A 140,806-nucleotide genomic window follows, 5' to 3' on the forward strand; every position below is an offset into this window, starting at 1 on the left:
AACCTGGCCAGTGACAGAGCGCGTCTGTGCTGTGAGGATTATGTGGCAGGCATGTGGCCCACTGCCAGGCCCACGGGGAGTTCTGGACAAGTGACAGGGGAACACCCACTTAGGAGGGGGACCTTTCCCTCCCTCAAGGTCCTGGGCCCAGGTCCTCAGCCTCAGCTCTGCTCCAGCCTGCCCCATCCCTGTGCCCTCGATCCCTGGCTGCCTGCCCTCCTGTGGCCCAGGTAAGCCAGCTGCACCTGCTCCCTCCTAATCAAGACGCCAGGCCCCCACCACGGCCTCCTGCAGCGCCCACAGGCTCCTCGCTAATTCCTCTTCCTCAATCAGTGCTCTTGTGGCCTCTCAGCTGATTGCCCCTTTGTTCCCTGCCAGGCTGCCGCCTCTGGAAGATGCCCAGCCTCACCCACCTCCAGGGCGCAGCGCGACCCAGGCGGCCCCGGGTGCAGGCAGCCTGCCCACCGGCTCCGAAGGTGGGCGTGCCGGGCCTGCAGGTTTGGGGGTTGGCGGGAGGCGACCCGAAGGTGCACAAACAAAACCATCAGGAGCGTGTGGGTGGGCACCTACATGCACACATGCTTGTTTCCAGAAACACGTGCGCACCCAGAGCACGCTCTCAAGAAATCAACACACGTGACCAGGAAACAAAGCCAACGCTCACGCTTCTTGGAAAAGACAGCCACGCTCCGAGCCCCGCACCTCCAGCGGGTGCCCTGCCCCGCCAGCCTGGGCTTCAGCATTCCCCACCACCCCCCAAGTCCTCGCGCGTCTCCTGCCCAAGGCCAGCCGGAGCGGGCACAGGGAACGGGCAAACCTCACTTCCAGAGCGGCCACCCACCGACTGAGCCCGGGGTGCACTCAGACGCCCACCCGCAGCACCAATCGGTGCTCATGGGGGGGGTTCGTCCGCCCTGGTCCACCCCCAAAGTCACATGTCCCTTCCTGGGAAGGTGAAGGTCCTGGGCCAGGGTGGGCCGGGGAAGGCCAGTGCTGCCCAGTGGCTCCAGCAGAGCCCTGGATGCTCAGGGGACCTCACGGCCGTGGTTAAGGGCTGGCCTCACTCAGGAGGCCGATGATCACATCCCCGCCAGCTGGCTGCGTCCACTTCCAGCTCAGTGCCCAGGGCGAGGGGTCTCCCGGGAGCACTGATGGCGCAGCAGGCTCTGCGCTCTGGGCTTAGGGGTGCGCTGTGGGCCCATCCTCTGATTCTGCCTAAAGCCAGCCATCCGCGGGGGCCCAGGGGAGGAGAGGGGACCAGGGCCGTGGGGAGCACTGGCACACGGATGCCCCCAGCCTCAGCACAGATCCTCCTCCTCCCCAGGTCCTCTCCTCCTTCCCACTGGGCACAGCAGGGGCCTCCAGGGACCCTGCCTCTCTGCAGCCTTTTGACTGGTGCTGGCCATGATGAGGACGTGAGGCGGGACTCTGACCCTGTCCCCTCCTCCCCTGCCCTGGTCCCGGCAGCCGGCCAGCTCTCTGGCCCTGGGAGTCTGGAGCCTAGGAAACTCGGACCCGTCACAAGAGTCCTGTTGGGTAGGGGCTCCAAGGAGGGTCAGGGCACAGACCCCGCACTGACCCGCACCCACCCGAGACCTCAGGGTGGAAAGGCAGCAGCAGAGTCCCCTCTCTGGATCTCAGCCGAGGGCTGTGGCCGTGATCCCCACACACGTCTGCACCCCCTTCCTCACAGCCCACACCCGTGGCCCCCAAGTCCCTCCATCATCTCTACAGATTTATTTCACCGTAATTTCATTTCATCCCGGCTCCAAAAAGATGGATCGGCTGGCGAGGTGATTGGGGAATCAGTGCTGGGCTCATAAATTTGCTGCCCCTCCATGAAGCTCCCACGAAGTCCCCTGCACTGGAGGGCCGGGGGAGGAGGGGCGGTGAGGGTGACAGGGCGACCGTCCATCTCTTCCTGCCACCTTCACTGGGGGGCAGCTTGGAAAGCCTGGGAAAGGGGGGCTTCTCTCTCCTGCTCTTCTCCACCTTTGTTACTAACAAGGCTATTTGTCACTTGGCTGCCAGGGCGACCCGCCTTCCCCCGCCCCTCGTCAGCCCCAGCAGGAGGCTAGACAGTCACCAGCTGAGTGGGCACTGGAGCTGGCTGGGCAGCCAGGGAGCAGCAAGCAGAAGCAGGCCCCATTTCCCTCCTCTGGCTGGTCAGCAGGGGGCGCTGTGCTGGGCGGGTCTGGGAGACATGCAGGCAGCTGGCTCCTTTCAGGAGAGAAAACCTACCAACATGCACATCTAACAAGCACACACACAGAGAAAGAGAGAATAGTAGCACGCCCACTTTAACACCTGCAAGAGAAGAGATCCCAAACAGCTAGGAGACAGGAGCATGGAATCTGGAATAGAGGAAAGCCAAAAATAGGATGCTACCTCTGCTGTGTGGTCTTGGATCACTTACTCAACCTCCCTGAGCTACCTTGCTCAGCTGTAAGGGACCTCATGGTCTCCCTTTGTGGAAACCTCAAAGGATTTTGTTGGGTTCAAATGAGATAATGTGGGAGAAGTTCCTGACACAAAAATGGCATCTAGAATTGTGATCACCATGCCCAGCCCCACCTCCCACCCCTCCCCCTCACACAATCTACTGTCTGCGTCTCTCTGCAGCCCGATCCCCCACCTTCCGGATCTGAATGACCCCTAACTGAGCTCTCATAACCTCCAGGAGACGCTCAGAATCGGGCAGCCCAGAGCTGCCTGGACCCTACTCCAGGTCTTCTCCCTTGCTGTGCCCCATATCCCTGGACACCTGCGCGCCCCACCGGTCACCTCCCTAAGGCTCTCCCCACAGTCCCAGGTGAGGCTGGAGCTTGGAGGTCCTTTGGGATGGTTGGGAGAGGAGGAGAAAGGATGCCACAGACCACACCGATGGAAGCCGAGCGGGACTCTCGAAGGGCAGGGAGATTTTATTTCATCCTCCAAAGGGAGGCCTGCGTAACTCCAGGGGCCAGGAACTCTGAGCTTTGCATGGGGACCCAACTGAGCCCCAGCCGTGTCCCCTCCCTACATCCAGATCTTGGATAAACTGAGGCCGTCCCCTCCACGCCTGTTTCCCTTGCCTGACGTAACAGGCCTGGAGAGGAGCTGGGCATCCAGCCCTCAGCACAGGCCTGGCCCAGGCACGGCTTGGGACTAGAGGGTTTCCTCCTGGGAGCAGCTGGGTCCCTGGCTCAGGTGGGACCGTGGTGGCTTGCCACCCCACCCTCAGCCCGGGCTCATTCCCTCCCACTCCCTGGGCCCTCCCGTCTCTGTCCATATTAAACCCCAGCCCTCTGCCTGGTGATTTCCCTCCGTCCCCCGCCCATGTGGACCCTTCCCTGGGGTCCTCCAATTAGACTCACAGGAGGGTCCGTTTCCCCTCCAGAGCCGACTTCCTGGGGGAGGAGGGAGGAGAGGCTCGGCCGTCTGTCTCCTCACTCCTGCCCTAATCAGCATTCCGGGGAGAGCCGGCTCTGCAGGCCCGGGATTGGTTTGCCAGCCGGCCAGTTCCCTGTCTCCCCAGTTCAGAGTGAGTGATTCTGTCCCTCCCAGGCCCATTTAAGGGAGTGAATAATTAGTTACATTCAATTACGCCTCTCGCTGCTCCAGTGGCTCCTGCCTGCCTCACTTGGGGGGACAGGCTGGCTAATGAGACGGCACACTTCCGACAGAGGGGGGTGGGGGCGAGCCGCCACCAACCAACCACCCCTCCGCAGGGTGCAGGGAGCTTGGAGGGAACAGGGAGGGCCAGAGATGTCCTTCATCTGGGACAGACACAGATGCTGGATGCTGGCAAGGGAGGCAGGAGACAGGAGGGCGAAAGAGAAGGAGAGAGAGCGAGCGGAGAAGGCCCGGGAGGGAGGAGAGGGGCCTCCTGGACGTCCTGCAGCACCGGACTCCTGCGACACCATGGAATCTGTGCAGTGATTAAAAAACATGTTGTCAATCTATATTTATGGGCACAGAGAGATGTCCGCTCCACTGCTAAGCAAAGAAGGCTGCTTACCAAACAGTGCCTATGATAATATCCCAAGTTAAAAAAACATTTTTGGCATGGAACGCAAGTCTGGAGGGACCATGCCCTGTGGTCGGCCGGGGCGGTGGGAGGCTTCCAGGTGGTCGTATTTGCAGTCCGTCTGTTGCATGGACGGGGTGTCGGTGCACGGCGTGACGTTTATAATCAGCCATAACAATAGCACTTGTTGGAAAGAGAGCAGGGATGAGGTGGAAGAGCTGGGGATGGGAAAGGAGGTGGTAGGAGAAGGGGCCAGGAGGGGAGCCCAGGGCCAGGCAGATGCTGCCCGGGAGAGAGGGAGTCCTGGGAGACGAGGAGACAGGAACTAGGTGGGGGCCAAGGCCGGCGTGATTGCCAGCCAGCAAGCTGAGGCGGAGAGCCCCAGGGACAGAGAAGGAAGGTTCAGAACAGGGATGTCCCCTGTAACTGGCCCACTGGGCCGAAGCTTGCTGCACCCCACCCCATCAGCACTGCGGCTTGTGCCAGGGGAGTCCCCGTCATGAGCTCCTCCCATCATCCAGAGCCACAGCATGGGAGGCTTTCTCTCTTGCTTTGGTACAAATTAAAACTGCATCTCTCCACCCCCACAGGCTGGTTGATGATTTTCTAACTAGAGTCGCTCTGGGGAGAGAAATCCTAGCGGGCAGAGTCCTTAATACCTTCTGCCACCCAAGGATGGGCTGCAGGGTCTGAAGGCTCCGAGATGGGAGCTGGAGCTTCAGGGACTGGTCATGGCCTTGGCATCCCGCGGGCCCTCTCAAGCAAGGCCCTCCACCTGCGCTTCAATGCCCCAGACCCTGCCCCCTGCAGAGGATGCAGCCTAAACCCGCAGGGACTCTCCCCTCTCCAGCTGGGAACAGCCTGCCGGGGGGTGTCCTGCCTGACCTGGCTCTGGACCCTCTAGGGCCTCAGTTCCCCAAATGTAAAACAAAAGAGTGAGACAATGAAACTCCCAGTCTTTCAACCAACCCTTTGTCACCTGTTTCTTGGGTGTTCACTGAGTCTGTTTCTGTAAATTGTGGAATTGGTGACATTTAACTGTTGGGAGATTTCACCTAAACATCTGGATTCGCAGCAAGGTACAGACTCATTCCTTCGGGTAACGACTGGAAAGAGCGGACAGACGCTTCCCCAAGGACAGCCCTAGTCTCTGCCACACCAGTCCTGGCCCTGCCAGCCTCCCTCCCTCCGGATCCTGGGCAAGTGCCCTCTGGCTCTGGAGATAGCTGCGCTGCTGTGTTTCTTCATGGACCGGGACAGTCACACTGTCTGAATGACCTGTTGGCACCTGTTTCCTCACTCACAGAGGGGCAAAAATCGCGGGCTTTCAAGTGCACCTGGTTAGGTCCAAATCTCAGCCTGAGGTCATCTGTAAAATGGGTATGGTAGGAGGCCACGCCTCCCCGGGCGGTGCTGTCCACTAGGGCAACTCCGGAGAGGGCCCGAGGTGCTCACGCAGCATGCTCTCTGCAGGAGCTCAGTCCTGTCGCAGTGCGGGGGTCCTGACCTAGGAGGAGGAACACACTAGGGGACCTCATCGATGTCTGTAAAAGAAAGGAGTTCACAGACAGGATGAGCCCTGGGGGATGGACGGAGGAGCGGCTCCGCCAACGGAGGCAGGACCCCAGCCCCCCGGGCGCGGAGGCAGGACCCCAGCCCCAGCACCGGGGCGTGGGCGGAGCCTGCGTCAGCGCAGCCACCTGCGCTCCGGCCGCCAGCGACGCCAGGCCTTCGGACGTTACCTTGGCGCCACCTGCCGGCTGATGCGTGCCTCACAGCCCTCCCCGCATCTGCGGCCAGGACCGACCCTGCTCCCTGGGGGGTTGGTCCTGTCCACAGTTCAGAACTGGCAGGACCCGTAGGGAACCAACCAGCCCTTCATGACACATCTGGGGGAAATGTCCAGAACAGAGAGTCACTTTCCAGAGGCTACACAGAAAACTCCTGACCAAGTTCCATTAGAATTAGAACCAGAATTTGCAAGAGCTGCCAAGAGTAACTTCTTCCCTTGCTCGAGACACCAAGACACACCAACTTCCCCCACACAAGACGAGGGACGGGGACAGGCGGTGTGCTGGGAAATTGAACCCAGGAAGCGGTGGTGGAGTGGGGAAGGGACACCAGGAAGGGACCAGCAGAGCACCTACTATGGGTACCTGCAACTCCATCCCCCTAGAGAGCCCCGGAAGCTGTGCAGGACACACCTCAGGTTTGTCCCTTCTGAGGGAAGGAATGTGGGTGTTTATACCCTTCACCTCTGAACCCTGAGTGTGTCCCCCAGGTCATTAACTCTCCCAGCTACAGCCTGCCTGGCCTATGTCACACCAAGCACGTCTTCAAGACCAGGGGTCCCAGGTGCCGGCAATAGGAACGTGGCTACGTATACAGCATTGTGAAGGCCCAGGGCGGTGGCTCTCAAAGTGTGAGCCTGGACCAACGGCAGCACTAACCCCTGGGAAACTGTCAGAAACGCAATTCCTCATCACCGTCCCTACTGAGAAGCACTGGAGGTGCCACGGGTATCCCTGGCTTCCCAAGCTTACAGGTGCTTCTGGTACTGTAGAGAACCTCTGGCCTAGGAGAGGACGTAAGAGGCCCCAACAGCTACAAGTGTCACCACCAGTTCCCAGACAAGGAATCCAGAAAGTGAAGGGGACTCACCCAAGATCTCATGCAAATAGGTGGCAGGCAGGAGTCTGTTTCTGTCAGCCACACCACCACACAGAAGTGAGACCACTAGCATCTGGGCCCTGGGCGGGGGATGAAGATCAGGACTCAAGCCCCCCTGCGCCCACTCTGCCACTGAGCTCTGCTTTCCAAACCAAGACTCTCCCTCCACCTGGTGCCTCCAAATGGCTCTTGAGGCTCTTCTAGGAAGACTGCCAAGCCAGGTGCCCCTCTCCTGGCTCCCAGCTGCCATCAGAGCCTCCACGGGGACAAGCCCTCTCCATCCCAACCCTCATCAGAACATGTGAGCCAACAGGACACATGGGAGCAATCCAAAGCCGTTTCTTACTGGGGAAGGAAGAGGGGCCCGGGTTCACCCCCACTGGGAGTCCGCCAGGCTCTGCCCAGCCCTCTGCTCTATGCTCCGCTCTTCTTGTCCCCAGCCGTCCCCCCTCCCCTCTGCTCCCATTCCATCTGCTGCTCCTCCTGGCTAGGCTCCCCCTCAGTTGGCACAGCAGGAAAAGAGAACAGGAAGGCTTATTTTTATCCTGAGATACTGCTGGGGAGGAAGGGCACCATCTGACCTAGAGACAGCAGCTCCTGTGATGGGAGACCCAGGACCTCCCTGGAAGGGGCTACAGAGGTAGTTGCAGAGAGCAGGCAGAGCTGGGGGAAGCTCTGGACCAACGGGGGGGGGGGGGGGTGTCTGAGCTCCCTGTGTGTCCACAGGTAAATGACTGCACCTCTCTGGGCCTCTGTTTCCATCTCTGAAAGAGGAGGGAGGCAGACCCTCCTGGCCTCCAAAGGCTTTTGTTTTGTTGTTTTGTTTGGGACCATGAATCAATGGGAAGAACATCTTGCAAACTTGGATGCCAAATGCAAGCACACTCAGAACCTACCCTGGAGGGGCAGCGCCCTGGGGACATTCTTACTTATCCTCTGAAAATGCCCTCATTCTGTGAGCCAGGCAGCAAATTAAACAGCTCCTGTCACCCAGCATGTCCACCCCCGTTTTTCTTTTTACATGTTTGATGGGTTTTTTAATTACATAAGCATTATGTGAATTCATTCTCCTTTTGGGAAAAAAAAAAAAAATGAAGCATCAGGGGAGAGCCAAACCTTCCCCAGAGCAAACATGACCAGGTCTGTGAGTTTGGGTTTCTGGGTTTCCTTCCAGAACCCTTGTTCTACCTACAGATATGATGCATACTGTGTCTATGCAGAGACTCCCAATATCCTCCTGGATCTTGATGCTGTCTGTTGCACACACAGTAGGTGAGTGTCTGCATGACTGTACTCTGTTGCACGTATCCTGTTGTTACAGGTGTGTCCACTGAAAAGGTCTTTGTGTCTATCCTCCCACAACCTCTTTTGTCTTTTCATTGGACCATGTCTTGGAGACCCTGTTGTATAAATACAGTACCATTTTATTTACCAGTCCCTGCTGATGGACAGGGAAGTGGTCTCCAGTCATTCACAACCACGTACAAAAAAAAAAAAGCTGCAACGGACACACGTGTATAAGCCTCCTGGGCGCGTGGAAGCCACACGACACGTCTCTGGGTGCCAGGCTGCTCAGCTGGGCTGGAGGCTTGGTGGGTGTCACCGTCTCCCCCTGGGCCCCCAGAGTTTTCCCTCCATCTCCAAAAGCAAAGCAAGTTGTGCAACTGGAGGAGCCCAGGTGTGCGGCGGGAGTCCCTGAGGGCGCTGTGGGCTCCTCTGAGTGCAGAGGTGGAGGCCGAGGGGGCTGTGCCTGGTCGGCGTCATCCCCTTGGCCGCACGCTGTCACCACTGCAGCAGCTCCCGGCTCTCAGCCAGGTGTCCTGGACCCGTGCAGCCGTGTCCCAAGCAGGCGCAGCCTCACTGCCTCTCCTGCACGGCCACGCGGCTCTCCTTGCCGTCCTCCTGGGTGACCGGCTGGCAGCCATGTAAGGTCTCCTGCACTGGAGCCGCAGGAGATGGAGCAACATCATCCAGAAAAATAATCTCCACAGGATCTTGCCCCTGAGCCTTAGGAAAATGGACGGCCTGGGAAGGAAGGTGTGAGGTCACCCCGCAGCCTGTCCCCGGGAAGCAGAGGCCCTCCCCAAGCCCCTTCCCCTTTCCCAGGGGTCAGGGCTGATTCCTTGGGTGTCTCCTGCCCCCTGGTGGCCACACTGAGGGTACCAAGAGGCTTCCAGAGCAAGAGCCAGTGGATTCAAGGAGCTGCCACACTGGGCCCAGCTCCAAGACCCCAAGGCGCGTTCCCCTGGGGTGAGCGCCCGGCAAGGGGTGCAGGACTTGGCCAGTGGTGCCAGGCTCCATGAGGAGGTCAGCTCTGGAGGTGATAGGCTGGGACTGAGTAAGTGGACAGAGGAAGCAAGGCTGGAAGGTGGCAGGGGTCGGGGAGTCTGTTCTGCCCCCCACTGACTGCAGTGACAGACCCCGAGTCGGTTTTCCTGCCCCACAGGCAACAAAATCTTTCTTGCCAAAATTCTGTCCCGGGGTGACCTACCTTGTCCTTCGGCTTCTTGAGCACCTTCCCTAGAGGAGAGAGAGAAGGGTGTGAGCCGGAAGGCCAGAACAAGCCACCAGGGACGCGACACCTCCTCCTCCCTCGGCCCCTCCACCCACCTGGGGACTCACGGATGTAGAGCGACACCAGGAAGATGGCCAGCAGGAGGACCCCTACGATGGGGATCACCACCAGGGCTCTCGTCCGACTCTGGAAACCTAGAGCAACCAGACTTCAGCAGGCTCCCCGCACAGCTCCCCCGCCCCCAGGCCCGGGGCTGCACCCAAACCCTCCACTGTCTGAGCTCTGTGACATCACAGGTCTCAAACATGGGTCCCTTGAGGAAACATGGCTGGCAGGTGTCTTTAGGGTGAGGAGCACATTGTTTTCATCTCATCACCCTAAATATGCTTTGAGATATTGGCCAACATTCTTTACTGAGGACATTGCATATTAAAAGCCTGGATATCTGGCCTCCTACAAAATGGGGAGATCAGGGCCCCGTGAGCCAGTGTCCCCATCTGACAGCATCAGCTGGAACCGAATAGCGGCGGGCTCTCCAGCTTCCTGTCACCCTACCCCCTGCCCAACGCCGAGATCCAGCGTCATTCATGTCTAGACCGTTGTTCTTCTTATAGAAAAGGCAAGAGGGAAGTCAAGTGTTTCTTGTTCCTCAGCCTCTATTTTAAGTGGGCAAATGAAAGACCAAGAGGCAGGAGCTCTGACACAGAGAAGGAATCAGACACTTCAGACAAAATTTACAGGTACCCCGGACGACTCGGGGATCAAGATAAGTTCTGGTTTGATGCCTCAATTTTCAAGTCGGTGGACACCAAGAGAGCAAACAACGGCCGACGGTTCAGCCATCTGTTTTTTAAATAAAGTTTTATTGGAACCAGGGCCAAGCTTAGGGTAATGTGAGGAAGGCAGGGTCTTGCAAATGCAGGATCAGATCCTGCCTTTATTTAAAATTTTGCTATTTTTGTTTATCACAAATTTTTTTGCATTCATTTTGATTTTTATAATATTGTGTCAAGGAGTTGGAGCTATATATAGCTCAGCAGTAGAGCACTTGCCTCACACATTAAGGCCCTGGGTTCGATTCTCAGCACCACATATAAATAAAAAAAATTAAATAAAGGTCCATCAACAACTAAAAAAACTAATAAAAAAATTATTGCATCAAAACGCTTTATCTTGGTTACGGCATTGATGGCACTCTCTTGAACACTTGGCTCAGGCCAAGTGCTGTATCACCTCATTTTACTCCCAGCCCTGCCAAGAGGAAGTCGAGTTCAAGAAAAAGCAAAGACGGTGTGCTTTTCTCACCCCTGACCTCCGTCCCTCACTAACATGACCTGCCCAGTCCCTGTAGTTATCTGAATTGGTGATCTGTGCTGTAAGCCAACCTTCTCGTTCTAAAATCAAAACTGAGGCCAACAGGGGAAAATGTCACTGTGTGCTAGGACCTGAAGTAAGGGGTGGCAGAATCGCATTCGTGGAGCACCTCCATAGTGCAAGAACCCAGGCCAGGTCCCTGCACCGGCCTACTAAGAGAGGTGCACTTGTCGTCCTGTTTTACAGATGAAGAAACGGAGGCTCAGAGAGGGGAAGCAGCTTGCCCAGGCTCCCACAATAAAGGGCAGAGCTGGGATACCACACCCCCAAACTGCCTCCTCCTCTCCCTTTGTCCCCCCCTTCCTCCCCACTGGTGTCTCGGGCCTCAGCCGCCCCTCCAGTCCCCACAGCTGCCAGGGCCTACTCCAGGACTCACCACAGATAGCATCAGTCACGTTGGTCCCTGGCTGGTGCTCCACCAGGTCTTTGGTCTCACAGCTGTGCACACACATGTGCACACACATGTGGGCACGCAGACGCACAGAGAGAGAGAGAGAGAGAAATGATAAGTCTCCCAGCCATCAGTATCCAACCCCAGCAGAGTGCAGTCAAGTTGAGGCTCACAGAGCTCACACTCCCCACAACAGCCCGTCCGGCTTATCCTGGGAAGGACGCAGACTGTTCTTATGCACCTCACAGGGGCAAAGGAAAGATGCCCGCATGTCTTGAAGGAGCGATGGACAGTGGAGTCAATAATGAGCGCCAGCCCTGGAATGCTGATAAAGTGGGCACCCAGAGGCGGCATCCACAATGGCTGCAGGGGAGAGATGCTGAGCTGAGTTTAAGGAAGGGTTTCTCAGCCTTGGCACCAGTGACCTCCTGGCTGGATAATCCCGTGTCGGGGTGGGAGGGGCGGTCCTGAGCATGGTAAGACGTTTAGCAGCATCCTTGGGCTCTACCCACTGGATACGAGTAGCTCCCCCTCCCCAGTGGTGACAGAAAGGTGTCCAGACACGGCCCAGGTCCCACAGGGAGCAAATCTGCGCCTGGCTGAGACGCTGTGGGTTCAGAAAGGTTTGCAGAAAGCCTTCCCTGTAGGAGGAGATCTGAGAGGGCCTGAGGATGGGAAGTCTGGAGCCGCCGTGCATTCCAGCCAAGCGGACAGGGCCGAGGGGGGAGACCAGGCAGCTGGCACGTGGGTGGTGCTGGGGAGCCACAGGAAGACAGAGCTGACAGCCAGGCATGAGGGTCTGACTGGATGCAGCATCCAACCACATAACCTACTGAGTAGGAAGCAGCTGACCAGCATCTCGGAAGAGGGATGGCAGAAGAGTGGCCAGCCGGGAGGCATGGTGAGAGCCTCGATATGAGATGAGACCTGGTCCCAGGAAGTCCCAGCAGGAGAAGGGACGACGGATGGACAGGAAAGGACATTGCAAAGGAAAACCCGCTGAAGGCAGGAGAGAGAGAGCAGCTCAGGACAGAGTGCGTCCTCTGGTCGTGTGGGAGAAGTGCTGCAGCGTCTACACACACTCCTGAATGTCTTCCTCTCGGGCTTTGTCAGAGGAAGGTCATTCCATTTCTCAGGGGAGGACAAGGCTCGGAGGGGTGAGCTGCAGGTGGACTGGAGCCCGTGCGTCACTCGACCTGCGCAGGAGCTCCAGGACAGCAGCAGGACTTACCAGGAAAGTCCACGGGAGCACCTGCCCCAGAGCAGCACAGGCCAGGCACAGGGGCTGGGGGCTGGGGCTGGGAAAGGCCCCGTCTCTCCATTTAAGGAGTTGCAGTCCACAGGAAGGGCAGGCAGGAAGCAGAGCGTACGTGGTGGGCCACAGAAAATAACAGAGGGGCTGGGGTGTGGCTCAGCGGTAGGGCACCTGCCTAGTGTGTGCGAGGCCCTGGGTTCCATCCCCAGCCCCACAAACAAAAATAAAGAAAAGGAGAGAGAGTGAGTGTGTGCTTATTTATTTGTTCATGCACAGGATCTCTGGAAGGACCCTCAAGAAACAGAGGCTGCCTCCAGGGAGAACTGGGAGGCTGGGAGGAGGATTATCACCGTGGGCCCCTTGGTCCTTTCTGTCCCATGAGCCCATGTTACCCGTTTTTTAAAATTAGATGTAAAAAATTAATGGTGTGTGTGTTTAAGTGTATTCCAGGCAGAAGAGTCTGAGCCAATAGAATAAATCGTGTCCTCGGGGGGACTGTGGACGGCACGATGCAGCCTGGCGGGGACAGGAGTTCAGGAAAGGCCACGTAAATGTGGTGAGGAAGAGTCTGCATTTCCTGTCGGAGGCAGGAGAGCCACCAAGAACCCTGAAGTGGGGAACAGCATGACCCAGAGGAACTGGGAGCCCACTTTAGCAAGAGGTGGGGGAATGAGGTGGGGACAGGGCTCAGTGGTGGAGCACTGCCCAGCATGTGAGGCCAAGTTCAGTCCCCAGCCCTGAAAAATAAGTAAATAAATCAAAAAAGAATAAAAGAGAGAGAGAAGCAGGGGAAGAGGAGACACGAGTGGGGGGACCGGTGGACGCAAAGGTATCAGCAGATGACAGTGACGAGGCCCAAACTAAAGTGATGGCTCAGGAGAGAGCAGGGAGACCCGGGCCAGAGGGACAGGACCTGGGGGCCAAATTTGGAGCTGGAGGTAAGGAGGGAGTCGCTGGGGGCGACTATCCAGAGCCACACGCAGCGGGCCCTTTCCCCCAGGGGAGGGGAGCGGGCGGCGGGGCCATCTGGACAGAGTTGGAGAAGCCGGTGAGTCACTGCCGAGAAGCGAACACCCAGCCGTTGGACAGGACGGTCTGGGACCCAGGGGATAGATCCAAACAGGGGACGTGGCTTGGCGACCATCCGAGGGAGATGGGAGTTGAGGATCCCAAGAGATGGCCCAGGAAAGGGTGGCCGAGTGGTCAGAGAGCCCAGAACACGGCAGGGAGAGCACTGAAGGAGCAGGAAAAGGAGGGGGCAGAAGGGGGCACCGAAGGAGGTGTCCCCACTCCCCAAGAAGGGCGCTTCAAGGAGATGAAGAGGCCAAGAGTGTCTGTCACTCGAAGAGAGCAGACGAGAAAACCCTGGAAGCCCCCCGGGCTGGAGGTGGGGAGCCGGGACAGAAGGACGGCGGCTGGAGAGACGGAGGCAGGGCCTGGGCTCCCCTGGGGGTGAGTCCTTAATACCTTGTCCAGGGGTGACACTTTTCAAAAGCAGATGACACATTGGAGAAGAAGCCGACTGGGCAGGGTTCACAGATGGTATCAGAAGTCCCTGTACCTGAGAGCGGGTGGGGAGGGGACATGAAACATCACCGCGGACTACCTGTCTGGCTCTCCGGGGAGCCAGCAGAGAGCTGCCCCGACAGTGCAGCCCAGGAGGCCCTGCTGCCTCCCCGGCACATACCCACGGCAGGAGGCAGGAGGCGGGAGGCCCTGCTCACTCCAGCGGAAACCCACCTAGTTGAAGTCTCCCTTCCCTCTGCCTCTGGAGCTGGGTGCACTGCCCACCTCCTGCGATCTGGCCCCCCGCCCTCTCCCCACCTCCAGAGCCGTCCCTCACAGACCACGTACCAAGCTGCTTGACCCCAAGCCCAGGGCCACATGAGGTGTGTAGGGCACAGCTCTCGCAGGTGCCACTGGTGCAGTGCCGGCCTTGCTTGCAGGCGCAGAGGGTGTCTGTTTCTGTGCTGCCCTCTCTCTCGACCCGGAGCCCGAGATCTGAGCACAGTGGGCAGGGAGGTGGGAACCTGCCGCGCCAAGGTGGGAGTCCCACTCCTCACGCTGCCGGCTCAGTGTTCTTAGACCCTCTTCCCAGCGCAGCCAGCAATGACCACCCAGGACCACCGGGACCACCCCGACTCCAACCAATCAGAACAGGCCCTGGCTACTAGAACCAAAGTGGCTGCCTTGTCAGAAACACCCGCTGGGTCCCACGTGTCCCCTCCCCCGAGCCCACGCACTGGGGTCGCAGTATCTGTGCTCATGACAGCGTCTGTCTCTGTTCCAGGTGTCCGAGAACTCGCCCTTACTGCAAGGCAGGCACTGGGTTTCGGTGAGCTGGGCGCAGTCGTTCACCAGCTTCTCTCCTGGAAGACAGCGGGCAATGGGGCAGCGCTGGCCCACGGGGCCCGGATCTCAACAGGATCGGGCCGGGCGTGCAGGTGGGGGCTTAAAGGTGACCCTTCTGGTGGGAGAGATGGAAGAGAGAGGACCCCAGGTTGGAGTCGGCCGAGGTTTACCAGGCAGAGAGGCAACCAGGACATTCCGACGGCAGGGCCGGGAGGGCAACGGTTGCTTCAGAGGCCAGTTTAGCGTTAGTACATGGGCTCTGCATCTGCCACGAAACCAAGAGGCATCCCACAGTGGGACTGAGGGTGGCGTCTCACCTGGTGGGCACTTATTACAGCACTGATTGTTTAGGAGGTACTGGTTTTCTCTGCATTCAGTGGGTGGCTCTGGGTAGACCTAAAAACAAAATCATCTTCAAGTTTCTGCTGTCACCTCCTTGGCAGGAGGATTGAAAATCAGCCCAGACAGAGGCTAATCCTGATATGGAAATCCAACAGAAAAGGAAGCCTGCATAGTACCGGGTGTTTGTCTTTAACTAACCGGTCAACTGATCTGAGTTTCAAAGTACCCAAAGAATCATTCTGGCCTTTTACAAAGCAATAGCTCTGGAAACTCAGTATTCTCTGAACTGAACAGACCTGCTTGACTCCTGAGTCTTTCCTCCTCCCAGACTCAACAGGTGGGAGGACTCCCATACCTCCCGGGGAGTCCTGAGGTTGGCTGGCTTCAGAGGACCCCAGTCCTGGGTGGGCTACAGAGCCTCCTCGCATTCTTCCCACCTCCAAGACCCGCAGGGTTTCTCCCCCAACTCTGCATTTTGCTCACCTCACCCCTCCCTCACAAGACGCTAGGATTGCGAAGCTGGAAGGATAGAATCCGATTCTTTCATTTTACAGATGGCGAAGTGGATCACCAGAGAGACTGGGTCACTTGCGCCCAGGGTCCCACAGGGGCAGAACCCACAGGTTGCAATATACCTTCTCTCCACCGGCTGTGTTTTACCTGCACCGTTTCTACTATGCACCACCCATGATACTCATTGCTTCTTACTAATTTAAATACAGCTCTTTTGAATGCAAACCTCATGTCATTGCCGTCATTGAACCAGTATCACTTCTCATAAATAAAAGGAAACCCTAAAAATAAATTTGACAGAAATAAAACAATGCTATTAAACCCCAGGTGGTTGCTTTACTAGCTAAAGGCCCTCTGCCCTAGGATTGCTCTTGGTTTTAGTTAAGAAGGAGGATTAGCAAGCCTCTGAGAGGCATTACTATATTTTAGCTTCAGAGACTTCTTCCTTGGGGGAAAAAAAAAGAATGATTTTTAAAAGAACTATAAAGAGCCTATATTTAGTTCTATATCCATGTGCTCCCTAAAACCATCCCACACTTTGGGAACAGCCAGGGAAAAGAGGATAGGTTTGAGAATCAGACAGCTTTAGGCTGTGGATTTTATAATACATACTAGTTATTTTGGTTCTCTTAGCCTCCCTTTCCTGGCTTTCAAAATGGGAGTAATGACACCTGCTATGCAGGTTGGGCTGAGAAGATGAGAAAGAACACGTGTACAGAGCGTTGTGCCTAGCCCATAGCAGGTGCTCATTAAACGGCACTTTTACTCACCATATATAGATGAGTATCTGCTTGGATGCCCAGTACCCTGGCTAACTGTCTGCCCAGGACCCATTTGATCAGCAGCTGTCACTCAACCTGGGTTGCTGAGAAAACTACTTACAAAAATATGTGTCTTATCCAAAATTGGGAAGGAAATGGGAAAGGCTACCACTCCCAACCAGAAGCCCCCACCAGTGAACACGGACCTTCCTACCACGCTCCCTGAACAATGAAATTCCTTGATGCCATCTTCAAACAAAAATTCATATGCAGGTTCTACCAGTATGTACCTATGAGACTTTTGGCAAGACAATTCCCTTTCAGAACTTCAGTTTGCATGATTTGTATAATGGGGAGTTGAGAAAAGTCAGGTGGAGAATACACTTAGCATCTTCCTCGGAGCTCCATACACAGGAAGACCTTGATGAATAGCCCCTGCTATTGTCCAGCCCCTACCTGGAGGCCAAATGAAGGGTCAGGGAGCCTACTGCTCTTGAGAAGCCTCGACCACCCCTGCTCTTCCTCCCCACTGTCCACCCTCTCCAGTTCCACCCTCCTGACCTCCCTGCTCCCTAAGAGCCATTGTTTAGATTGAAAATGAAACCTTGGGACCAAAGCAGCTTCCCCCTCACAACGTCTTCCCCTGCTGCTGGGTCATTCCTGTCCAGCCTCACGGCAGAATCTAAGAGTCCCTGAAAGTAGGGGGCGGCCAGAGGGGCTGGGATGAGAGGGCCAGGTACTCGGGGAATTCCCAGGCTCCGGAATGAGGAACTACAAAAATACATTTAAACCAAAAGTGAATCAAGTGTGAGCTTCTGAAAATCCCGGAGATATGCTTGGTTGGGTCGAGCCCTTCTGGTGCCTGGAGAATCCCCTGCTGGCCCTCTAACCCTTTCTTGGGTCCCACGAACTGTTTATCTCCCCCAGGAGTCCCCCAGGTCATCTCAGATTCAAGAGGTAGAGGCATACATAGATCCTTCTAGGTTGTCTCTCCAGGATAAGGGGGCGGCGTAAAAACACCTTGCCTCCTGCAAAGGTACCTGGTCCTCTGCACCAACCCTTGTTTCCGCCAGATGCCCTGGAAGAAAGCAGCCCCAACTGGTAAGGAAGTGATAACCACTAGGGCTGGCCTCTGTCCACGGTGGGAAAAGGCAGGGAAGGGACAGGAAACCCGCCCCTTCCCTTGGCCGGCCTCCTCTCCCGTCCTCTGGATCCCCTCCAGTTCGCGCGGCCGGCCTCGGAGGCAAGCCGGACCCAGCCCTTGGATCGGATGGAAGCCGGGGCTCCCTACGCCCCAACCCTTCCACGCAGTCTAGGCGCATTTGTGAGGGCAGTGCCCCCCTCGGCGCCTTCGGCGGGCCACCCCGGAGCCCCACCCCGCTAGGCGAGGGGCAGCCCACCTCACCTTCAGCCCCGATCGGGGTACCTGGCCCGCTCCCCCACTCCCTCCTGCTCCCCCACTCCCTCCTGCTCCCCCACTCCCTCCGGTCCGCACTCCCCGCCCCTAGGTCAGCTCGGGGGGCCTCTTCCCCGAGGTCTTGCTTCTCCTTCCCTCCCATTCCGCACCCTAAAATCTGAAGCCCGTCGGGTGGGGCGCGGACTACTCACGGAGGTCCAGATGCAGCCCCAGAGCACGCACTGCAGAGGCAGCCGGACCATGGCGAGGCCGGACGCCGACCGCGGGCACCGGTCCTGGTGCGCCGCGTCCAGTAACTCCCCGGCCCAGCCTGTGGCCCCGCCCAGGAAAGGGGCGGGATCTTCGAGGACCAATCGCGGCCAGCCGGGGACGGTGCCCCTGGCTACTTACCCTTCAGGGTTTCCCCCAGGACATTCCCAGGAGTCTAATTCCCTCCGGGAGTTTAGGGGCGCTCCTCCCCCCCCACCCCCCGGTAGAGGAGGTGTCCCCAAGGAGAGCCCTTCCTCTCGTCCCCAGGACCCCAAAAGCCACGGAGAGGCGGGCTAGGAGCCAGCTGCGTCCAAGGGAAGAAGGGAGAGGAGGGATCCCAGTGGGTGCTGGGGTCGCCACCAAGACCTCCCCGGTTCTCCCCCGCGCTACCTGTGGGAATCCCGGCAGAACCGAAAGCATCCCCCCCCCCCAGGGATAGAGTGACTTGCGGAAGTTCCCCCACCATCATCACCCCAGAAAACGGGAAGGCCACAGCTGGAGGACGGGAAACAGTTTCAAGGAAACGGGTTTCCCAATCCAGTTTCTCTCTCTTTCAAAGGAAATCCCCTTGCGTGGGCGCAGGCCCCAGCGTCCCCATCCACCCATCCATGCACCTCTGCCTCCAGCTCCTGGAGACAGGCACTTGTGAAACGTGGATCAGCCTTGAAAATGGTAAAAGACCCGAGGCCTCCCTGCGCCTTCACTTCCCGAGTCCCCGTCCCCTTTCCCCAAGCCATTCTGGAACCTATGGCACCAAGGATCACCGGGGTTCTAGTCCAGGGAGTGTCACCAAGGATCACGGGGTTCTGGTCCAGGGAGCGTCCCGGACGCGCTGAGTTCCGGGAGCCTCTGTTTTCTCCCCAGGAAACCTGAGTAGCTTGAACCCGGAATGACGCCCTCTAAACTCTGAGGTTCTTGGCCAGGCTACACAGATTGGGAGACCGGGAGCGAGGGAGCCACTGTCTCCACTCCCCTGGCTTTTGCTGTGAAGGGCACCTTTGCAGCCCTGTGAAACCTCTGTGTCTATCACCTCCGCTACTGTCCTAATTCAGAAGCTCGTCACCTTTCATCTGGACTGTGCTAACAATCTCACTCTTTTGGGGACTACTTGTTGAGCACCTGCGACATCCCAGGAGATAATTCCCCCTTTCCTTCGCCACCCCACCCCGCCCCCACACTGTGGCAAAACCCTTGGTAAACTCCACATCTGATCGGATGGGGCCCTTTCCTGTTTAAGTACCTCTTTGGGTTCCCCTGTTCCTTTCGGGGTGATCCGAATTCCTTAGCCTGTTGGATCAAACCCTTCCCTGCTCAGTCCCAACCTCCCCAACCATGATCAATTTCTGCTCTGTCCTTCCCGGAACACTGGCTTCAAGCCATGTTCCTCCTGTCCCCAGTTCCCAAATACACAATTACTTTTCCTTACCGTTTTTCTCACCGTCTTGCACCTTCCTTCTGTCCCTTCTCCTTTGTGAAACCCATTTAATGTGGTCTCCTCTTAGGCCTTCCCCCAAGTTCCTGAAACAGAGGTGGTACTCCACCCCATCCTGCCTGCCCACATCCCACAGCAGTTAGTGTGCCAAGTCATGGTCCCTCTGCCTGGTCCCACTTAGTTGTGAACTTCCAAGGGTGGGGCCAGATCTATCCCAGTCCTGGGCACCAAATAGGACTCCAATTTTTCCAATGAATAAAGAAATGAGTGAGCAGGTTCAGAACTTCTGGTCCTCCACAAAAAGGTGCCAAGGGGGGGGGGGGGGACACAAAGCTACTAACACGGATCTCAAGCTTCAGTGGCCCCTGGAGAGAAAGGGTGAAAACCAGACAGGAAAAGGCCAGCAACATAGTCAGGACCCTCAGGTCTTCATTAAAGTCACCAAACATGCCCAGGATAATCAGAAGATTGAAATATCATTTCCTTTTTGACCCCCTTGGAATAAAAAACACAGTTTTAATTCCTTTGGGGGGGGGCATTACTATAATAACTTCAGCCATTACTTATTCCTTATTTGCTTGATTCTGAAATTGGGCCCTTCAGGAAACTGCCTGGGGAAGCAAGTATACAGAATTAAAACATTAATTATATTATATAAAACATATCATAGCAGCAATTAAAACAGCTTAAATTAATGTGTGAAAGAATAAATAGTAGCCTTCGGGTTGCCCCATGGGGCGCAGGCCAGACAAGATAAAGGAAGATATTTCGGTACATGCGCATCCCCAGGAGACTGCAGGCAGAGAGGCCCAGAGGAGTCTTGCTGGGCTGAGCCTGTGGACTGGAAGTCAGCAAGGAGATGATTAAGGGAAGTGGCGATAGTCAGTGTCCCATCAAAGAGGGAAATGGTGAAGGATTCATCAAGAGTAGTAGGGCGAAGGACATTCAAGAGCAGAGAGCCAGGATTTTGGACTCACAGGGGAAACGGCCTTTGTAGGGTGCCCAGGGTGAAGGAGTGAGGGGCAGGCCCGGGGTCATCCTCACGCTGCCAGAGTCTGGAGACCAGGGTGTCTTACCTAATAGGCAAATCCAACTGTTCCTGCTGAGTTTGAAAGAACTTCCCACTTCCTATACTCTCAGGATTGCAAGGCCTCCCCCTGCCTTCCAGCCTCCCACCTGATGCTCCAGCCTTGCTCCCCAACTGTACCGCATGGTCATTCCTGCCTGGAACGTCCTTCCACTCTCCTTCCAGAGCTGGGCTCCAGTGCCCCTCCCTTCAGAAGTCCCCCTCGTCAGCCAACCCAGGATGTGAACCCCAGCTCCCCAGGCTCTCTGGGAACCCTGTGGCTGCTTACCTGGGTGAGCCGCCAGCTGCTCCGCCACACTGTACTTCAATTATTCTGTTTATTTGTGGAAGCAGTGTATTGAACCGACTCAGCTCCGTGGGGCCTAATAATGAAGCCTTCCCCCTAATCTCTGCCTTCAGCCATGCTGCGTTGAATTTCCCTTTCCCATCCCTTAATGACATTTTGGGCAGATGGCATTACTTTTGGATCACTTTCTGTTGTTAAACCTCCATCCTTTGAAGCTTTATTCTCAAACTCAATTTAAATCTCATTTTATCTCTTCTTCTGGCATCCAGGGACTGACCTGAGCCAGGACCCTATCTTCTGGAAGTAAAAAGCAGGGGAAGGGGGAGGCCTGTTGGGAGATGCACCCCAGCGTCCTCCCCTTGTTGAGTGGGGAGGGCAGGAGGAAAGGGAATCACCTAGGCCCGTGTCCAGCCCCTGCAAGAACCTTCTCTGTTGGCTGAAACTCGAGTTTCCATGTGTGGCTTCTCAGGGGGCTACCCCGCTGCATAGTTCTCTGGCCGCCCTAACACCTGAGTCCTGCCACTGCTGGGACCCTCTCGCCCAGCAGTCAGCTGGCGTGGGTGAGCCATCAGAAGGTGCTCCAGCCTGCCCATCACTACAGTGTCCACCTGACCCACAGGAACACAGGCGTCCTGGCCGCTGCTTTGCAATGCCCCCTCTTTCTACTTTTCTTCCCCCCTGCTAAGGTAGGCACAGCCCGCTGCCAAGTAGACTCCCATCAGGGAGCAGCATCCCACCGTACCCTTCTGCGGTCACTCTGAATCTCCAGGAGAGACCTCCTTCCGGCCTCCTTACACACACCCCTTTAGTTGGGAGGGAAAGGAATTGACCCCCGTTTTCATTCTGTACTCCTCACTAAATCCATAAAATCCTCTCTAGGATTATTATATGAGCAAGGAAGAGAAAATTGTGTTGCTGACTAGTGGATGTGGAGCCAGTTCTGTCTCTTTTAGTAAACGCTGGAGGGAAAGTATCTATCTAGGATCCAGGGCACCTAGGGACTGTTGGCTTTGAACATGGACCATATTGCCAGTTCCTAAATGACAGGGAACTCTCTCCCTTGATAACTGTGGACTGGGCCATTCCTCACATCTCCCTTGATTCCTGGAGATGAGGAACAGTGTCACGGTCATCTTCCTGATCTGATGCCCACCAGAGTCTAGGCACATGCCAGATGCTGGTCAAGTATTTTTTTTTTTTAAGTTAGATTTCTTTTTTTGGATGGACACAATACCTTTAATTATTTATCTTTATGTGGTGCTGAGAATCGAACCCAGGGCCTCACACATGCTAGGCGAGTGCTCTACCACTGAGCCCTAGCCCAGCCCCCTGGTCAAGTACTTACTGAGCTAAGAAAGGACTGCAAAGTAGTAAGACTGGAGCGATGGGTCCATCAGAACCCCCCTGATCCGCCCCACCAAGGTCCTGGGCAGCTGTCTGTCTCCACCAGATGACCAAATGCCCCAGCTGGGATTCCCAGGCCTAACTATAGACAAAAATCTTTCCCTTTAGCTCAGCAGAGTTGAGTTGGAATTTATCAAAAGGAACTAAGAAACATAGGAAAGAACCCAACCAAAACTTTGGAAAACCCAAACACCTGCAAAATAGATGAGTGTGTTGGACAAAGTATAGCCTTTCTTTGTCATGTCTGGCTAAAGCTGCTTACCGATGGGCTGATTCTGATTCCCAGACAAGGTCTGGTCCTCAGCCTTCTCAGGTGTCTGGCTCTGGTTGAAGGGGAAGGGATCTCAACTCCTCACCACAGCCTCAAGATCCCGAGTGACCAGTTTCTGCTGACCTCTCTGTCCACTGCCCACTTGCTGCTATCTCCAACCATCCAGCGATCTGGGCTCCCGCCTCTGAGCTCTGTGCTCATCCTCCCACTCTTCATCTACTGGTCCTTCGTCCCCACTCAGGTCTGGGCACATGGCATCTCCTCAAGGAGGTCCCATCTGACCACTCATCTAGAGAGAGTTCCCTCCCTTCCCAGCCCACGTCCCCACCGCTGCCCTCTCAGGTGAAAGCAGAGGAGAACACATTGGAAGGGTGTCCGGCAGATCATGGGGTTGACGGAAAGACTGGGAGCCAGATTCAGGCCAGGACAGCAGGAGGCAGGGCACAGAGAAGACTCGGCTGCCAGGGAAATGTTCTGACAACCCTCTCGGTCTGGCCAGCCCCTGAGATAGCCGCCAAAGACCCCTGACTCCAGGTATTCACACCTTTGCCTGGTCCTCTCTCTCTCCTTATGTCAGGGTTGGCCTGTGTCACCCAATGAACCAGCAGGAGTAGCGGTAGGTCACGTCCTGCATTCAGGTTATAAAAACCCTGAGACTTCCATCTTATGTTCCTTTCTTACACACACACACACACACACACACACATACACATACACACTCACACTCACACTTTCCCTCATCAGGCCCTCTGGGGAAGTCGATTGCCTGCCGTGTCCCTCAAGCAGCCTACGCAGAAACCTGTGTGACAGGAACTGAAGTTTCTGGCCATCAGCCACAGAGGAGACCTTGGAAGTGGACCCTCCAACCCCAGCCAAGTCCCAGATGACTTCAGCCCCAGCCGGTGCCTGGCTTATAGCCTGTGTGAGACCCTGGCCAGAGTCAACCAACTAAGCTGCTTCTGGAATTCCTGACCCCGGAAACTGTGAGCTAATGGAGGTCTGTTTTCTCAGGCCATTGAATTCGGCTAATTTTTTATACAGTGATAGATAACTAATAAAATCTCCAGCTGATCTTGAACTTGAACATCAGTCTTTCAAGCCTCAAAGTCTTGGGGTGCATCTCTTGGCTTGCATCCTACCCTCTGGCGGTCGGAAGGTGGGAAGAACAGTATGTGACTTCCTGGCTTCCTTGGTGGGTCCTCTGACCTTTCCCCTCAAATAAGGACAAACAGACGCTGAACATCCCACGGAGCCCCTTTGGCCGCAGACTTCTTCAGACTCTCTCCACTGCTTGTGCTTCTCTCTGCAGAATGACATTCTTTTCCCCCTTCCTTCTTTACGCCTGGGTGAACCAGGTCCCAAAACTAAAGGGGGAAGCTACTCTTTGGCCTCATAATGTAGGGAAAATATCCTCACAAGTCAAAAGTCTGGTTACCTTAAAAATAGAAAGACCCATGAGAAGGCAGTTCTTTCAGTGAATTAATGGCAGAAAAACTTGGGGAATTGGGATCAAATGACATGACTCTGCGTCTTTTCACGCAGTCATAGCCCAGTGAAAAATCAAGGCCTCCCCACTCGAGATAGATGATAGATGATAGATAATAGATGATAGATAGATAGATAGATAGATATCAAACAGACACTTCATTACAAGCCAAAAGATAGTCCACAGTTGTGTCTTGAAATGAAATCAATATTTTCATTTGTACAAGGACCTTTCAGTCCTTACCCATTTGTACCTTTAGATTTTTCTTTCCTAGGGAAAGAGAATCCATCATAGATAGATTTCCTGTTTTATATTTTTCTGTAACATTCTGCTGCATGTATTATTTCTGCTTTTGTAAACAGCTCTTTTTTTCTTTACCCGTTTTTACACTCCACTCTTCTTAATGCCCTTATAGGTATCCTTCTACATATTTAAGAAGTATTGGTTAATTTCATAAGAAGAGGAATTTTTATCATTTTTTTATGAAACCAGTTTTCTCATTTAAAAATAAATTGTGGACATAATTTCAAGTCAGCAGACACAGATCTCACACATTCTTTTTTAAATAACTGTGTGGTATTCCCTGGTGTGGCTTGTCACAGTGGATTCTACTGTCCTATTTTGTTCACTTAGGTGACATCTGGGATTTCACAGCTGCAAGGCATGTCACAACAACATAGACCCTACACGTGTGCGGGCACTTGTGCTTCCATGTCCATAGGATAGAGTTCTCGAAGAAATGTGTGGATTGTGCATAGTGTGAATGCTAAGGGATACTTTCAAATTAAAAAAGAAAAAAACAACTCCCTTGGGAAGTTCACATTTGGGGGTCCTCTACTTTGCATCCATTGCTAAATACTATCATTCATTTTAATATTTGAGACTTTGGGTATTATCTTTGGGTGAAAGATACCTCGTTGCTTCTTTAATTTCCATTTTCCCAGTTACCAGGGAAGTTGAGCATCTTACCAAGTGTTTGTCAACCATTTGGACCTCCTGTTCTGTGAATTAATCATATGCATCCCTAGCCCAATTTTCTATAAAACTGTCCTTTTTTTCATTATCAGCTTCATTCAATCGTGTATTCGTTCAGCTAATTTTCACTGAGCACTTACTATGTGTCACATGTTAGGGTGATAGTATTGAACTAGAAAATGCCACAACCCTAAAGAGCTCTTTTTTTTTTTTTTGGTACTGGGAGGATTGAACTCAGGGGCACTCAACCACTGGGCCACATCCCTAGCTCTTTTGTATTTTATTTAGGGACAGCTGCTTAGAGCCTTTGCTGTTGCTGAGGCTGGCTTTGAACTCGCGATCCTCCTGTCTCAGCCTCCCCAGCCACGGGGACTATAGATGTGTGCCACCAGGCCTGGCTGAAGAGCTCTTTTTATAATATTAACTGTTCTGTCTGTCATCCATGTTGAAAAATCAGATTTTTAACTGTACCACAGACACACTCTGGCAGACTGTAATCACTTTGGTTTCAGGTTTTACGATATGAAAATCCTGAGTACTAGGCACCGTTAGCCGTTAAGGCAGAAACTAAGCACACAGTATACTCCCTTGTGCAGTCCCTGTTGGTCCCCCCCCCCCACACACCAGGTCCTGAATGTGCTCTGTTTATTCCCTACTTGAACCATTTGTGACCTTCTGCCCTACGACCTTTCATGGCTACAAGACTGGGTTTAGCTTTTGATAGAGGCCTGTGTTCAGGCCCCTGGGAGCAGGCTTCTAGCAACAACAGCGGAGGAGCCGGTGGATAAAGGCCCACTCCCACCCGGTAGGTGGGGTGGCTAGGATTCTCGGTTCTGCACTGATTGCCCAGGGTGTAACCTGCTCGCTCGCCCACCTTGGAAGAACTTTCTTCCTCTTTCTCTCACTTCTTCGTGCTATCTTTAGCACCTGTGGGGGGTCACCTCCCAAAATTACTTGCACTCAAATTCTTGTCTCAGTTTCTGTTTCTGAGAGAATCTAACTGAGACGCTTGGTTTACGAATAAGGAAGTGGCAGCAGAAGGCAGCATAGTTTTGTGGGTAGAGTGTGACCTCTGATGTCAGGGACCTGGGTCCAAAACCTGGCTGCGCTACTAACTGTGGCCTTGGGCATGTTCTTAACCTCTGCTTTGTAATAGTGGTCCCTTCACCTTCTGAATATAGCCCTCATTGCTCTAAGGTCGTTTGTTTGTTTGTTTTGGTACCAGGGATTGAACTCAGAGGCACTCGACCACTGACCACATCCCCAGCCCCATTTTGTATTTTATTTAGAGACAGAGTCTCACTGAGTTGCTCAGTGCCTCGCCATTGCTGAGGCTGGCTTTGAACTCGTGATCCTCCTGCCTCAGCCTCCCGAGCTGCTGGGATGACAGGAGTGCAGCGCTGCTGGGTAGCCCCTCTAAGGTTCTTTTTAAATTTTTTTTTCTCTCTTCTCCCCTCTCCCCTTCCCTAACAAGATTAAGAAAGCAGTGTTATCTTTTCTTCCCCTAGTTAATTGCTCTTAAACACACCCACTACATGAAGGAGATGCCTGCTGATGATCAGGAAAAGAATATTTCCTAAATTAACGAGTGAATCCTAACAAGCCATCAGGGTGCCCCGGGACCCCCGTACCAGAGCACACCTGGAATGTGACCCTTGAAGTTCCTCTAGAACCCCCCTGACCCTCTTGATCAAGAGAGTCACAGCCTTTGGGACAGAAGTCTCCTGTGTCTCTCCTTTATTAACAAAGCAATAAACCTTCTTTTTCCTTTTCTCAAAACTGTGTCCTCATTATTAAATTGGAATTGATTGGCATTGAGGACAGGAACTGAGCTTTTGGTTACAGTTCTCCTCTGTGAAATAGGCATAAGAGCTCACATATGGTAATTAGAAAGACTAAACTAACAGTTATGTGCTTTTCTCACCATAATAGCCAGTAAAATTAAATCAATCATTATTATTAGAAAACTGAGTTCTAGAGAGTACAAGCAGCTCACCTAGGTCACATGGGCACCTGGGACTCCTATGTCCCATTTCAGAAAACTCTACTTCTCTGCCTCCCTGTGGCCAGAGATATTACAGTCATAGGGTTCCCCTTGCCCTGGACTTTGAATACTTGTGGTGTATTGGTGGATTGGGCTGCTTATCAGTGCTGTTCAGCAGAACTTTCTGCAATGATGGAAACATTCCATCCAACATGGTAGCCACTGGCTACATGGGCCTTGTGAACACTTGGACTGTGGCCAGTACAACCAGGAAGCAGATTCATTATCGTATTTACTTTTAACAAGTGCAAATAGCCGAGCAAGGTGGCACAGCCTGTGATCCCAGTGGCTTGGGAGGCTGAGACAGGAGGATCGGGAGTTCAAAGCCAGCCTCAGCAAAAGCGAGGTGCTAAACAGCTCAGTGAGACCCTGTCAGTAAGTAAAATACTAAATAGGGCTGGGGTGTGGCTCAGTGGTCAGTGCCCCCTGAATTCAATCCCGGGGGGTGGGTGTTGGGGACACAAATGTAAATAGCACCTATAGCTAGTTACTGCCACATGAGACAGCTCGGGTCAAAGGACAGGCTGCAGGGCAGTGGGGGGAAGAATCTCGGTTCTCTCCTTTCCCCTCTTCTCTCTTGTCTCCTCTGTCAGCTGAGCTGTTGGTCCCCTGTCACAGCTCTCTCCTCTTCCTCCTTTGCATGTGCTGAGTTCTATGGAAGGAAAGAGCAGGGAGTGTGACAGCGTGGTATTTTCACACACAGCAAGGTGAAACAAGCTCTTTGTGGTTCCTGAGCTGAAAGACAGCGGAATACCTGCTATAAATACAGCTGAATAGAGCTCTCTGCAGATGGCTTCCATTGTTCCCTCTTTCACGCGGAGATAATCCCCAGCTTCTCCGAGCTTCCTTAGTTATAAAACATACCATTACCTCATTTTCATTTCCTTAGATTTACAGGTCACAAGACTACTTTGATCCTTACCAAGTTCATCGTGAATGGTTTCAAAATAATGGTTCTTTCTGTTTCCGCAGGAGCCCGACGCAGAACTTCCTACCTGTGAATTCTTTTATCTCCTGCTTCCTACTTTTGACGCTCTAGTCTAGACATGGGGGCTAATGGAGCTTCCCAAATGCGGGTGTGCATTTCACCTTCATGAGGATGCTCCCCACACAGCTCTGCAACTCCACGGCAAAAGCACCAAAAGTAGTGATTTCTTTCCAAATCATCTAATCCTGATGGACAGCTGGACAGGTTTGCCTGAGTCACCTATAGGATCAACCTCCAGCTCCCCCAGGCACTTTTAATCAACTCTGCCAGTAACAGAACATGTGGGCTTTGCAGTCTCCTAGACATGAGTTTGAATCCTGACTGTGTCACTTTGAAAGGGGTTTAAAAAAAAGTTGAGTCTCGGTTTCCTCATTTGTAAAATGGAAATAAGAGGTACTTGCCTTGCAGAGTCCTGGCAAGGGCTCAGAGGATTTATATGAGGCAGGCACTGTTCTAAGTGTTTGCTAAACATGTGATAGAGTGCTGTATGTGCTTCCTTATTAAGTTGGACTCAGTGGGGCACAGGGGCACACATCTGTAGTCCCAGTGACTTGGGAGACTGAGGCAGGAGGATAGCAGTTCAAGGCCAGCCTCAGCAACTTAGCAAGGCTCTAAGCAGCTTAGTGAGACCCTGGCTCAAAAAAGGGGTGGGGGGTTAAGGATGTAGCTCAGTGGTAAAGTACTGGGTTCAACTCTCAGTTCCAAAAACAAAACAAAACAAAAACCAAGTACTTTGCCACTAGTAAACTGCTTTGTGACCTCAGGTAATTTACCTACTCCTCTGAACTTCAGTTTTATCATCTGTAGAATGGGGTAATACCTACTTCTTAGGTCATTGGGAGAATCTAATAAAGGGATATACAGATACGTAGTGTTAGATGTAGGGACATCCTCAGCACAGTGTCTGACTCAAAGGAAGTTCTCATTGTTTCATACCCTCTGAGGAGAGCTTCTCACTCCAGCCATCGACTACTTTCTTTAGATCAGAATTCTTAAGTGTTTGGTGTGTTGTGGACTCCTGTGACCATCTAGAGAATATTTTTTTTTCCCTTGAATCCCAGGGCACTCTACCACCTAGTTATGTCCCCACTCCTTTTTATTTTGAGACAGGGTCTCCCTAAGTGGCTTATTCTGGTCTCTAACTTGTGATCCTCCTGCCTCAGCCTCCCAAGTAGCTGGAATTACAGGTGTGCAACACTACATTTGGCCTGTCTAGAGGTTTCTGTGGACACTTATCAGAAAAATATTTGTCATATCATAAAATATTACAAAGAAAACCAACTATATTGAAATGCATTCATCAAACAATTAAGAAAATATGTAATGTAGCACTGTATGTGCTTCTTTATTAATGAAATAAATAATAGAATCTAGTGGTAAGTCTAAAGTTCCCCTATTGTCAAAGTAATGACGAATACAAATGGAAATTTGAGATACCTGCAGCAACTGTAATGTGATATGAAACAGAAACATCTGTGATTTCTTTTGGGGGCAAGGCAGCAGGCCCTGCTAATCTTGCTGTAGTTTGTTACCTACATTTATAATAGAAATGCTTAACCTCAATTAGTAAAAATAAGGACACAGGTTTTCCATCCAAGTTCATGAACCCCAGGTTATAGGCTTCTGCTTTATTTTAGCACCCCTCTATCCTCAGTGGTGTCCAAAGTCGCAGATTACCAGGTAATGCGCGGAAAAATACCTCGTGTACGATTACATGGCCTCTGGTTGGACAAGAGTCCAATTAAAGAGTACAAGAGGTTGACAAAATACTGCTGCTAGCCTTCTTAAGCACTCTGTGGCAGACACGGTTCTACTGTTTACTACCTTAACTCATCAACATTCAGCACAATCCTTTGAGGTGGGTACTACTACCATCCCTGTTTTACAAAGGAGGAAACCCAGACACAGAGAGGTTAGGCAACATGCCCAAGGTCACACAGTTAGTAAATGGAGCCGGATAACTTGGATCCACAGCTGGTCTCCTAGCTGCCATGCCTCCTGCCTCACTTCAGGAAGTGGGATCTGAACTAGTTTTCAGGATGAACAGAACTTAAAGAGTTGAAAGAAAAGGGAGGATAGAGGAAGGAGTGGGGGAAAGAAGCTGGAAGATATTTTCAGCAGAGGGAATGAGGGTACGAAGGCTTTGTGGTGGGAAAACCAGGTGAGCTGAGCGTGGGGCCTGAGAGAATCCAGGGGCTCCAGCCTGGAAAGGAGGGGAACAGTGGACTTCCGGGGTGCAGGGCATCACCTGTGATCCCACAACTCAGCGCGGAGGCAGGAGGATTGCAAGTTCCAGGCCAGCCTGGGCAACTTAGGGAGACCCTGAGTCAAAATTTAAAAAAAAAAGTGGGGGTGGGGGTGGCTGGGGATGGGGCCCAGTGGTAGGGTGTTCCTGGGCTCAGCCCCCAGCACCCCTGCCCCCCCAAAACAAACAAGTGGAAGAGGCAGTAGCTACTCTAAGCTGGAAGGCAGACAGGACACAGTGGGAGGGACGTCAGATTTGTTTTACAAAGACAGCCCGGAGCCTAGGAGAGAGGTAGTAGAGAGGAAAGAAAAAGTAGGAAGAGGGAGCCCAGCTGAGGGGCAGTCCAGGTGCTCCGAGCTGGAGGTGACAATGGCTCAGGCGGTCGACTGGGAGGAGGGATGTGGGGCACTGAAGGTGGGGGTGAGGGGTGACCCCACTGTGGAGAAAGTGTCTCACGACAGCCACAACTATACCGCTGTCCCAGGTGCCCTTAGAGCAGGACCTCACAGACAGAGGGTCCCTGTCCTTTTCCCTTGAATCTGGCCGGGCTTGTGTGACCCCCGAGGCTCTGTCACAAGGCACTGCAGCTCCTGCCTGGTTCTTGCAGCCACTCTCAGAACCCTGAGTTCCACGTAGGCAGCATGGCCGACCGCACTGAGGCCACCGTGAAGCCCCAATGGCCTTTGCAGAAAGACCACGTGGAGACACGGGAAGAGACGTCCAGCCAGCCTCCCGTGGCTGCAGCCCCTTGCTGTCTCATAAGCCAGTCTGACTCCGAGTGACAACTGCCCAGACAAGCCCTTCCCAAAATATCGCCGATTCCCAGATACTGTTCCCCAAAACGGCTGCTTTCCACCATTCAGTTTTTAATAGGGAACACCCAGCCTTGGGATTCAGCCTCCACCGTAACCTTCACAGGGGAGATTTCACATCCTTAGTTTGCCTTATTTGTAAGGAACCCTGAAAGTTGGTGACTCATGACAAATGGCTTACCGTTATCTCTGCAAATTTAATTACTCAGCCCAGTGGTTTGCAAACCTGGGAGACTTTTTTTTTTTTAATATAGATTCTCAAGTTCTACTCTGGACTCACCAAATCAGAATCTCCTGGAAATGGTGAGCCAGTGGCCAGCTAACTTGTTTTACTTTCTGTATGATTATTATACTTATATTCTATTTATGAACCCATGACATAGAGACAACTTAGGAGACGGATCTTTGGAGAATTTCCAATGCAGGTGAGCACTAGGCAGATGGACCGGTTCATCTGAGTAGTGAGTGCTTATTAAGGATAACACACTTGAGATGTCCTCACAAGCATATTCCACATGGCTCTGGAAACAGAATGACTGAATCTGTAACAATAAGTGAAACAGTGTTTATTGCCTCAAAAGAGACAGATAAGTTATGGCAACAGTGGGTAGCCCTGAATTTGATCCTCCTATAGAAAATAATGTTATATGACAAAGAAGAGATGTAAAAATGATTTGGGAGTGTTATTTAGAGCTGAGATCACGTAGGGAGAAAAGGAATCTAATTACACCTACTTGTGATGTTATATATTAACATAAATTTAAATATTCATTAAAAGGGGAAAAGTAATCCATGTTAAAACTAGAAAAGGGAAAAATATATCAAGTTTTCTGCAGAGAAGAAAGTTAAAAGTCAAAATTGGGTCTTCTGGGGGTGGGGGGTTAGGGAGAATCTGTTTTTTGCTTTTCCCAGCTTCTAGAGAATTCCTTGGCTCGTGGCCCGTCTCCATGTTGAAAGCTACGCAGCACTGTGCAGCCTCCCGCTCCTCCTTTCTGCCCCTCCCTCCCTCCCCACTCCTTTCTCGCTCTCCTCCCTCTCTTCCTCCCTCTCTTCCTTCCTTCCCTGCTCTGCTTCTGTATCACCTCATTCCCTGTCTCTGAGCCCTTACCTCCCTTTTACAAGGACCCTTGCAACACATTGGGTCCACCTGGATAATGTAGGGACATCTCCCCTTGAGAAGATCAAGGATCATATGCAAAGTTCTTGCTATCATTCAAGGTGACATATTTACAAGTATCAAAGGTTAGGACATGGACATTTGGGGGAGACCATCATTCTGACTACCAAACTCTGTACCATAGTTGTACAGAGCTATCCTGACATGGGTGGTCGTGACCAAAAGCATTGCTCCTAACCAGGTGACCCTGCCCAAGGGGGCTATCTAACGGTGGCCATTCTACTGTTCCTTGAGCCACCCTTTACAATGTGCAGCAGAGCTTGCCAAGTGGGAATATTCCCATCTGGATCCACTTTGTTTATAGAATCTTGCTTCACAGAGCCATGAGCTCTGTTGGGGCTCACCATCACAGAGTCCCCTCTACCTTTATGCCAGTATGCCAGGGGACCAGGACCAAATGATTAGCTTCCAGCGGCACTTATTCCACCTATGACAGTGCAGACTATGAAAACTAAGGGCCTTTGCTTTCTGGGAATGGTCTATAAGAACAGTCCAAGCAAATCTACAGAAAGTCACAAACCATGATCTCATAAAATCAACCCAGAGAGGATGAAAACTGTGAGCTGAGGCGTCCACATCACAAACCAGGCATGATTCTAAGCTATTCCCCGGATGAAAAATGCTACTTCATGCTGACCTAATGAGGTATATCTTATTTTTAGCCTCCACTTTACCTGGGAAGAAAGTGAGGTGCCAGGGGTTAAAGAACGACCCCAAGTTTGCCCAGCAGGAAGTGGTGGACAGAGGAACAAACCCAGACGACCCTGATTTCCAGCCTATGTTCTGCTCCACTGAGATTTCAGAAACAGTAAGTTCTCCTAAGAGACTTGATCCAGGAAATTTGGAGCAATGGAGATGTGTTTGCACGACTTGCTAGGGAAGGCCCCCAGGAAGCCCAGGCAAGTGCTGGGGGACTGTGCAGCTGTACAGCTACGCTGCAGCCCTTCCCCAGCTCTCCACGCCTCTCCTCACCTCTCAGACAGCAAGAAGGAATGGAATGTCATGTGAGCCCTTTGAAAATAGGATATAAGAGATGTAAATCCCTTTACCTAGAAATTTTTTAATTGATTTTATTTTTTTTAAATACACAACAGCGGAATGCATTACAATTCTTATTACACATATATACCACAATTTTTCATATCTGTTTGTATATATAGTATGTTGACACCCAATTCGTGTCTTCATACGTGTATTTTGGATAATGATGTCCATCACATTCCACCATCCTTGCTAATCCCCTGCCCCCTCCTTTTCCCTTCCACCCCAAAATGTATTTATACACATAATGTTGTAGAGGGTCCCAGTCAAAAAAGTTTTTAGAAAAAATACTGGCCAAAAATCAAAACCACAACAAGATATCATTTCACCTTAGATGACTGATCGATCCTCTATCACAAAAAACTCATCATACATTAGGTTGTTATGGTTTGTTTAACACTTGTATTCCCTAAAGGGTTGTGAGCTCCCGAAGGACAAGAACATCATCATCTTATTCTCCGTTCTCCAAAAAACCAAGCACCTTGTAAACACTCCTTCAGTGCTTGCTAAATTATCAGTGAGTATATACTTTGGCTTAAGTCCACACCCAACAAGTGCAGGATTTTAAAAATGCCATATAACCCCCCAAACTCACAACATGCTCCCTTAACTTAATAATCTAATTAGCATTATCCTTTTTAAATTCTTCATATTTTAAAACCTACATTATATAGAATTAAGTATGAAAATTTGGAGGGTATCTATTATTTGACATACTTTGTGTCTTTATCCCTAAAATCACAGAAAAAGGGGAACCCTCATACACCGTTGGTAGGAATACAACTTAGCACAACTATTATGGGAAACAGTGTAGCTATTCCTAAAGAAGCTAATAGAAATGCCATATGATTCAGCAATCCCACTATTGGATATTTATCTTACAAATCAGGAATTTAATAATTACTTTGCTTGGAGTTCACTGTGGTTCCAGTTATACCCTCTGAGAAGCCCCATTTCTTTCCATCATAGTGAAAAACCAGCCTCTGTCTCAGAGCAAAGCCTGTCCAAGGAAGGGACATGGCCTTCGTCCTTGGAAAAACCCACAGAGCATCCCTAGGCACAGTCCCACCCTGCCACACCAATTAGCATGAGACAGGGAAATACCTGGGATGCCAGATGACCCTCCTAGTAGTTTATGGTGGTTGATAACAAGTTGGGAAACCATGTAGTTCAGCACGTTCACCCCTCTTGGCTCAAACCAATCAGTTCAAACGAATACCCCTTTTGTACTGACCAATCACCCCTACCCAACTTGTTCCCGCCAGTGAATGTGCTAATCATGTTTTAGAGTTGTTATTTGATTTTCCCGTGGTGTGTGATGATTTGCTAAAAGAGGCTATGATGTATGTGGGGGTCCCTGCCCTCTCCAAAGAATGTATAAAAATGCTGCAAACCCTGGGTTCGGGGCCTCTCAGCGTCACCAGTTGCTGTGTCTGTGCGCGGAGGACCGAGCTACCTCGCAATAAACACCTCTTTGCTGCTTACATCAATCTTGGGTCTCTGGTGGTCTTTGGGGGTCCCGAATTCGAGCATAACAATAGCACATATCTCAGTTTGTTATTACACACTCGTGATTTTTTTCCCCTAAATCCTACCTTTCCACTAGACTGTATTCTCTAAAAGGGCAGAAATGCACCTGCATTTGCTTAGGACAGAGCCTAGCAAGTAGGTATACAACAGGTCTCAGGGCCACATATGCGCACACATTCAAGAGTGGGTGAATGTAGGAACAGGTGTCAAAGAAACTGGCTTCTCATAGTGTTTAAAATTCCACCCCACCATTTTTACTAAGATCAAGGAAGACTAGACACTATAGGGTCTTTCTGATTCGTAATACATGGCTGTGATTAATAGAGTGCGTTTAAAATTGTGTGAGCAAATTCCATTCCCTGTGACAAATACACTCCATACAATAAATGAAAAAATGCAACATTTTACATGCTTCACGGTCGACTGTTGATTTGTTTTTGACATTGAATGAATATTCCAGGAAGAAATAAATAACTCAAGAAGAACCTGTGACTATATCTCCGGAAGCCTTTTGCCTCCTGTCAGTGAAACTAATAGTGCACACAACCTATTTACATGTAAACTTAAATAAAACATTTCCCGCCTCCCTGCTCCTTTGTTCCTTGCCCTCGGGAGGGTGCAGGACTAACCGTCTATAGTTACTGGGGGGAGGGGGCTGGTTTTTGTTTTTAGCTTTACGCAAAACTAAACCAAAGTATTTGGGGATTTTAATGTTCCATTTCTACAGTAAAGGAGGAAGGTGAGCACTCTGGAGACAGACAAAAAGGCTTGACTCAAGTCCTTGAAGGGATGAGCAGGGATGAGCAGGCCTGGGGCCCACCCTCAACCTGGGACGCCGTTGCTAGGCAACCCCTCAGTCCTCAACCGCCGCCCCGGAGCCCCTTCCTCGCCTTCGTTGCCACGGAGATCGACGCTCCAACTCAGCCCTGCCGTAAACCCGCGCGCTCTTGCGACACCGCCGCACCCGCCGCTGCGTGCGCGCCCTCTGCCCCCATCTCCACTCTCCGCCCCGGCCGCCATTGCCTCGTGCCCGCGCCGGTCGGTTGGTGGCGCCTTTGTCCTACGGCGGGCAGGTGGGCTGAGGCGGAGGGGGCAGCGGCGGGCCTGAGGCGAAGGAACGGCCGGGAGCCCACCGCGCTGGTAGCGGTGAGTGCCGGGAAGCGGTAGCCATCCGCCTAGGCTTAGGGCTGAGGGGCAGGCGGCTGAGGGGAGGCTGAGGCGGGAGGGCCCGCTCGACGCGCGGCCGCGGCCTCTCCTCTTCGGGAGCGCGCGGGGCTGCGCATGCCCGGTGTGGGGCGCGGCCGCCTCAGGCTCCCGTCAGGCCCAGGCCGGGCGGGCTGGCCGGCGGTGGGCTGTGGTCGGCGGCTAGGCGCCGCAGCCCCCTGTGTGTCGCGAACCGTCGCTTAGCGCCCCGGCTTCTCTCGGGGTGGGGCCGCATGCCCCGCGCCCCCTTGTCGAATCGGCGAAGGCGCGTGCTCGCCTGCGGGCCCTCCGCGGTCGGCGGCGCAGCCGGGCTTCGAACCCGGGCCGAGGCGGCGCGGCCCGGCGGGCGTTCTCCCGGGCGTGCGGCGCTCACGGCGTTCGGAGCGCTGTCCCGCGTCGCCGCTGCCGGGCGGCCCCTGGCTGCATCCTCCAGGCGTCTCCGTGTCGTGTGACAATCTGCCCCTTGGGTCGCCCTGGACCTGGGCCCAGAGTCCCGGAGAAGAGCGACCGCGGCTGCTGGCTTTCCAGGGTCCTGACGCGGGCGCCTCCCGCTCCCCAGGGCGGCAGGGGCCCCTCGTGGCGCGGAGCCCCCAGCTGGAGTCCGCCCTGCCCCTTTATGTCCATGTGTGCCATCCGTACCGTGTACCGAATGTTATTTTTTTTCCTTTAAACTGACCCCCCCCAACCTTGAGTATATTTTGTTTAAGGCAGAAATTTCAATCCCAAACCGTATAATGGACAGCCAGTTATTTTCCTAATGCTCATAAAAAATAAATACCTGTCTATTAAAATAAACAGTGCGTCCTTGTTCCTCCGAAGTTATTCTGCGTTCCACGCTTTGGGAAACGCTGCCCTAGGAGCACCGGGTTCATTGTCGTCCTTCGGGCTTTCATTCTGTGCACGTGACAGGTCCCATGAAATCCCTGGGACCTCTTGGTGTCAACTGTTCTCTGTTCTTACAAGGAACTGCAAGAACTGTCTGCTCGAATGCATTCGATGTGCCTCCTCGGTTTTCTTACAACATTGTGATGTGGTAGTCACCTGACAATTCATAAAAAGATGTGTCTGCAAACGCTGATGGAGCTTTCTTGGGTTTTGACAACTCTGGATTTAATGTTTTCTATATGAGTCAGAGTGTGAAAACTAACTTTATGTCAACTTTTTGGAATCAGTAAAATGCAAGCTTTACCCTGTGGAGATTGGAGATCAGTTGGCTATTATTTGTTAATCTCAGTTTCTTCCTTCATTCAGGTTTTTGTTTGTTTGCCTTTCCTTTTGTTCATCTGTCACCCTCCAGATATTTCTTAAAATATTTCTGGCGTATTCTCTTAATCGAAAACAAACACTGATTTTTCCTTGTAAAATGTGCTAGAGGAACCATATTGCCAAGGCACAGTGGAAGGAATTTTTCTGGTTGCAGACTGCTCAGTGTTGCATGCCTGTGAACAACACGTATTTAAAAGAGGCATTGACAGATATTATAAGTTAATAGTCTGTTCCTAAGCTCTGTATTTTTAAGTGAGAGCACATCTACTTAATTCATTCAAAGGAAAAGAAAAGTCAGCTTGGGCCATTCAAGTCCCCCCACCCACTCGTCTGTTTAAAAAAAAAAAAAATCCATATTCTTTAGGAATTTCCTTGGTATGATCACAATATAGAGTTGACATAAGGGCTGATCATCTTCAAATTTCTAGGCATCAGTTCTGTGTAGAAAAGAAAGGAGAATTTAATATTACCAGGGAGTCAGTTTCAGAACTTCAGCACTTAACTTCAACTATGTACTCAAGCTAAAAATACACATCTTTTGGAAAGGTTTTGAAGTCTCATGAGAAAAGGTTTGATGGTTTGAAACTTCATTTTAAATAACCATTGCAAGCATTCCATGTCTGTGGCCTGCAGATGGCAGTGCCTTTGTAACCTTGTTACTACTATGAGGATTATTGGAATTTAGTTGTGCTTTTAAGAATGGAAAACTTTATAAAAGAAAAAAAAATGGAAAACCTTTGGAGGAAATATATTTGACTTTTTATTCCCCTCAGTTTATGCTGTTCTTTTGTTTCTTTACTCCCCATCTGAAGCATATAACCTCTTTTTCTAAACTCACTGCTACTCTTAGTAGTAATGGTAACATATATCTAGCAGTGCATATGGCAAGTATCAGTTCATTTGTCCCTGCCAATCATTTTGTGAGATAGACTGGTGTTATTATTATTATTTATTTATTTTTGCATGTAAGGAAAGAATAGCTCAAACATATTATTTTACCCAAGATCACATATTTAGCAGAACATATTCAAGATATTGGTGGGCTAGCTCATTCCTGTAATCCTAAATACTTGGGAGGCTAACGCAGGAGGATCAAAAATTCGTGGCCAGCCTGATAACTCAGCAAGACCCTGTCTTAAAAAATAAAAGGGACTGGGGTATAACTCAGTGATAAAGCCCCCCGGGTGCAATCCCCCCCACCAAAAAAACAAACAAACAAACAAAAATCCGAAAACGCTATTGTTGAAGATAAAAGATTTCCTAGTCAAGCAACTTGGGAAATGTTAAGGTATTCCAGAACTTGCAGAGGCTGTTGTGTGCTAAGCATGTGCAATGTAGATGTCCAAGAGGGGATGGTTTCATCATGCCTTTCTCACAATCCTCCCACAAACATCTTGAGGTCATAGTGTTCCCCACAACTGACTACTTTATATTGTGCTTGTTTCCTCTTTGTAGCTTGAAGTTTACTAATGATTGCCATGTGTCTTCAAGATAAATACTTATAAAGTTCAGTGTCAAATTTTTTATGCCAAATGATTAGTCTGGTGAACACCATGCACATTTTTTTAGACTATTCTGCTTAAGCAGAGTTAACCGGTCAAGGGGTTAAAAGGGCAGTACCCTTTTAACTTATGTTTATTAATGACTGGATCAGGGTAAGGCTACTGTCTGAAGCAGAACACATTAAGGAAATATGGAGTATACTGACAACTTAATATATAATACAGCATGCCTGCTGCTTTTTAAATGGTAGTTTTATTACCACCAGATCTGAATATTTATAGGGATCGGATGGTCATTTTCATTCTTCATTCTATCACTAAAATTTAAGCACTAATATAGGTCATCTGAACCAGTTACTTTAATGTTGAAATAATTTCCCTTGTAAGAATCAGAACTTCTCCAGACCCATAGGACTGAACTCATTTCCCCTTATTTCATGTTAAGAACACTGTTGACTTATATAAAAGGATTAGGAAACTGCAAACAAGAATCAGCGCAGCTTATGTTGCAAGGTATTACATCTTTAGCTTTAGTGGATCTTACAATCTTTAGCTTTAGAGCCTGGTTTGGCTCTGTGGTGATTAAATTACTAAAGATTAGGCTGATCCTGCAGTTAGTGGACAAAATATTGAGAATTTTGAACTATAAATATTTTGACTTTGAGTATACTTCATTATATAATTGGATAAGAAAGTAATAACATGTATTTCAGATGATATGTTTATTTTTAATCTTTCTTCTAAAATTAATTTTGGTATCCAAAAGAAAAAATTAGGAAAACAGTATTTTAATAAAATTTTAAAACTTAGGGAATTACTGGAACTATAAATGCAAGCTTTGGGAAACTTTATGATTTATTGGACTGGGGTTGTGACTCAGTGGTAGAGCGCTTAACTAGCATGTATAAGGCACTGGGTTCAGTTCTCAGCACTGCATAAAAATAAGTAAACAAAATAAAGGTTTATCAATGACTAAATAAAAAAATTAAAAGACAACATCAAAATCTGATCCCTGGGCTGAGGACATACTTTGATAGAGCTCTTGCTTAGCATGCATGAGGGCCTGGGTTCAATCCCCAGCACCCCCACCCCCCACCCCAAGGAAAAAAATCTGATTCCAGAAAACTGCCTCAGAGTCACCAGAACAACATGTTGGAGACAGATTCTTGGATGTAGTTCCTTCTCCCCAACTCCTAACTGACTGGAGGTAGGGCCCCAGGAATCCATCTTTCAAAACCCACCCTGGAAGAGGATTTATGTATCTTGCAGTTGGAGAATCCCTGATATAGTACTTTTTTAAAAAACCAAGTTTTCACTGGAAAAAGGAGGTTAAAACAGATTCTAGGACTAATCTAATAATATCCCACATTACTAATTGGCATTGACAACTGTGGTTTATGGTTAGGTTTGCTTTAAGCAAGAGCTTGACCATAAAATGTTTTTGGCTTCATAGTTTGAACTAGATCACTTCTTGGCCTTTTGGATAAGATCAAGTGTGTAGTTTAAACTACAGATAATAGAATATTTAGAATATCTGTGAAGCTTTAAATGTTTTAATTCCTTCCCTTCATAGTATTAGAGTGGTTTCACCTTTTTCAGAACAAAGAAAGTGTATCTACCAAAACCGTGTGGTATGCTTATTAACTTTAAATTTTTTTCAAACACTTTATGTTTAATGGTGCAGATGTGAAATTATACGTGTGGCCTTTTTTTCCCTTTTTGCCAAGAGTTACATTTAGGTATGAAAACAAAATGCCTCAAAGAAGAATCAAAGCTTCTGGCCCCCAGGAGGAAAACCATATTGACACTCTGGTTTGCAGAATTTCGAGAACTTTAGTTGGCAGTTTGCCCTTCATTAGCCAAAGAAGTAAATAACATGCTATTGAAAAGTGACAATGTCAGTGGCGAGTATATTTCCTGCCTTTTTAAACTAAGTAATTGGAAGAAGAAAAGCTTAACTGTTTGGGATACTTTTTTTAGATGGAATTAAAAGTGGTGGATTGCACACTTGCACACTCCTCCTGTGGAAGGGGCCAGTAGCCATATAATTGCATCTTATTAACTTCAGCACTTTGGAAACTTGGTGATGATTCAGTTTCCTTTGGAGGTAGCATTGTGATTGTGCTTTTTATACTGTTTTCAGGGATTATATTTTTATAGATTTTAGCTATTGTCATAACATTTTCTTTGTAAATAGGTTACATTTATGGGTTATTTCCCCTTGAATACAGGCTTAAGGATATTTCTAAATGGAGAGCCTAAGTATGTTATGCTGTGAAAGCTAAAGAAATAAATAAATTGGAGTAGTAGTCCCCAAATACCTGCCAAGAGTCACCTGAGAAATAATGTTAAAATACAGATTCCTGGGCTCAGTACTCAGATTCTATAAGTTTGAGACAGGGCCTAATTTTTACTTCTTTTCAGGTGGTGCTGACATATCTTGATTAAAGAAAGTGATGTATGGAAAAAATGATTCTATATAAAGAGAGAAATGGAAAGTTTAATATATAGAGTTTCAGTTTTACACAATGAAAAAAATGTGACACTCTTCTGGCACAGTAATGTAAACACACATGAATATTAAACAGTACACTTAAAAACAGTTAAGCTGGAGGGCTGGGGTTGTGGCTCAGTGGTAGAGTGAGGCCCTGGGTTCAATTCTCAGCACCACATAAAAATAAATAAATAAAAATATTGTGTCCATCTACAACTAAAAATATTAAAAACAAAAAGCAACAACAACAAAAAAAACAGTTAAGCTGGTGCTATAGCTCTGTGGTAAAGAGCTTGCCTAGCATGTAGTCCTGAGTACTACACCAAAAAGGAAAAAACATAAATTTTTTTGTGTTTCTTATTACAACCTTTTTTTTTTTTGAAGAAAAAGATGTTAAGAAAATGAAGAATAATGATTTATTGTCTGTTCCTGAGCAGTGAACTGAATTAGTAGATTGGTGAATATTAATTACTGACTCAAAACAAAAGTCCATCAACAACATATGTGTGTGTGTGTGTGTGTGTGTGTTTATGTATCCATCTACAATGAAAACTATTTAATAAAAAAAAAAGAACATTACTATAATGGGGAATACGTTGAATATCTTAGGTTCAAACCCCCCCCTCCTCCTTTTTAGGATGATATGCATATAGTAACGCTTCATTAATTTGGCTTCACTGAGACTCTTATTTATTCATGGCTTCCTAACAGGTCCTCTCACCACCAATTTCTTCCTTTTCCATAGCAAAGTGCTTTACAGTCTAGACTAGTAACTGTAGCTTCCTTTGTCATTCGTCTTTTTCTTCCTCCTATCCCCATATTCCCCAAACTGAATTTCCTGTAGTTTTCAACCTACTATGTTTCTCTTACCTTTGCATGTTCTGAAACAAATTTCTTCTTTCTGGTAAACTACTCATGTCCCAATTTAAATGTTTCTTTTAGGTCTTCATCTTCTCCATCACCCTGCTGCACGCGCGTACACACACACACACACACACATACACATACTTCTCAGTCTAATTTTTGTCCTGCACCTAGTTCTTCTAATCGCTACAATAATCATACTTTATATTGTAATTATATATATGTGTGTGTATGTGTGTCTGTACCTCTCCCCTTTATTAAAGTGAACTCTTTTAATTAGGATCTCAAGCCTCGTCATTTCCACATATCTAAGGCCTAGTACAGGTGTAACACATAGTAGGCATTTGGCAATGGGTGAGTCAATGAAGCATTTAGTGTAATAAATATAAGATGACCTTTTCAACAGCTTAATTTATTAGGAATACTAAGTTCTCTACTTGTGCAATTCAGTTTAAATTTTGCCTGTTTTAATTAAACGCACACTTTATAATTTTTGTAATTCAGAATTTTTTACTGGTATATGTTAGCTTAACCTTTGTGAATCCAAACTAGTAAGTTTTTCTTGTGGTTGATTTTCTCCTTGAATCAGTATAGTCAACACAAGCAGAATATCTGTTTTATCAAGAAGGACATGTAGATTCAGAGAAAATAAGCATCTTGATTAAATTCTCCAGAGTAGGGCTGGGGTTGTGGCTCAGTGGTACAGCGCTTACCTAACATGTGCGAGCACCTGGGTTCGATTCTCAGCACCACTTAAAAATAAATAAAGGTATCGTGTCCAACTGCAACTAAAAAATAAATATTAAAAAAAATTTTCTCCAGAGTAGGGCTGTAACTCAGATTTGCTGATCCCTAGCAAAATGCTCTTTTCTTAGAAGGAAGGACATTATGTTCAGTGAAATATGTCAGACACAGTGGACATGGTAGTGTACACCTATAATCCCAACTACTCAGGACACTAAGGCAAGAGGATCAGAAGTTCAAGGCCAGCTCAGGCAATTTGGCAAGACCTGTCTCAAAAAACATAAAAGTAATAAAAAGAGCTGGGCATGTTGGGCTCGATGGCGCACACCTGTAATCCCAGCGGCTCGAGAATCTGAGTCAGGAGGATTGTGAGTTCAAAGCCAGGCTCAGCATCTGCAACGTACTAAGCAACTCAGTGAGACCCTATCTGTAAATAAAATACAACATAATAGGGGCTGGGGCTCAGCAGTAGCGTACTTGCCTGGCATGTGTGAGGCACTAGGTTCGATTCTCAGCATCACATATAAATAAATAAAATAAAAGTCTAAACTAAAAAGATACATTTTTTAAAAAAATTAGGTGTGATGGCACCAGCCTCAGCAATTTAGTGAGACCCTGTCTCAAAATAAAAAATTTTATAAAGGGCTGGGAATGGGGCCCAATTGCCAATACCAAAAATAAATAAGGTCTGGGAAGGGGTGAGAATGTAGCTCAGTAATAGGGTGTTCCCCTAAGACCCTGGAGTTAAATCTCCAATATGGGGGGGGGGGGGCACACAAAAATGCTAGGAATGTATGTGATTCAGTGGTAGAGGACCCCTGGGAACCAGACACAGAAAGACAAAAACTGCATTTCCTCACTTATATATGGAATCCAAAACAAACTCAGAGAATAGAAGAGGCTGGGATTGGGGAGATAATGATCAATGGGTAGAAAGTTGCAATTAGGAAGAATAAATGATAAAAATTTATAATGATGGATGATAATATGATTTAGTTATTCCACACTGTGTATATACACAATATAACATGTGTATACAAATGTATAGCATCACATGTACCCCATAATTATATATGATGATAATATATCAAAAAATGAAATAAATAATTCACTCAAAAGAGAAGGGCTGGGGGTGTGTCTCAATGGTAGAGTGCTTGCCCAGCATTACCCCTTTTCTATAAAAAGGAGGCATTCCACCTCTTGTTAAAAAGACTCCTAAGTTGCTACTTGTTACCTCTTGTTTTGTTTCATTTGTAGGTAGTTCCTGAAATTGTGTAGGCTTCTGGGTTCTTTCAGTGGCCCCTAGTGGTGCTGTCACTAAGCATCGTAGTTCATGCTACTCTTATTTCTTGTCCTTGTTTTCTAGTACTAAAGCAGTATGGAGCCAGTAGGAGACCCTGGGTTCAATCCCTAGCACCACACACACACACACACACGTAATAGTAAAAGGGGGAGTAAATTAATGTTGATAAAGAATTTTTGTCTGAAGAGTTGAAGTGCAAAGAAACCAAAAACATTGTAGTTTGAGGTGACAGAAATTGGAGTGGTAATTGAATAAGTAGGCCCTACCCTGTTGAGTGTCTATGAGGCATTTAAACATTGGCAAGTGTAGATTGGGCCTTTTCAGGGTTCCACCAGCATTTGATCCAGGAGTCCTAGCAAGACCAGTGTAAATGGGAACCACATCTTTCCACTCCCTGTTGGAGGCGGTGTAGCATAATGTTTAAGCACTTTGTGCGAGAGGGACCTGGGTGTGCACCCCATCCACCCCATCTTTGCTTTCTGATAGTAGTGTGGCCTCGGATAAGTCATCTAATTTACCTAACCCTTAAATTTCCTCATTTGCTGAAAAGAAATCATGTTGTACTAAACTCCTAGAGTTAGAAAAGGTTTAAATGAAATAAATGTACATCATGTTCTTAGTACAGGCCCAGGAACAGAGCAAACATTTTGTAAATATACATTTTCATTTCCTTCATCCGTATTCTCAGGAATATTATGCAAATACAGTTAAAGGTATAAGAATTAACTGAGAATGAAAGAGAAAGTCAGATATGAGTTGAGCTAGTTTAAAGGGTTGATGTAGAGCAAAGCAAGCATTTTCTTATCCTTAACTTGTTACATGTAACTCATTACAATATCCCTGATGTCACAATATATCATCAAAGTAATCTTCATGAATTGAAAAGTACTCTCATTTCTCCTCCTAATTTAGGGAATTTAATAAGTGATATTTGCTGTCATTGTCAGTATGGTTTTCCAAGTGGCATTATCTTTATCTTCATATAATTCCAATTTAGTCATTCCTGGCTGTTCGTTGGTTTTCATCTCAGCCTTCTGGGAAGTTTTGTTTCATTTGTAGGTAGTTACTGAAATTGTGTAGGCTTCTAGGTTCTTTCAGTGGCCCATAGTGGTGCTGTCACTAAGCATCGTAGTTCATGCTACTCTTATTTCTTGTCCTTATTTTCTATTATTAAAGCCAGTGAAGTATAAATTTTGGTTTTAAGACTGAAAGAGTTGTTTTATGACGGTACCGTTAAAAAAATAGATAGAGCAAAGCAGTTCTTGGTACTGTGAATGACACTTGCATTTCTTTTTATTTATAACATTATTCAAGGATTATTTTTTGTGAACCCTGTCTGGCATACTAAAATAAAATTATACATTAGATATTGTGTCTTTCTTTAGGAGCACTTTACCCCATTCTTTTGGTTTTTCCTTATAGCACATGTTTTCTAGATTATTTTCCCAGTTTTTTTTCCTCTCTCTCTTATGTAAATCCCTTGAGCTGGTGCTATTTTTCTTGACTTAAAAATCTTTAACTGAAAAGTGCTTTAAACTTGAAAAGTTTTCAAAAGACTACTTACTTGGAAATTAGAGCTATTCAGGCCAAGGTTAAGCATCTCAGTGATTATAATGATTTTGAATATCATTCATATTGCTAATATAATTTTTAAAGTTGTATAAGTACCTTTCAAGCTACAGTGGAGAATATACGAGAGATCAACTGTGTCCTAGAGGCAATTGGCCAGGATAAAGTATAGCAGAAAGGATGAGAAGTACCGTCTCCCCTTTTCTATACAAAGGAGGCATTCCACCTCTTGTTAGAAAGACTCCTAAGTTACTACTTGTTACTTCTTGTTGATTAATTTTTTCCCAATCATAGTTCCCCATCAAATATCCAGAAAGATCTCCAAACTGGCTACCCTTTTCCCCTCCTTTACATTAACTTCACTTCTATTTCCTTGCTTTCAATTATATAGTGCTCTAAGAATTTAATAATCTGATTAGTGAATACAAAGGTCCCTTTACCAGTCACAGTAGTTGCAAAGAAAATTTTAAGTGAATGTCCCACCTCTAATGTACAGAAGCCCAGAGGTTTTCCAAAAGTTGTATGTGCACATCTATTAGGAATTTTTGTATATGAGGGTTGGTTGTGTTTTCATAACTCACTGAAACCTCCCAGCCCTACTCTAATCTGGGCAATCCTCTTGAATAGAGATGAGACTTAACAAAAAATTTCCAAATCTTGGGCTAGGGATGCACCTCAGTGGTAGAGCACTACCTAACATGCACAGTACCCTGGGTTCAGTCCCTGTTTTCACAAAATAATAAATTCCACTTCTCATTTTCTCCATATTTCAGCTAAAATGGGAGTTTAAGGAGTTCTTAAGGTGAATAGACAAACACTTGACATACTACACTAAAAGTGTGCTAGCCTCTAAAAATGTTCTAAAAGTATTTTTTTGTAGATGAAACATAAACCACACCATCCAAAAATACTTGCTTTGGACTACTCAAAGAAAGTGGATATTAGGAGACAAATTACAATTCAAAAATGGTTTAAAGATATAATCTTGAGGAGCTGCAGTTGTGGCTTAGCAGTAGAGCACTCACCTAGTGCATGCGAGGTGCTGGGTTCAATCCTCAGCACCACAAAATGGATAAATAAAATGAAGGTATTGTATCCAACTACAACTAAAAAAAAACTATAAAAAGGTTTAATCTTGAATATTCTTTCAATAATCTTTCAAGTAACTGCAAAAAGCAAAAAATTATTGCTGGGCACAGTGGTGTACACCTGTAATCCCAGCAGCTTGAAAGGCTGAAGCAGAAGGATTACAAGTTTGAGGCCAACTTGGGCATCTTAGAGAGACCCTATCTCAAAAATAAAGAGGCCTGGGATGTAGCTCAGTAATAGAGTAGCCCTGGGTTCAATCCCTATCACTGAAAAAAAAAAAAAAATACATATGTGTGTGTGTGTGTGTGTATGTATATATATATATATATATATATGAATGTTGACATAAAAGTAAAATGTTTATCTCCTTCCTTCTATCTGGAACCAGTTTGCCTCAAATAACATGATTACTTTGGTCTCCTCAGTTCTGTATATAGGACCTCGCAGAACTGGATACAGTATAATACTAGCCTTTTCATATGTGGAGGAGAAATTATAGCATGAATATAAATTTACCAATTAAAGGAGTACCATATATTCTGTACTCTTACCTAAATGCTTATCAGCTCTAGTCAATGTTTAGTTGAACTTGTTTTGTTCATAAAACCATTAAAAAATATATGCTGAAGATGTGACTAACTTAAAAGAAATCTTTATACACATACTGTATTCCAGTGATACTTTGAAAACTACTTAAATAATAAGAGACTTTACATTTCCGTCTGAATCATATCTGGCCTATATTAGAAAGCGATATAAAGTAAATGAGCAGCCTAGGTCAGTAAGCCCTTCCAAACCTGAACTGCTGTTCTTCACAGTTACATAATAAAGAATTAGATATTCCCTGTAAGGTCTGTCATTATATAATATATAATTCAGAAGTTGGTGAACTTTAAGGGTTTGAAATTATTAGTCATAGTGGTGGTGCACATGTATAATCCCACCTACTCGGGAAGCTGAGCCAGGAGGATCCCAAGCATGATATCCTTGGGCAAGTTAGTGAGACCTTGTCTCAAAATGAAATAAAAAAGGGATGGGATGTAGCTCAGTGGTAGAGCACTTACTTAGTATGTGGAAGGCCCTGTGTTTAATCCCCAGTACTGTCTGTCCCCCCTGCCCCCCCAAAAAGGTTATAAATTGTACATACCAAAGCTATGGTCAGAAATTATTGGCTAAGTTTTATATAGGGATTTTTTTTTTTTTTAAAGAGGAGTTATATCCTTTGATCAGTTGAAAAGATAGAAGTATGTTAGGCGAACTCTGCTTCTCTGTTTAGACAAGTTTTCTTCAGTTTTGTCAAAGCTATCCCTCTCCTAGGTATCATGGAGACTTGTAATTTAAAATGGAATTGAGGATCATTCTCACTTAAATGGGAATTCAAAATCTGGCAGTGTAGCAGGATAAAGTCTATTATAACAGATCCCTAAGTTTCTTGTTTTTGCTGTAGGTCTCACATGATAGGAAACTGCTCCAAGATTTTTAAAATACATAATTACTATTTTAAAGCACTCTAATTATGTGAGTGCTTAATACCATTTGAGTCATTAGATATGCTATTAATTGCTTAATGTGGAACAAGAGGAACAAAACTACACTACAGCAAGAAGCAGTTTATTTCTCCGTTCATCTGAAGTACAAAATTTTTAATTAAAATGTATAAGTCATATAAAAATTGTGAAGTATTATTTGTGGGTATAGATTGGTATGTTTCTTTAGAAGATCTCATCAGTTCTTACAGCATGATGTTATTTATTTATTATTCACTTCAGTTTTTATAAAGCATATGCTTTATTTTTGGTAAATCAGGCTTTTACTGCATAAATGGGTTATAAGTTTTCCTATAAGCTTATAAGATTACCTTATCTAGTTGTATATGCTGGTCTTCTCTTTTTTTTTTTTTTTTTTTTTAAAGAATTTTTTTAATATTTATTTTTCAATTCTCGGTGGACACAACATCTTTGTTGGTATGTGGTGCTGAGGATCAAACCCGGGCCGCATGTATGCCAGGCGAGCGCGCTACCGCTAGAGCCACATCCCCAGCCCTGCTGGTCTTCTCTTAATTAAAACTTCCTATGAGGAGTCTTTTATTGCCTAACTCCACTGTACCAAATGCCAATTCTTATTCTTAAAGTACTTATCTGTGAAATTTATATATATTAACAGGTAATATTCTTTGATTATCCCCCCCAAAATTTCTGTCCTACATGTCATTCTGGAAGATTTTGTTTGATGGGAGTACAATACAAGGCACACTAAAAGGAGGCCCTGCTTCATGAAATATTGAAAGTCTTGAGACCTCAGTTTCCTCCTATTACTCCTTTGTAACATAAAATAGAATTATTTGCCTTTACTCTTTTTTGTTTTTGTTTTTACCAAACTCCTTTTCTCCACTTTCTTCCCTACAAAGAAATCTTACAACTGATTCTCCAGTAATTAAGAAAACAACCTTTTTCTTCCTTTGGAGGGGGCAACGATACATTTTGGGCTTCGCAGGGTGTTAAAGCAATGATATAATCAGTTTTATACAAATTATTAAAAGGGACATTCTTTACCAAGCTGTGACAATGTACTCCTTAACTTAATAATAAAAATTGCCCAAGTGACAGTGTCTCTCTGCTGAATGGATTTTCTCATACCATCTGGTTGTCATTGTAGTTTTTTGTTGTTGCTTTCATTTAAAATGTGCTGATGATCTTGTTTTTATTCCGTAGCATTGAACAGATGGGTTGATTATTCTTTTCAGATATTAATAAGGCAGCGGAAAGAAGAAATATGAATACGGCTCCATCAAGACCCAGCCCCACACGAAGGTAAAGTACCCTGAAGCAGTGAGTTACCTTGGGAGAGTTGGGCTCTGGGGAGTTAAGCCCAACTGCATACATCAAGGGTCTTTTCTTCCCCCCCAGCAAATCAGAAACGCTCAAGCAAACAATAAGAATATGAACCTTGTGTGAAGGGCCTTGCTGCTTTTTTTAAACAATACATCAGGAGATGCAGAGGAAGCTTTGTGTTTTCGGTGGCAAACCCAGCAAGTTCAGCTTGCAACATGAGTTGCAGGCCATTGGAAGAGGATAAACCTCTGTCTTTCCCCAGCACACGTGTCAATGGGAGCCTCCAGAGCAGAAGGAGTGCCCCAGGGTCGGTGGTGTGTGCCATGCTGCATTGCAGCAGGCAGCAGAGATTCGACTCTTCATTCCAAATGGCTGCCGGTCCAGATGTTAACCCAGGTTTACGGGAAGAGCTGCTTGAGAGATTGCTGCTATGCCTGTGCTGCAGATCCCCTGTTTGCTCGCATGCTTGGGTTACCTGTTTGAGGGGAAATAAAAAGGGCAAAACACTTCACCTCTCAAAAGTCTCCCTTTTTCTTAGCTTTCCTGGAAATAGAAGACATTTTCCCACTGTATTCTTCTTTCCAGTATATACAAAAGAGATAGTCCTGATGTATTCCCTCAAGATATGAATTAAATCGGTCCCTTCTCAGTGAAGAGTTTTAAAATGTTACCATTTGCACCAAAGATGCGCATATTACATTCAAGCTTTCTGGTTCCATAACAACACACAAGTGGATGCAGTGTGTGCAGTTTTGTGTGGAATGCAGATAGATATATTTCATATCTCGTGTCTCTTCAAGGCTCAACTGGATACTCAATATGGATTTTGCCTTTGCCCCTAGGTAATGCCAATTTTCCACAGAAAGTACATAACTAAACTACATCCCACAGTAAACTACATTTCCTACAGTGAACTGAACACTGCTGAATACAGTGAGTTGTAGTCTATACTGGTAATTCCACAGGACCCAGGAATATATCCAACTAATTGAGTTCTCAAACATAGCTTCCCTGCTTGGGGCAAAAACACGTATTTTATTATAAGAAAAAATGGTTGCTGTATGTTTTATGTACATACTCCTACTTGAATGTGAAGGGAGAGTATTTTCTAGCTACCAGGAATAGAGTATATGTATCTACTCTTCTACTCTGCAGAGTTCAAGCAGACCCTCAGGGCAAGGTGGAGCTGCTGATTCTGGTGTTCTTTTTTTTTTTTTTTTTTTTTTTTTTCATTCTACCTGGACGGAGGAGTTGAATCCAACACAACAGTCATACCACAACTGTCATGCAAATGCCCTGGCCATCCATTGGTTTCACTGCAGAAGTGGGCATATACATTAGCATTCTGTCTGTCCTCTCAACACTATAAAGAATGCCTTCAGCTTGCAGGTAGATGCTGTGTTGGTTGCTTTGTGAGTATGTGAGTAGCCTGAAGAACATAAATAAATTCTTAGAGCTTCAGCAGTTCCATATGATGACTGTTTCCATTAGGATGTATCCAACTATTCTGCAGATATTGGGCAGTCCCATCTGTATCATTTTCCACATTGTCCCAGTAATTATGGAATAGGGGTGGCTAAGTGTTCGCCTCTAATGATCAGAAACATGGGGCTCCCATTAGAAATTGTAGTTGCCAGGTGGCTTGAAAAGAAACATGGTGTATGTGTTTAATTTTCAAAAGAGCTCTGATGTGTGTTTCTCAACTAAGTGGCTTATCAGGAGGAGTAGGAATTTGTAACTAAAAAGTAAAATCCTTCCTCCCTCTTTCCTCATGATGCTTGTGATCTCTGGGTAGTGGTATCTGTGTTTTTAAAGATTAAAAGAAAGCATATACACATATACATTGCAGAGTAGAGACTAGTTTTTGTTTCTTTTATGCATAGAAATGTTTATTTATTTATTTATTTAGGGTACTTGGATTGAACTTGGGGGCATTTGACCACTGAGCCACATCCCCAGCCCTATGTTGTATTTTATTTAGAGACAGGGTCTCACTGAATTGCTTATTAGCACCTCGCCTTTTGCTGAGGCTGACTTTGAACTCACGATCATCCTACCTCAGCTTCCTAAGCTGCTGGGATTACAGGTATGCACCACCACGCCCGGCTCTTTTATGGATTGAAAGGGTATTTTATATCATCCTTATAATACTTAGCCAAATGCTTTTTAACATTTCAAGTTAAATGTAGATAAGATAATCACACATTTACAGTGTTGGGGAAATCACCAACTCCCCTGGTTGGAATCCAGCATAGCTATTGCTGAATTAATTTCATCCCAGCCTAAAATGCAACTCCATAATTTAAGGGAGGAAATAGTTTTATGCTCCTTTTCTTTTTAAGTAATAGTCCTTCCACAAACAAACAGCATTGGAGAGGGCCTTTTAAAATGAGCTCCTAGCCAGGTATAGTGTCACACACTTGCAATTCCAGTGATTCAGGCTTGGGCAGGAGGATCACAAGGTCAGAGCCAGTCTCAGCAACTTAGCAAGGCCCTGTCTCAAAATAAAAAAATAGAAAGGGCTGGGAATGTGACTCAGTGGTTAAGCATCTCTGGATTCAAACCCTTGTACCAAAAATTTAAAAATAAATAAAATGAGTCCCTTACCAACAATATAAATACAAAACTCATCTTTATATACCTCTTACAAACATCACATTCCACTCTGGTGTGGTGGTGTATACCTGTAATCCGAGCAGCTCAGGAGGCTGAGACAGGAGGATTGTGAGTTCAAAGCCAGCCTCAGCAGAAGCAAGGCACTAAACAACTTAGTGAGACCCTGTCTCTAAATAAAATACAAAATAGGGCTGGGGATGTGACTCAGTGCTTGAGTTCCCCTGAGTTCAATCCCTGGTACACCCCGCCAAAATAAAAATATCATTCCTCAGAACTAATTCTAAAATGAAGTTCTTTGAGTATGGGTGGGGTAATGGCTTCCTGCTTGACTTAAACTCAGTAGGACTGACAGCTAGGCTAATTCAGATTCGATTAACAGTCAGTTTTCCCCTTGGTGATAGGTTCCTAACTGGATTCCTCAGCATATCGTTTAACATGATGAAATTCCATACAGTCATGCCTATTTGCTTCAGAGAATAAGAATGACCGCCTTTCATAAAATTTGTTTTGAGACCCATTTAAATCCTGAGCAAAGTGTCCTAGATTTTTTATTAAAATAAATAAGCCAAACAAGTTGAATATCATATTCAAAAAAAAGCATCAACATTTTGACCATTGCCCTGATCATGCTTTCTCTCTTAACCAGTAGACCAGAAGTAAAATGTGAAAAATAGGCTAGATGGGTAAGTGATCAACCTGGAAGGGGCTGATGGTTTCTCTGAGGGTGAATACTGCGTATCTCTCTCTTTGGGTACATGCTTCCAGTCAAATCCTTGAGGTAGTCCTAAATGTCCCAGTATGTTGACAACACCAAACTTCACTTAATAGCCCTTTGTGCACCCAGTCATAGTGAACACATGTTCCCAGGAAAGGCGGGGGGACAGCCGCCTTTAACATCTTCAGTGCTGTCTACTTTTAATAAGAAAATTGTTTTTAAGCATGCTGGCATGACTTTTATAACACCTTGTTTTGCTGGACTTTAATCTTGAGTGTCAAACAGCAAGGTATCTTTGGGAATTTTCACAGGATTATCACCTCTTTAGATGTCTCTGTAAAACGTACTGTTGGCTTTGCTTTGTGTTTCAGTATCATACCTCTCTAATGACTCCAGCTGTCAATGTATAATTCTGACAGTATTGACCCAGCCAGGCACAGAGAACTCTGCATGAAGGATCCCTGCTCCAGATCACATTTCAGCCTGAATTCTTATCATTTAATCCCTGGGCCACTTCACTGGACTCCTTGGAGTACGTTGCAGAGTTACCATACAAGTTGTCTAGCATTGATATTGGGCATTAGTCCTTCAAAAACTGCATTGTGATTCTGGTTGTGTTTTAGTTGTTTTCAGAATCATTTTCAGTATAACACTTGTCAAACAAGGCATTGGAGTATCCCCCTATGCAATCGTGGCTCCCAAGTGTTAGAAGTTAAGACTATATGGTATTTTCTAAACCTTAACTTGGTCTACACCAAATGCTCTGCAGAGGATTTCCCCCATATATTTGTGAGTTACGTTGAGCCTGGTACCTCTTTGGTGAAGAGATTGGGGATTGGTTCATCAGAAATAACTTGGCTATGGGTAGGTTTCCTGTATAACCTGAGGTGCTCTCTACTTGTCCATGGGGCCTTAATCCCTTTGATAAGTGCTCGCTCCTTGGATGAGACAGCTGTAGCTCTAGATGCCTCACAAAGATTCCAGGCTGTGATTACTTCCGTGCTAACACTTGAAGAAGAAGAGTCATCGGTTCTCAGCAAGTGCCGCCTCCACTAGTAGAAAAGTCATACCTGTGCTCGAGAAAATCTTCAGTCTGTTTCCTAGGGAGAAGCATGGACACTTAAACATTTGGATCTGCGAGGTGTGAATCTCATTGCACTCCATATCCTACCTGCATCTAATGGCAAAATTCTGCACAAGTCTTTTCTAACAGCATGGAGCCATCGTGATGAGGGAACGGCATTACGTAGCAACAAGTCATTTAAAAATACTTGTGGACAGTATCTATGTCAGAGTTCGAAGAGCTGATGAAGGATTTTTGTCAGGGTCAAAAGGCTGGCCCTTCCGAAGAAAATATTCCAGAGAACAGAAAGGAAGAAAGGAGATGACACCCTCTGCCAAAAAAAGGAAATGAAAGACCGGCCTTCCTCCCCGACATGTACAGAGAGGCCCAGAGCACCGTGCTGGGCCTGAGCTCAGTCTCTTGCTGAAGAGCAGCTGAAGGTTCATCACAGTCTTCTAAGATGATCATCGTCTTTCAGTTCATGCTATGTAGGCTCTTGAATGCCTAGTGCTCTGCAAGCTCCTTTGGTCCTCATTTAAATCCCCTAATCTACCTGCCAGAAGCACAGTGCTAGTCATCTGAACCTTGGTCTTTCCCTTCACCCATCCCTCCCTTTCCTCTACAATGTTTCCCAGTGATATGACTATTTCTCTCAAGGCAAAGAGCATCCTCCCCACCCCCATTTAGATAAAACAGCAGGATTTTAGTTGTTGGTCACCTTCAGTTTGTGGACTCTGTTGCTGAAATTTGTTTAACCACTGTTCAATTTCTTTTTAGCCACTAGCGACATGGGACCTGAGGGTATGCTGCATTGGTTTCCCTTAGTAAAATACCTCTGGTGCCATGCAACGATATTGTGAACCTTATTTTGCTCAGAAACCTTTGTAACTTACTTATCATCAGAGGTCAAGCTTCTCATGCAGAAGGCTTTGTCTCCTCTGCACTCTGAATCCTACTTTTGTGAGCCTTGTTCTTGTTTTGAGAAAGATGGTGGGGCCAGCAACAGGAGCCTTTTTGTTCTAAGGAGTTCTTTGTTTGGATCCTAAAGTGACCCTAAAGGGTTTTTGTTTCCAGAAGAACAGCAGTCTGCTGTGGTGTTCATCTTTTGGATACAGGGGAGAAGCTCCCCCTTTTCATTTCAGAGAATTATTATCTTCTCTGTTCCTACTTCCTCTACTACCTTACCCTTGGTTCTTTTCCCCCATGTGAATATCACCTCTCCTACATTTTCCGACAACAGGCAGTTGAGAGGGAATTAGTAGTTGTGTTGTGGAAGAACTGTAGATTCTTTGAGGGAAGGAGAGGGACTTGCTGTCTCAAAACTGGAAGCATGGACCCCGATTTTGCAAAAACAGGGTTGTAGTCAAACTGCAGGGGTGGGTTCTGGCAGGTAAGTAAGGGTTTTCAATTGATTCAAAAGAATGAGAACCATGGTATTGGAGATGTAGCTCAGTGGTAGAGTGCTTGCCTAGCTTATGTGAAACCCTAGGTTCCAACCCAGCACCTTAAAGAAAAAGAAAAAAGGAAACCAAATAATAGCATTTACTGTCCTAAATCTGAATAACATGGTGTGACATGGTGTTCTTATCTGCCTCCCCACCGCCATTTCCACCAGCTTCAGGCTTTGTGTGTGCTGGTCTGTGGTCTGTCAGGTTCATGGTAGTTCAGTCCTGATTGCCAAGAATACTTGAAATCTGATTCCACCTCTAATGACTACTTCTAACTGCTCCCTAAGGCAGGTTTATCCGCTGATCATTAATAGTACAAAAATACTCCACAGTTGTCACTTCCTATTGGATCTACAGTGTTGGCCCACATTGTACACTACATTAGGTGTTATACATGTTAGTAGGATTATGTGACATAATAGGGGAAATTGAAAACTGTGGTTAGTCTGTACTTCATTCTGATAAAAACTGTTTAGCTCTCCTCATTTAAATCCCCTAATCTACCATATGGTTGCTCCCACAAATCAAGCATAGCAGTAAACCTAAAGACACATGACAAGACTACTTGCCTGTAGTCCCAGCTACTTGGGGCTGAGGCAGGAAGGTCACTTGAGTCCAGGAGTTCAAGACAAACCTGAGCAACATAATGAAACTTTCATCTCAGAAAGGAAAAACATACATACATATATTTCTTTTTTTCTTTTTGAGATAAGAACTTCTCATAGAAGCAGAATAGATATTTAATTGTGTGTGCTATGTCCAGGAGGATGAAGTGAAGTTGAGATTTTCTGTGAAGCTAATGGCACTGTGATTAATGCCTCATGTAATCATGGTAAATAATAGAAGTTAAACAAAATACAGTGCCTGCTTTTGAGAGGCTTTAGTTTAGTAGAATAATTCAAAACATTAAACATTTACTGAGCTCCATGCTGTGTCCTAAGAATACAAAGCCTTCCCTGTTTGGGAGGGAAGCTGTGTGGACAAGCAATGTGGTGTTAGGTGATTTTGATGCTTTGTTAATATTGTAGTAGACTTACACAAACTAAAATGGCTACAGTGCCACTAGGCCATCAATGGGACCACCATTATATGCACAGCCCGTCGCTGACTGAAACCCATGTGGTGCATGACTAAATAAGAACAGATTGAAGTAGGTACTGGAGCAAGATGCAACATATTTATGGAGAATCTGCTGTGGGCCGGACATTGTTCTACATAAAGAAGAATCAAACATAGTCCTTGTCCTTGTGGAGCTTGCGATCTAGTAGGGCAGAGAGACATTAAACAAATAATAGATAATGTCAATTCGTGGTAAATGAATAAAAATGTGCTTGGGGGGTTGCAGATGTAGCTCACTGGTAGGATGCCTGCTTAGCATGCAGGAGGCACTAGGTTCAATCCTAGCACCACAGAAATAAACACCAAGTGCTTGAAAATTTTCAGGGCACAGGAAGAAGGGATATTTCCATGCCAAGACCTGAAAAGTAAACCTGGGTTCATTCCTGTTGTTCAAGTAATAGAATCAGGAAAGATCTGGGCTAGTTGTAGATGGAAATTTAGTATCGCCCAAAAGTGGTGAACTAGGGAGAGGGTGTGACACGGTTGGAACAGTTCGGAGCCAAGACTGAGCAGGACCTTTCTAGCCTTGGTAGAGATTTGAGGTTGCATTCTAAATACTGTGAGAAATCAGTGAAGGGCTTTTGCCTATTTGAATGATCACTCTAGAGTGATCTTTCTGGAGGAAAATCAGAAAAAAGGCAGACTTAGCAAGGCCCTAAAAGACACTCTCCAAAACATGTCTGGGGATGTAGCTCAGTGGTAACGTGCCTGGATTCAATCCCCAGAATCAAAAACAGAACAAAGAAGAAAGGAAAGAGCAGGAATGGGAAGGGTCCTTTCAAATGTTCTTCCTGTGGTTTGGGGAATGAGATGATTATGAGTTGTCTTTCAGTAGAACCAGTGAGTTAAAAGTGGGCAGAACTGATGCCAACCACAGAGAACAAATGAACAGAATTTGGAAATGTGGATAAAGAGTGCACACAGTTTTAGGCAAAGAATAGCATCTATTTTCCTGGCTTGAGCAATAAAGTAGTTAAGATGTGCCATTTACTGAAGTGGGCATTCCCTGGAGGAATAACCTAGGTTTTTTTCGGGGGGGTGGGGGTGAGGAGGGATCAGAATTCAGGGCAGGTTTTATGGAGGAGGTAATCTTTAAAGTGGGTCAAACACTAGACTTGTTAAAAGTGGGGAAAAAAGATCCAAAAAGATAAAAAGTGCTCCGAGAGTTAAGCAGGAAGAGACCTCAGCAGTTATTAGGAAGGTTTCTTGGGAGACCCAGGACATGAATTTACATGTGGGGATTGGATGGCACCTGGCCTGGTCTAGGAAAAGAAAAACTGCAAGTAGGGAAACCATATGAACAAAAAACAAGACACGTTATGTGAATGAAGTCATGAGAACAATTTAAGTAGAACAGGAAGATTGAGCCACGAGAGAAAAAAGAGGTAATAGAAAGGAGCACAGTTTATTTATTTGCGATAGGGGTGTCCAGGGGCTTGGAATTTAAGCTGAGATTGTAAAAGGTGAATATTGGCATTTTAAGATGATTAGTATGATGTTTATATGTCAAATGAATTAAAATAAAATTGGGTTTTGTTTCAGTTTTGTTTTTTGGAAATTTTTATTAGTGCCAGCATAAAAGTAAGGGCTTCAGTTGGATTTACAAATCTAGAGGGAATGAAAAGAAAAAGTGAGGGGCTGGGGTTGTGGCTCAGTGGTAGAGCACTTGCCTAGCATGTGCAGGACCCTGGGTTCAATCCTCAACACCACATAAAAATAAATAAACAAAATAAAGGTATTTGTCCATCTACAACTAAAAAAAAAAAAGAGAGAAAGAAAGAGTGAATAGGACTCAGGTGACTTGATGGGAATAGGGGCGGGGAGAAACAAAGTTAACTTTCAAGAACTTAAGCCTTAGTAACTGGGTAGTTGCTTTTTGGCCAAAGTGAATAAAGTTGGGAATGGGACTTAATTGAAGTAGAAAACTTTTGGTTTTAATTATGTTAGGGATGGGTTTACAGTGGAGTAAAATGTCTCATGAAGAGCACTGAGTCAAAGCAGGTCAGGTGTATTTGTGATTTCAAACACTGTGTAAAAGCAAAACCTTGGGCAAAAAGAAATCAGATTCTATATAAACACTTAGATTAAGAAAGACCACTATTATGTAGTTCTGCAAAGAAGAGAAACTGATTGTTCTTGATTCTTTGTGAATAGTGTTGTGCTTGCTTTTTTTCCCCTCAGTTTGATTGTCTTGCTATATATTTTAAGTGAGGTTTTCTGTACTTAAACAACAACTTCTTTTTTCACTTTATATGAGATTTTGCTTTTTGTTATACAGTACAGTAAGTGTTGGCCCTTACTCTATCCCTTCTACTTTTTCCTCCTGTAAAGTCTCTTTTGAACAAATCCAATGGGAGAAAATAGATTTGGGGGAAAAGCACTTTCACTTTGAAAACCCATTGAAATTGAGATTGAAATAATAGTTGGCATATGCAAGGAATATCAAATTACTCCCTAAAGCCTGGTGAATACTATTACCTCAGTCAAAAGTTTTGGCTTTTGATTATTCATTCTTCCTTTGATGTCATAATCTTTTGAGATTCTCGAACCTTCTAAACTAGTTGCTGACCAGAAGGGTCAATATCCTTAAAATTTAGTCATATTCTGTTTCTCATCCGTGTTTTAGGGAAAGGCACTAGAGGGTGGGGGCTTCCTTCTGTAAAGAGCTGAAGGGTTGACTCTCTGCAGTCTCTTTTTCTTAGCATCTTCTTACTACCTCCCACAGGGATCCCTATGGCTTTGGAGATAGTCGAGATACAAGGCGTGATCGATCTCCAATCCGAGGAAGTCCAAGGAGAGAACCCAGGGATGGCAGAAATGGCCGGGATGCCCGTGATAGCAGAGACATTCGAGACCCCCGAGACTTGCGGGACCACAGAGACAGCAGAGACATTCGGGATCACAGAGACAGCAGAAGTATGCGCGATGCTCGGGACATGAGGGATCTTAGAGACTTTCGTGACCTAAGAGACTCTAGGGATTTTCGAGATCACCGGGACCCCATGTATGACAGATACAGAGACATGAGAGACTCCCGAGAGCCTATGTACAGGTACTTACATGGCTGCCATGCTTCCTTTTTGTTAACAGCCTTTGTGTGTTTTGCTGAATTAAGTGACAGCTCTAAAAAGGCAGTGACTTTATCAGCCTTGCATTTTCTGTGTATATCAAGTAGTAGACATGGTGCTGGTGCTCAATAAATTTTGCTGAAATGTGTGAATGATTGATTAGTTATGCTTAGTGAATGAATCTGGATTTTTCTAGGTCCTGGAAAAGACAACACTGTACAGATGAAAACAGAAAAAAGTACAAAGTTGTTGGCAAGGCAAAAACCCAGGGAGGAGATACACAAATAGCCAATAAATATATGAAAAGATGTTCCATGTCATTAGTCATCAGGGGAATGAAAATGAAAGCCACAGTGAGATACCACTTCATATTTACTAGGATGGTTATAATAATTTTTTTTTTTTAATGTGTGTGTGGTACTGGGGATTGAACCCAGGGCCTCCTGCATGCGAGGCAAGCACTCCACCAACCAAGCACTCTATCCCCAGCCCCACATAATAATTTTTTTATACAGAAAATTACTAGTATCTTCAAGGTATGGAGAAATTGGAACCCTCTTACATTGCTGGTAGATGTGTAAAATGGTATATAGCCCCTGTGGGGAAAAATTTGGTAGTTCCTCAAAAAGTTAAGTATAAAATTATCATGATTCATTAGTTCTATTCCTGAGTATATACCCAAAAGAATTGAAAAGAGAGCCTCAATTATACATGAATGTGCATAGCAGCACTATTCATACAAGACAAAAACTAGAATCAATCTAAATGACTATCAAGAGATGAATGGATTTTTAAAATGTTATAGATACATACAATGGAATATTATCTGGCTGTAAAAACTCATGGAGTTCTGATATACGTTAAAACATGGATGGCCCTTGAAAACATGCTAAGTGAAACAAGTCAGTCATACACACACACACACACACACAAAATTCCCAGTTATTGTATGCTTTTACCTATATGAAATATCTGGAATAGGCAAATTCATAAAGACTGAAAATAGATATTACCAGGGGCTAGAGAGAGGGAGGAATAGGGAGTTACTGCTTCATGAGCAGAATTTCTGTTTGAGGTGATGGAAGTTTTGGAAATAGATAATGGTAACATTTGTACAACATTGTAATTCCACTGGATTCTACACTCAGAAATGGTTAAAATGGCAAATTATTATTATATATTTACTACAACTTCTAGGTCTTAAAATTTTTTCTAAATCTGGTTTTTGCATATAGGACAGAATTTTAACTTGGTGAAAACTTCCCTAACTTTTCAGGAGAGAAGGCTCTTATGATCGATACCTGCGGATGGATGACTATTGCAGGAGAAAGGATGACTCTTACTTTGACCGTTACAGAGACAGCTTTGATGGACGAGGCCCTCCTGGCCCAGAAAGTCAGTCTCGTGCAAAAGGTAAAGTAGCAGAAACAGTCTATTCCTAGTACTGTGGTAAAACACTACAAAAGACACTAATAACCAATACCCCAGTTGAAAGGGGGCTAATACATAGTTGGGCAGGCAGGTCATTAAAAGAAATAAAAATAGCTTGTTAATGTTTAGAGAACATTCAGTTTGAAAATAATTTTTAAGTTCAAATTAACACCATCATCTGGTCTAGTCATACATCAAGAAATACAAAATTCCAGAAATGAGAAATGAACAGAATATTGGAGCAGAAAACATTAAATGCTTGCTTTTGTGCTCATTGACTAGCTATGACTGTCTGGAATATTTATACAAAATGGGTTTTTGTTTGTTTCTTTATCATTTTTACCTGATCACATCTCTCTTTTTTAGGTAAAGACAAACTTGGGTCTATTTATTTATTTATTTATTTATTTATTTTTAGAAAAAGCATAAAGGGTTTATTTAGTGAAAGGAAATATGCCCCAGGGGAATGTGGAGTAAGCTGTCTCAAGACAGGAAGTGGATTTTTCTCAATACACCTTTTTTTTCAGTGAGCTGGGTGTAGTGGCAGCGCATGCTTGTAATCCCAGAGATTCAGGAGACTGAGGCAGGAGGATCAAAAGTTGGAGGCCAGCCTCAGCAGTTTAGAGAGACCCGTAACAGCTTAACAAGACCCTATCTCAAAATAAATACTAAAAATTTAGGGCTGGGGTGGTAGCTCAGTGGTAAAGTGTACCTGTGTTTAATCACCACTACCACAAAAAAGTCTGTGCCTTTTAATCCATTTCATTTTTATGAATTTAAGAGTGAAAAAAATATATTATTATTTTTAGGAGGTAGATGTAAGAATTAATTTAGAGAGTCCTCTGGCTTATTTTTGTAGAAGGACAGTCCTTATTTTAGATTTCCCTGGTGGTATCTTGCAGAGCGTTTGAAACGTGAGGAACGGCGTAGAGAAGAGCTTTACCGTCAATATTTTGAGGAAATCCAGAGACGCTTTGATGCGGAGAGACCTGTGGATTGTTCTGTGATTGTGGTCAACAAGCAGACTAAGTAAGACCCCTTGGATACCTCTCCCTAATGAGGAGATGGGTCAGAAGAAAAAGTTCAGGCTCCTGCTTAGCTGCTTACCCACTGAACTTGGGCTTGCCCACTGAATTCTGGTATTGTTATGAGCATTAGCCAGAGTTCTTTGAGTTGTAGGTGACAGAAAACCCAATTCAATCTGCCTTGAATCCAAAAGGGAAATTTTTGGATTGCTCAGCTGGGAAGTCCAGACATGGCCTCATCCATGGTCATACTGTGCCATCAGGACTTGGTCTCTGGTTGGCATCTTGGCACAGCTTCCCTCGGTGTTTCCATCATTCTCATGCAGGTTTTCTACTAGAAAAGGCAGACTAGCTAGATAAATGTTTTCTGAGCTTAACAAACCCTTTGAAAGAGAGCTTCATTTTCCTAAAGTCCTGGATTATTCTCATTAGATTGGCCTGGCTCACTTTCCCCATCGCTGATCTTGTCACTTTGGCCAGGGGTATTAGAATGCCATATGTCTGTACCCACCCTAAAGCTGGAGGTGGGGTTAGACCCATGTGAACTGAGAGTGGGAGAGGGAGTAGGTATTAATCAAGCAAAGCAATAGTTCCCCTTCTGTGGGACAGTCCCAAATCCCTAATCGTTTGGGAAGCACATGTCTGGGTTTTCCAACCAAAACTGTGCCTGCTCTGTGAAGGGCCCTGGCCTTGCAGAACTGTTAGATGACCATGTTAGCCAACCCAGAATTGATAGCACAGCTCTGTTTCACCTCTACATTCTCACCTGGGAAGAGGCAGAGCCGAGAAACAGAAAGAGAGATGGCAGCTTGCAGTCTCGACAGTAGCTGTGTTCCCTTTCCCCAGTTGGTTAGTAAATAACATCATGTATTTTCTAGTAGTTTGGGGTTAAAGAGCTAATTTCAAGTCAGTGACTAGGGAAATAGGTGTTGAGACACCAAGCAGCAGGCAGAGTTCACAGGCTCTGGGCAACCTTGTTCAGAGATAAATGCTGCTTTTACTGTAGCTTTTTCTGGATAATACATGATAATAATAGCTGTCCTTTTCTGAGCACCTACTTTGTACTACCCCATGCTAGGTGCTTTACGTAAATTATTTTTAATCTTCACAGTGATCATGTTACATGTGTATTCCTTCAGCAAGTGTAGATACCAGGTTCAAGGTCTTAATAGCAGCAATAAGCAAACACACAGCCCTTTCCTCTTGTGGACTCACAACCTGTTTGGAAAATGAAGAAAAAAATATGTGGGTGATGAGAAAAGAAGAGAATATCAGAGATCTAATTAAATTGGAAGGAAAGTAAAGGAAATGACATAGGAGCTGAGCCATATTATTATTGTTTCATTGGTTAAAAAAAAAAATCTGAAATTGGTTTTTCATTGGATTTACTTAAACATTCACAATTTTGCAAACAAATGTTGGGGCTGGGATTCAACTTTTTAGCATGAACGTCTGTGTTTTCCCCACTGCTATGCAGACTGCCCAAAGGCAGATAAGTGCTGCAGGTCTTAGCAAGCAGGATGAGCTAAGGAAGGACCACTGGACTAGAGAATCAACAGAAGTGTATCAAATACTGGACTACTGTCAGATTCCTCTGTGACCTCAAGTAGGTCACAGCCATTCTGGAAAAGCCAGTGGAAGGAGGGTGGTCTAGATCCTTGGAACCTCAGGGGGGAATTGGGGGTAGAATTTGAATTCTCTGCAGGCACATGTGCAGCTGAAGTGCAACAGTGTGCAGATTGAGAGTTGGTCGAGAAGCACTGACCTGATCCGGTTTACTCTTGCAGAGATTACGCTGAGTCTGTGGGGCGGAAGGTGAGAGACCTAGGCATGGTGGTGGACTTGATCTTCCTCAACACAGAGGTGTCACTCTCTCAAGCCTTGGAGGATGTTAGCAGGGGAGGGTCTCCTTTTGCTATTGTCATCACTCAGCAACACCAGATTCATCGTTCCTGTACAGTCAACATCATGTTTGGAACCCCACAAGGTATGGAGACCCAAATAGGCCAGAATCTCAGAGGACAGTTGTTAGCACTTTAATTTTTCTATGCCTAAGAAATAGATTTTGGGCAGATGACTCACGTATCAGCTCAAACACAGTAGGCCCCCTCCCTAAGTTTAATGCCCTAGAAGAGACTTGCGTATCATTTATTAGTCTTATTTTCTCAGCGATACAGTTCAGAGTCTTCTTTCTACTTAACCATTAGGTGTATGCAGTAAATATGCTGGCAAACATTTAATCAGCTCTGAGGTAAGGGGATAGTCTGTAGCATTCGTTGATTTCTATGGTGTAAATACCCCCGGTATGTCCCCTTTCAAGTCATGAAGGTGAAGCACTGAAAGGAGAGTTGGAAAGAAATGCACCCATTGAGCTCTGGCCAGTGAGATCTGGCTCCCGCAGATCTCTGGTGCACACTGTGCTGAAATGCAATAGAATCCTTGCCTTCACCCAGCGCTCTAATGGGAACAGAGACTATCACAGACAGGATCCTGGTACTGTGCTGGAGAAGTGAGTAGGTGGGCTGCGAGGACAGGGAAGAGGTTCTGACCCCTAGATGCCCTTCAATTCCTTCTCCAAAGTAGTGCTTTGATACCCAAGTGTGAAGACTTAGCTAGCTGTGCCCTGCTCGGGGCTCTTACAGCCTGGACTTTCCCTTTCCCACCACACCCAGGATCTCTCTTGGCCAGACTAGCTGTGCTCATAGCCTCAGAATATGTTGGGATCTCTGGTGAGTCAGTTGTCTCCACGGAACAGTCCTCAAGATGTGTGAGGACAGTTAAGAAAGTTCTGAGACGTCTTCTCTCCATCCTGCAAAGTCGTTGCCCACTGGTAGAGTGCGAGGTTATTTGGGGTCACAATTTGATCTTAATCCATGACTTTTGAACTGATGAATTACGAAACAGTAGGCCAGCTCTGTCCTGAGGTGCACAGTGGAAAGCCAGGCTTTACAGAGGGCTTTTTGGCCTCCTGCTGCTGGTCTCGAGGCTGCCGGCCTGCCTCCCATGGTTACTCACCACATGGTCTGTTTGAATCTGTGGGAGGCTGTCATGTTTCTTTGGGTTTTACTACCAGTCTGTGATCTAGGAATTTCCCCAAAGAAAGAGCTCTATACAAAGGTGGGCATTCCCCACCAAGGATAGCCATTCCCCTCTCCTCCCCATCCCACCCCTCTCCCAGTCTCAAGGCTTTTTGTCATCAAAATGGTTTTCTTGCTAGTTTGAGGCTAGGAAAGGCTTGGTAGAGTACAGCAGGTGGGCACTCAGATCTGTCATTGGAGAAAATAACTCATGTCGTTCCCTCCTACAGAGCATCGCAACATGCCCCAGGCAGATGCCATGGTACTGGTGGCCAGAAATTATGAGCGCTACAAAAATGAGTGCCGCGAGAAGGAACGTGAGGAGATTGCCAGACAGGCAGCCAAGATGGCTGATGAAGCCATCCTCCAGGAGAGAGAGCGAGGAGGCCCAGAGGAGGGAGTGCGTGGGGGGCACCCTCCCGCCATCCAGAGCCTCATCAACCTGCTGGCAGACAATAGGTACCTCACTGCCGAAGAAACGGACAAGATCATCAACTACCTGCGAGAGCGGAAGGAGCGGCTTATGAGGAGCAGCACCGACTCTCTGCCTGGTGAGCTACGTGGCAGGGCCGAGGTGAAGTTCTGACTCTGCATTTCTCTAATCCCCAGGCTCTGTTGGGAGGGTGTGAGCCCAGGGCTCCCTGGGTGGGTGAGAGAGAGGAACCCATCCCTTGGGTTCTCTCATGGGCCATCCATGCTAATTTGATTAACGATAACTTTAAGATTCAAGTACTGAATTCTGACCCCCGTGATGCACCGTGGTGGGCTAGTATTGCCGGCTCCCTGGTAGTCAAGGTGGATGCCACTCTGACCTTTGCTTTTTTCCAGTTTTCTTTGGAAATGGGGCTATTGTCTGTAAATAGCACATATGTACCATGAAGTGGCCCCTTTGGGAAATTGATGTCATTGTCTGTGTACCATGTGATTGATGTGATTCAGTGATTGTTTTTCTTCCCTGGGCTGCTCGGCCTCCTGCCCTTGGGGGGTACTTTCAACCAGATGCCTCCCTCTTTTTGTCTTCCAGGCCCGATTTCCCGCCAACCACTCGGGCCGACCTCGGGTGCCTCGCTGAAGACACAGCCAAGCTCCCAACCGCTCCAGAGCGGCCAAGTGCTCCCCTCTGCTACACCCACTCCAGCTGCACCCCCCACCTCCCAGCAAGAGCTTCAGGCCAAAATCCTCAGCCTCTTCAATAGTGGCACGGTTGCGGCCAATAGCAGCTCCGCATCCCCCTCAGTTGCTGCCGGAAGCACCCAGAACCAGAATTTTTCCACAGCAGTGAACAACCAGCCTCAGCAAAGATCACAGGCCTCTGGCAATCAACCTCCAAACATTTTGGGACAGGCAGGATCTGCTCGGAACATGGGCCCCAGGCCTGGGGCTCCTTCCCAAGGGCTGTTTGGCCAGCCCTCCAGTCGCCTGGCACCTGCTAGCAACATGGCTAGCCAGAGGCCCATGTCATCCACAGGCATCAACTTTGACAATCCAAGTGTACAGAAGGCTCTGGACACTCTGATCCAGAGTGGCCCTGCTCTCTCTCACCTGGTTAGCCAAACCACAGCACAGGTGGGGCGGCCCCAGGGCCCCATGGGATCTTACCAGAGGCATTACTGAGGCTAAATTGTTCAACCATCCCTAGTCCCCTCCTCCCCTGGCCTCCTTCCACTTCATTCTAAATAGAGTTGTTTGGAGGATGTTGTCTGCGGCTCCAGGTCTGCACCGAGTGTCATGAGTTCCTATACCTGCGCTCTCTTCTGCCCAAGGCTGTGGCTTACTCCTCACAGAGTCAGAGCTTACACTGCATTTGGGGGTGTATCTTTTTTTGGTTTTTGGTAGGGGTCACCGAGGTAGTCCAGGCGTCTGGGCTGTTTATATTGATGGGGCTTCCCTGGTTCCTCTGTCTGCCGGATTGTGGGGGAAAGGAAGAAGCCACGTCTGAGCTGGCATTTGTCATGACAGTAGCCATCACCTTTGCTTATTTTGATCCTGCCTAGTCATGCCCTCCTTGCACGTGTTGACCAGAGCTGCAGCTCCTGCCAGGTACAGTGTCGTCACCATGCGCCATCCCATGTGTATGGGATCCTGCTCGAGGCTCAGATCAGCACCCGGCCACGAGGGGGAGCCACAGGAGGAGGGTCTCCTGCCTGCAGCAGGGTGATGACCAATTGGAAGTTTTGGGGGCGATACTTGTTTCTTGTTTTGTTTTCATTTTGGAGGATCCCTAGGGGAGGACTGAACAGCTCCAGTCACCAGCAGTTTGGCACTAACTCTTCCCCAAAACATCTCTGTCAGCACCTCCCTCTCCAGTGGCACTCCAGGGAGTGGATCTGAGAAGGCAGCTTGGACTCTGGCAGTGGATCCCATTGTTCCAGTGATTTGTTTTTTGAGAGTTTAGCTCAAAAACCCAGGCTATTGTTTTCATCTGCCTCTTGTTCTGTTTCCTGAGCAGCAGGAGGTAGGGACCATTTCGATGTCATACTGTTGGTAGCTGGACATGTTCTCGATGCAGACGGCGTTCGTAACCTTTGAGCCAGAGTGAGATGTTGGAGGGCCTCTGGCTGCTGCTCTGAATGTAGCGGAAAGAAACCACCCTCTCCCTGGGGCTGTGCCCACTCGAGCCCCGTGGATCGTCTCCACGGGCCTCTGGCAGGGCTGAGGGCAGAGACTTCAGCTGAGTCCCTGCCAGTGGCTGAGCAAACAGTGGTTTCAAAACTCAAGGTCCCCAAATGACAGCATTTTATGTTCTGACCCGTTTGTGTTATATAGTGTTTTTTTTTTTTTTTTCCTTTTTGGAACTCTTGTGTTGTTAATAAAATGAATGATTACTTTTTAATTAAAATGAAAAAGTCAACACTGTGTTCATCTTTCTTGGGTGTCGATGGTATCTGCAGCACCTCTTTGCAGGGCACTTTTTCCGGGGTTAGAAGGTGAGGAGCCCCTTCTGGTCTGCCACTGCTTGTCCTCAACTTAGGGTCAGGCCTCAAAACCTCTTCACCCTGCCGGAGCCTCATGAGTTTCTACACCTGCTCTCTCTCCTGCCAAGTCCCGCGGCCTCTCTGTGCAGTTCCCCTAGTGAGAAGCTGTCCCGATAGTTCAGGGCAGAAGCCCACTTGCTAGTTATGCCGTTCAGCATCCTGCTTCTGGCAGACATGCAGTGTCAACAGGCGGTCCCCTTGTTCTAGGAAAGGAAGGTGGTTGTGAGGGGTCTTCTCTGGCTGATGGGGAGGGGAACACTTCTGTTTTGATCTCAGCTGGTGCTCTGTGCTCACTCTTGTGCGGGTAGCTGGTGTACTCTCCAGTCAGAACCTGAGCGCTTTAGAGAGCCCCCTAGACACCTAGGAAGTGCAGGTGCCTCCAGGCACAGGAGTGATCCTTGGGCAGTGCTTGCCGGGACAGGGCCCCAGTGCTGCCCACACACAAATTGGACAGCCAGACCCGGTGCATTCGCTTGCCTCTTCTGTCAGCAGAGTTCAGTGTTTCTGACAGAGTCCAGTTCCTCCTTGAGGGCCCCCTGGAGTTCCAAATAGCACACCTCAGGCCATGAAGGGTATCATAAAATTATTTTTATTGCATTTTGTGCAGACGAGAGTCTAAAAAATTAATACAGTAAAAGCCTTAAAGCATTAAATGGGAGCATTCAACAATAAAGGAAAGAACGAAGCCTCTCCTTTTCATATTGGCACGAAGAACACAAGGTCAATACTGAGGCAGGATGCGGAATACTGAAACACTGAAAATTAAAGGCAGGCCTAGTAATAATAGTAATAATAGTAATAAATACTCTGGATTTGGTTTGCAACCTCTCCTATTTACAAGGTTTTCAACTTCATTGCATTGCCCTGCACATAGATCTTCTAAAACAAAAGCAACACTAGTTAATCACTACAAGGCTATTGAAATATTGCACTCAGAATAAAAGTCACTTGAATGGACATGAAACATCTAGCTACAGTGATTATAAAGATAATTTGATGAATGACGTGATAACATTCATAACAAATATTGCACATGTAGCACAGAAAACTTGGGTTTTTGTTGTGGGATGTTTGTTTCATCAACGGAAACTTTGCTCTTGCCAACCAGACGGTCTGGGCCCAGATAGTGCAACTTTGGTTCCCTAATTGGTGTTGACCACCACCACCGCCCAGCCCCACCACTTTAAACCAAAATGCTCAGGCCCCCAGAAAGCAGGACCCGTGGTTCTCAGAGGGAGGGCTTTTGGAAGATGCAGGGGGCTGGTGTCTAAATAATTCCAACTTTCTGACTAGTTCTTGGAAGAATCTATCTAGTCCCCGATTAAATTTAACCGGCAGACCTCCAGACCTATCCCCAACCTCACCTGACCCTGTCTAGATGGCACCAGCTGCAGCTCTCTGCCTTGGGCTCAAAGGAAAGGAGGTGATGAGGTCAGGAGTACCCAGTGGCCCCAGCTCAGGGAGATGGGCAGGATGTCTAACTAGGTGTGCAGTTCAGGGCCCTGGGGCTGGAGATGCTGTACCCAGTCCCAGAGGGCGCTGGAACGAGCATGCAGTGCCTGTCCCCCTTAGTGCCCTGGGGGAAGGAAACAGCCCAAACGCTTTCCCTATGGGCAGAGTGCGCCTCCGACCGACCCGGCTGATGGGGAGAAGCGACAAGGACTGGAGTCAGCCCGAGGAAGCCAAAGGCCTTGGGTCCTAGTTAGAGGATAGGGAGGTGCTAACCTCTAAGCTCATGTGACCCCAGATGCCTGGGGGATGTACTAGAGGCGCTGCTAGGCAGAGAGGCCTGGCCTCAGAACACGGAGTAGGCGGCGGAAACCCAAGACCGGAGCTGCGGATTGGGACAGGGGAGGAACATCAGGGGCGGTGCTGGGGCCTCCCAGGGGGTCTGACCCCTAAACCAGAATTGCCCCCTCCTCCCTCAACTGACCCAGGGAGGAAACTCTGGGGGTGCGCCCTCCAGCTCCACGATTTCAGTCTTTGGCGAGGAGCCATGGGATGGGGGAGCAGGCGACAAGCCAACTGAGGAGAGACGCCTGCTCCCCAGCGAAGGCACCGGGGCGGGGCTTCCTCGGTGGGGCGCGGGCCTCTCTGGGTTTCTCCCTCCGAAGAGCGCCCCTCCCCTATCCTGGCCCCAACTTGCATAAGAGCCGAAGAGAGGAGGCTGTGCACGCGCCTCTGCAGCCACAGTGGAGGCTCCCATCCGCTGGGAGGCGAGTCCACGGGAAGCAGCCGCGTCTCACTTCGTCTCCGAAAAGAACTAGAGGGAAGGGAAGGGAGCCAAGGGCGCGCGCAAAGGACGAGGAGGCGAGAGCGGACGGAGCGAGGGTGTCGAGGGACCAGGACCAGGACCACGACCCCCGCCTGGGCCTAAAGCACTTTCGCTCTCAAACTCTCGAACGTCAAGGAAAACTCGGCTTCCCAGGCCTCCGCCTCCCCGGCGGCCCCAGCGGGAGGGCTGGACCGTGGCGAGGAGTCCGTTGCGCTTCTAGTTACATAAATATGGGGACTTTAAAAATACACGCGATGTCTCCTGTACACTATGTATAGGCTCGGCCGCCCGCGCCCCGCGCCCGCGCCCCGCGCCCCGGGCTGGCTGGGCGGGGAGGGCGGTGGGGACTTGGGGCGCCGACTGCCCAGCGGCGCCTCGGGGCCGCTGGGAGCGAGCCGCAGCGCGGAGGAGCGCAGCGCCAGGACCGCGGCGGGCGTGGGAAGGGGGAGGGGCCGCGTGGATGCCGCTTTCCGCACCTGCTCCCGACCCTTATTGCAGCGTCTCTCCGGCCCGGCGAGGCCGCGCTTAGAAAAGGGCAGCGCAGCCGGGACGACAGGGCGCTCGGGCGCCCTCTCCGAGTCAGCCCCGACGGGCGTGGCCTCCAGGCTTCAGGCAGCGGGGAAAGGGGCCAGGGCACGGGCACAGGGTCTGTATGTAAACGGTGACAGCGGCGGGGGGCGCGGCGAGGGCTCCGGGGCCGCGGCCGGGCGCGCTGGGGCCCGGGTGGCAGGTCCTGGCCCTCAGGAATAGATGGTGATGACCTCGCGGCCGCCGCCGCGGACCAGCATCACCCGATCCAGGTGTTCTGTGAGGACCTCGAGGAACTCCATGTCTGAGAGCCGGTCAAGGAGAAAGACTCGCCCCTCCCCTCCCGGCAGAGCAGGGGTCTCCGGGGACCTCGCGCTCCTGCGTCCCTGTCCGAGGTGCTGATCCTGAAGTAGGACCGGCTCGGACCTTTCATCCCGGGACTAGGACCAGGTTCCCGGAGGCCACCTCCCCGCCCACCCCCGCCATCTTCAGTCCAGGATACAGTTTTCGTCACCGTTGCGGTTGCGGGGAGGCCCGGGCATGTTGAGCAAAACGAGCTTGGCGTCCCGGGATTTCTTCACGATGACCTCGTTCAGCCGCACGGCCGTGTGCATGCGCCGCACGTTGGACTGGTTCCTGCGGAGCAAGGGGAGCAGAGCGTGAGCCCCGGGGAGGACTCGGTGGCCCTCCCGCAGACCGCGCTGCTGGGGGGCTGGCCCTTGCAAGCCCGTGACACCCACCCCAAGCCTCTCCAACCGAGCAATCAGAGACTCCGGAGGCCAGGGGCACCCCGGGGGTCACGAGAGAGCAAGGAGAGGGGAGACCTGGCCAGCGGGAGGTAAGATGAAACATGCTGAAGCACTTACAAGTTCTCCCACTCCCTTCAGGAAACAGAAGCAAAGAGAGAAAGAGGGAAAGGTGTCAGAAGAAGAAGAGGCGGGGTCCTGAGATGCCATCACCTGCTCTCTCGCCCCGCATCCTTCACCTCCCCATTTCCTGAACCTGGAAGTCCCAGCCTCAGCACCAGGCCAAACCCTGTGAGTTCTCAGGTGGGAAATGAGCCGCCTCTGGGGCTTCAGACAGGACCCTGCTGGTCCTCTGCCACGCTGAGCAGGACCCGGAGGCCCACCCCACCCAAGCCCTTGGCCCCAGCCCATACGGCTTCATGCTGAAGAAGTCCTTGATGCCCTCCGAGGAGACGGGACTGGGGCCCTTATTCTTCTCTGCCACGGACTTGTCCTTGGTCCAGGTGAGATGCACCTTCTCGGGGTCTGTCTCACCCTCCCCCTCAGGCTCCTCCCCTGGGGACGGGGAGCTGCTGGGGCAGCTGGGAGCACTCTGGTCGTGGATCAGCTGCACCTGGGGGTGAAGGAAAGGCGAGGAGGTGACTCCTTTGGCAGCCAAAGGTCCTGCTCCCACTGGCTGAGGCCAGACCACTGCCGCTGCCCACCTCCTCCTCGGGCTTCTCCTCGCTGTCACCAGCCGTCTCTTCCGGGACATTGAGGCGAAGCCGAGTGTTGGCTGGATTCTTTCTCCGGATGGAGCCTCGAGACTCATCTGTGATACTCTGAATCTAGGGAGTGACACAAGTTGGTGCCAGCTCTGTTGGAAGTCACCACTCATGCCCTGCCAAGAGCTACCACCAGTGCCAACATTCAGCCAGGAACCAACCAGCAGTTCAAACAGCGTAGGACTTCCTGTCCAAGAGGACTGCACACTGACCTGGCCACTCCTCCAGAGCCCGGACCTCCCGCCATCCCACAATCAAAGTGCAGCACTGCCACAGCAAGGCTCTACCACGCACTGTGGCCCACGTCAGTTCTGGCTGGTATGAGCAAATGCCATCTCTTACCATTTTTACTGCCACCCCTGGGTAACACCCCCATCCTTGGAGGTCCCTCCTTATCTAATAAAGGGGTACCTGTTACTCATTTCCCTGAGGATCCATCAACCACAGTCTTTCTGGGGGGAGGGGGTACTGGGGATTAAACCCAGGGACAACTTTACCACTGAGCCACATCCCCAGCCCTTTTTATTGTTTATTTTGAGACAGGGTCTCACTGAGCGGCTTAGGGCCTTGCTAAGTTGTGGAAACTGGCCTCAAACTTGCAATCCTCCTGCCTCAGCCTCTCACATTGCTGGAATTACAGTCGTGCACCATGTGCCTGGCCATCAGCCCCATTCTGAGAAATGTATTAACCACACCAGGGAGACTCATAACCCATGGTCTGTCACCCTCCCCTATAAGATCTGCCCCCATTCCCCAAGCAACCTAGCCCCACCTCCAGGAGTTTGTCCCCAGTCCTGGGTATCATCATTCATGACCCTAAGGACTCCACTCCCTGGGGAGGGTCTTTCATCCACAGTCCTGGGACCAGTGATCCACACCTGGGAGGTCTCACATGCACACTCCATGGGAGACCCATCACCCTTAGCCCTGGGAATATGGACCACGCCCATCGCTACATCTGTGAACAGCCACCTGCCACCCACTTTCTGAGAGTCTGTTACATGAACCCTTGTCTCCCACCCTGGCAGCCCACACCCCTGAGGACTCATCACTGTACCTACTTAGCATCCATTACTCTCCCTTGGGCCCCCAAAGTCACATGCAGAGGACAATCCACGCTGCATGCCAAGGCTCCTCTGCCCTGTGGCTGGGGGTGGCAGTGTGTCCTCCCGCTGCCCTGTCAGGGAGCCTGGTGCCGCGAGGTGGGGGAGTAAGGGTGATAGGGTGAAGGCAGCAATGCCGGTGGCCAGGGCCAGACCCAGGCCACCCTGTGCCTGGGCAGACCCAGACCCGCAGCAGGCTCACCTCCCGCTCGCGCTCGTTCTTGGTCAGGTGCATCTGCTTGAGGATCTGGGAGCGCTGCTCCATCACCAGGGTCTTCTCGTAGGTGTAGGCGGAGATGTCGCTCTCGTGCTGTGGGCAGGGGCAGGGGCAGTGAGAAGGGCAGGGGGAAGCCTGCGCCCGGGCAGCTGCAAGGCCCAGGGAGGGAGGCCCAGGGAGTGAGGCCCAGGGAGTCCCTGCCCAGGCCCGGGACAGCGGGAGGCAGGGCTGGAGCACAGAGGGCAGCAACCTGGACACTAGGCAGCTCAGCACCAGGCGTGTGAATGATGAGCTAATGATCCATGAGTGACCTGGTGAGTGCAGAGGCCGTGGAAAAGAATGAAGGGTGAGTGGACACACAGGACTGAGCGCAGCAGGAGCAGGTGAGTCCGCCAGCAGCCATGTGGATAAACCAGGGGACACAAGGGGGACAGGCGCAGAAAGTCACTGCGAGGATGGATGAACAAGAGGCTGGATGGTGTCACCACAGGAACACAGGCTCTGAAGCCAGCCCGCCTGGGTTTGAATCCTGGCTCTGCCATTCACTGTGGGTTGTGGGAGAAATTACTTAACCTTTCTGTGCCTCGATGTTCTAAACTGTAAAAAGGAAATCCTGATAATCACATCGGTCTCGTGGTTGCTGGAGAATGACTGAACATGAAACGCAGGAGCGAGTCCTGCCAGAGGGTGCGCACGATCAGCCTGTTCTTACAAAGGGGCGCGGATGCAGGTGGAAGGAGGGCGGACACCAGGATAAATGTGCGAGGCTAAGAGGTGGGCCGAGGGCGAAGCCGGCATCATGTGCTGTGGGGGCTGGTGGCCCTGGACGGTGCTGGGGCCAAGGGAGAGGCCCGGGCGCCTCCAGAACTTCCCGGAGCTCCGGGACTCACCATCTCCACCACCTCCACCTCCGCCGTGATGCGCAAATGGTACAGAAACGTGGTCAGGTCCTTCTTCATCTGGATGCTGTTGTCGTCCATCTGGGCCACAGTGAAGATTCGCATCTTGCACTTCCGCCAGACCTGCGCGGGGACCCAGAGAGGTGCAGCGGGGATGTGTCCCCAACCTTCCCACCCCTCCTCGCACACACGCGTGGGCCTCGGGGGCCAATGCTGCAGTCTCCAGCCCAGCTCTGAGGCTCCCGGTGAAAACGTCACCGCCGTCCTTTACAGCAACACGCTCACCTCCAGCCTGAAGCCGGGAGCAGAGCCCCTCCCCGGGAGTCCACCGGGGAGGCCAGATGTGGAGGCCAGATGTGGAGGCCGCCCGCCCCCGGAGGTGCCCACGCGCATGCGCACGCGCACTGACCTTGTGGTGGCGCAGCAGGAAGGGCAGCAGCATGAGCATGCCGCCGTCGTGCACGATCCACCAGACGTCGATGCTGCCCTCGGAGAAGCGCTCGGGGTTCCCAGGGAACATGGACACGTTCTTGGTGACCAGCAGGGCCAGATGGCCAGCTGTGGTTTCCCGGACCAGTTCTGATGGAGCCCCAGGAAGGAAGGAGACCGGAAAACGTGACTCTGGCCCCCAGGTCTAGTAGCAGCCAGGGGGCTCCTGGCACCTAGCACCTTCCCCGAACCAGCGTCCACCCGGCCTCCTCACGTTCTGTTTGGATCCGAGGAAGTCCCCCAACCTCTCTGGCCTTCAGCCATCCCACCTGTCAGATCACAGTGACACCATGTGCCCTGTCTGATTATCAAGAACCCACCACGCGTGGGCTCCCTGAATCCTTAAGGGAGACAGAGCCACTTGGAGTTGGAGTCTGTACAGCCTCTGGGGTTGTTGTTAAACTGTGTGACCTGAGGCAAATTCCTTAATCTCTCTGTGCCGCAGTCTCACCAATAAAAGAGAGATAAAATGCCTAGTGCTCAGAGGACCCTGATGAGATTAGAGAAAGCCTCCACTTGTCTGGCACACAGAATGTATTCTATAAATGTTAGTTATCGTATTGCTATTTCCAACTATCACCAAGGAGTCAGATGCTCAGAGAAGGTGAGTCACTTAGGCACTATCACACAGCTAGCAAGGACTAGAGTTGAGACGCAGACCTCGGTCACTGTGACTTCAAAGCTGTAGCTCTTCTCCCTGCTCTGCCCTGTCTTTCCCTCAGGCCTTGAGGGCCATGAAGGAGCCAGGACAGTCTCATTCACATCTGAGTCCCCAGCACACAGCAGTGCTGGCACGTGGCCAGCCTTGGCCGCGTCTTTTGCGGGTGCCGAGAGCACACTTGTGCTGGGCCTGGGAAACTCCCCGGGCCCACGGAAGCAGAACCCACCCCTGCCCGGCCCAGCCGCCTGCAGGGTTACCAATGAAGTTCCGCCACGTCTGATGGTCCTCCTTCTGCCTCCAGTTGCGGGGCCAGCCCACGAGCACCGTGTTGTGCTGCAGACCCCCGAGGCCCCCGGACTGAATCAGGTGGGACACGCCGTCTCGCAGGTTGGAGGAGATCACCACCTGGCAGAAGCCTTTCACCTTCTCTGCCTCCATCAGGCGCCGGATAGACTGGGGGTTGCGGGGACCAGCCTCAGGCCTTCCTGGCCCTGGCTGAGGCCCCTGCAGCCCCCTGGCTCCGTATGTCCCCGTCCTGCTGAAGCTCAGCCCTGAGCATGTCAGAACCGTGCCTCCCTCCTGTCACCTATGAACCCCACTCCTGCAGATGAGTCACAATTTGCCCAGCCTTCCCACCACCTGCCCAATACCCCCCACCACCCAACACATCCCCTGACCCTGCTGGACATCACAGCCTGCCCTCCCTACTGAGTGCCACCTTCTTCAGACACCTCCCTCCACCCAGACTGAGATCAAACTCTCTGGTGGGTGGACGATCTGTTTTAAGAATTGGGGGGATATTGGGGATTGAGCCCAGGGGCTTTACCACTGAGCCACACCCCAGCCCTTTTTATTCTTTATTTCCAGAGTCTCACTAAGTTGCTTAGGGCCTCGCTAAGTTGCTGAGATTGGCCTCAAACTTGCAATCCTCCTGCCTCAGGCTCATGTGTTGCTGGGATTACAGGCGTGAGCCAGGGCACCGCCTGGCAGGGACCTTTTTCAACGCAGCGTAACAATAAGCATCTTAACGCACAGTTGATGGGCATCATACAGGAAAGTTCTTCTCACTGCCATCTTGTCAGTGAGGAAATTGAGGCTTGACGAGACTAAGACTGGCTCAAGGACACAGCTAATGCCCACGTGGGCATGTTGTTGGCACAGCCTCCCTGCAGAGCCCACCCCCCCAGCGGCTGTCCTGGATCAACAGAGGTTGATTTCCACCTCCGCCACCCCTGGCACGACCTCGGCGAGCCATCTAACCTCCACTCCTACCTGTCAGGGGGGCCGACAGCCAGCTCATCTGGGGGCCGGGAGCACTTCGTGCCACGCAGCGTGAGGGTCTGGGCCCTGCCTGGCGTGCTGGGACCCTGGCCCTGTCTCCCTCCACTGTTCTCCCTCCTAACAGCCCTCACTGACGGCCGAGGGTCTGAGGCCTGCTGGACGTCCCATCTCCCAGCCCTGGCCTCCTCGAGGGCGGCCACGTGCTCTTAAACAGCTGACCCGCCCGTGCCCGGCCCGGTGCTCAGCACACAGCTCGCCTCAGCCCTGCACATTGCGCTGGACCGGCCAGCTGAAGCCTCCAGCCCTGGGCCCTGACAGATTGGTGTGAACGGCTCAGTGAGGCGGAAACAGAACTGTCACAAGGCATTAGGGGTGTCCTGCCTGCCCCCCTTCCTGGAGCCCTTTCCTTCCTCCAGCACAGCCATGGCCTGGGGAGAATGGCCCCATCATGGGCCGAAGGTTCTTCCCTCCGGGTCCCCACTGCCCACCAGGCTCCACCCGGCTCGTCCTGCACCTCGCGCGCACACAGTAGCCCCGGCCCACACTGGGCGCTGCTCTGAGGACATGGGCCAGTGGATGGAGACGAGCACATGAGGGGGAGCCACGGACCCGTTTCCAGTCCTGACAGCATCTGTGTGACTTTCACCAAGCTGCTTTCCCTCTCTGGGCCTCAGTTTTTCCTGGGCCGGAGGTGGGTACGACACATGCAGAGTTCATGCAGAGTGGGATGAAAATGGTCCACGAATGTGAAGACAGTTTGGAATGTTTGTAGTTTGGCAGGAAAATGTCTGAGGTAGGAGTCAAGTATCTGAATTTGAATCTCTTTTTCTGTCCTTGGACGGGGGACCTGGCTCCTCTATGCCTCGGTTTCCTTATCCACAACACAGGCCCTTCTGTTACCGATGGGCTTCGGTTCAGTGGGTTGAATTCTAAGGGACTGGCTACCTGGGCCCTCAGGCTCCTCTTCTAAGGAAGAAGATGGGAAAAGCCGAGGCCACTTGATCCCCGAGGTTTCAGGGTGAGGGGCACACACTGTCTTCCTGCGCGCCCTGGCCTGGCCCCACTCACCTCCTCTGCCCGCTGGGCCTGGGGATGGTTGTCCAGAAAGGTGCCCTCCAGGACTGAGCCCACGATGGTCAGGCCCTTCCCTGCCTTGAGCTGAGAGGTCAGGGAGAGCAGCTGGGGGTGCACCACATTCTGGTCCTGGTCCACGCGCACCAGCACCAGCAGCTGAGGCCTGCCGAGGGGACAGTCACAGGACCCCCGTGTGCGCTCCCCAGCCACCCACTGCACACCCATCACCAGTTCCCTTACCATCTCCTCAGTGCCCACCCCCTGTGCCCATCACCTGTCCCTCTGAACAGTCAACCATCCACTTCTGCAACCATCCCCCCAGTGCCCATCCCTCCACCCACCGCCCAGCCCGCCATCCACCCACTCACCCTTCAGTCTCCCCCTTCAGTCCCCCTCATACCCAGGCCGTCCACCTCTGGGTGCATCCGCACCCCACGCCCACCCACCACCATCCATTCACACTCCCACCCTTCACCACCGCCCTCCGCCCGCAGGACACCCTCAGCCTTCACGTGTCTGCTTATCTCTCCGTCCACCTCCGGCCAGTCCCCAAGCCCCTGCTCTCGACCAGACCCTGTGCTGATCGTCTGAGGATTCAAATACCGCCAAGCCCTGGGTCCGGAGCTGGCGGCTTGACCGGCCCAGCTCGTGCCTCACTCTTGGCAGAGGGGCCCGGAGGTGAGCCAGGGTCTGGGCCTGCAGAGCAGCAGGCAGAGGGCAGCTGGGCCGAGAGGCTCGGGGAGGCTCCGGTTGGGTTTTGCCTTCTGTGACCCCAGGACCCCTCTGACCCCTGACCTTCATGTGAATGAAAAGGAGGGACTGTCACTAGTCCAGAGTCCTGAGAGCTCCACGTTCTCTAAGTGAGAGAGCGATCCCACCTGTCTCCGTGGCCTTCCCTGCAGAAGCACGAGCTCGCTACATCCCAGAGACTGGGAGGCCCGGCCCCGCGTTCACCAATTTTTTGAACCAACAGCTGAACACGTGGTCAGGAGGCCAGCAAGCTGGGTGGCACGTGGAGAGCGAACCGAGTGATCAGAGGCGGCCACGGAGCAAAACAAGGTGGGTGGGGAGAGTCGGCCCTGCTCCCTTCCTGTCCCCCCAGCACTCACCAGGCGCCCCTCGCACTGACCTCCAGTTCTTGGTGTGCGGGGGCCCTTCCTCCAGGCGCAAGAGGGCATAGCGAGCGGCGCTGAGGGACAGGCCCCGGATCCCATCGCCCCATTCCTTCTCTGCCCTGGGGGCAGGAGGGGACCACGTGAGGCCAGAAATCCCGGAAATGGCAGTGAAAACCCTGCACTCAGAACTGGCTGCCCCAGGGCACAGACATCCCTCCCTCCTCTCCCAGGCTCAGGAAGGGCAGGCAAGTCCCCGGCCGCTGGCTCCGTCAGTCACCCAGCCACCGAGCCGCTGCTCCCTTGGAAACACTGCTGTCACCACCCATTTCTCAAAGCCCCCACCCATCTCCCGTCTCCCAGTCCCACCCCATCACTGCGCCCTCCACCCCAGCCCTCCCCCCACCCAGCCCCCACCGTCCATCCCCCACTGCCCCTGTGGGCCTCCCGCTCACCCGCGGTACTCGATGTACTTGTAGATGAGCCCCGCAATGAGCATGGCCACCAGCGCGTAATACCAGGAGCAGATGAACATGAGGGCCAGGCAGAGGCTCATGCCCAGGAAGGAGAGGGTCCTGCACATGGAGAGAGACCGGCGTGGACAGTGAGAGTCCATGGAGCAGGGCCTGACCAGACCTGGGTGACTGAGCACCCTGGAGATCCGAGGCCGTCTGGATGGAGAAACAGCCACAGACAGGCACCACCCATGTCCCCGTCAACTCCAGAGTCACCTTAGCCCAGGCTGGACAGCCCCAGCTACATGGGCTCTCAGATGGGGTCCCTGAAGAGGCCACCAGCAAAGGGGAACAAGGGAGTGGAGGTGGCAGCCCCCGTACAAGCCCCATGATGCCACAGTCTTCCCGGTGGCCTTGTTTGAACTCAAGTGTCCTCTTTCTAGAGTGAACAGGGTCATCCCTGCAGTCCTACTATGAGCATGAAAAGCCATAAAGTAAAAGAATAAGAGGAACTGCGGGCTCCAGGAAGGGGGGTCCCCCTCCACTGGGCAGGACCGCTCTCCAGAGCCCAGCAGAGGAGCAGTGAGCAAGCCCCTCTTACAGCAGGGGACAGGTTCAGACCACCACGTCCTCAGCAGGGAGCTCACAGCCAGAGTCACATTTTGGATTTGCATCAGCTGCCTCTGAACCACGCCACGTCGTTAAGAAGCTGAGCACCCTGGACTGGGCGGGGTGATGCTGAGGCTGCTGCTGACTATGCTTCATGCCTCTCCAGGATCGGCCTCCCACTAGCTGGGCCACGGGAGGGGGGACAACGGGACGTCGCATTCAGGTTTGGGGTCCTCAGACCTGAAGGAGCCGGCCTTTGGGGTTGGGTGGAGGTAAGAAATGGGTGGGGCGGGCTGGTGGACAGGGCACCCACCAGTGGTAGTATCGAAAGCGCGGCCTCCAGTTGGGCGTCCTCAGCAGTGTCTGCACGGCACAGGCCAGGTTCACGAACATGTAGCACATCAGGAAGAACCTAGGGCACACAGAGCCCCGGAGAGACAGATGCACAGGGAGCAGAAACAGAAATGGAGACATGGGGGAGGGGAGAGGGGAGAGACCACCGGCGCCTAAGGGGTCCCAAGGCCAAATCCCCTTCTAACCCACTCTGATATTATGGGGTGGATCTCTATATAACAAAGGACGGGCTTCCATGACTGACAGGAAGTCCCCGGGGGACCAAAGTGCTCAGGTGTGGCCTGGGCCACGGCTGGAGGATCCAGGGAGAGGCACGCACATGGACAGGATGGGGGCCACCTCATCGAGGGAGGCAATGAGGATGCCGATCTCGCAGATGCAGGCCGTCAGCAGCAGCGCCCACGTCGGCTCTCCGTTGGCTTTGCCATGGCCAAAGACCTGGGGACAGAGCAACCGTCTCGGGGGACTGAGACCGGGCGGTCTTCTGGTCTCTGTCCTCCAGTCTTAGAAAACAGGAGGCGAGGCGGGAATCCTACAGACATGAGCCGTGGGAGAGGAGGCTGCATTTTTCATCCTCTGGGGCACCCGAGGGAACGGCAGATTTTGCCAGGTCTTGCCCACCCTGACATTGGCACCCTAGTGCAATGAAGTTCCAATGACCCCTGATGGCAAAGGAAGTTCCGGTCAGATGGGCAGATGGGAGAGGAGCTGACCGGAGGCCAGCAAGTGACCATGATATGTGCTCCATACTGTTTTTAAGCACCCTGGAGAGCTCCCCACCCCACCCCCACCCCCGCCTCTTCTTGCCATTTTTCTGCTTCTCTGAGTCCTTGGCCAACAAATGGAGCCAGGGGAGGGCCATTTATTTTCCCCTGAGAGCAGAAAATTCTCAAAATTATGGCACTGACCACAATCCAAATCCCAAATGAGATCCACCCATTCCTCTTAATGCAGTGTCAAGCAGAAGGGCCCAGGAGCAGCCCAGGGTGGCCCCAGAGGCTACGCTGTCTCCTCGGCAGCCCCCAGGCAGGGGCCTGGCTGGCTGACCTACTGGGTGGGGCTGCCCTCCTGCCCACACTGACCTGCAGGAAGGGCACTATGCCATCCCGGGAGATGGCCTGTAACAGGCGTGGGGCCCCCGTGAGGCTCTGAAGCCCAGCCCCACAGGTGGAGAAGAAGGAGCCGATGACAATGACCCAGGGAGATGGCCAGGCCAGTGTGCCCACCACCAGGTTTCCATTCACAGCTTCACCAAACCTGGAATAAAGCAGTAGGGGAACAGACATCGCCGAGTGAGCAATGCCACCTGGATTTCCAGGCTGGGGTCTCCCACGCCAGCCGTGGGGCTGATCAACGCATTAGGCTCTGCAGGCGACAGAGAAAAGGCGACTCCTAAATATCCCGGGCACCTCCTGCCCTGTGTGACCTTGAGCAGATCACTTCACCTCTCTGAGCCTCAGTTTCCTCAGCAATGGGAACAATCATGAGCCTCTTCCATATAATGGGTGAGAGAATCCATATGTAAAATGCTCACTATGGTGCACAGAGCGCGGCACTAGCAAATTGGGGGTTGTCAGTACTCTGTCATCCTGAGAAAGTCTCTCAGCTTGCTAGGATCTCAGGGCCTCCATGTGAAAAATGGGTTTCTGGCTGCATCATGTGGTGATGGTGTAAGAATCAAAGACAAAAATCTTCTTAAAATAGAAGGGCAGGCTGGGTGTGGTGGTGGCGCCTTCAGACCCAGTTACTCTGGAGGTTAAGGCACGGGAATCACTGGATCTCAAGAGCCCAGGAATTCAAGACCAGCCTGGGCAACACAGAGAGACCCCAACTCAAAAGGGGGACACTGTTGAAGGACTCCAAGACCCTGGGTGAAGCACTGTAGGGGTGATCTGCTGGAATCCTGCAGTCCTGTGGGAGGTCTATGATTAAGTGAGATAGACGGAGGTCAAGCTGCCCTGAAGCTAATTGGTGTGATATGTGCAAATTGCCCACTTGGCCAGGTCACTCCCCTGCTTAACATTTTCAAGGTTTCCTCCATTAAAAAAAAAAAAAAAAGTAAAGAAAGCTTCAATTTCCAGGTATGAGAGTCAGGCCTTGATCCTGGCTCCTGCCGGTCTCCAGCCCCGGGGCCCCCATTGCATTACCTTCGAGAGGCCAGGTGCTGGGGGAAAGTGACTCTGTGGTAGGACCTCCTCCCTCCCCCCTCGTAGTGCTCCAGGGACATGGAACCACCACAGCCACAGGTACGCACACACGCAAGCCATTTCTCCCCCTCCCCTGTTCATGCCGTCCCATGTCCCCGCTGCTGGCATGTCCTTCCCCCTCCTAGCCACCTAATTAATCTCTACTCAACAGTGGACGTGGGAAGGGTGAATGAGACACAACCCCCTCAGTATCCAGGATACCAAACTCCGAGATGCTCACGTCTCTTACATAAAACGACACAGGGTTTGCACATGACCTGTGCACATTCTCCCGAATATTTTAAAACATTTCTAGATCACTTCTAATACCTAATGCAGCGGAGTTCTGGGTAAGCTGTATCGCGGAGGGGAGGATGACGGGGACAGGGCTGCATGTGCTCTGTGGTTGGGGAGGACTGAACAGCGCATAATCCATTTGCAGCCCCAAATCCCTGAGGACTGGATGGCAGCCCCCCCCCCCTGCACATTCCCATAGCCCCTGGGCTCTCTTTCAGGCCAGTCTGACCACTGGGCACTTGAAGTTGCTTACAAGTTGGCTACCACCCCCAAAGAGCACTTCTAGGACAAAACTGTGAGCTCTTTGTCTGTGCTCACCCAAGAACCCCGGACAGTGACCTACCCACAGATACATAAATATCAGGTGATTTAATGAGCAAATAGGCTTGTTTCTTTAAAAAAAAAAAGAGAGAGAGAGAGAGACTATCGTTGTCCTAAAGGAAATGATTTAACATCCAAGCTTCCCAAACGGGCATGAGAAAGACAAATATGACAAGAAGGTCAGTGGGGAACAACCGGTGGCCCCTCACGGAGGTCTGCACCCTGAACGGTGTGTTTCCAGAATCCAGCCTCCTGCGCCCACCCTCGCCCAGACAGGTCCGACTGATCCCCTCACTTACTTGTCCCGCAGGACGACCCCCTCGATGCAGGCCCCAAACAGGACGACAGAGCTGATGTCTACACAGAGGGTGAAGGAGAACCTCAAAGTGCAGGTAGCCCACACCCCCACCCCGGACCAGCCGCCTCCCCCAGCACCCCTCCCCCGTGGTCCCCATCCAGCAAGGCAGGATACAGACCGCAGAGGTGGTGGCGATGGCCAGGATGGTGCCTGTGGGGATGGACTTCTGGGCATCCCGCAGGTCCCCAGAGCGGTTGGAGCCCGCCATGATCCCTGCAGAAGGAGAATACCTCAGACAAGCGCCAGGCACACGGGAGACCAGACTGACCAGGAAGAAAGGACACAACTCGCAGTTGGGAACCCGGGGCCCGGTCCTGGCAAGTGGACTCGGCTGAGGTCTGGCCTTCACGCCTCGTCGTCCACTCAGGACTGATGGTGGCTCTGCTTACGTGACAGGGTCGTCAGACTAAGAATCCTGAGGAGCCCCCCTGGCCTGGCCTGCTCGTCCCTCCCAGGCAGACGCGCCCTCCAGAGCTCCCTTCACCTGTGACTGACGGGAAGTAGATGCCGACCAGCAGGGTGAAGTAGGAGGTCATATCACTGAAGACGTAGGGGTGGTCCATGTCGACGGGAGTGCCATCCGCCAGGCCCACCGAGGGCATCCCACGCTTCTCCACAATCACCCCCTTGGTGAGGTAGGAGCTCCACAGGTTCTCTGTGGGGAGACGGGATGCTCAGGGGAGTCCAGGGGTCGGGAGACCAGGATTCTGGGGCCAGGAGGTGGGGCTCCCTGGTCTGGGCTACGTTTTATTCCCACCGACATTTCCTCTGTCCTGCTTGCTGCTAGGCCATGTGCATAGATTTCACAGATGAATAGGACCCAGTCCCTGCCCTCAGACAGCCCCATCTAGTGGGGAAGACCCACAAGACTAACTCAGACTGACTCCATACGTCCCAGGTCGACCTGGTCACTGCCCCCACGCCATTCCTGCCTCTTATCCCAGAATGACACCACTACCTTGGCCTTGCCCTCCACCACTCCCTCCCCTCCCCCACCTCAAAACATGGCCAACCTCTGCCCATCCCCCTCCTCAGCGTTTCTCAGATGCCCTTGTCTTCATTCCAGGCTCCTCTGCCTGGCCCAAGTGACATGTCGGCCAGGTGACTCTGCGGTGGAGGGCTACCCACAGCCAGCAGGATGTTAGCCGCACCCCCGCCTCGACCCTCTAACTTCCGGTCGCACCCCCAGTTTTAACAACCAAGCGATATCTCCAGATAGGCCAGATACCTGGTGGGTGGCAAGAGCACCCTGTGAAGGACCCTGTCCCATTTCTGCCGACACTCCTCCTCTAGCTCAGAAGGAATGTCATCTCCACGGGTTCTGTGTACCTCCTCGTGGACCCCACTGCCTTCAGGACACAGCCCAACCTCTCCGGCTTCTGAGGCGGCCACAGCTGGCCCATGCCAGCCTCTCCAGCGCCACTGCCTGCCCTCTTTCCTTTGCACTTTACGCCCCAGTCATGCCAGACAACTTGTGGTTGGGAGGACACACTATGCCTGTCTGTGTCTGTGAGCGCTAAGCAGCTGTTCCTCGGTTTGAGATTCCCTTATGCCCTGATAGAACTCCAGGCTCACATTTGTCCTTCAAAACCTGCCTAAGGTGGGTATAAGAATCTCATCTTGTCACCTGATGCACCTGAAGCCTCCCTCCCCTGAGAGTTCTCCATTCACCGAATACACATCTACGTGTAATGGAATTTACTTGCTAATGTATCTCTCTCTGTCACTAACTCCTTGGGGACAAGGACTGTGACTTATTTATTTTGTGTTACTAGTACTTAGCACAGAGTTGGGCACTTGGCAGGTATTTAGTGAACATCTGTTAAAGTGGTGACTTTCTTTCCTTCTACTGGTGAGATTCTTGGCTCCTTTGCATCCCCACCCCTCCATGAGGCTAGGCCCAGAGTAGGTGCTCAATTAAAGCTGATTGAATTTAACTGAATCCCAAGGAGGGCCTCTTCATCTGACCGTGTGACCTACAATCCCCGCAGTGCTCCCTGGACACAGCCTCTTCCCTCCCCCAGACCTTTGATGAGGCCGCTGGCAGCGCCAGGAATGCCCTGGATCTCCGTGACATTGTTTCGGGTGAAGTACTCATCACAGGTAGCGTTGAGAAAACGTGAAGAGCAAAACAGGCCCCAGAGCCGCGTGGTCACCGTCTCATTTCCTTCCCAGGCCAGCTTGGCACAGACATCAAAGCCATGGCGCGACAGCGTGCGGTTCCCCAGGAGGCAGATCCTAGGGAGAGGAACAAGCTAGGAAGATGGGGGACAAGGCCTCACCCTGGCTTCACAACGGAACCCCAGGGGACTCAGGGCCCGCACCAGGGGGATCTGGTCTCATTTACATGGAGCCTGTGCCCGTGTTTGGGGGGTTTGGTTGGGTTTGGTTTTTCCGAAGCTCCTCCAGCGATTCTAATTTCAGCACCGTGGACAGCAGTCTCCAGGACGGGAGGGCGCCCCGTTCAGAGACCTGAGGCGGGCCCCTCTGTTCTGCGTCCCTTCCCATCCTGGAGGGGCCGTCCACACTAAGGCTGTCCCGTTCTTGGAGTTGTCCTATCCAGTGTGGATCCTTCAGAGGTCAATCCCATTCCCTTCTTCCTAAGCCCACCCACCAGCCAGCGGCTGACCCTCACCAGGGAAACTGCTCCCACCCTGAGGAAGCAGCCCAGACAGGGAGAGGTCTTCCTCCCACAGAGTGGCTCCCCACCCACACCCCTTCTGCGAGGCACGGAGAGGGGGCTTGGCAGGGGCCTGAACCAGGGGCAGGCAGAGGGGATGGCCGTGCCTTGGGCAGCACTCACGGAAAGTTGGGTGGGTCAAAGGCAGACTTGATGACCCCGGCATAGATGGCCAGGATGGACAGGATGACACAGCCCAGGAAGACCAGGGCGAACTTGTTGACATACTTGACGCCCACAAACACCACAGTGGCCATGCAGGTGAGCACGCAGGTGCCGTAGACACGCATGTTGTTCAGCATGGCCGCCGCCTCTCCGCTGGCATCCTCTGCCTTGAAGATGGCCATGGCCGGGAAGAGGTACGCCTGCAGGAAGCCGGCCAGGGGTCAGGCAGGGGACCCAGAGAGGACCAGCTGAGGCTCAACCCAGGGAAGTCATATGAACATGGGCACGGCTGTGGGGGCCGGTGACGCCCGCCACGGCACAGCGAGTGGGGCCAAGACCCCGGGTCCTGAGGGTGGCCGAGGAAGGGCGGCCCACCCTGCAGGACAAGGCCTCAGCCGTCAACCACAATGATGAGCGGCCTGTGGTCTCGCACTTCCAGCAGGAAGGTGGAAGGAAATCAGTGTTCATTACCAGAGGTTGGGCAAATGAATCACATTCCGACATAAACTACAGGGCTGTTAGAAAAGGATGCACAGGGTCACCGACAGCCCGCAGCACAGCGTGTGCTCGGCTCGCACACAAGGCCCTGGGTTCGGCTCCCAGAGCACACACACCCACACACACCCTCACACAAACCATGGGTTTATATAGGCTGACTAAAAAAACTACACGTGTGATATTGGTGGACTTAATCAGGTTTAAAATAAGAATGCTGTATGATCTCATTGTTGTAAATTTATCTGTGAAGACAGAGATATGTGTATGTCTGCAGCGTGTCTGCAGATACATCAAAATATTAACAGCGGTTTCCCCTGAATCATTAAATTGTGCCTAATATTTATTCTTCTTGCACATCTGCACTTTCTAAAGTCTCTGTGCTAAACATTAGTATGTTTATATTCTCACAAAGTTATCTTCTCTTTATAAGAGTTTCCAGTTATTCAGGGAGATTCTTATAGTGTGAAGGTATATTTACAAAGATGGAATACAATATCATTTAGAAAAGCAAAAACTAGAAGAAAATGCACCAAAAAGATCCTGATGATTTTCTCTAGATGATATTTTTCCCTTTTTTCAACACTTTTTTATTTAATATTTTTCCTGTTTTATGCAGTGGGTAGTTGCGGGTGGCGCTGAGGACCAAGCCCAGGGCCTCATACACGCTGGGCAAGCACTTTACCACTGAGCTTCATCCCCAGCCCAGAATTTATTATAATACACATTTTAAAATCTTTAATTTAAAATAATGTTGTAGTTGTATATGGACATGATGCCTTTATTTTTTAACTTTATCTTTTTTTATGTGGTGCTGAGGATCAACCCTAGCGCCTCACAGTGCTAGGCAAGCACTCTACCGCTGAGCCACAGCCCCAGGCCACAATATTTAATTTTTAAAAGTCACAAACGTCTGTTCTTCTTCTCTCCCCATTCGTCTCCTCGGGTCTTCCGGTCCCCATGCATCCTCTCCACCCCCGATTTCTCCTGTCCTGCTCCCAAACCGGAGCTCTGGCACCTTGAGCAATAGCTCTTCAAGGCAGTGTGGTGGGGCCAGGGGGCAAGCACAGACTCTGGAAGCCCAAAGACACAGGTCCACGTCCTCCCCATGTCCCTTAGGCTCTCTGAGACTTGCTTTCCTCATTGTCAAGTGGTCATCTTCCAGCTCGTGAACGAGTCAGGAGGGTAAAATCAAATGACATGCAGCGAGCCTCAGAGCCTGCGTAGGACGGGGCGTGGGACTGTCGGCTCTGCCTTCCGTAAACCAGGGCCCCTCACTGGCACCCACCTGGGCGAGGAGGGTCTAGCAGCCCTGTCCTTCAAACACGGCCCAGGGCCTGCCTTCTGCCCACTTGCCACTGCTCCTAACAGACCTCTTTCCAGGGGTCCCCACGTGGTTCTTATCTCTTGTCATTCAGCAGCCACGGGCCCTTTAGAATGACCATTCCCGGAGTCCTTGACACAGTCCCTGGCACGTGGGAGGAAACCACATGGTAGCTATTGTGTGGCTTCACTGCTTTTATTATTATTATTATTATTATTATTATTATTATTATTATTATTGTTATTATTTAGTTGTAGTTGGACACAATACCTCCATTTTATTTATTTATTTTTACATGGTGCTGAGGATCGAACCCAGGGCCTCGCACGTGCTAGGCGAGCGCTCTACGCTGAGCCCCAGCCCCAGCCCCTTCACTATTATTAATTCTACTATGATTTTAACTCAACCCATCTCTGCCACCTTCCTGAAAACTGAGTGACCCTGGGCACGTTATCTTACCTCTCTGAACTTCTCATTTGTAAAACGGGCGTCATAATATTTAACCCTTGGGAGGATTCAAGCTAATGGCTGCACAGCACTTGGAACGGTGCTGCGAGCTCGGTGTGGGCCTGATGAACGACAGCTGTTGGTGTTGCATAATTATTGTATCTCCTCTCCCCAACTAGGCTGGGAACGCTTTCAAGACAGAACACCTGATTCCTCTGGGCCTGGCTGAGCAGCCTGGCCGACAGGAGTCTCAGGAGCACTGGTTCCCTGGCTGACCGCCTGGGACCCCACGTCTCCTCCTCAGACCCTCTTTTTTCAGAAAGATTTTTAGCTGTAGATGGACACAATATCTTTATTTTATTTATTTTGTTTGTGGTGCTGAGGATGGAACCCAGTGCCTCACTCATGCCAGGCGAGCTCTCCACCCCTGAGCCCCAGCCCCAGCCCCCTCAGCCCCTCTCACCAGCAGGATCTCGATGGTGCCCAGGATGTACATGGCCCCAGCAAAGGTAGTGCCGAGGTAGAAGCAGAGGCCCACGGCGCCCCCAAACTCTGGGCCCAGAGACCTGGAAATCATGTAGTAGGAGCCACCAGCTGCAGAGAAAGCCGAGTGTCAGCAAGAGGGCCCAGGGGCACTGGGCTGCCCTAGGGGACGAGGAGGGCTCAGTGACAGAGGGCAGAAAGGGTTGCTCTGCCGCAGGCTGCAGCCCCCAGCAAGGGGACTGGGGGAGATCCAGCCAACCATTCTGTGTGGATCTTGCAGCACTAATTAGCAGCATGTTGCTAATTACCCCTGTAAGGAGGTCATGGCCCAGAAGCTACATGTCACCATCCTAGGAGGGTCTCAGGCTGAGGGGGGAGGGCTGACACTGCCCTATTCAACCCCCACAATGGCCTCCCTCTTCCACTCCCAAGAAGGCTGTCCTGGCCTACCCCATAAGCAGACGGAGCCCAGGCCCCTGGTCTGCAATATTGCCTCTCTCAGGTCCTCCTTCTGACCATCAGGCCCCTCCCGCTCCCTGGAAGCCCCTTCACATACCAGGCACAACACCATTGGTTGCAATGGCACTCATGGAGATGGCCGTGAGCATCGTCTGTAGAAGAGAGATTATCAGAGTGGCGGCTGCCGGGGGCCGCAGTGGCCTGGGTGGAGGCCAAGCCGTTTACCCCGTAAACACCAGCCAAACCCACAGGTTCTCTTCTGCTGAGCTTCTCCCTGGGCCTGTTCCAACTTCTCTTTGTGCCAAGTCCTTCTCAAGAAAAACTCTTATTCACCATGTGAGTGGATGTTCAGGAGCGTCAGTACCAGAGAGCTCTGGAAACCCCAGTTTGGCCCCCAACCAGCCACGTGACCTGGGACAGCTCACTTTGCCTCAGTTTCTTCATCTATAAAATAGGTGCAATGACTTCTGCACTGGGTACGTCGCATGCAGAGCTGTCTCAAGGTTATATTCGAGGACACAGAAACGTGTAAAAGAATTTGGTGTTCATTGAATAGTTGACTTTTTAGAGAGAATGAGAAGAATCCAGTTGCAATGTTGTTTGTGAAATATAATCTCAATCTACCAAAACGTCAGCTTTTGTGGGATTATCGGTGAACTCTAATTTCTTTGCTATGCTTATTATTTTATCAATGAATCTGCATTTAATTACTTGTGTAATTAAACACACTCGCAGATCCACGTGAAACCTGGTCAACAGCCATCAGGGACGAGCCCATGAGATGCGGAAGGGCCAGTCAGACCTAATCTCCTCTCAAAAGTCACCAGCAGTGGCTCCTATAGAAAGCCCAGGTCTCGAGCCTCCACCTCCCACCTCCCACCCCCAGGCCTCTGCCAAGCCCCAGCTGTCACAGGGGGCAGTGTCACTCACACAGGAGCAGCAGATGAAGACCATGCAGAAGGACTCCATGATGCCCGCTATGCCCACCACCCAAGTGAGTCTCAGGAAGAGGATGACGCCAAAGATGTTCTGCAGACACGGGAGGTACACACCCATAAAGGTGCCCATGCGCGGGGCCTGCAGGGAAGCCAGCGTCAGTGTCTGGAGCCCCCCCATCACCAGCACCCGCCCGCTCCTCCTCTGTGTCCCACTCTTGGTCCTGCCCTCTCCTTCCCCAGCCCTCATCCTGCTCCTCTGACTGGGGGTGTGCTGCTGGGGATCAAACCCTCAGCCTCACGCGTGCAAGGCAAGCGCCTTTCTACTCTGAACTGCATTCCCAGCCCTTTTCATTTTTTTCTTTTGAGACAGGATCTTATTAAGTTGCTTAGGGTCTCACTGAGTTGCTGGGACTGTCCTCAAACTTGCCATCCTCCTGCTCAGCCTCCCAAGTTGCTGGGATCTCAGGCGTGGGCCTCCTGCTCAGCCTCCTTCAGGTTTCGCATACTCTTTCCTTCCTCTCCTCCATCCCCCACTCCACTCCACCATCCGTCCTTCGAGCCACCTCCTCCCTCCTCCCTCCCATCTCCATCCTTCACCTCCTTGCCCTCCCTCCCCTGCCCTGCCTCCAACACCTCGGCCTCTACCGTCCACCCTCCATCCTTATCCGCCTCCTCCCAGCCTCCCGCCAGGTCCCACCTGCACCGGCTTCTTTTTCCCGCCCTCGTTGTTTTCTGCCTCCTCGTGCTCCCTGCTTCCCTGGGGCAGGTTGGTGTAGTTGGCCAGGCCACTGAGCAGGGAGGACACCATGGGGCTGGTGTCCATCTCCTCCTACGAGGAAGGGTGTCAGTGTCAGGAGCCTGGAGGCCCAGGGGAGGGCTGGGAGGAGCTGAGGGTGGGAGTAGAGGGCCCAGGACAGGGAGAGCCCTGGGTGGGGTGACGGGGCCCAGGGAAGGAGGATGGGGGGGGCAGAGAGTGGAGAGGGTGAAGCCGGGGGGAGGGCGACCCAGGCGGAAGGCGGCCCAAGGGAGGGGTGGAGAGGATGCGCTCTTCCTGAGGAGGAAGGAGGAGACGGACGGGTGGCGGGGGTCCGCCAGCCCGAGCAGCCCACCTCAAACAGGGCCATGTTCTTGCCGTCATACTCCTTGCCCCTCTCCGTGTCAGTGCTGTTGATGAAGGGGCTGCTTTCCTTGGGGTTGCCATCACCTGAGGAGGCAGAGAGTCAGGGGTCTGCCACCAACTGTTTGTCCTCCGTCCACCTGGGCATACAGTTGTGCAGCCACTTGGACTCTCTGAGCCTTGGTCTGCACGTTAGAAAAATGGGGCTCATGCTATCTTCTCTGTAGAATGGACAAAGAGCCTGTTACACTGCCTGGCAGAGGGTGAACGTGTGAGTGCTTCCTTGCTCTGGGGGGGGGGGCTACTTCATTCACCAGAGTACCCCAAGACCCTCCAGAGACCCCATTTTTTCCTAAGGTACTAGGGATCAAACCCAGGGCTTCACACATGCGAGGAAAGCACTCCGCTGCTGAGCCACAGCCTCAGCCCTTTTATGTTCTATTTTGAGGCAGGGTCTCACTAAGTTGCCTGGGCTGGCCTCAAACCTGCAATCGTCCTGCCTCAGCCTCCCAAGGAGCTAAGATTACAGGTTTGTGCCCCATGCCACTTAGAGTTCCTTCTTGAACATAACCAGGACCATCCTGGTGCTTTGGGGTGGACGCATGTTCCTTCCTGGGGAGAAAGGAGAAGAGTGCGGTCTGAAGCCCCAAGGATACTGCACGTCCTGGGAGGTAGACCTCCCACTGCCCCCCTTCACTGTCGGTCAACCGGATGTCTACCAGGTACCAACATGGGGAAGTAAACACACAGAATGAGATGCCGTCCTTGTCCTTCAGGAACCAAGCCAAGGGAGATGAAGCAGTGATCAGGAATTTCCAGCAGATGCTGAATTTATTTGTGGTGAAGCACTATTGGGAGCTCAGGCTGTGTGGGAACCCAGGAGGGCACTCAGCCCAGCCTGGGAGGTTACGGAAGGCTTCCCAGAGGAAGTGACGTGTTGGCTCAGAACTGAAGGATGAGTAAGAGCTAGACTGGGAGGGAGGCGGGGAGGGTGTCCCAGGCAGAGAGAATAGCAGAACAGCATGTTCAAAGGCCCAGAGGGGAGAGTGAACCAAGTGGGTTAGAGAAGCTCAACAAAGTATGGTCTGCTGGAGTTGCAGGAAGGGGCATGTTGGGGCTGAAGAATAAGAAACGGCAAAGATGAGCCTAGGAGTGTAAATGTGGGGTGAGCCTTTGACCAGGTAGCCGATGATCTTAAAGAATTTGGAGGACAGTGGGCAATCATGAAGAGTTTAACACAAAGAAATGTCACAAACAGGCGACTGTGTTTCAGAGCCATCACTCTGGCCTTTAGGTGAGGAATACAGGAACTAGAGACTTCTGGTATCCAGGCAAGGGCTGGGGATGACCCAGACCAGGGCAACGTGAGGCAGTGGACAGACTCGGGAATTACTGGCACATTTCTATGTCAGATGATTGGGAAAGGGGGAGAGGAAAAGAATCCAAGATAATGCCTGGGGTTCTACCATGGTGAACGGTTGGGTGATGGTGCTACCTTAATAATTTGGGAGACAAGAAAAGGGGTTTGGGGTGGGGCAGATGCTGAATTTAGTTGTGGTGAAGCACTATTGGGAGCACGATCTGGAAGCCACCGGGATATATGGATCAGATACACCAAGGACAGAAGCTGGGCCAGAGAAAGGAGAGCAGAGTCCCACGTAAAGATGCGCAGGCAGAGAGCTGAGCCATGCCTCAATGAGATCACTCAAGGAGAGAATTCCCCGGCATCAGGAGAGGGGTCCCTTCAGAAAGACCTGAGGTCTCTGCAGGTACCTTCCCTCCAGTCACCATCTTCCCCAGATGCAGGGCTGAGTCTCAGTAGTCGTCATCTCTCTGGACCCTAGAGAGACTCCCCAAATCCCCAGTGAAGTTGAGGCCCTGTGTACCCTTGAATCTCAGACCCCTCCTCTCTTGGTATCCCTCTCTTCCCATCCCCATCTGTTCGAATGCTCTGCATCCTTCTCCTGACCTCCTGGACACCTTCCTAGTAGTCCATACAGGGCCCATTTCCAGAGCATTACCTGGCCCTCTTTTAAACCCACTTCCATCCTGACTAAAAACCGGGGCACAGGAAAGAAGTAACGTCTTACCTATTCCAGGGAAGCCCACCACCTCCCAGTCTCCTGCCTCCACTTCTACTCACTCATCAAGACGAGGGTGCCTAATAGAGGAACATCACCAGCTCTTTCTTCTCACATATGAGAAAAACAGAGAGATGTTCAGGAAACAGTCTTTGGAGATAAATTCCTCAGGTCTCCCTTTATGGCCCCAGGTCATAAGAGAGCTGTCTGGGGCCACCGAACAGGAGAAATAAGAGTCAGGTAGGTGGCCCTGTGTTTAGAATGCCGACAAGGTGCCTCCTGTTCTCACCGCATCGTGGTGAGCACTAGAGAGGCTGAGGGAGGGGCATGGGATGAGAGGAATTTCCTGATGGTTCAGGAAAGGGGCTGGAGTCGGAGATCCAGGTTGCAGCCCCAGTGTCACTGGCTTTGCCTTCACCTCGGCAAGTCACTCTCTAAGCTCGGTTTGCAAAGGGAGAACGCCCGGTGTTTAATTCATGGGTGGCGGGGGATTAACTGGAATAATGCGGGTTGGGTGTGCCCACACAAGTTAGCTATGCGCTACTATCACACCCCTGGGGCCTGCCAGTTGGGGCTTCTCATCCCACAGCCTCCCTCAGCCTCAAGATTTAGGGGTTGCTCTGTCTCCTGTCAGACTAGGTCCCTCCCCAGAAGTGTCCCCTTTTAGGACCAGGACTAGACATGACAGACCCTCCAATCTGCCCTTTTACACCCCCTTCCTAGTCCTTCTTCCTTTACTGGGGGTACGGAGGGAGCAGGGACCCAGAAAGGACCGGAAGGGGGCAAGCTGGCCGGAGACCCCTAACGAGGCGGCCCTGCGCCGGTCTCCATGGTGACCGCGCGGGCCAAGAGCGCCGCGCCAAGCCGAGCAGGCCACGCGCCCGCAGCCGCTTATGTAACGCGGCGCGCAGCGCAGACCTGACTCCAGGCCGGATCCCGGCCAGCAGGAGAGGGCAGGGGAGGGGGCGCCTCGGCCAGCCCCAGTCCCGCGTTTCACCCGCCGCCGGGGCGGGACGCCAGGCTGCTGGCCTGTCAGCCAGGCCGGTGGGTCCCCTCCCCGGAACGCCCAGCGCGCGGCTTGGGGGGTGGGGAGTGAGCTCCGAGTTCTCGCAGGAGCAGGACAGCTCAGGGGAACTCGCCCTGACCCCCGAGCCAGAGTCGGGGTGACGGGGAGCGCTGGGCGGCGCGCGAGGCAGGCCAGACCGAGGCTCAGCCTCCCGCCCCCGCCCCCGCCCCCTGGGAGCTCTCAGCCCGAATCGGCTTTCAATTAAGCTGCGGCGGCCAGAGCTCCCGGGGAGGACGCCGCGAGCGGGCAAGGGAGCCTCCCGGGCCTGGGGCCGGGCCTGGGGGAATCCCCAGCCAGCCTGGGGGCGAGGGGGCGTAGACCCCACGGGAAAGGACAATACCCTTGCATTTTTCTTTAGTCCAGAGGAGCCCTCTTATCGGGGCCATTCTCACCTCCCGAGGTCAACAGCCAGCTCCTTCCATTCAGCCCCAAGAATCCAGAATCTGACCTGCCAGGGGTTCTTGGACCCACTTTCCTCCAGCCCAGAAAGTCCTTAGCTCCTCCTACCACCTTTCCAGCGTCCCTGGGAGGCCTTCTCTCGTTGGGACCCAGAACCTGCCTTGACACAGGTTCTGGCCACTCTAGTCCAGGTCCTGGACCATGTATGGTCTCTAATGGGCCGGCTATAACAGCATGTAGAAACTGACGGGGAGGGGCAGGACTATATAGAGTTCCTAGTTCCACTCCTGCTTCAAACCCAAAGATGCCTCTTTACTAGGCCTCCCAAGACCCCATGAAAACCCCGAGGCCCAATGAAGCCTTGGTAAAGAAAGTGGGTGCTGAGGGACTGGGCCATATCCCACGCCTGGGGGAGAAAAGAGATTACCTTGCAAGCTGAGCCCCTGTCACAAAGTGGAAGCATCTGAAGGGGATCCCGGATGGAAATGAAGTCTCCCCCACCCTGACTTTGCTCCCTGAGCACGGAGTCCGCATGCCACGCGCTGCCGCAGACTCAACTTTGCCAAACCCCCTCTCCCTGCAGCCAAAGCCCGCGGGGGAGGGGGCGGTTGCCCAATGAGGTGACCCCAGGGTCACTGGGGAGATGGATGAGTTGGTCAGCTGGTAGCTCTGGTTCCTGTATGCCACTCAGCCCCCAAGAAAAAATGGGGAAGGGGTGTCTCAGACAAAGGATCAGGAACCCTGGTGTCCCCAGTCTTCCCTGCGGCCACTTGGCCCTGACTGGAATCCAGGATAGAGGACCTCAGAATCGAAGCTGCTAGAGTCTGGAAGACCCCACTCTTTCAGCTCTTGAGGCCTTTCGGTCCACCCCCAGAGAGGTCCACGGGAGTCTCAGCCCAGAGGGTCAAGCAATGCAGGGGGTGGGGGGAGCGTTGGAAGGCGCTGAGCGCAGACAGCAGGCGCGGGAGGCGCGCTAGTGCGCAGGGGACGCAGCGCCGCTGGAGGGTGGGGGGTGGGGGCGGCTGACAGCCGTGATGGATGGCTGAGACCGCTGGGGGGCGGCGGGGGGCCTGCGAGCCCGAGGGGGTGGCTGGCCCCAAGACCTCGGAGCAGGAAGACCGCGGAGGAGGGCCGGGGGAGAGCGGGAGCAGCAAAAGGACTTGCTTGGAGCCCCTCTGCTCCTGGCCATCTCCTCACCCACCGCAGCGCGTCCGCAGTGTCCGCGCCGCGGCGCCTGGGATTCAGTTGCTGGGACCCCATTTCTGAGGCCTCACTAGGAAAGCTATCAGAGCTAACTAAAAAGACTACCCCCTGCCCCGCCCTGGAAACCACACTGTCGCCCCAGGTTACCAAGGGGAGGGGGGAAGGGAAGAAAGGAGGGTGATCTTGCTTCCCGTCCTGAACAGGAACCCATGGGGAAGCGAGAGGGAGAGGGAGATTCCGTAAAGTAAAACTGAAAAATCCACGGAAAAGATAGCTTCAGTCTGAGGTTGGAGCTCGGGAAGCCTTGGGGGAGGGGGTCCGGATTGCACCAAGTGTCCCCTTAAGGGAATGCCGCAGCCCAGACGGGGGCTGTCATATGCCCCCAAATCCCCAGAGCTACCTTTCCCCCCACCTTCCAGCTAGAAGTCTCAGAGCAAGAGACTGCAGCAGACTGCGCCCCCCGGCATCACCAGCCCCTGCTCTGCGCCAGGACGCCAGGGTCCCCTCTCGGGGAAAGGAGCCTTCCCGCCCGTCGAGCTGCATGTCAGCCCATTCTGGCTCTTCCATTCCCTTCCCACCTCCTCCTCGGTTTAGCTAACCTAAGTCTGTCCCCAGGCCGCGGGTAACAGCCCTTCGGCCCCAGCTCTGCCCCCGGGCGCGGCGCATTCCAGCACCTCGGACAGCGCGTAGCGCATTCCAATGGAGCTGAGCTCCAGGCCGCCGCCGGCGTCCACCGCCCGGTCAGTCCTAAGCTCTTCCCTAAAGGAAGCCGCCCCCGCTCCGCCTCTCACCCAGCACTGACTCCCTTCCTCGCCGCCCCCTCCCCCGCCGCCCCCGGACCACTGCTCACCCGGGTTGGCTCCCCCGTCGCCGTCCTCGCAGTCCGTCAGGTTGTTTAGCATGGTGGCGGCGCGGCGCCGGGCCGGGGATGGCTGCGCCGCTTCGCTCGCGCCCCTCTGCCCGCCTTCGCCGCTCTCTGGCTCGCTCTAGCTCTCTCGCTCGCTCGCTCGCTCTCCGCTCCACAGAGGAAGGAGCTGCAGTGCCCGCCCGCCCGCCCGGCGCACACACACTCGCACACGGACACACGCTCACACCCGCGCGCGCCCCCTCTCAGCAGCGGCGCTGCTCACCTCATCCCGTATGCAGGAGGCGTGAGCCACTGGCGGGGTTTTTTGGGGGGGAGCTGTAGGGAGGGAGAAGAGGGGACGTGGGGGGGCGGGCAGAGCGCGACTGTTGGCCCCCTTACAGGAAAACGGGGGCGTGAGCGGGTGGGATAAAGGGGTTGAGGCGGGGGACGGGCCCTCTCCTCCCCTGAGCAGCCGCAGCTCCCCCCACTCTCCAGCGCAGGCGGGGCCCGGCACGTGGGCAGGTGCCATCCCGCGCCCTAAAAATAACGGCAGGGAACTAGGTCGCGGCCGCCGGGAGGCGGCCCCGCAGCGGCTGCCTGACTGGGGGTCTGAGGTGACCCCCAGAGGGAAGATGAGGTGGCAGGGTGGGGGAGCGCCATGGAATATGGGGCCCTAGGGAGCCTGTCTGCAAAGCTGAAGAGGCCAGCCCTGAAGGGAGGAGGAGAATCAGACTCTCATATCGCTATTCAAGAGGTTGGAGGTGGAGACATGCAGAACCCAGGGCCCCAAAGTGAAGCACTGTGCTGCACCCCGGAAGGGGTTTGGGTCACTGATTGTCTGACCCATCCTATCTTAAAATGGATGGGGTGGAGCCCTACTAGTTACAGTGCACTCTCATTATGCTTAGACTGACAGGAGTCTCAGCACCGGCACCCACCCACCCACCCAGGACAAGTCTCTGGACTCTGCAGACTGGGACTTTCTGATGGTAGAATGATCTGGGGATGAAAATGATCAGGAGAACAGACAGCAATAATGTTCCAGGGAGCACTGACTTTCCACCAGGGATGGTGCAGCCTCTAGGGAGGGCACTCTGGCCTGAGGCTGGCCAGAGACAGGGTGGGGGAGGGGGGAATGAGGCCGCCAGTCAGTTGGGGACCAGATTTTCTCCTGGGGCAGGAGTGTCTAATCCCCTAATCCAGGATTGCTTTCTGGGCTTCCACAGCTAACATGCTCTCTGTGTTTCTCCCCCCTCTCCTGAGATCAGGTCCCAGAAGCTTGATCATCCTGGAACCCCTAGAATACAGGTTTGAGTCAGTGTTGGAGAAATCTCAGAAACTGGCCCCAGAGCTTTAAACCCTTTAAGTGTCTGGAAGGCCTAAACATGTGAAGGAATGAACAAATTAAGGAAAGATATTTTCAAACTCACCTTAACACCAAACACTAGTCCTCTAAATTCCAGGAGAGTTATAGGACCAGAGAAGTATTATTTTTCTTACCTAATACACAGCTTTCATTTTTACAGATGAAAACACTAAGGACCAAAGAGGGGCAATGATTGCCTAGTTCATGGGCAGAACTCTAGAATCCAGTTCCCTTCACTCCAATTTAGGGCTCTTATCCTTGGAAGAACTTTCTTTGAACTAGTCTTTCCTTCAATAGAAGAGACAGCATATAGCATCTCATATGGCTACTAGCTCCTTTAAAAAAGGAACAGATATTGGGTCTGATGAGCCCTTTCCTTTTTATGCTCAGGGTTCAGAGATTCCAAGCTGGAATGGACTCTTGATTTTCAATGGAAAGGAGACCCAGAAGACCTTCAGGGGTCCTAAAGAGCCTTCCATATCCACAGAGACCCCTTTCTAAGACAGGACCATTCAGAACCATGGACAAGGCTCACTGCTCCAATTCTGATACAAATTTGTCCAGGACTTCAGACAAGTCAGTGTTCAGTTGCTGACTCAAAGATGCTTCCGAGGCACCCACCAACAACATATTGCTGCCACTTGGTTTTGAAGGGTCTGATGTTGACACTAACCCTTTAGGGTGGAGAGTTAGCTATTCAGTCGAGGTATGCACATTGGTATTCTGGGTTGGAAGGGGACACACAAAAAAAGGTGAGATGATTTAGGATTGTGAGAGGGATTAAAAGGGTAGTAGGTGGGGAAGGCCAGTGTTCAAGAATTCCCCAGTGCTCCACTACTACTGCCACCAGCAGTAGTACACTATGGTATTCCATTACTCTGTGGAGATGTGTGACATACTAAAAACATGTCAAGTGTGTTTGTCTAAGTGCTATGGAATAAAGCAGATGCTGTAGTTTTCAGCATCTCAGGTCTGCAACATTCCCCTGGGGTTATTTCCTTTAATGTGTGGCCCAGAGCTAGGGTAGCTCTGACTACTTGGAGCCAAACCATGGGGACACCCAGGTCCCTGGGGAGTTCAGGTGAAGGTAGAAGTGATTCCTCCTCCCCTGGCCACCCCATCTGTCCACCCTCACCAGAATTCTGATCTCAAGAGCCATATGGAATTCAGGAGGTAGTGGAATTCTGTGTATTTCTGGGGAAAACCAAGTTCTTTTCTCTGAGCCTCAATATCTCATTTGTAAAACAAAAGGGCTAGGCTGCATAATCCTATTTCCTCCTGCTCCATATTAGCCTCCGACTAAAGCCACAGAGCCCAGACCTGAAAGGGGACATAGCAAGGAGAGACCTCAATCCTTCAGTTTATGTCCCTTACCTCCCAGGGAGACTGGGCCCTAACCTAGCCTCATGGTGAGGGTTTGAGAAAACGCTTGCAGGCACCTCCTACACTGCCAGCCTGGCACTGGCCGGCAAGAAGTAGCCCTCATCTCTGAACCCCAGGGACCCAGCTGCCTGCTCAGCAACGCTTCCTTGCCCAGAGGAGGGTCTGATGCTGAGGAACCCCTCATTAAAGCAACACAAGATGCAGAGCTGGGGTGGGGTCCTATTTTGAACTCTGAATCATACCCCCTCCCACCTTATATTTCCCAGAGGGGGGGGGGAAGCTCAGAGAAGCTGCCCCCTGGGTGTCAGGATTTGGGGACTGGAAGAGACTTTTTAGAATATTTTCCCCACCACCACTTCCAGTGAAATTGGAGTCTGGGAATGGAAATGGGACGGAAAGAATTTTCTTCATGGGGTGAACTTGTGACAGCGGGGACTAGTGACCTCTATCCCAGGCTCCATCCATTGAACCAGGACAGGGAACTGTCAGGAGAAACCCGGAACACCTGACTGGGTCCTTTCCCCTCAGAAAGCAGACAGTGTTCCCCGCAGGGCTCAATTCTTATCCTTCCTTGTCTCGTGACATCACCCCATGACCTACCTACCTCCCCTCAGCTGTGGCCTCATGGAGCCGAGGTCCTGAGCCCCCTCCTTCACGCTTCTTCTCTCCCACCTGCATAGCCCGTCTTCCAGACCCGGAAGCCCAGCAGTGACTCGGTGAGTCCAGCACCCCGCACACCCCACACGGGGCTCGCCGCAGAGCACGTCAACCACCACTGTCTCCGTGGCAACCGGGGGCTTAATTAACAGGCTGCAGCCCCGTCGCCATAGAAACAGCACCCCCAACAGCCCCCCACTACACTGCAGATTCAGCCCGTCTTCCCTGATTCCCAATCTGAACCCCTTCATGCACCCACCCCGACTCCCACCCCACCAGGAAAGCTAAGGCCTGCAGATCTCTCTGGTTCATTGAGAAGAGAGGAGGGGGATGAGAGAGGAGAGAGAGAGAGGGAGAAAGAGAGAGAGAGACCTGTCACCATGGCAACTGCAGCCCGTTCATAACCAGTTTGTTGCCATGGAGATTCCCAGGGCTCACCTTGGGCTGAGGTACTGGGCAATGAGGCTCTGAGTCCTGGCTTAGGATGAACAACTAGAGAACTCCTTGGACAGAGAAGATCCCTCTCCCCCCCACTCTCTCTCTCTCTCACACACACACACACACACACACACACACACACACACACCAGTAATAGTAACAGCATCATTTTTCCCAATTTACAGTTGGAGAGAGTGAAACATGAGGTTTGGGTCTGGAGGAGGCAGATGGCTCTGCCCTTCTAGATCCTTAAAACCTCTTGGCATCTTTTTGGCTAGAGGGGTGCTCAGAAAGCTTGTGTCATGCTTTATACTACAGGTAGGTGACCCGAGACCCAGAGGGGAAATGCCAAGGCCAGAGCACAGAGCCGGAGCTGGAGATGGCTGGGCTGTCTTGTAGTCTTGCCCTCTCCCCCTGTCTCCATCCGTGGGCACACATCCCAACTCCTGTAGTCTCCCCAGGTCCTGAGTTCTTTCTGGGAGGTATAAAAGGGCCGGGGAATAGCTCAGCATTGTAACAACCTGTCCCAAGTCCAATTCTCTCCAGCCAGATCCCAACAGTCTTCCCATGGTGCAGGTGGGGCAACTGAGACACGCAGGCCCAGCCTTGGACTTGGTTCTTCACCACCTGTAGGTCAAACTGCTGACACCTGATCCCCTGGAAGCTGGAAGCACGACGAAGGGAAAACCCCGCCCCCTTGAACAGAGTAATCGACACACACATGGGCTCTGCAAGATCTCCTCCAAACCTCCCACACCTGTAGTGCTGCCACCTCTCCCTTTGTGCCCAGGGACAAGAGTAGGGAGAGCATCTCTCTGGGACCAGAGGGCTGATGCAAGAACAGCTGTGGAAAAGATACCACCAGATGCTCGTTCCCCTGAGGAGCCTCGTCTAGGTCCCACTGAGTGACCTTCAAGCAGGTGTGCGAGGCTGCAGAGATTAAGAGGTTAAAAGTCACCCACTCTCAAGACAGAACTTTTCATACACTCAGGTCCCTCCCCCCAAGAAAGACACAGAAACATACACACCAACATGCCAATCAGCACACTGGCAATGCAGTAACACACATAAGCCCTGACTCACCAAGCACCACAGGGACCTCCCTTTTCAGGACACACACACACACACACACACACACACACACAGCCTCTACCACAAGCACACGGCATCCAAGAATCACATCCATTTTGTATGCACATCTGCACACGAGAAACCTGAGGAGTGTGTCTCACTTCCATAGTACAGAAGCTTGGGAGTGTGAATGAGAAGACTAAGCTGTCACCTTGGGACACAAGAGAGGGTCATCTTATTCCCAGGTCAGGGATACAGAAGGAGGTAATAAGGTAGGAGAAGTATGAGACTAGAGTCACAATCTCTCACCCATGGGCATCAAACACCTACTAAATGCCAAGCTCTGGGCCTGAAACACAAAGATAAAAGGATATGGCCCCTGTCCTTGAGATGCTCCAATGGAGGAGACACATAAGAAAATAACTGCCATCCACTGGGATTTGTGCTCCAATGGGTGGGTCAAAAAGAGATGAGCACCTCTGACTGGGAAGAAGGGACATTGAAAAGGATTTTCAGAAGACGTGAAATGAACTATAACTTACAAAACGAGGAGGAAAGTTGTCCTGGTTTACAGAAGTGGGGGATGAACACTGATAGATATACCAGGAAAGGGTGTAGAAAGAGTTTGAATGACAGATTAGAAGATTTGGCTTTTATCCTACAGTGACAGGCACCTTACATGGGGGATGGTTGGAGCAGGACTGAAGGCAGGGACACCACATGAGAAACATTGGAGGCTTGGACCAGGGTGATGATGACAGAGAGAGATCTAATCAAATTCAGGATCAGTTTTGGAGGTCAGTGGCAAACGCACGAGGACAAATTGGATCGGGTGGGAAGAGAAAGGGAGGCATTGAGAACTGGCTCCAGGTTTCTGATGTTTGGATCTGGGAGGCTGGTAAAAGGGGGCAAACAATATGGGAAAGGTGGCCAGCGGAAGAATCTCGAGAAATTAAATGGAGTGGTCACGTCCAGAGCGGATCAGTTTACGGGACCAGAATTCAGAGGAAGTTCAGGCCTCCATATATTAGTCTATACAACGAGGAGTTTTGCTCAAGAATTATCTGCCTACCACTCAAGGGGTTTTGGCGCTTGGGTTTGCGCCAGTCAGGGCAAGATCACCTGCGGCTCAGCAGCGACCCCTGGTGGCCCGGGGAAGTTCTTTCTCCTCCCCTCACTAGGGCCACTCCAAGCCGATTGGCCTCGTTCCTTCCAGACTCAAGGGGCGCAGAGCTAGGGAAAGGATACCTGATAAATGCCCCCTGCAGGGAGGTTCTGCTGGCGACCAGGTTGCTAATTGTGTGTATGGCGGGGGAGAAGGGGGCTCGTGCGTGTAGGCAAGTGCTCTATCACTTGTCTACTCCCCAGCACAGGATGCTACTTCTTTATGGAAGACCGGAAATACCCTAACCCCTCGCGTCTCCTCTGTATCTTGACCAAGACTATCGCACTGGGCCCGTGAAAAAGATGCCCCCAACCCAACATAAGCTGGCTCCTCCCAATCCTGCGGGAGCTGGAACCGAGAAGAAGCGGTGACCCCGAGGGTCCGGACTGAAGTCCCTTTGGGATCCTCCTCCGATCTAGCTGGCCAGGATTCAAACCAACTTTCCTGTCTCCATCTCCTGGGGAACCCCAGGGTTCCGCGATGCCTCCAGGGAGGCAGATGATCGGCGGATACTCCATCAGCGATAACCCGCTGACCTGGCCCCTGTCCCAGCGACCCTGACTCTCTTTGCCTCCCGCCCCACTCCGGCCCTACTCCTCTATTCCAGGTCCAACCCTTTCCCTTTCCTACCCCAAGGGACCTAATCCCGCCTCCTCCCCTTGGCTCTGGACCTTGATCACACAGCAGTCCCCTTTCCTCTGGTCCCGCACCCAACCCAAGTTCTCGGCCCCCTTTAGTGCTCTGGGCTAGCCCTGCACTAACCGCGGCCCCTGCGGCCCAAGATCGCCCCTCTGCGCCGGGGGCCGCGCCTCTCCCGAGGCCCCGCCCTCCAGCCACGCCCCCGTTTGGCCACGCCCCCTCGCACTTCCCCCGCGCGCTCCGCAGGCCTCGGACTCCCACTCCTCGGGGCTCGGCGGCCTCTCGGGACCCGGCGCCCCGTCCAGGCCCCGCCCCCAGCGGCCCCAGGCCCCGCCCCGCAGGCCTCTACCTTTGACGTCTTCCCCGGGGAGGTGGCGGGGGTCGGCGGCCGAGTGCCGGCGGGACTCCGGGTCAGCGGCTCGGGCGGGCGCCGCGGGGGGCAGCGAGGTGACAGTGAACCTGCGGCTCATGGCGCGGAAGGGGCCGGGCGGCGCGGAGCGGCCCGGATCGCACAAGTGGCCGCAGCCGGCCTCCAGGACGGAGCAGAGGCGCTTCCCCGCGCCCGCCGCCCCCCGCCCCCCGCCCGCCGCGCGCCGCTCCGGGTCCTAGTGCCCGCTGCGCCGGGCTCCCCGAGTCTGGCCACTTCGCTCGGAGGCCCTGGGCTCTCAATTCCACCCGACGTTCCTGAGGAGCCCACCCGGCTGAGAGTCATCCCTCATGGAGGGCCCCGGTGTGTGACCCTTGGAGCCCGGGCCTAAACCAACGGAGTACACTCATTCACCGAGCACATGTTAATGGCGCTCCTGTGTTTCAGACAATGGTGCAGGGCTAGGCCCCTGGGGACACACCCGGAGAATGAGAGGGACTGGCTTCTTGTCCTCCTGGGGCTTATTTTCTAATGAGGAGACAGGGGAGAAAGAGTATAAGTCAACAGACATACATAAGATCATTTGAGACTGTGGTATATGTTAAGGAAAAAAGAGGGCCATGGGAAGTGGGCAGAACAACTTTAAGGGGTGGCCTGAGAAGGCTTCCCAGACAATTGATATTTGAGAAGAGCCACTTTTCAAAGATTTGGGGGAAGAATTCTCTGGCGGAAGAAATAGCAAATGCAAAGGCCCTGGGGTGGAAGGAACCTGGACTGTTGCAGAAGCAGCAAGATGCCAATGTGTCTAAAATAGAGTGAGCGTAGAAGAGAAGGATGACAGATGAAGAAGAGAGGAAAGCAGTTCAAATGGTCTTTTGAAGTCTCTGGGGAGGAGTCTGGATTCTTTTCTAATCCACAAAGGAAACCATTGAAGGGTTCTGAACAGAGGAATGCTGTGATCTGATTTATATTGTAATGGATCACTCTGGTTGTGAGTGAACACTCTGCTAAAGAAGGGCAGGCGTGGAAGCTGGGAATCTAATTAGGAGTCTCCTGCAGACCCCCCCACCCACCCCAGGTGGGAAGTGATGGTGACCAGGCTAAAGTGGTGACCATCATCTGCTTTCAGGTAAGTTATGGAAGAGGAACCAGCAGGACCTGCTGATGGTGGGGCCTGGTGGATGATGGTAGGAGTGGAGTCCAAGAGGAACTCTGTTTGGTCACTCCATGCATATATCCTAAGTATACACACCAAAGAAATGGCTGCCCATGGGTACCAAAAGGCATTTCCAAGAATCTTCATACGACATTACTCATAACTCACTGGAACCCACCCAAGTGTCTATCAATAATAAAATACATAAATTTTGTAGTACATTCACAGAATGGAACACTACACAATACTAAAGAATAAACAAGGTACAATTTACAGATGAGTCTCACAAATATAACATTGAGCAAAAGACTCCAGACACAAAGAAGTACATCCCTTATAACATTTAAGTAAAGCTTAAGAAATGGTCAGAGTCTACCTAAGCTGTTAGAAGCCATCATAGTGGTAACTTTTACAGAGAAGAATTGATTGCAAGGGAGGCTGAGGGGGCTTCTGGGGTGATGACGGTGTTTTGTTTCTGGTTCTAGGTGCTGGTCGCCTTCAGTTTGTGAAGATGTATTGAAACGTATGCTTGTAATAAGTGCACTTGTCCTACATTTATTAAAGCAAAGTTCTTGTCTTGGGTCCATGTTGCCCATCAGGGGATATTTGACAATGTTTGGAAAAATATTCAGTTGTCATAGCAGGAGGAGGGCAATACTTTTACCTTGGATTTGCACCAAATCTGCTGGCTCATGAATCGTAGGTCCACCATCACCTCACTGTACCTTGTCCCTACAATGGGGCCTGTCATAGGAGAAGGACTGACACTGAATGGGCCTAGCATCTGGCCATGGATCATGCTACTTCCCATAGGAAGACACCAAACATCCTATCATGGATGGAATGGTTCCCACAGCAAAGAATTGTACAGCCTGAGAAGTCAGTCATGCTGAGGTTGAGATTCCCCATACTAGAATCAGAAGCTTAAATAACTTGTTCCTAGGTTTTAGGATGATCGGGTTTTAGGCTTGATTGCGGGTAGATGAGATTGTCTTTGATTAATGTGGTCATGACTGGAGGAGGAGCAGTTTTGGAAGATGGCGCCCAAGAGTAGGGTTTGACCTGATTGGTTGAGATGCCTGGAAAGTCAACAATGAGTAGGCAGTTGATCCTATGCATCTGGAGCTCAGGGGAGAGGTTAAGACTGGGGATATAAATTGTGGAGTCTTTAGCAGAGCACAGGGAATAAGTGAACACAGAAGAGAGAAGTCCAGGCACGGGGCGCAAGGGCGCCATCACTCAAAGGTTGCCAAGTGGAGGATCCAGCCAGTGAGTGGGAGGAGAACCAGGACTCGGGGTGTCTCCGAGACCAAGGGAAGAAAGAATTTCAGGAGGGAGGGCAGGTCAACCCCACCACGTGCGTGATGCACTGGCAGCTGGAGCCCATGGTGGCTTAGTGGGGCTGACAGGAGGCGGGATTAGTGAGAGGAGGATGGGAATTGAGAAGGGGAGCTGGGGAATAGAGACCATATGGGGGGAGTTTTCCTGTGATGAGGATGAAAGCAGAGAACAGAATCGTGTCTAGAGGTGGACGGGAGGTGAGAGGGATTTTAAAGGTGGGTCACTCCTGGGCGAGAAACAGAGGACTTTGGAGAGTGGGTTCCCCCAGAAGAAACCTGGGGGCAGTTCTCTGAACTCCTCTTTAAATTCCCACTTAGGCTTCCGGTCCAGGAGATGATCTGATGTAATGAAACCCAACACCTCCACTCACGCACCCCACTCTTCAGTCGAGGTCCCCCACTGTCCTGTGAGGTCAAACCCACACAACTCATCTTGGCATCTGGGTCTTCTCTCAGCTGGCCCTCGCCCCTTCTCCTATCTCAACCATTCTAGAATCCTTTTTGTCCTCTCCTATCCACATGCCACCACTGCATCGTTGAGTTCATCAACCCCCCCTTGCTTTTTCTCTTCTCCCACTGTTTGCACCAAGAGCGCACATTCCAATGCCACTGTCACTGCTCACTAGCTGTGAGGCCTGGGGTGAACTGGGTCACTTGGCCTTAGCTTCTCATGTGTAAAACAGGGGGCTGGTGATGACTATAATAGTTCCTGGAGGGCAACAGTAGTACCTGTCTCACGGGATGGTTTTACTCACACTTGGAACAGGGCCTGGCACATGATGATGTACAAGAGGTAGCTACTGTCATGTTTGTGTGCATATTTTACTTACTCACTGCCTCATCCCAGGCTCTTAGGCTGTTGCCATATGAAAAACGCTGCGAGCACCATCCGAGTATCTGTTGTTGCATACACACACATGTGAGGGGCACAGAACAGTTCACAGTTCTTAGCAGATTCCCTCTGTGAAGATGGGCCTGTTGGCACAGGAAGATGCCCTTGTTCATCCTCCCCAACCAGTTCCAGGTGAGAGGGCATCCTGGCTGGGAAATGTTCTCCTACTTCAACCGCGATGCACAGAATCAATCTCTCTCTCTCTTTCTCTTACACACACACACACACACACACACACACACACAAGGATGACAGGCTCTGCATGTTCTAAGCAAGCTCTGAGGACACTGTCATTCCCTCTAAGGTCTGAGGACCACTGGGAGGTCCTTGAGAGAAGGATTAGACCAATTCATTCCTCTGTCTCCAGTGCCGAGCACAGAGCCTCACTCCATGAAGGGGCTCCATAAATGTTTGATGGATGAATAAATAGGTCATTTCCTCAGCAGTAAAATAGAAGCAATCACAAACATTTCTAATAGGAAGGACTGGATACGTTAATATTTATGAGAATCCCAGAACCCTGCCTGGCACCTAGTAAGCACTCTATCAGTGAAATATATACATCCGTCCATATGACGGAGGAGAATCCAAGATAAAAAAAAATGAATATGATAAAAATTACTGAGTACCTACTGTGTGCCAAGACTGTTGGAGGTCTCAATTCTTTGGATGCTTATACTCTAGTGGAGCAAGACAGAGGACTAATAAGCAAATATGAAAACACCCGTAAAATGCGAACATACATAAAGGAAAGCTGCTCCTAAAGGTTAGAGAATCCAAGTTTATTAGAAACATTCAGACAAAAAAGAAAGCTGTGAAGAGAGGGCCCAGCCCACCCCCACTCCTCTCTGTGTTCTAGAAGACTTCACCAGTTTGTATCCTGCAAACTGGCTTCTTCCCCGTGGGGACCTGCACTGCGCTGCTGGAGCCGGATGGGAGCCCTAGTCCTCAGGGCACTGCAGGAGGTCATAGGTCACGTAGCCCACTTGGTCCACCTGGTTCACCTCCTTCTTGGAACTCACTCGCCAGAAGAAGCGGTCCTGACAGAAGTAGGCTTTCTCTGCAGGGGATAGGCAGGCATGAGAGGGGTGACTCCCACCCCACCCCCACAAACATCTGCAGACACAGGAGCAAGAGCTTTACAATCATCCCTCCTGGCTTTCTAGATTTTTCCAAGATTTTTACATGACACTTCCATCTCCACCACCTGCCTGTGAGATGCTGGAAGGCACTGGCACACAGTAGGTGCTCCCTACAGATTTTGTGAATGAACTAGAAAATAAATGAATGGATGGCCTATCTTAATACTCAAAGCAATTCACTCAATATTATTCATTGAGCAAATCCATGTATTCATTCAAAAAATTTTTACTGGAGCTGGGGGTGTGGCTCAGAGGTATACAACTTGACTAGCATGAACAAGACCCTAGTACTGCAAAAAAAAAATTACTGACTCTAATTTTCTTAAAAAAAGATGAATATGATTAAAATTATTGAGTACCTACTATGTGCCAAGACTGTTGGAGGTATTAGAGATATAGCAAAAAACAAAACCAAAAAAGAATACATATATATAGGCATGATCTGAATTCTTTTGGTGCTTATACTCTAGTGGCGCAAGTCAGAGGACTAATAAACAAATATGAAGACAAATGAAATTGGTTCTGACAATATAGAAAGCTATGGAAGAAATACAAACTCCTGGGCTGGGATTGTGGCTCAGCGGTAGAGCGCTCGCCTAGCACGGGTGGGACCCAGGTTCGATCCTCAGCACCACATAAAAATAAAGGCATTGTGTTGTGTCCATCTACACCTAAAAATAAATAAATATTTTAAAAAAAGAAACTCCTAAGTGAAAAGGTAACGAGGGTTCTCTGAGGTGGCCTTAACACTGAGATCTGAAGGATGAGAGAGAGGGAGCCTGGTGACAATGTAGGGAAAGAGACTTCCAGACAGAGGGAACAGAAGGCACAAAGGCCCTAAGACAGGAATGACCTTGATCTGTTTAAAGAGCAGCAGGTGGAGGTGGAGTACAGGGAATGACGGTAGCAGCAGAGAGGATGGGACAGCAGGGGTCAGATAGTGTAAGTTTCCTTGACCTTGGAATAGGCTGGGGGTCATGCCTGGACCATTCCCCTCCCTACTCTCAGGGAATACACCAAAGGTTATTGGAAACCAATATGGCTTGGATTAAAGTGTTTGCAAAGGAGATAGTAAAAAATGCTAGATTCAAAAATGATTTTGTCTGTTAAGAGAACAGATCTTGTCAACTGATAGCATATGAGCAGTAAAAAAAAAAAAAGAAGAAGAAGAAGCAGCAGCAAGTACAGTAACTCTAGCTCTAATCGTCCCCAACTCACAGATGGGAACGCGGAGGCTCCAAGAGCGGCAGTGGCTTGCCCAGAGACGCCCAGCTAGGAGCTGCCTTTTCTCTCACTGTATCCCAGTGGCTGCATAGCTCTTGCCACATGGCACCTGATAGTTGCTGTGTGACAAAGGAACATGCTCCCTTGCAAAGCTTACATCCTGTGCTAAAGGGGAAACAGCTTCCTTTTGGGGACGCGGTTATTCTGGGTCCTGGTCCTGACTCTGCTGCTGACTCCCTGTAAGACTTGGGGACGTCTCTGCCTCTACAGAGTTAGTCGGTCAGTGCTGGGGCACTTCCCCAATCTCCAGGGACCCTTTTCTTTCTTGTTGAGAATTTGTCCAGTCGCCTTCGCAGTGGGGCGAGTGTGGGTGTGTCTCCTAAAGGGACCCTCTCTGGCTCGCACCGCAGCCTCACCTCGGTATTGGAAGATGTCGTGCGTGTTCAAGGGCACCCCGGGGAACATCTGATCCACCGGAGTGGGGCTCCGGGAATCCACTCTCTGCGTCTTCACGTCGAACCTGCAGCCGGGGGGTGGGGGGTGGGGGGTGGGGGGGGCGAAGGGACGGTGCTGAGTGAGCCCGCGGGCGGGCGACGGCGCCCGGGCTCCCCCTGCCGGCGGCCGCGTGGCTCTCACCTCCAGAAGAGATGCCTGCTGAACAGCAGCGCCTTGCCCCCGCCACGCGGGAGGACCCCGGTGACTTGGGTCACCTCAGAGCCCAGACCCAGCTTGTCCAGACGCCGCGGGCCCAGCACCGACGCTCCCGTGTACACCCACACTTGGCGCCCTGCAGGGGAGAAGGGTCACGTCGGACTGGGCATGCGGGGCAGGGACGGACGTCCTCCTTGAATGTCCGAGGGGAGAAGCCGGCCAGGCCTTTCCTAGCCCGGAGTACCCGGAGTCTCCGTAGCCAAGAGGCCCAACAGCTGGGTACCAGTGTGCAAGGGGTGGCGAGCAGCCGGACCCAAATGCAACCCCAGAAAATATGACAATTTGCGGGTACCAGGAGGGGGCGCCCTTTTTCAATCGTGTAATTTTTTATTTAATTAAATTTATTTATTTAGGTGCTAGGAATTAAGTCCTAGGGCGCTGTAACTCTGAGCTACATCTCCAGCCTTTTCTTTTTTATTATTTTTAATTTGAGACAGAGTCTCACTAAATTGCTTAGAGCCTCGCTAAATTGCTGAGACTGGCCTGGAACTAGGCCTCCTCCTGCCTCAGCCTCCCGAGTTGCTGGGATCACAGGGTGCACCTTCGCACCTGGCACTGATGTATGCTTCACCGGTCACAGTGGGTCTCTTGATCCTCCCTGCCTGGCGCAGGATGAGAGGTGTCGGAGCAAGAGAGCAGAAAACTAACCCGAGAAGAAGAAAATCTTCTTGGAGAGTGGCTCCTCGAAGGCAGAGTCCAGTCGGGCGGGCAACGCGGGCCACGTGTCGGCGATAAGGAAGGGGCCCTGCAGCCGGGGCCCTCTGCCCTCAGAGAATCGCCAATACCGTCTGAGGACGTGAAAAGGGCAGGACAGGGCGCTGAGCATCGAGCCTGGGGCCAGCGGGCGGAGAAGGCGGTTCTTCCTCCACGCACACCCTCATCCGCACACCCCCGCCCACTCACCCATCCTTGAAGAAGTGCAGATAGTTCCCGATCTCCGCAATGGCGTCGAAAACGTCCACATTGCAGGGACTGTCCACCGGATCCAAAGTCACTGGGGCCTCAGAAGGACCAGCCGTGGGAGGACCTGTAGGGCCAGCTGAAGGGGGGCCTGTAGGGCCGGTTGTGGGGAGCTCTGAGGGGCGGGCGGTGGGGGGTGCGGTGGGGCAGACCGTCGGGGGAGCGGTGGGCTGCGGCTCAGGTGTGGTGGTGGACGGAGGTCTTGGATCAGGTTCAGGCCGAGAACCTAAAGTGAGACCCTGACTGAGACTCTGGCTCCACTCCCGCAGCCCAGCGGAGCCCCGCGCAGGCGCAGATCTCCTCGCTAGCCCGAGCCGGCCTTCCCCCAGCCGCCTGCAGGCGCTCCCCACGCCCTCGCCCTCGGCTTTCATTCAAGTCATACTTTTCCTGGCCTGGGCCCTGTGCACAGAGGACAGAGGCTCACCATCCCAAACAGTGCTGAGGGCTTTAGAAACTCACAGGTTAGCCTTTGATCTTAAAAAAACAAAAAACTATGACTTAGATTCTTTCATACCCTCACCTGTTTTTGCTCCTTTCTCTCTCTCTCTCTCTCTCTCTCTCTCTCTCTGTGTGTGTGTGTGTGTGTGTGTGTGGAGTGCTGGGAACTGAACCCAGGTCTTTGCACATGACACTCAGCACTGAGCTATACCCCAACCCTCCATATCCCCATTTTTTTAATGAGGAACTAACACTAGATCACGACAATGAAAATATCAAACACACGATGCTTCCTATATGCCACACGTCATTCTAACTCATTAAATTTCATGACAGCCCTTTGAGGCAAGTACTAAAATTAACACTTTACAGACAGGAAACTGAGAGGTGAACTGATATACCCAAGGTCACCTGGCTATGAAGTGGCTTGTCTGGCTTTTGAACCATATCTACCTCTCCCTAGAGTGTGGGTTCCTTAGCACCATCTCCAAGCATTGACCAGGCAGCGACTGCTCCCAGGCCCCACCCCGACGGATGTTGAGGTCCTCCCCCTCTGGCATTCCCTGGTTCTGTGGCTGAGCTACCCCATTTCCTCTGCTGCATCCACCCCTGTCCCGCAGCCTCACCATAGAGATGCTGGATACCCTTCACGTCGTCCTCGTGCAGCGGGGAGCCCTCCAGGAAGCGATACATGGGGTACATGAGCGCCTCTGGCACTGAAGAGTGATCCAGACCCAGCGCATGACCGAACTCGTGCGCCGCTACAAGGAACAGGCTGTATCCTGGAGGGAAGGAACCTGAGATGTAGCTCCGGGCAGAGCCCCCAGCACTGGCCACCCAACCACCACTACCGCCCAGGCCACAGCCCCCAGCCTGGAAGCCCCTGAACCATCCCGCTCACCTTGGTCTGGGCAGAAGCCCCACTTCTTGTCACTGTCGAAGTTGGAGGTGGTGGCGCACCAGAGGCGCCCATCATTACGGCCATTGCTGGTACAGGTCGAGTACTCCTTGCCCAGGAAGATAAAGGGGAAGACGCACAGCTCCCCGGCGGAGTTGCCCCCAATCACAGTTGCGTCAGCTGGAGAGACCCAGAGTGTTGGTGAGCCAGGGGACTGGGTCCAATAAAGTGCCAGAGGGGGGCCAAGCAAGGAGCTAGAGGATCTTGGTGGCCTATTTCTAAAGCCTATGGGCGCTATGGAGCACAGCAGAGACCCGCGTCCCCAATGGTCAGGGCCTAGGTCACCAAACCAAGGAAGAGGCCTCAGGCTGAGCAAGGAAAGTCCAAGCCCTGGACTTTTGGCTGGGCAACTGGAAGTTAGGGCAAGGGGACATAGTCATGGTGTGTGGATGAGGAAGGAGTAGAGACAGAATAATGAGTGAAGGAGCCACATTTGAGGAACCGATGCAGGATGGCAGAGGAAGGCCGAATCAGGTAGGCAGACTAGGTACCTCGAGTTGGGCAGAAGCCATAAAGCTTGTCCTGGTCATAGTTGTCGGTGGTGGCACACCAGCGATAGCCATCAGAGCGACCTTGGGTGGTGCAGGCAGAGTAGGAATTGCCCTCGAAGATGAATGGAAACACGCAGGGTTTGCCATCTGCATTGCCATGCTGGGTGTAGAGTTCTGGGGAGGTGAGAACAATTTACCTTCTCGTGCAGCACAGCAAATGCTTTGACCCACAGACCACTTGCAGTCCAACCCTCCTCCCTTCAGTTCAGGAAATTGGGCCCAGAGAGCAGGAGAATGACTTGCAGGCCACACAGCACTGGTGGCAAAGATGGGATTAGAATCTAAGATTCTGGACCTTCAAGGGTAGTGACACCCACATCCCTCGCCATGACCCCCTCACTCACTCTCACTGGGGCAGAAGCCGAACTTGCGGTCCGTGTCATAGTTGGCGGTCGTGCTGCACCAAGGAGCGCCGTCGGTGCGGCCGTCCGTGGTGCAGGCGGAGTAGGAGCGGCCCTCAAAGGTGAAGGGGAAGTGACAGGGGGCTCCATTTGCGTTTCCAAAGTGGGTAGGAACCACTGCGGGAAGAGGACTAGAGTCAGGAAGGCTGCTTATGGACGTGGGAGAAGGGAATGGAGGAGGCAGGCGTGTAGGGACTCCAGGGCGGCTCCAGATCTCACCGACGCCCTTGCCCAGTGACCACAACTCTTCATCATCGAAGTGGGCGTCTCCCTGAATACCGGGGCCAGGAGGAAAGGCGTGTGCCAGAAGCCCGTCTTTCCCGTCGAAGGGATACCCGTCTCCATGCTCTAAAGATGAAGAAGGAACCCGAGTCAGCCAAGTATCGCTGGGTAGGTTGTGCGCTGTGCAAGGGCGCGGGACCCAGCGTGGCCCGGAAACCTCCCCTCGCACCGCTTTCCAAGCCTGGCGTGCGCTCTGCCCTCCCGCAGGCGGGGGCGCCCTGCGCGCAAGTGGCGGTCAAGGCCACCAGGAAAGCGGGTCCACCGCGGCTCTGCTCTCCTTGGCCCTCCCTCCCATTCCTGGTCCGGGAGTCCTGATTTGCCCCTTCTCACCAGCGACACCAAACTGGATGACGATGTCTGCTTCCCGGCCATACACGCGAGTGAAGGTGAGCGGCGTCACTGCGCTCCACGCGGCGAAGGCACGGGCAAAGGCATCGTCGATCACGTCGCGGGGCAAATCTTCCGAGTAGTTTTGGATCCTGTAGGGGAAGGTGGGAGGAAAGAGGTCAGAAGTGAGAGGCTGGAGCAGGACAGCAGCGACACCCCACGTTTCAGAGTCTTCAACATATGCCTCGTTCCCTGAGGGCATCCCCCTCAGGTATCCCCCACCCCTCCGTTTGGGTCCCCACAATGGACCTGACAGAAGTTCCACTCAGAAAGGGAAACTGAGGCTCAGAGGTGGAGCCTTTTGCCCCAGGCCCTACAAGTAGTGGATCCAGGACCTAAGACAGGATGTGATCACCTCAGTACAAACCCGGATCCAGACCCCACCCTGGTCACCCACTCTGACCCCAACCGCTCACCAGTATGTGATGTTGTGGTGGTGCCACTTGAGATCACCCTCAAACGTTTGAAATTTGCCCAGATCTGGGACACCGCAGCGTGGGGTTCGCATGGCCTTCAGGGTGGCGCTGTCCAGCTGACCAGTCTGGGGCAGGGACAGCCGCTTCTGCAGAAGCAGCAGTGCTGGGCGCAGGGACAGTGCATCGGTATGCATCTCAGCCACGCGAGTGTAACCGTAGCGGAACAGGTATTCCTGAGGATGGAGAGCAGAGACATCCCAGAGCCCAGCCCCTTTCTCTGCCCTTCTGGCCCAGGACTAGTCTCTCAGGTGCTCAGGGGTGATCAGTAAGGCATTATATCCAGGACACTCGTGCTGCCCATTCAAGAATCCACCTCCTGCAGACTCCCTCAGCTCCTTCCCACCCCTGGGCACTGCTCTCCCTAAGACCCCTGGGGCTTACCCTTGTTCACTCCCAATTCTTGACCACTCCAGAATCCTCCAGTGTCCCATCCCCCACACCATCTTCCATTGCCCACCTAGCAACCCCCATTTTCTGTTATCTGCTCTGAACATTGCAGACCCCAGTGCCTCACCCCAGACACCTCTGTTCCCCATCATCCCAAGACGTCCCTGAATATCTCTGAGGCCCCATGCCCCCTTTGGTCCACTGCATACCTTCCTGGCCAGACTCTCCGTGGGGGTGTTTGCTTACCTGTGCCAGCTGCATATCAGTGAGATTGGTGGTTCTCAGGTCTCTGGGGAAGACCACAAAGGCGGGCTGGCGCTGTGCAGGTGCGGCAGAGCAACATCCCAGCACCAGGAGTGCCAGGACCAGGGGCTGCCAGGATCTCATGGTGAGGGTAGCCGTGTCTGGCTGCAGCTGTCCTAGCAGGGGCTTTAAAGAGTTGCCACTAACTGAATCAGTGACCCTGCCCCGCCCCTCCAGGCAAGTGCTGACTCAGGGTGTGTGTGTGTGTGTGTGTGTATGTGTGTGTGTGTGCGCGCGCTGAGCAGCCCCAGCCCTAGAAGGCAAAGAAAGGTCTTACACCACTCCTCCTGTCCCCTCCTGCCGCAGCTCCACTGCAGAGTCAGGCAGGACCCCAGACCCGCAGGAAACCGCAGGCGCTCGGGGAGGGGTTGGTTTTGCAAACTTCAGAGTTTGTGGGAAAGGGAGGGAGGGGGTGGACTCCCCCAGCCCTCAATCTAAAAGCCTCAAGTGGTCAGCCACAGAACCTCCTTCCCCAGGCCCCTTGTCCAGACTCCTTGAAATCCCCAGCCCACCTCTGTCCATCTGCTGCATCCCCTCTTTGGATTTCAGTCCCACCTCTGCCATTTTCCAGCTATGTGGCCTTGGCCAGAGTCCCATCTTAGCCCCTCCCCACACTCCGGGTTCTGTGTTCTCATCTCCTCCCTGAAAACCTGTCTGGACTCGGCTTCCTTTCCCATCTGGGGGCGGAAGGTCTGGGTTCTGGAGGCACGACCTGGGGGATTTCTCCTGGGGAACCCCCTGTGCTCAGGATAGTAAAGGAAGCCTTTATGCTAATGCAACCCAGCAGAGTTGGCTGTATTCTTCTTTCAGGGCCTCGGGCAAATGTCCTCACCATGCTGAATTTGTTTCCTCAGCGGTAAAAAATGGACTTTTGGTCCCTAAACTGATGTGCAGATAAATAAGATCAAATACATACAATGCTTAGTACCGAGTACATTTTAAGGCCCCAGTAGATGGTGGTGATTTTTAATTACAGAGGCCAAGACCAGGATTGTGACCGGGAATGAGAACACTAGGGTCTTTGGCTCTATGCCCACCCTGTGACCTGGGTAAGTGCCTTCCCACTTCCGGCTTTGGATTCTGACCGCCCTTTCCCTTGGCAGCCCTGCTCCATTTAGGGAAGGCTTCCGCACCAATAATCAGTTCTCCAGTAACCAGAAGCCTCCCTCCCTCCCTTCCATCCAGCCAGCCAATGTGGGGCAGGGCCTATATTTTTTGCCTTCTCCAAGGCCTTATTTGGGAAGAACAACAATAACAATTCAAGCGGGCTAACCAGGCAGGCGTGGGTGGTATGATGCCAGCGACTTGGGGAGCTGAGGCAGAAAGATAGCAAGTTTGAGGTGAGCTTGGGCAATTTAGCAAGACCCTTCTCAAAATAAAAAAAAAAAAGGGCTGGGGTGTAGCTCAGTGGTAGAGTGCCCCTAGGTTCAATTCTCAGGACCAATCCATTCATTAATTCATAAAAGTGTCTAGTAGCCAGGTGTGGGGGCACACACCTATAATCTTAGCCACTCAGGAGGCTGAGGCAAATTCAAGCCCAGCCTTGGCAACCTATTGAGACCCCGTCTCCCAATAAAAAATTTAAAAATGGCTGGCGGTATACTCAGTGGCAGAGCCCCTCTGGGTTCAGTCTCTAGTACTACAAATACATTACCTAGCAGGTGTCAGGCATTTTACATACACCTAATAAATGAGGTTGTGAGACAGGAAAACAGAAGCTCTGAAGTTTCCTATTTAATGAGAATTGGCTTTGGAGTCATGCAGTCCTGGACTTCAGCGCCAGCTCTGCCACTTTCCAGCTCTGTGATCTCGGGCAAGTCACTTGACCTCCATGTCAATGGAGGTTGACTGTGTTATTCTTTGAGGCTGACGTGTTGAGCACAGTGGTAAGCTCTCTGCGGGCTTCTCAGTTCATCCCCACCATCCATGAGGTAGGTTTGATGAGCAACCCCCTCCTATTCAGAGGAGGGAACTGAGGCTCGGACAGTTAAGGAACTTGCTTGTGGCCACACAGCAAGAGTCAGGACTCAAGCCATGGGCCGCCTCCTTTGGAGGCTTTCCATCTTGAGTAGGAGTAGTAGGGATCGAACCCCCAGAGGTATCTTGCCACTGAACCACATTCCCAGATCCTTGTTTTTCTTTTCTTTTCCTTGGTACTGGGGATTGAACTCAGAGTCACTTGATCACTGAGCCACTTCCCCAGCCCTATTTTGTATTTTATTTAGAGACAGAGTCCCAATGAATTGCTCAGCACCTTGCTGTTGCTGAGGCTGGCTTTGAACTTGCTATCCTCAGCCTCCTAAGCCATTGGGATTATAGGCATGTACCACATGCCCGGCCCCAGCCCCTTAAAAAAAAATTTTTTTTTTCTTTTCCAATTCTGAGACAGGGTCTTATCTTGTTAAGCTGCTTAAGGCCTCACTGAATTGCTGAGGCTGATCTTGAACTTGTGGACCCTCCTGCCTCGGCCTCAGTTGCTGGGATCACAGACGTACACCACTGCACTTGGCTCGTGTTTATTATCATTTACAGGGAACTGAGATGACCAGAATGCAGACAGGGGCAAAGGGTGGACTAGTGGGGTGCCTTCAGCCTGGACCCTTCTCCTTTGATTATCTGCTGCCCATTGAAGACAACAGAGGGGCCTCCAGCATCTGAGAGATCGGAAGATGGAGGACCCAGGGGAACTATAGTTTTAACTTGGGGGTATGAAGTCAAAGACCAGCATGATTTTTGGAGATGGAAACGCAGTGAAAGATCCTCCAATGCGAAGGGTCTTCCCCTGGGTAGCAGGCATAGGCTTTAGAAGAAGTCATGAGCTACAGCCAATTTGCCATCGATTGCACAAAATATGTCCTATGTATGCGTGCACGCCATATTTCTCAAACTTGGCTCTCTTGATATTTGGGGCTGGATCATTCTGCTTTGAGGGGCTGCCCTGTACACTATAGGACGTGGCCCAGCATCCTCAGCCCCTCTTCCTACTAGATGCCAGTAGCACCTCCCCCTGCCAGTTGTGACAACCAGAAATGTTGCCAAACATTGCCAAATGTCCCCTGGGTAAGAGGGAGGGGCAGAACCACTGGTATAAATTGATTTTTGAAATAAAGAATCCAAAAATTTTCATTAGATACTCAAACTATTGGTGATGACCCTCAAACCCTTAAACACTATTCACACAACAAACACTTGTTGAGTTTTATGGGCCAGACATTGTTCTAAAAATTGGGACTACAGTAGTGACCAAGCTCGCCTCCGTCCCTTACTTATGGAGATGAGAGTCCAGTGGAGGAGAATTTGAATGAGTAACTATCAGAGAGACAAGCATCCTAAAGGGCTGTGACTTTATCTACTCCAATTACCTGTGCAGATGAGGAAACTGAGGGCCAAGTGGTCGCAGAGCAAGCAGGGGACAGTATGTAGGACAGTAAGGAGCAGAGCTGCGTTGCCTAAATCCAAACCTCAGCTCTCCCACGAACATGCCGCATGACCTGAGCGACTGGCAGAACTTATCAGTGCCTCTCAGTCCCCATCTGTTAAGGGGGTAATAATAGTACTGCCCTCATGGGACCGCCGTAAGGATCAAGGGTTAACACTTACAAAGTGCCTGGCACAGGGTACTAAGTGCTTGCTGCCACTCTGATTGTGACTGCCTTCAGGACAGTCACAAATGGGCAGCAAGGACAGAGTCCAGCCAGGACCCCAGAGCTTGATTCCTGGAGTTCGTCCAGGCAGGAGCCCGCTTCTCCTCATCCCCCAACTTCCTCCTTACCCCCCCTCCCAGCTCCCCAGCCCCCATCAAGGGGAACTTGGGGGAAGCTTGGCTTTCAACACAGCAATGGCAGGAAGTGGTTCTGGTTACCACATCCCCTTCCCCACTTCCCCAGTCCCTCCTTCCAGAACCACAACAGATTTTAGCCAAGGCCCCCGGAGAGGAGGCAGAGGGCAGGATGCACCCCTGGGCGGCCCCCAACTATCCTGACCCCCTGTCCGGACTCATAAATTGCACTTTAAACCCCTCCCTCAGGTGGAGGCCCCATCAGGATGGGGAGGGGGCTGATCCTGGATCCCTGAGTCACCAGCTGGATGACACAGCGCTGCAGGCAGCTATTAATAACTCAAGGCCCCCAGACTGGGCTCAGCCATGGGATGAGGCATCTCTCCCCCTGCCTAGGATGGGGAACTCCAAGCCTGTCTCTCCTAAGCCTGACAGAGAAGGGGGGCTATGCCCCACAGGCCTTGCCAGGATGTAGGGGAGACACTCCCCCTGTCTGGGATGAAACATAAAGGTGTGTATCTACAGGCTTTGCTCCAGGGGAGAGCATCACTCAATACCTACCTCCCCATAGCCACAGTCACACCTACCCCCTTTAGCCCCAGGGTGGTGGCCATTCCCAGGCTGACTCTTAGAGTCCCTACTGATACCAAGTCATGCCTCCTACTTACCTGTGAGCACCTTCAGTAGAGAAGTCAGAGCACAGACTTAAAAATCAGACTCCTTGGGTTCAAATTCTGGCTCCTGCCATTAACTGGCTGTGTGACCTTAGACAAGTCACTTTGCCTCACTGTGCCTCCATTTCCTCATCTGTAAAGTCAGGGTGAAGCATATGCACAGTATATGCACACACATGGCCCTGGGTTCATTCCTCAGCACCAAAAATAATAAATCAAATGAGGGAAAAAGTCCTCACTTGAAAGGATTAGAATGGGGATTAAATGAGATTATGCATTACAGGTTTTTAGCACACTCCCAAGCACAGAATAGGTATGCATGGAAGAAAAAAGCAAACCGCACGCGAGCTTCGGCGATTCTTTAGACTAGGGTACTGGCTTTGACTTCACAAATTAGCACTCAGGCTTCCACCTTACTGGTAAAGAGACCGAGGCTCAGGGACTTGCTCAAGTGCACACACCTAGCAAGGGACAAACTTGGGACTCAACCCAGATCTGTCAACAGCCTCCTGATCCTCCCACCACAGATTCTGTGTATGTCCTTAGCTATCTCAGTCTGCGGTAATTCTAAATCAATGGATCTGGGTGACACAAGACAGATTTTTCCGGAGCTGTCATGTGCCCCATAACATCTGATTTGCCCCTGTGGTAGATACTCTCAAGGTCCTGTTTGAATCTGAACTTTTAGAACCCTTGGAATTCACAGAAGGCTGTGATTGTGAACCATTTTCAAGGTGATAGAGGCTCAGAGAAGTGCTGTAAGTTGCTCATTGTCACACAGCTGTGAGTGATTTAGAACTCTGCCTAGGCCTTCTGACTCCAAATCCCGTGCTAAGATCAGGTCACTGGCTCTGGCAAGAAGGAAGTCAGTGGGGGAAGCGATGTGGGGGCCAGGAGGGTGTTACTCAGAAGCCAGGCTGGGGGGATTGGGCCTAGGAACCAACAGAGGGAACCCAGCATTGTTGAGGCTCAGAAGAAAAGAAAGAAAGGGGGATAAAACAGGGGACTAGAAGAGTCAGGTAGCGGAAGGGGCAGGGAACAGTCGGTGCAGTGGAGTCCCGTTAAGGCCAGAGGGTCTTATCCCCGGGAGAGAGCTGAAGGGCCTGGGGGGAGGCAGAGGAGGTGCCACTGGATGGCCCACCAGCAGGTAGGAATATGTCTGGAGCCCCAGCCAAGCAGGTGCCACCCCAAAAACACATTTACATAGTTGATTTTGATATTTGGGGAAAAAAAATCTTCAATGTGACCAGAGTCCAAAATCAACCGCCAGTTGGACTTCCCCGTAGGGTCATTGTTTCACTCGGGATGACACCTGGGGAAGGACGCCATATTGCCAGTAACCACAGCCCCTAAAGGTTTAAATCTAGTCCTTTAGATTTATCCTCCCAACACCCAAGGCCAAACATTCAGGGTGGCTCCTCCCTGCTGGGGGAGTGAATGGGCAGAGCCTGGCAGAAGGTTCAGGAAAGTGGGTGCGCACCGAGCGATGGGAACAGCTCACCCCTTTGACCAGCCCAAAGGACTGCCTGCTCTTGGCAGGACGCACTTCCCTGTGTTCCTTCAGCTAGGTGTTGTCCTATGTGGTCTCTGGACCCCAGCGGCAGCAGTACTTGGGAACCTGTGAAAATGCAGGTCTTGCTAATGTGATGGCTCAGGCTTCGGCTCAGGGAGGCTGAGGCCAGTTTGAGGCCAGCTTCAGCAACTTAGTGAGACCCTGTCTCAAAATTAAAAATAAAAAGTGGGGCTGGGATTGTGGCTCAGAGGTAGAGCGCTCGCCTAGCATTGGCGGGACCCAGGTTCGATCCTCAGCATCACATAAAAATAAAGGCATTGTGTTGTGTCCATCTACACCAAGAAATAATATTTTAAAAAATAATAATAATAATAAAAAATAAAAAGTGCTGGGGAGTTAACTCAGTGGTAAAGCACCTCTGGGTTCAATCCCCTGTACAAAAGAAAGAAAGGGGGAGGGAAGGGAAAGAAGGAAGGAAGGAAGAAAGGAAGGAAGAAAGGAAGAAGAGAGAAGGAAAGAAAAAAAAGAAATGCAAATCTCCAGCTCCCACCCCAGAAGGATTGAATCGGAAGCTCTGGGGTGGCACCAGCAATCTTTCCAAGCCTGCCAAGTGACTCTGATGCAGGCTCACATTGAGACCTCTGTTTGAAACCTCTCAGTTTCACCCCTACACTGAGAGAGAGGGTTTCTTAACCCATTGGTTACTCAATTTCCAGATGAGGAAACTGAGGCTCAGAGAGACAAAGTCACACAACAGTGAAAAATTCAGGGGGTCTTTCTGACTATAAAGCAGAGACACCTTACCACAACATTAGAACTGGGAGTGACATTCTAATATTTAACACCCAGGACCTCAGGAGTCCTGACCACTCAGAACTGATGCGGTGCAGGGGTTCAGGGACAGGGCACAGGGCTAGAGCACTGGGCACTCTAAAGTTCAAAGCAGCACCTATTGCAGATGAGTAGGGCAACAGTACTCTATTTTATAATGGCTGCTGCCGTACTCGAGTGTGCCAGATGCATGCTAGTGCTGACTATAGAAGCTTCAGAAGCCTACACTGGCTAGTGGGCCTGGAGCTCAATATAACCCCAAACAGGGGACAGGTATAGCAAGAGTCTTATGGGACACATTAACTGTTCAGCAAGCCTTCTCAGATTTGGCTGTACATTGGAATTACCTGGGATTTTTTTTTTTTCTTTTCTTTTCTTTTTTTTTTTTTTGCAGTGCTAAGGCTGGAACCGGGGACCATGCGGGTGAATGTGCTAGGCGACGCTCTACTACTGAACTGCGTTCCCAGCACCCAACTTGGGGTTCTCCCTTGTCTAGCTGGGCCTGGGTTTCTGACTCCGTGGGTCTGGGGTGCAGCCTGAGCCTTGGGATTTTCTCAAGAAGCTTCACTGATTCTGACAGGGAGCCAGGGTTGAGAACACAGCTCTACAGAGACCCCTGGAACCTGAAAGAGACTCCCCATTAGGAGCCTCTGGGGGCTGCAGTAATAGCTCAGTGGTAGAGCACTTGCCTCGCATGCATGAGGCACTGGGGTCCGATGCTCAGCACCACATAAAAATAGATAAATAAAACAAAGGTATTGTGTCCATCTACAACTAAAAAAGAGAGGTTTGTCTCAGTATTTGTCAAGGCTGGGGACTTTGGGGAAAAAAAAGAGAGAGAGAGAGAGAGAGATTCTCAGTAGATTCTGATTCAGCCATCAGTGGGGTCCGGAAGAGGCTGTTAGCAAGATCCCTGGTTTAGAAACCCCAACAGGCACAGCTCCCAGAGAGGTTCAGAGATTCTTACCCTCTCCCGCCCCACCCCCAGCAGAGCTGAAGCAGTTGAAAACATTTGGCCAGGAAGTATCCAGAACCAATTTCCGCTGCTCTTCCTTCCCCTGTGCTGCAGAGACTTGCTTCAAAGAGCACGGTCTGAGGAGCCCAGGACGCCCTCCCGGGAGAGCCGTCTCCGCGGCTGCTGCAGAGCCGGGCTGTGGCCGGCTGGGCCCGCTCTGATTGTCGCTCTGCCCATTCATCCTGGGACACCCTCATTGAGATGCGATCTGCATACATTTGCATACTGAGTTCCAGCGCTCCCCCACCCGTGGGGCATGTTAGGAGAAGATAAAACGAATGTACTCCCACAGCCTGCTGAGAGGTGTCCGCCTGCACTTCCCACATCCCGGGACTGGATACACCTGAAGCCGGGGCCGGATGAAGGGAGGGTGGCACAGGCCCTGCGTGGGGCCAGCAGGAGGGAGGCACTGAAACCTGCGCGGGCTGGGGGACAGGTCTGGAAGCTGCAGTTGTAGCCCAGCTCCTACAGAGGGGCGAGCCTGACTTCTCCAGGGGAGAAAGACGGGAAGGACCGCAGAGGGCGTGGGACTTCGCCTCTCAGGGCTGTGGGTGGGATTCCTCACAGCCACCTAAAGCCTGGCTTGGAGACCACCAGCGCGGCTCTCCCAGCTCCAACTGGGGGTTCCACCAGGACGTGGGTCTGGCAGACCTGGATTTGAATGGTGTGGCCCTGGGTCAATAATTTGCCCTCTCTAAGTTTCTGTTTCTTCATCTTTTTTTTATAAAAGAGTAGTAAGCCAAGTGCGGTGGCGCACACCTGTAACCCCAGCAGCTTGGGAGGGAGTCTGAGGCAGGAGAGTTCAGAGCCAGCCTCAGCCAATTGCAAGGCCCTAAGCAACTCAGTGAGACCCTGTCTCTAAAGAAAATACAAAATAGGGCTGGGGGTGTGGCTCAGGGTTGAGTCCCCTGAGTTCAATCCCTTGTATATAAAAAAGAAAAAAAAAATAGCTCTAAGCAGTGGCATGAGTCTGTATTCTCAGCTTCTTCAGAGGCTGAGGCAAGAGGGTAGCTTGGGCACGAGACTTTGAGACCAGCCTGGGCAACACAGCAAGACCCCAGCTCAACATCCAAGAAAAAGGAGAAGAAACAAAGCAAGCTTAATGGCTCCAAAACAATCATTTCTTGTGACTGTGCCCACTGTCCTACATGTCAGGGTTGAATAGACCACAGCACACCCGTTCCTCTGCTCCCTGGGCGTCAATCGGTGGCTGAGGGTTGGCTGGGAGGTCCCTGGTTTCCACTCACATTCTGGGTGTGGTCATCACCTTTCTATTTTCTCTATTACATGATGCTTTGATATCTTGGGGCCTGGCAGACTGAGGGGAGGACTAGGGGTTAGAATGACCCAGGGTTGCTAGTTCCCGGAGAGAGCAACAACTTGCCTGTGAGCATCCCTTTGATATACCAGCCTCCAGGCCCGAGCCCACGTCCTCCAGGCCCCCTTTTTTTTTTTTTGTAATATTTATTTTTTAGTTGTAGTCGGGCACAATGTCTTTATTTATTCATCTTTATGTGGTGCTGAGGATCAAAACCAGGGCCTCGCACGTGCTAGGCAAGCGCTCTGCCGCTGAGCCCCAACCCCAGCCCTCCAGGCCTTCTCAATCATCCAGGCCAGGGGCTGGGGATGTAGCTCAAGTGGTAGCGCGCTCGCCTGGCATGCGTGCGGCCCAGGTTCGATCCTCAGCACCACATACAAATAAAGGTGTTGTGTCTGCCGAAATATTAAAATCAATCTCTCTCTCTCTCTCTTTAAAAAAAAAAAAATCATCCAGGCCAGGTACTGGACAACTAGGTCCACTACTATAATCAGAGCCCCCGTAAAGTTAATTAAATGTGCAGGTCCTAACCTGCCTTGCCCACCTGTTCCTTTCCACCAAAAGCACACTAAAGGCACCAAAAGCACACTAAAGACTCTGAGCCCTGTTGTCCTCTGCCTCCTGACTCACCTTGGTACCATGTGGCCCTGGGTGGTATGGCACCCCCCTCCCACTTGAGAACTATGGGTAACAATCTGGCCAGGACAGTCTTCTTGAGCTATTGCCTAACCACACCTGAAGAAAACCAAAATCCCAGGTATATTTTCCAGCACTGGGGTCTGGCGGGACCAACAGGAAGGCCGGGCTGCCCTGGACCTCCTCTTCCTCCACGTGCTCTCAGGCTCTGTGTGAGCTCTCAGACCAAGGCAGAAGCTGCCAGTTCCCTTAAAGTCTGGACCTGGAGCTGGCACAGGGTCATTGCCAATGCATTTCATTGGCCAAAGCAGTCACAGGCACCAGGAGAAAAGTAGAGCCCAATTCTCCATGGGAAGAGTGTCCCGGACATGCAGCCATCTAACTCAGCCAGGGAGGAGCGGTGACCTTCCATTAGACATGTGTGGTCTTCTGGATGCAGACATGTGACGAGTTTTGGCTTTAGTATGCTCCCACCTAGAATCTTGAATCCCAGGAGACTCACAAGCAGGAGGTGGCACTGAGAGAGAGCCCAGCAGCCCTGAGAGTCCTCCCAGGCGCCCTGCAGCATGTTCCTGACATGCTTGCTGTCGACCAGCCGGCCTGGATTCCAGCTCACTTTCCAAGTCTAGCCTGGAGCCTTCACATCACGGCTAGGAGACCCCCAAATCTCTTTAGTACATTACATTTTACTTAAGTTAGTTGGAACCAGTTTTGGTTGCTGTACCCCACGGCCCCAGTTGACAACCCGGAAGGCCTGGCTGCATTGCTAGTCCCACCAGCCTCACCTCCTCCAGCCTCAGTGAGAGCACCTCCCAGAGGTCCTAGAGGTACTTTCACTGCAGCCTGGCCCAAGTCCACTCTTCCACAGCCCTGCTGCTCTCTCTGGGTCACCCCTTCTGCTGTCTATTCACAGTACCTTTGCTTCCTAAGTCATCCTGACTTCAAACTGCCTGCATTTAGCCAGTTGCAATGGTGCACACCTGTAATCCCAGTGACCCAGGAGGTGGAGGCAGGAGGATGGAAAGTTCCAGACCATCCTCTGCAACTTAGCAAGACCCTGTCTCAAGAAAGAAGAAGGACTGGGGATGGGATATAGCTCAGTGGTAGAGCACCCCTGGGTTCAATCCCCAGTACAAACAAACAAACAAAAAGGAGCTGAACCATGTGCATGTAAACCCACAGATCCCTCCCCCTCCACATCATCTAAGTAGTTGATAACCTGGACAATTTCATAAATGCATCCCCTCTGAAGGTATTAGTTAGCTAGGACCGCAGTAACAACAACCACCCCCCCACACCAAAGACTGGGGGATTTCAGCAGCAGAAAGTTATTTCCTCAGCATTCTGGAGAGTTGAAGTCCAAGACCACGGTGCTGGCCTGGGTCGGCTTCTTCTACAGCCTCCCTCCTTATTTGGTAGACAGCAATCTCCTCCCTGTGTCTCATGTTGTCTTCCTTGTGTGCATCTGTCTGTGTCCTAATTTCCTCCTCTTAGGACATCAGTCATATTGGATTAGTGACCAGCCTAGTAACTTCCTTTTAACTTAATTACCTATTTAAAGACCCTATCTCTAGATGCAGCCCTGTTCTGAGGTGCTGGGGGGTTAAGCCTTTAACATTTGAATTTGGTCCAGCTTACTACACTTCCTTCCTCTGTGCTCTTGCGGCCTCTGTCTGAGCACCCTCCCTACCACCCCTCTCCTGTTACTGCAATAGCTCAGGCCCACTAGCACCCATCACCCACACTCCCAGATTCATCTCCTTGGTCAGCTCTTCCTGACCATCCTCTGAAAGTCCCATAGCTCCCCAGTACCTCCAGAATAATGTCTGAACTCCTTCCTGGTGCAGTGCATGCCTGTAATCCCAGCGATTCAGGAGGCTGAGACAAGAGAATCACAAGTTCAAGGCCAGCCTCAGCAATTTAGGGAAGCCCTAAGCAACTTAGTGAGACTCTGTCTCAAAATAAAAATAATTTTGAAAACTTTAAAGGTCTGAACGCTTTAGACTGCCATCCAAGGCCCTTCAGGACCAGGCTCCAACCTACTTTTGCAATCATCATTGTCATCAAGGCCAGGAAAAATGGCCATGTTGTGTAGCGCCTTGCTGCTCCAAGTGTAGTTCATGGACCTGCAGCCCAGTGTCACCTGGGAGCTCATTAGAAATGTAGAATCTTGGGCCAGACCTGCTGCTTTGGAATCTTCATCACCAGCATGGAATCCCCAGGTGATGGGTACCTGCATGGAAGTTTGATTTTGGAGGGGTGGGGGGTACTAGGGATTGAACCCAGGGGCATTTTCCCATAAGCTACATCCCCAGCCTTTTCAAAAATTCTTTTTTTTTTTTAAATATTTATTTTTTAGGTGTAGTTAGACACAATACCTTTATTTTATTTACTTATTTTTATGTGGTGCTGAGGATCGAACCCAGGGCCTTGCACGTGCTAGGTGAGCGCTCTAATGCTGAACCACAACCCCAGCCCCTCAAAAATTCTTACTTTGAAAAAAATCATTAAAAAAAAAAAAAAAGCTTCTTCTTTGAGGCAGAGTCTCCCTAAGTTGCACCAGCTGGCCTGGAACTCGCCGTCCTCCCGCCTCGGCCTCCTGAGTTGCTGGGATTGCAGGTAGGCGCCACCCTGCCAGGACCTACATGGGAGTTTGAGTGTTCACAGGCCTCAGAGGTTCCAGAGAGGGACTCTGAGGAGCAGGACTGAACTTGCTGGCCCAGGAACTTGACTTGCCCTGAAGGAATCACTATTCCCAGGAGTCTGGTAAGCACAGCAAATAATAATTCCAAACACAGGGACCTAACTTCCCAAGGCTATTAAGAATTCTAAGTGTGGGGGAGGGGGGTTGTGGCTCGGTGGCAGAGCACTTGCCTAGCACACTGAGGCACTGGGTTCCATCCTCAGCACCACATAAATAAATAAATAAAGGTATGTGTCCCTCTACAACTAAAAAATATTAAAAAAAAAAAATGAATTCTAACTCACAAGGAAAAGATTGCCTGAGATGACTCCCGATGGGCAGGGCAGGCTTCCCATTTCTCATTTCCTTTGTGAGGCCATGCTGAGTGTGTTGAATTAAAGGACGTGGGAGCTGGGTGCTGTGACGCAGGCCTGGGATTCCAGTGACTCCCGAGGCTGAGGCAGGAGGATCAGAGTTTGAGACCAACCTCAACAACTTAAGATTGGCCCTAAGCAATTTAGCAAGGCCCTGTCTCAAAATAAAAAGGGTTAAAGCACGTTGGGGTGGGAGCCTAAAAACCTGGAAGGAGACAGACCCTAAAGCGTAGCATTGGACAACTGGGGACCCACACGTCCTCACTTAGCAGCCCCTCCCCTTCGAACACATCCTGACCTCAAGTCAAGGAGCCCTGGAAGTCTCCATCCCCTGCCTCAAACCCTTCCCACGCCCCCCCTCACTGCCTCTCCCCTTTGCCTGATGAAATCTTATTTATCTTTTGGATTTCGGCTGAGACATCATTTCTTCCAGGAAAGTGATGCTGACCACCCCAACCTGGGAAGGGGGCCATGTCCGTGCTCCCATGACCCCTCTCTGCCGACCACTTCCCTTATTGTGGCATCGTTCAAGTGAATTTCCTGTTTGTCTATCTCACCCCAGGATGAGAACATCCCAGGCAGGAACTTTATGTGCTGTGTTCACTGTATTCTCAGGTATTTTTAAAATATAGAAACATAATAGTAATAGAAGTCAGCTGTTTTTGAGCTCATACTATGTGCCAGGCACTGTCTTAAGCAAAACAAATTTGTTTTTGTGGTACTAGGAATGAACCCAAGGTCTACCACTGAGTTGAGTTACATTTCCAGGCCATTTTATTTTTTATTTTGAGACAGGGTCTCACTAAGTTTCCCTGGCTGTCTTCTAACTTGCAATCCTTCTGCCTTGGTCCCCCAAATCTCTGGGATTACAAGAGTGCACGACTGTGTCGGGCCTGTCTTAAGCATGTATATGTAATAATACACTTAATCCTCATGACTACCCATGAGGTGGGGGCTGTTATTTGTCTCATTTTCCAGATTTAGCAATAGAGGCACAGAGAAGTTAAATAACTTGCCATAGGTTGCACAGCTAGGGATTCAAAGTGGGGATTCAAACCCAGGCAGTCTGGCTTCAGTGCATTTGGAAGAGGAAGTGATTAACTCCTTGGGGGAGAGGTTAGAGGTAAGAAAGGCAAGAACAACACTGAGCCAGGTTTTGAAGAGTGAGTAGGGGTGTGCCCCATGGAAAAGGAGGAGCTTGGGCCGCCCCTGGCAGTGCCCCAGCATTTTCCTTGAAGGAGAAATGGAAGGCAACAGACAGCACCCAGAGCTGGGCGGAGGAAGCTTAGGCTAGGCAGATGCCTCAGGGAGCTCACCTGGTGGTTTCAGCCTGAGTCAGGGGCAGGGCAGGGCAGGTTGTCACCCTGGGGTGAGAAGCCTTCCCTCTTGCCCCAAGCCTCAGGCTCACTCCTGAGCTGCCACGCCTTCCTCTCGGGTTGCAGGGACTGTCACCCAGGTGTGGGTTCTCAGTTGACGTGGAGCCTGTGAGGGGAGCCAGGAGTTTCCTCTCTTCCCTACCAAGCCCCCAGCCCCACTTGGGGTGTCCTCAGCCTGACCCCAGAGACTATGGGAGTCCCCCGCAGCCTCTCCATGACCCCTTCACAAACTGGATCTCAAGGAACCCTGGTTCTGTATGTGAACCAGACGAACAGGAGTACTGTCCCACCGCCTGTCCCTGGGAGGGCCGCTGGGCCCCCAAGACACACACATTCACAGACATTTACAATCCACTCTGACCCAGACCATGTCTGATTCCTTCGTCACATAGTCCCAGGGCCTCGTCCCCATAGGAAATGCTGGGAAATTCCCAGGCGCACCAAGGAAGGGGGACGTGGGATGGCAGGCAGACAGGCGGAAGGGCCCTGCTGGACTTCAGGGCCCACCCCTAGCCTCCCCATCTTCCCAGCACTCAGACCTCCTCCAGGGAGCTGAGGGCTTCTCCAGGCCCTGCCAGAGCCCCAGCCTGTGCCCTAGGACCTAGGCTGTGGGATTCAGTGGCTGTGAAACCCAGTGGCCACTTAGATTGAAAGTTAAGTGAAATTAAGAATCCAATTCCTCAGTCTCACTAGCCATGTTTCTTTTTAAAACTATTTTATTGTTCTTTTTTAAATGGCTCCAGAGTTAGGAGAGCTGGGGAAGGAGGAGGGGGGAAGCCAGGCTCCAGCCCCACAAGCCCTCCCCATCTGCCCCTTTCCCCTTATATATTTGTAATCTATACACAGGCCCCTGGGGTGGGGTGGGGGGCAAGGGGAACTCCCTCAGCAAGGTGGGGGCAATTCAGGCTCCCTGTCACCTTGGGACCCAGGCTCCTCTCAAGAAGGTGGCTCTGTCTGCTCCCCAGGCTTCACATCCAGTGGGGAGGCCTGCTGGCAGGGGTCAGTGCATGGCAGGCTGCATTTCAAGTGCTCCAAAGCCATGTGTGGCTAGTGATGGCCCCATGGGGCTGTATAGGTGACAGAAAATCTGCATCTGGACAGGGCTGCTGGTCTAGAGCAGAATTCCAGATTTTGAATTTCCAGGACAACTGCATTTTCAAAAATATTTGGGAATCAGTGTAATTTTGTCAATTGTTCATTTTGCCAGGAAAGTTTAAAAGGACTAATAATGACCAGAGGGCACAGTGGTGTGCCTCTGTAATCCCAGAGACTTGGGAGGCTAAGGCAGGAGAATGGCAAGTTCAAGGCCAACCTCAGCAACTTAGTGAGACCGTGTCTTGAAATAAAAACTCAAAAGGGCTAGGGATATGGCTCAGTGGTGAAATGCCCCTGGTTCAATTCCCAGTACCAAAAACAAATAAGAAAATAAATAAATGGAGTGATAATCATGAGAGAGAGAGAGAGAGAGAGAGAGAGAGAGAGAGAGAGAGAGAGAGAGAGAGAGAATGAGAATATGAATGATCACTAAAAGTAGTAGAAAATTCAGGGGTTTGTGTGTTTGGCTGGGAAATGAATCCAGGGCCTTGCACACACTTGTTAAGTGCTGTACCACTGTGATCTATGTACCCAGTTCAGGGCTTGGGTTGTTTTGTTTGTTTTTGGTATTGGAGACTGAACTAGGAGCACTTCACTATTGAACTATGTCCCAGCTCTTTTTATGTTTTTTTTAATATTTATTTTTTTGGAGTAGATGACACAACACAATGCCTTTATTTTTTATGTGGTGCTAAGGATCGAACCCGGGTCCCGCCTGTGCTACCACTGAGCCACAATCCCAGCCCCATCTTTTTATGTTTTGAGACAGAGTCTTGTTAAGTTGTCCAGGCTGGCCTTGAACTTGCACTCCTCCTGGCTCAGCCTTTTGAGTTGCAGGGATTACAGGCGTGTGCCACAGCCCTCAGCTTTGGGCCTTGGGTTTAAAGTATATATAGCCTTCATTATGGGATATTAGAGGGACAACTGGAGGAACTGCATATTGATCATGTATTGAATAATTGCACTGTGGTTTGTAAGAGACTGCTCTTGTTCTTTGGAAGCTTAAAGTGGAGGATTTACCTGTGAAATGAGAGAATATCTACCAATTTCCTGTATTTAGGAAAAGAGTTATAGTGTGGATTTGGAATGTCCCCCCAAATTTCATGTGTTGAAGGTTTGGTCCCCAATGCAGCAGTGTTCAGAGGTGGGAGGTGTTTGAACCACAAGGGCTCCAGTCTCATTAATGGATAAATCCATTGGTGGATTCATAACTTAACAGGCTACTGGGGGGTGGTAGAAACAGGAGGTAGGGCCTAGTGGGAGAAGGCAGGTCTTGCGGGTGTGCCTAGTCCCTTTCCCTTTTATCTCTTGCACCTTCTCTGCTGTGGCAGCCATGATGTGAGCAGACTGACTCTGCCACGCCTTCCGCCATGATGTTCTGCCTAACCACGGCCCAGAAACAACCAAGTCATGGACTGAAACCTTTGAACCCAGGAGCCAAAACAAATTCTTCTTCCTTTGAGTTGATTTTCTCAGGTATTTTTGTCACAGAAAAAGACAGCTCACTAAGGATACTCTATTTACACAAGTATTATTCTATGTATAAATACATAGAGAGAGAGAGAAGAGTTTTGGAGCAAATCTGGCCGTATATTAACTGGTGAATTAAGGTGATGGTTATAAGAGTGCTCATTGTATTATTTCTGCAACTTCTCTGAAGGTCTGAGAATTTTTCAAAATAAAAAGTTGGAAGAAAAATACGAAGTCAAGGCAGAAGTTACGCAGGTAGTGGGCAGAGCATGAGAGAATCTTCTGGGGCCTGTCATGTCCTAATTCTTGATAAGGGATGTTGGTTACATGGGCAATGACATGGATTGAATTGTACCCCCACCTTGTCCTTACCCCTACCCCACACACCATAAGATACCCATCTGGAACCTGTGAATGTGACCTTTCTGGAAACAGGCTCTTTGCAGATGTAATTAAGTTACGGATCTTGAGATGAGCTCATCCTGGATTATGGGAGACCCTAAATCCAATGACTTACTATCCTTATAAATCAAAGGCAGCCGGAGATTTGAGACAGAGATGAAGAAAAGAAGGTCATGTAAGGATGGTGACAGAGATGGTGTCAGGAACTTCCATGGGCCAAGGAACTCCCAGAACCACCAGAATCTGGAGCCTAGGAAGGATTCTCCCATAGAGCTTTCAGAGGGAGCATGGACCTGCTGACACCTTGACTGTGGTGAGCCGCTTCTGCCGTTTCTGCAGACTATGGTCGCCATTACGAGATGGCGCTGGCTCCGCTGTGGTATGTGACAAACAACTCCTTATCTGAGAGAGTTGGCACATGATTTTTCACCACCCTGTGAGAAAGTTCCACGCGGCAGCTTTGCATTGGGGCTTGGGATGCTTTATTAAGGCTGGGAGGGCATCCGGGAAGGTGAGAAGAAGAAAGAATATGAAATATCAAGGGACCTGAATAAACTGCTGAGAGAAGATTCCTGAGTTGCGTCTTCCTTGCGGGCAAGGGGTTGCGACACTTGACTTTGGACTTCGGACCTCGGAACTATGAGAAAATACATTTCTGTTGTTTTAAGCCACCAAGTTTGTGGTAATTTGTTATAGCAGTCCCAGGAAATTAATACAGGTGTGTTCAGTCAGTGAAAGTTTATCAAGCTGCACACTTAAATTATTTATGAACATTTCTGTTACATGCTTCTTTTAAAATGTACTCAAAATAAACCAAGATGACCATCTACTATCAAAAGTTTAAATTTTTAAAATAAAAAGTATAGTAAGTACATTTTTTCAAAATAAAAGGTGTGCCCTTGAAATGTAAAGTAATTTATGGTGCTCTTGCTTTTTTTCCTTCATTGCTAAGAATCCACAAAAATATCTTGTCATGGATAAGCACCATCTGCAGACTGGCTGGATCCGAATCACCTGGGGAGCTTTAAAAAAGACAGAATCCCAGACAGAGAGATCACCAGGACAGGATAGGGAGTCCAGAAATAGACCCAATACCTATGGGAATTTGGTATATGCTAAAGGTGGCATTTTGAATCAGTTGAGGGAAGACAGAATTTTCAATGTGGTGTTGGTCCAACTGGCTAGCCACTTGGAAAAAAATAAGGCTGTATCTCTACTTCATTCCAATCACCAAAATAAATTTCAGTGATTGAAAATATAATTAGGAAAAACTACTCTAAAATGATGACAAAAGAATATGAAATGCTTTTCTTCTATAATCTCTAGGCAGGAACTGTTTTAAAGCAACATTTGCCAAATACGGATGGTCCCCCTAACTCTGCTGGGGGAGAGTGGAGAGCACTTCAGGAACTCAGGTTCTAGGGAGCTGATCTAGAACACTGGCTCCCGGGTCAAAGATTTCATTGACCATTCATAATACTTTTTAAATTCTTTGCTTCATAATACTCTTAGAGTAGGAAAGGCACTCCTATATACATATGAAATCTCAAAGACATATGAGAAAGATTAATAAATTTGACTACATAAAAATAAATGGCCAGCCAAGTGCAGCGGCAAGCATCTGTAATCCCAGAGGCTCAGGAGGCTGAGGCAGGAGGATCGCAGGTTCAAAGCCAGGCTCAGCAACTTAGTGAGGCTGTCAGTAACCTAGCAAGACCCTGTCTCAAAGAATAAAAAGGGCTGGGCATGTGGCTCAGTGGTTAAGCACCTTTGGGTTCAATCCCTGGCACAACAACAACAAAAATGGCCAAAACAAAACCAGGAACTGGGCGCCTGCAGGACTCCCTCCACAGTCCATCCTCTTGAGGGGGGAAGACTGACCAAGAGCTATTTGCACAGAGTGGGGTAGTAGTAAACAGACCTGAAGCTGGGCTACAACACCCCCACACAAGAGGAGGTTGAGAAGGGTCTCCGTTTGTTACTCCCCTCCCCAGTACTGAAGTTGGAACCCAGGTTTTCGAACATGCTAGGAAATCGCTCTACCATGCAGGGGGTAAACTACACCCCAACCTCCATATTTCTTATTTTATCCCAATTAAAATTTGAGACAGGATCTCACCAAGTTGCAGATCTGGAACTTGTGATCCTCCTGCCTTCGACTCTGTAGTCTTGGATTACGGGCATGCGCAGGGCGGTGGCTCTCATTCGCATTCTTGCCTTCTTCCCACTCCATGGCAAATTCAGTGCATTTGGCAACTTGCTTTTCCACTTTGCATTACATTTTTGTTCAACGTTCCACTGTTAAGTGCTATTTATGTTTATAGGTTTAGCTCCGGCTTATTGATTTTCATTCCCATACAATATTTCATTAAAATTTTCAAAGTTTCAGATTCCTGGCCCATACCCAGAAGATTCTGATGCCTGGAGGATTCAGATGGAGCTGAGCACCTGCTCTCTTGGAAGCCAGCACAAAGAAGCTGAGCAACCCAGTTTGGGGGACGGGGAGATAAACCCTTGGCTTTGCACAGGCTATTGCCTCTCTTTTCTGCTCCTCCCTGTGGTCCCAGGTCCTGGATGCCCCCTGCACGGGTCTCCAGCGCTACCTCCTGATTCGGTCCTCTTGGCTGCCCTCTGGTGGACGCCAACAGGAGCTGAGCAGACCCAACCGGCACTCCTTCACCCATTAGCACCCAGGCCTTTGGGGCTCATTTAGACACGAGTAATCGCCATCTCTTCTAGTTCTAAAAAACACCCCACATAACATAGACATTTCTAACAACTCTCGTTTATGGAGGCTTTATTAGGGATGGAGTCGCTGGAGTCTGCAGGACTCAAATCCAGGTCTGCCCACTGATCTGTGTGACCTCTGGCAAGGCAGTGGACCTCTGAGAAACTCAGTGCTCATGAAGAGAGTATCACCTGCCTCAGAGGACTGCTTTGAGGATTAGTCAGAGTGTGAAGCACTCCAAGCAGCGCCCAGCACACAGCAAGTACTAGTTACTATTATGGGCCAGACCCAGGGCTAATGAGTTCTCAGGAATAGAGGGCTTACCTGTGCCAGACACAGGTCTACATTTCTGTTGGTTCTATCATTTAACATCACAGCTGAATGAAGTGAGTACACTACATTCATCCCTGAGTACAGGGGAGGAAACTGAGGCCCAGAGAAACCAAGCTACGTAGAACGTAACCTGAACTCAGGAAAATGTACTCCAGGGACCACAGTCTAACCACTGCATCCCCGTAATGAACTGGTGAAACAGGAACTAACCCGCTCGTTGATGGGACACTGAGATGCACAGAAGTGAAGTGACTTGCCTTGGGTCATTTAACAAATTAGTACTGGAGCTCTTGACCCAGTTCTGTCTCCCAGCATTGTCTCATGTAATACCTTGACAACCCAGCAGGGGGGGTGACACTGTGTGACAAATGAGGATGCCGAACTGAGATGGTTGAATGACTTGCTCAAGGTCATAGAACAAGAAGGCAGGGAGCTTTTTGTTGGGGACGGAGCCCAAGGACATTCTGTTTGGGACCCAGCACCTCGATGACGCCCTGCTATAGCTTCTGGCCATCTCTCGTCTTTGTGGTCCTGGCTCAACTTCCCAGGCATCCGACTTTAGCACCACTTGCCTCTGGGCCAGCCTCAGCTCAGCCACCAGAGCCTATCTCAAGCTGTCATTCAGCCTAAGCCTGACCTTAGCCTTGGCATTTGGGGCTCAGCTTCCATTCCCTACCTTCTGAGAGGCAGCTGGTACCATGGAAAGAAGACACAGGGGGTTGGAGCTCAACAGTCCAGAATTCAAATGCAGCTGTGCCCCTTCATTTCTGCACAGCCTTGGGTGAACTTCCCCATCCCCTGGAACTCACAGTTCATCACTTCTAAGGTGGGGGCAGTGATCTGTGCCACACAGGCTACTGTGAGGATGAAATGCAATGTGTTAAACTTTGAGACATGTAGGTGTCCCAGACCCTACATTTCCCCCTGCCCCGAAGTCCTTGCCTTCCCTTCCAAGATGGGTCCCTTGACCCGTATAAAATGTCTCAGTGTTGTTGGGCTGCTGTAGGACATATGTCCTCTGATACCTGGGACAGAAGAGGTCACAAAGCACTGGGCTTACAGGCAGAATAATGTTATGTGTAACTCAGTCACAGTTCAATGGCCCCACAAGATGGATGGAGCACCTGCTCTAGGCCCGTGACTATGCTGGGTAATGTGGCTACAGTGGTGACCAAGAAAGACAAGATCGCCCTTTGAGACATGTCATAAGAGCCTCCCTAGCCAGTGTTCAGCTGCTAAGATAGGCACCGTAGGAGCATATTTATTGACTACCTGCACTGTTTGCCTCAGTGTTTCACTTCATCCTCAAGGATGCCACATGAAGCACTGGTATCTTCCCTAATTTATAGGTTAGGAAACAAAGGAATACATGGAAGGTCTCAAGGTGGAGGTGGGAGAGATGCAGATGCGGGTTCAGAGCCCACAAGCTCAGTCGAGTCCCTGCACGTCCTTTCATCCCTGTAAGTTCTATTGTCTTCCATTTCTCAGATGAGGACACTGAGACTGGCCGGGAATGAAGCCCGACCAAGATCAGACAGTACACAAATGTAGGTGCTGGGATATTTGGATGCTCAGTTTGGCCTGACTCTGGAGTACTTTATCCCATGTCATCATACCAAGAGAAAACTCATTAACAACCAGCTTCCGCCCAGCAGAGAAACCTGGGTCTGGCTTTGGGAGGCTCAGTTCATTGAGGAACTGGAGATAACTGGCCACACTGCACCATGGCATCTGCTATGATAGAGGCATGCAGAACTTACCAGGGGAACTCACCGTAGGGAGATGGCAACTGTACTGGGAAAGAGGTGATGCTTAAACAAGACACAGAAAAATGAGGACTTGAGAAAGATCCCATGGACTTGGAAGGGGGCCCTTTCCTACAGCATGGAATCATCTGGATCAGTTAATTTTCTGTTTGTCTCAGATCCATTCTCTCACATTCTCCTGGTCGGCTCCATTTGGCAAAGGCTGAGCTCTGCAAACCATGTTTCCTAGGCTCCTTTGCCAACTGGCTTCCAGCTAGGGTCAGCCAATGGGAAGCCCTGGTGACAGATTGGAAGGGAAGAATCAGGAAGAAAGAAACCAGGGTATCTCTCCCCATCTCTCAGTCCTGGAAAGGTGAGGTATGGGAGGTACTTGGGCAGCTTTGGGGACACCTCCAAGGATTTAGTCCTGTGAGATGGGCCTTGAAGAGTCCCAGTTCCTGGTCTCTAGTAATACATCTCCTCTCTTTATACCTCCTGCTCAGAGAAACTGGGGCTTCTTGAAGTTGCCATTATCAGGTCTGCCTCAACCCCCCAGGCTGCTGTTTTGCCATCAAACAGCTCTCTCTGTTGCTGATTCTCAGTATTAAATTCCTTTTTCTTTTCTTTTGGTGGTACTGGGGATTGAACCCAGGAAACTTCACCACTGAGCTACATCCCAGACTTCATCCCCAGCTCGCTCTTGTATTTTATTTAGAGACAGGGTCTCATTGAGTTGCTTAGGGCCTTCTTAAGTTGCTGAGACTGGTTTTGAACTTGTGATCCTCTTGTCTCAGCCTCCTGAGCCACTGGGATTTCAGGCACGTGCCAACACACGTGGCTTACATTATCTCTTTTGAACCATCTGACATGGTTTCTATTTTCCTGATTATATCCCTCATCTTCTGTCTGTTACCTGTCTGTAAAATGAGGGATCATTCTTCATTCATACAGTAAAACTGGGCTAAATGTTGCAATACCATAGGAAATAGGCAGGGTAAAGGAGACAAAATCCAGGCCCTGCCTGTTCCTCGAGTCTCCGTATGATCAGACGAGATGCCTGCATGCATGTTACTTGCTACCTGAATATCAAGAATTACTGTCATGGGCTGGGGTTGTGGCTCAGTGGGAGAACGCTCGCCTATCATGTGCAAGGCCCTGGGTTGGATCCTCAGTACTACATAAAAATAAATAACAAAGGTGTTGTGTCCAACTACAACAAAAAAATAAATATTAAAAAAATCACTGTCACACACACAGGCAAATATTATTTGGACTTCAGCCTATTTTCTGAATTTAAGGGTTGAGATGTTAGGGACCTTACCCACTACCCCACCCACCTCCAATCCTGAAGATTTAGGACAAATGAAAGGAAACCTTAATTTACACCACAGGGTGTCAATGAAGGGATTCATTATCCCAAGTGATGGTACAGTTTTAAGCTATAAATAGGTTTTTAAAAACAGGTTTAGCCAAGCCCTAGATGGCAATGGCATAGAGGGAAGGTAGGGAGGAGCCACAAAGCACCCACCTGCTAGTGGCCTACTCTCAGCTCTGCTGCCCACCTGGGGCATCTGGGCATGAGGAGATTGGGCTGGGTCAGGAAACCAGGGCTGAAATTCCAAAAGTGCTGACCATCAAGTGCCTGAGCTTGGACAAGTCACTTCACTGCTCTTGAGCCTGTTTCCTCATCGGCAAGGTGGGAATTCTGAGAGGATCTAGGATTTCTAGTTGTTGTGATTACAGTCTAAAGAGCTCGATGCAGCATTTGGAACTTGGTAAGTGCTTGATAAACATTGGCTAGTATGATTATTATCTGCTGCAGGAGACTTGGCCGGGACTCATGCCCTCTCCAATAGACCAGGAAACTTGCTGTATGATTTTGAGCAAGTCAATTCCTTTCTCAGGGCTTCAGTTTCCTCATCTGTAAAATGTCTGAGGAAAAGACAAAGTATCCATTCAAGAACCAGCTAATATTAGAGGTACACTAGAAATGGTACAGCGATATAAAAGGATGGCGCTGCTTGGTTTTTAATGTTTCATTTCTTTTTTTAAAAATTTTAATGTTATACATGACAACAGAATGCATTACAATTCATATTACACATATAGAGCACAATTTTCCATATCTCTGGTTGTACACTGTTTCATTTCTTAGATGACTTTATTGTTCTGTGCTTGTTTCTTCATATGCAAAATGATAATAACCACAACTACCTCATAAGGTGGTTCTGAGGATAAATTAATTTATATAAAGCTCTTGGAAGTGACTGGCACAGGGTATCTTAAAAGTCAGGATTACTAGGCATACTTCACAGGGCACCTAAGTTCTACAGGCTTTGAAATCAGACACTCCTGGGTCTACATGCCAGCTCCACACTCTTGACCTCGCAGTCACTTCCCCTCTCAGAACCTCAGCTTTCTCTTCTCCACATGGAGGATAAGCCCTGATTTCTTAAGATACCATGCTGTGCCAAAGCCTGTGCGCACCCGTATGTTGCTTGGCACACCTCCTCCTTTTCGGATGCCTTTTTCTCAATGGTCCACTTTAACACTCCTCTGACCTAGAGCCCTTTCCTTCACTGCTTCCAGAATTCTTTCCAACAGCATGCCCTGGTGGGGAGAACGCTCGATTCCCAGTAAAAAAGCCCAAGATCTGCTCACTTGACTTTAGAATGGAATG

The 140,806-nt window shown here is 50.6% G+C and overlaps 4 protein-coding genes across 8 annotated transcripts; 1 reads left to right on the forward strand and 3 right to left on the reverse strand.

Annotated features, from left to right (window-relative positions):
- Nucleotides 1-8,082: 8,082 nt before the first annotated feature.
- On the reverse strand, nt 8,083-17,903 carry Cd40 (CD40 molecule). Of its 2 annotated transcripts, none has more exons than XM_027954144.2 (9): nt 17,791-17,903; nt 14,884-14,962; nt 14,458-14,583; nt 14,069-14,215; nt 13,682-13,775; nt 10,945-11,006; nt 9,302-9,388; nt 9,171-9,199; nt 8,083-8,704 (listed from the first exon to the last, which is right to left on the reverse strand). In XM_027954144.2, the coding sequence occupies exons 1-9, from the start codon at nt 17,839-17,841 to the stop codon at nt 8,537-8,539; spliced, it is 843 nt and encodes a 280-aa protein (XP_027809945.2). In that variant the 5' UTR covers nt 17,842-17,903; the 3' UTR covers nt 8,083-8,536. The 2 variants fall into 2 exon arrangements, with proteins under 2 accessions (XP_027809945.2, XP_027809944.2); XM_027954143.2 differs by having other exon boundaries at nt 9,290-9,388.
- Nucleotides 17,904-35,626: 17,723 nt separating this feature from the next.
- Nucleotides 35,627-67,904, forward strand: Ncoa5 (nuclear receptor coactivator 5). Of its 2 annotated transcripts, none has more exons than XM_027954233.3 (8): nt 35,627-35,772; nt 49,404-49,470; nt 59,178-59,504; nt 60,797-60,933; nt 61,854-61,980; nt 63,764-63,963; nt 65,284-65,604; nt 66,078-67,904. In XM_027954233.3, the coding sequence occupies exons 2-8, from the start codon at nt 49,433-49,435 to the stop codon at nt 66,665-66,667; spliced, it is 1,740 nt and encodes a 579-aa protein (XP_027810034.1). In that variant the 5' UTR covers nt 35,627-35,772; nt 49,404-49,432; the 3' UTR covers nt 66,668-67,904. The 2 variants fall into 2 exon arrangements, with proteins under 2 accessions (XP_027810034.1, XP_027810036.1); XM_027954235.3 differs by having other exon boundaries at nt 65,284-65,627; nt 66,078-66,225.
- Nucleotides 67,905-71,043: 3,139 nt separating this feature from the next.
- On the reverse strand, nt 71,044-104,718 carry Slc12a5 (solute carrier family 12 member 5). 3 transcript variants are annotated; one of them, XM_027954238.2, is made up of 26 exons: nt 104,530-104,718; nt 91,858-91,952; nt 91,446-91,577; nt 90,741-90,887; nt 89,908-89,962; nt 89,332-89,462; nt 86,561-86,802; nt 85,784-85,995; nt 84,242-84,412; nt 83,872-83,970; nt 83,699-83,756; nt 81,678-81,852; nt 80,915-81,033; nt 80,555-80,653; nt 79,633-79,752; nt 79,195-79,299; nt 78,060-78,228; nt 75,968-76,163; nt 74,970-75,139; nt 74,552-74,683; nt 73,647-73,754; nt 72,282-72,404; nt 71,991-72,190; nt 71,698-71,712; nt 71,334-71,467; nt 71,044-71,135 (listed from the first exon to the last, which is right to left on the reverse strand). In XM_027954238.2, exons 1-26 carry the CDS (start codon nt 104,648-104,650, stop codon nt 71,044-71,046), a joined length of 3,420 nt encoding a protein of 1,139 aa, XP_027810039.2. In that variant the 5' UTR covers nt 104,651-104,718. The 3 variants fall into 3 exon arrangements, with proteins under 3 accessions (XP_027810039.2, XP_027810041.2, XP_027810040.2); XM_027954240.3 differs by lacking the exon at nt 104,530-104,718 and adding an exon at nt 97,465-97,531; XM_027954239.2 differs by lacking the exon at nt 71,698-71,712.
- A 3,978-nt stretch (nt 104,719-108,696) lies between these two features.
- Mmp9 (matrix metallopeptidase 9) lies at nt 108,697-116,306 on the reverse strand. The gene is made up of 13 exons (XM_027954190.2): nt 116,099-116,306; nt 115,406-115,638; nt 114,933-115,081; nt 114,540-114,668; nt 114,264-114,437; nt 113,860-114,033; nt 113,312-113,488; nt 113,037-113,192; nt 111,916-112,198; nt 111,661-111,800; nt 110,938-111,088; nt 110,718-110,821; nt 108,697-108,995 (listed from the first exon to the last, which is right to left on the reverse strand). Exons 1-13 carry the CDS (start codon nt 116,237-116,239, stop codon nt 108,877-108,879), a joined length of 2,130 nt encoding a protein of 709 aa, XP_027809991.2. The 5' UTR covers nt 116,240-116,306; the 3' UTR covers nt 108,697-108,876.
- Between the last annotated feature and the right edge of the window lie 24,500 nt (nt 116,307-140,806).

Source organism: Marmota flaviventris, chromosome 2 (assembly GCF_047511675.1).
Source record: "Marmota flaviventris isolate mMarFla1 chromosome 2, mMarFla1.hap1, whole genome shotgun sequence".
NCBI lineage: Eukaryota > Metazoa > Chordata > Mammalia > Rodentia > Sciuridae > Marmota > Marmota flaviventris.

Coding starts and splice junctions, on each gene's coding strand:
- Mmp9 (XM_027954190.2), bottom strand. CDS start 116,239: ATGAGATCCTGGCAGCCCCTGGTCCTGGCACTCCTGGTGCTGGGATGT. Junction 114,034..114,263: donor CGGCTTCTGCCCCAGTGAGA/GTGAGTGAGGGG, acceptor TCACCTCCCCAG/AACTCTACACCCAGCATGGC. Junction 112,199..113,036: donor GGGTATCCAGCATCTCTATG/GTGAGGCTGCGG, acceptor GTCTCACTTTAG/GTTCTCGGCCTGAACCTGAT.
- Slc12a5 (XM_027954238.2), bottom strand. CDS start 104,650: ATGAGCCGCAGGTTCACTGTCACCTCGCTGCCCCCCGCGGCGCCCGCC. Junction 79,753..80,554: donor CGCTTTCGATACTACCACTG/GTGGGTGCCCTG, acceptor CTCCATGTGCAG/GACCCTCTCCTTCCTGGGCA. Junction 75,140..75,967: donor GACGTGGCGGAACTTCATTG/GTAACCCTGCAG, acceptor GGGCTCCATCAG/AACTGGTCCGGGAAACCACA.
- Cd40 (XM_027954143.2), bottom strand. CDS start 17,841: ATGGTCCGGCTGCCTCTGCAGTGCGTGCTCTGGGGCTGCATCTGGACC. Junction 14,216..14,457: donor GCACAGATACTGCGACCCCA/GTGCGTGGGCTC, acceptor CACTGTGCTCAG/ATCTCGGGCTCCGGGTCGAG. Junction 9,389..10,944: donor CGTGACTGATGCTATCTGTG/GTGAGTCCTGGA, acceptor TGGTTGCTCTAG/GTTTCCAGAGTCGGACGAGA.
- Ncoa5 (XM_027954233.3), top strand. CDS start 49,433: ATGAATACGGCTCCATCAAGACCCAGCCCCACACGAAG. Junction 60,934..61,853: donor AAGTCAGTCTCGTGCAAAAG/GTAAAGTAGCAG, acceptor GGTATCTTGCAG/AGCGTTTGAAACGTGAGGAA. Junction 63,964..65,283: donor CATGTTTGGAACCCCACAAG/GTATGGAGACCC, acceptor TCCCTCCTACAG/AGCATCGCAACATGCCCCAG.